The sequence below is a fragment of the Carassius auratus genome, unplaced genomic scaffold (genome assembly GCF_003368295.1).
Source record: "Carassius auratus strain Wakin unplaced genomic scaffold, ASM336829v1 scaf_tig00215406, whole genome shotgun sequence".
Taxonomy (NCBI): domain Eukaryota; kingdom Metazoa; phylum Chordata; class Actinopteri; order Cypriniformes; family Cyprinidae; genus Carassius; species Carassius auratus.
Window position 1 is genome coordinate 364478 of NW_020528072.1, and position 144179 is coordinate 508656.

Sequence of the window (144179 nt, forward strand, 5' to 3'; positions counted from 1 at the left end):
TATTTAATTATTGATATTGGAATATATATGTGTGTGTGTGTGTGTGTGTGTGTGTGTGTGTGTGTCTGTGTATATAATCATATATTGAATTATACTTGTACAATTTAGTGACTTTATACAAATGTTATTGTAAAGGTTTGAAAAACAAATGCTGTTTTTTAAGGATATTTTATGTAATGTAAAATTTTGGCATGTCATTTTTTACTGCTGATTTATCATTGTACAGTATTTATTAATTTTGATTTGGTAACTCATTGCTAAGTGGATAATCAAATAATTCTATGCACTATATGACTGAGTTATTTGTCTTATAGGGTAATTCTGGTCTGTGAAAAGGAAAGTGCCATACCACACACCGTTCTACTTCTAGACCTTTCTTTGTATTAAACACTCTGTGTCCAGATATAATAAATCTAACTTTGATTATGTCATGTGTGCTTGAATTGCAGTGTCCTGGGTATAAACATGGTGTTTAGTTGAAGAGATTTCTTTTGAGTAAATAAATTTGTTGAAATGAATACCAGGTGAATTCATAATCTCTGAATAGTCCCAATATATGAGCAAATTTTATGAGTAAAATATGTTTGAAAAATACTTCATTGTACTGTTTAAAATTTTTTATACTGAGCATAATGTTAATTTAAAATACAGAACTATCTTCTTGATTTTGGTCAACCCACACCCATTTTATTTTTATTAATAACCTAAAAAAATGAAGTGTAAAATGATTGCACATCTCAAAAGGTTTTACATCGCACAAAAACAAGAAGTGTGGACAGCTGCCACAGCAAGCTGACACCAGCACCATTCGTTTTCAATCTGAGCATGATGATGGAGTTAACAGTAGATTTGTGTTCTCATTTTCCACTAGATATTAGGTTGCCTTTAACTGCCAGCTTTTCTCAATTACCAATTAAGAGGAAGAACATTTTGTTTTTGGATGAAAAGAAGCATTAGCTTTAAATCAAGCTAATGCAAAATGAATTGGACAACTGGCTTAGTGTGATGTCTTTATTAGAACTACGCTTAATGTTACATATTGGGTAACAAAGCTGAGAAAAGATTGCAGTGATTATCACTAAATAGCAGTCTTGCTATGTAACTGCCATCTGTTGCACTGATAATCTGATGATTTCACGTGAAGCATCACTTGAATACCTCAACCAGGACACAACCTGAACCAAGTCTAAGTCAGGTGCTGCAGTGGGGGTCATTAACCTTTCTCCTCAAGAGAATCAATCAATCCCCTTCTATTCTTTGAGAGCCTGTTTAGTGGATTTTCTAAACATTTTTGTCTGGTCTGTCAACTACACTTATTTAACTTATTTGCCACCTTATATTTTATTGCCCTCTTTTAATCCGTTATGGACAGAGCGTGTGTCCTGTGGCACCTTAGCATGGGCATTGCTAGAAATTCTGAGCCCTGTGCACAGAATTTGCTATGGGACCCCTTCAAAATACTGTTACCTCAGGAATCAGACTTCACTTGTCATGTTCTGTTTTGAATTCACAAAAATGAACCGACTCATTGAAATCTTTTGTTCTGGAGTCAGACAACACTGGTTGAGCTGAATGTTTTTAAGTCACACAAAACTTTAAGTCATTGTAAGAGCTCATTCGTCACTGAATTCAGTCGCAGGGTTTGCGGCATCTTTAAATATAAGTCAGGTAAATAAGTCAGAATTGCTTTAAACCATTTACAAAAAGCAATAAACCATCAGAGTAAGTGGAAACAGTGTTTTATTATAGGTGTGATATTTTCAATTAAATACTAAAAAGGCGTTTGAAGCCCTTTGAAGTGAACATGGCAACCCGTGGATCTCCCACAGCTCTCATCAATGTTTCTTTTCTATCAGTGGAAATAACAGGCAGAAATTACACTCGCTACAGAGTTCAAACAGAATATTTATTAGAGGTCAGCCCTCCATGGCTCCCACAGTGAGCTCAAAGCTTGGCTGCTGGGAACTGGGTGCAGGGAGTCAGGCAAAGATAACTCTACCTGTATTCGGGGTTGTTTGCATAGAAAACACCCTCCTCCCGGAGAACCCCAGGAGGTCAGAGGGATGCCTGCTCTTTGTCCCTCACAACGAGAGGAAACAAAAATAAATAGAGGAGTGAATGGTCACAGGACATTGCTCAAACATAAAGACCATGCTCTAAAGACAGACAACCAAATTGGGTTATTTCATATACGACTGTGGCCTTTGCTCTTGCCCATACATTAAGAATAATTAGGAAGTCTATTTCCAAGCATATGTCTTCTCAATGGACTGCACACCATTAATGCATTAGCAAGCATAATTACCAGTGAACACATAATGTGGAAATGGTTTTGGGGCTCATGAAATGGATCCGTTGAAGTTTACTTAAGCTTACAGATTTTAAGTTCAAAATTAAGTTCATAATGTTACACAAGAGTTATATTTCAAAGGAATGTGGTTCTTTTAAACTTGAAATAAAAGAATCCTGAAAGTTCCCATAAACATGTAAGCAGCTGGCATGCACTGGACCTTAAAGGGGGGGAGAAATGCTCGTTTTCACTCAATATCCTGTTAATCTTGAGTACATATAGAGTAGTACTGCATCCTTCATAACTCCAAAAAGTCTTTAGTTTTATTATATTCATAAGAGAAAGATAGTCTGTACCGATTTTTCCCGGAAAAACACGACCGGCTGGAGGCGTGACGTGTGGGCGGAGCTAAAGAATCAAGAGCGCGAATAGGCTTTTGCGTTGAGAGCATGTGGAAGCTGTGACATTACCGTGAGGGAAAACACATCCAAAACAAACCATGGCTTACAGTCAGATTCAGCCGTTTATTTATGATCCAGAATCAGATCCAGAGGCTGAAACTGAACGAGAGCAGCAGCAGCAACGACTCGCTCCGAGCGGGGCTCGAACCTGGGTCTCGGCATGGGAGGGGACGCACTAACAAGGAGGCAGAGATATTTGAAGCAGTTTTACTCACCGCCTGCGGTTCCAACACACAATCGTGACCCTTTTTCCTTGGGATTGCATCATCCTTAAGAAATAAACGATACGCAAATCCGTCGTCAAACTGGGCCTTGTGAACAAGCATCTTCGAAATGCAGGGAACAAACAAAAACACTTGCACTTAGGACCCATATAAGGAAATTCTGCTCCATCTAACGTCACACAGAGCCATACTCAAAAAAAACTTTCCGAAACTTGTGACAAACCGGAAGGAGTATTTTGGGAACAAAAATACTCCTTCAAACGTACAACTTAATTTTTGAAACTTTGTCCATGTTTAGCATGGGAATCCAACTCTTTAACAGTGTAAAAAACTCAGTATGCATGAAATAGCATTTCACCCCCCCCCCCCCCTTTAAATATTGTTTGTGTGAATGTAGCAAAATTAGGGTGATGTTTTCTGGTTCATGATGACATTCTGTAGTACATGCTGCATGAATTTCAGGGCAAAAGCATCACTGCAAGCATTGATGAATGAGAGCAACTTTTGAGAGGGGCTTGTTTTACAACCAATGCTGGGGCTATAAATAAGGGAGAGCGAGAGATCCAAAACAGACCAGAGAAAAGTGAGTCCATATGGGTGCTAGTGGAATGGACCATGATGAGCCAACATCAAAGCCTCCTGCTCTGACTGAGTACAGCTCGCAGCACAAACCCTGTACTGCATCAGATTCAATATAATAGAGAAGTCTGTGTTCTGCTATTGCTTAATCCTACCCCACTTTATTTTAAAGGAATCAGTTAAATTCCTATTTCTAGCTTCTAAAACTTAATGTGTTATTAGATTGTGTCATAAGTAAACACATTCAATATAGGATAGTCAAGAGTATTTTTGTTACATTGCATCAGATTAGTGGTCTTAAAATATGCATGCACCACTATAACTATTGCTAATTTATTATTTAAACAGACTCCAAATCCTTTCACCTTTAATCATTTAGCAGACGCTTTTATCCAACAGGAAAACAGGAATACTGTATATAATATATAACAGCAAATGTTCGGGAAACATGTTGACTGTCTATTGCCAGTAATGTATTTATGGAGCATCTAAGTCACTTTCAAGCCAAGCAGCTTTATGTTGTTCAATGCAGCAAATCCATGTGACCACCTTGAACTAGTTGCGAAATCTGTGTGGGCAAATAATTTTCAAGGAACCTGTACACGCAGACTGAACAAAGTAGAAAGGTACCCTGTTTCGATATCCACATACTCTCGTGAGGGACATCTCTCTTTACTCTGGGCAGCTAGTCAAAGGGAACTGTCCTCAGACAGTCATCAGCTTTGATTATGTTACAGGTGGGCCACGGAAAATACACTGGAGGCAGCACAACCTGAGAAGCTGTTAAGAAGAGAGCAAGGAACCCTACTTAAAACCCCAATGCTTTTGTTAATGAATATTAATCTGACACACAATTCACACAAAAAGAGACAAAGTACACATCTGCTGAGCAGAAAATGGCCAACCACAATTAATTACAGTGTACATTACACTGGTTTGCTGGGTGTGAAAAGTTCCATCCATTAGCACATTTTGCACGTTTGTTTGCATTACAGCCACTTCCCAGAACTGATATAATTTATTCCCTGTGCCATGCTGGGTCGGTTTCCGGAGCGTCCCGAGTCTGAAACTTTAGATAATATGAATGACATTTGCCTGAAAGCTTTGCTCTGTTACATCCACCGAATGTTGCTGCATGAAAAGTCTGTGAAAACAGATCAGCAGATTTGTGACACGGAGAATTAGAGAAACAGGAACACAAGCTACATTTAACATCTGATGTGAAGAGAGCCTGAGCAATGGTGCGTCATTGCTAATTCATCACCAATTCGCTTTGAAAAGGGTCTATCCAAATATAATTTAAGAGAACTGCCTGCCGGTGGACATCTGTATGATGGCATAAAGCACATTACTAATTCAACACATTACTAATTCAGAGGGAACCTGGGCTAAATGGAAAAGGAAATGCAGCCAAACATATGTAGACCACATTGGCGTCCTTGGAAAAGACGAGGAATCATCAGCAGATGTGTAGACCGTTGAGGGAAAGTGAATAAAGGAAAAACAGTGGGGCTAATTGCATCAAGATTAGTTATTTGTCATATGTCATGATGAACATCCGATTCAAGAAACTTGTAATGTTTAGCAATCAAATGTTTAGATATTGCTTAAATAGGCTTTCTGTGTTAAATTCACTTTAGAGTTATATTAAATAATAATAACTAAGAATTAGATTATTCAAAATGAGGTCTTCCTTAATTTGGCCTCCCACCTGTTTGTACGACAATTTTTTGTTTTCAGAGCCGTTAGCTTAGTGGTGCATTAGCAGCTCATGAATGAGGAGCTACTGTATGTGTACAGACAGCATAGGCACAGGTCTGCTGCCAGTGCCTGGTGGTTAACGCCATGTTTACTCTTCTAGACCAACAGGAATCCCAGATTTCCTAAATGCTTCCTGCAGGAGAACTACAAGTGCCTGTGAGCAGTCTATATAGCCCCCAGGTCTCTGTCCCTTACAAAAAGAGCAGTGTACATGCATATTTGTGCTTGTGATTTATGTCCAAATATCCTCACAGAAACAGGCTTATATGGTGCATATGAAAAGCCTTCATTCTCCCAGACTGCTGGATTAAAACCAAGGATGTCTATGAAGCCTTAAAAAAGCAATACATTCCCATTCATAATGATAATGTGGTTTCATTTTCATTTATTTTATTCATTTTGCACTACAATATGTACATTATAAGGGACAAAAAAAAATGCTGTGATAAAAGTATGCATAAAACCAAGCATGTCTGTAAAGCCTGTTAAAAGCTTTAACATTCCCATTTATCATGGTATATGTATCAATGAATGCTAAAGAACAAGTTTTTTGCAGCAAGAAGATGTTACATACATTTTAGCCATGACCCTGCTGGCCTGTTCACAGCTGAGGCTGATTTGGGCTTTATCGGTTTGGGATTTCAGCTCAGGTTCATTCTTCCACAGGCACAAATAAAATGCAAAACAGACAGAACAATGATGTCAGCTTTAGTAATCTGCAATTGCTCCTTTACACTAGTTCTTGTCATTTCCTACTCCTTTTTTAATGTCATTCTTTCAAATAAAAAACACAGGATGTGACTCCAAGAGCTCAAGTATAGATTGATATATTGGCCAGACTAGTTAATCAAAAACATTCTTTGGCCTACTGGCAGCCTTGTCAAAGTTCTCAATGTTTTTGTTTAAATATATATTATGTAAAACAAATGTTTTACTTGAATTCAGCAGTTTAATAGGATTGACTGATTATTTTCTTTTTTATACCTTATTTTCTAAGAGCAACATTCTGAAGTTCGGAACTCAAATCCAAAACCATAAAGTGCCAGAAATTATAGAAAATTAGTAGTATTTATTTATAATAATAATAACAAATTTCGAACAAAAACATTTTTTTTCTTTTTTATGTATCATTTTCTAAGAGCAATAGGGTTAAAAGATTGTCCTTCCTCAACCTGCACATTACACAACTCACCAACTGACCAAAATGACCAATATTTCCAATTTGTAAAACAACCTTAAACTGCAGGGCTTTCTCTTCTAAACCAACAGTAATTGCTGGTTACCCAGACTTCTGTTAGAACCTCTTGTTTCCAGACCAGATTCTGAGGTCTTAGAGAGAATTCACAAAATCCCAGAGTGAACCATCGGAGCGGCTGGAACTCAACCTCTCGGGGTCAATCTCCTGTCTGCTGCGCATTTGGTTCTTCAGAAAACCTCTACCAGGAGATGTTATCACTCACCTGGGGAGGGTATCTCAGCTCTTCCCATTCACAGAGCACAATAGCAGGAGATAATTCACCTGATAATGTAATGCTATTATTGCTACGGATGGCCGTAAAGCCAGATCTTTCATTGTTCAATAGGAGAGTTAACCAGATGTTTGCTGCTCTCTACGCACAGCACCACATCTGCTGAGCTCCAAGGTCCTTATGACTGTTTATTTTCTTTACGTATGCTTTCTAGTCCTCTGTTTAGTGAGCTTTTACAGTCTCCAAAGGGCAACCCATGGTGCTTCAGACATGAATCTGACCAATCAAAAAAGTGTGTGTAGCTCTTGGGAAGAGGTCTTTTTAATAATAATGTTTTCCTTAAGGTAAAAATTTGGTTATAACACATTAAAGCCTATAATGGTTTATGGCAGATGTGTTTGTCACAATTTATAACTATTTTGGTCAGCCTTTATATTTGCCAACTATGCCGTTGTAACCTGCTGTTAACTTGGGGGAGGGGTTGGGTCCAAACCTGATTGTTGGGGCAGTAGCCATGTTGCGCTCCAGGTCTCTGGAGGGGGCAGGTCCTCAGGAAGGCCCCAAGCTGTGAGTAAACAGCTGTATGTAGGATTTCCTGGTGGACTGGAGCCAGCCACAGACCCTTACTTCCACTCACTGACCCGTTTGTGTCAGTCACCCCAGTCCTATTAACAGACAAGACTACAGCCATACACACATCTGAATGGAATAACGTTAGGCATGACAACAATGGACCTTCATCAGATTTGTGTTTCATGGTCTGGAAGACCACACTACTGTTCAAAAGACTGGGGGCAGTAAGATTTAATTTAATTTTTTCAAGAAATTAATCATTTTATTCAGCAAGGATGCATCGAAGGTGACAATAAAGACATGGCCTGATGAATGGATGAATGTAGAAAGCGATGTGTCTGCTGTGATGAGCAGTGACACATGGCAGAGAGAAATGCTCCAGTGCCTCTCGAGAACGGCAGGATCTGGGTCTGTGGTGATCGACCTTTTGATAAGAGGACAGAGAAACGTGACAGGAAATGGGAGTTGTTCAGGTTCAGCGCTTCACTTAAAGCTTTGCTAGAGGAGAGCACTCACTAGTGTCCCATTAATTGACCGTAATTACCAGGAAGACAGAGTGACTAATGTGAGATATGAAATGGGTTCATGTTGGGGTGACATGGTTGTTCTGATTTGAAATGGCTCGAAACAACCCACCGTGCATCCTACAGCCACATGATCCATCTTTCATAAGGGGGGCAGTAGTCATCAACCATTCAACATTTGCTGATTTTACATCATATGTAATAATCACTGTGTCATTGTCTGGAAAATGTATTCCACACAGAAGGCGGCTCAGTTTTCCTGCAGAAAATAAATGCCATTTTTAAATGTAATGACAGGATTTATTTATTTATTTATTTATTTTTTATGTACACTAAATCTTCTTGACAAAGGGAAGGATGATCAGAAGCACCATATGGGTGGCAGAATATTATTAATATTTAATTCCCATGACTATTAAAGGGGGGGTGAAATGCTATTTCATGCATACTGAGTTTTTTACACTGTTAAAGAGTTGGATTCCCATGCTAAACATGGACAAAGTTTCAAAAATTAAGTTGTACTCCTTCTGGTTTGTCACAAGTTTCGGAAAGTTTTTTTCATAGACAGTAAAAGAAATGGACACAGCGACCCCATTGGGACTCAATTGAGACAAGTGAAGCCCATTTTTAGCATTTTTTAGCACTTCCGTTTCTGACGCGCAGACTCAAATGAAGCTTGACGACGTCAGCAACCTGTCTGACAGATGTAAATCTTCTAGTAGCTGTGCGTGCAAACTGCCATCGTTAATCTTGCAGAGACGGCGAGCTTGAGCGGGGAGTTCTTTGGCGTGAGTGAGCAGGAGTAAGTATTCTGATTAATTATTTTGTATAGTATTTTAAAATGTAACGCCAGTACGCCATATTAAGTTAATTGCCTGCGAGCTTCTCCTCCTGTCTGTATGGTAATGCGACAGAGAGACGAGTGGTTATGACGCAATCGTTAGCCTATTTTTTACAAAAACTGTTTATACGGGGCCATTACGTAACATAGAAGGTAATGTAGCCCTTTATACATTGTCGTGTATCTTTAGAAATAAATAATGGACAAACGGAGTCTTTAAACGCCTCAGATGTAAAGTTATTCGCTGTCAAAGTGACGCCAAAATGAATGGGAGTCAATGGGAATGCTAACGCAAGTGAAGTTCTGCTAAAAGATGGCAGCCCCCACCCGACTTCAACTTCCGGAACTTTTTTTCAAGTATGGCTCTGTGTGACGTTAAATGGAGCGGAATTTCCTTATATGGGTCCTGAGGGCACTTCTGCCGGAAGAGCGCGCGCTCCCGTATAGCAGAGCACTGAGAGCACAACAGACTTCACTGATCAGAGCGAGAACGTCGCGAAATGTCACAAAAGGAGTGTGTCTTCGGTTGCCAGGGCAAGACAACCCTGCACAGATTACCAAAAAAAAAAAAAAACAGCATTAAGGGACCAGTGGATGGAGTTTATTTTTACAGAAATTTTGTTTGTTCCCTGCATTTCGAAGATGCTTGTTTTACAAACAAGGCCCAGTTTGACGCCGGGTTTGCACATCGTTTATTTCTTGAGGATAATGCAGTCCCAACGAAAAAGGGTCACGATCGTGTGTTGCAACCGCAGGAGGTGAGTAAAACTGCTTCAAATATCTCTGTGTTGTTAACTTAGCTATCGGTGCATAAGCACATCAAGTAAACAACATGCGATGTTGTCATCAAACTGCACTTTCCACATGTACAGCTTAAAAAAATAAAAATAAATAAAAAGAAGACATAAAGTGGAACTTAGTCATTTTCCAAAACCGCTAAGCAAATATATACAGTTTCAGTACGTACCACATAGAGACGTCTTTACTGATGCTGCTCGTTAAATTCCAGCCTCTGGATCTGATTCTGGATCATAAATATACGCTGAATCTGACTGTTAGCCATGGTTTGTTTTGGATGTGTTTTTCCTCACGGTAATGTCACAGCTTCCACATGCTCTCAACGCAAAAGCCTACTGGCGCTCGTGATTCTTTAGCTCCGCCCACACGTCACGCCTCCAGTCGGTCGTGTTTTTCCGGGAAAAATCAGTACAGACTATCTTTCTCTTATGAATATAATAAAACTAAAGACTTTTTGGAGTTATGAAGGATGCAGGACTACTCTATAGGTACTCAAGATTAACAGGATATTGAGTGAAAACGAGCATTCCCCCCCCACCCCCTTTAATGGCTTATATGCAAGACAAGAGACCAATCAGTTTCTTTAGTAAGGTGCAGATCATTCATCTGTAAAAATAAATAAATCAATATACTGCAGTCTAATGCACATAGTTACTAACCATGAAATATATTAAATTGAGATTATGTAAATTATTTTAATTAATTTAAAAACATGGCAATTACTTTTTTAAAAAGCTATTTTTATTAAAACCGTGTATTACTGGACCTTTCTTATTAAATCCACAAAAGCAGGTCATTTCTTAATCTCCTTTGTGTGTGTGTGTGTGTGTGTGTCTGTCTGTGTTAAATATATTATTATTCAAGGAACATTAGCATTATTATATATTTGTTCATTTTGAAACATTGAACAATATACAGTTAAGTTTGTATAATCCATAAATCAATGGAAAAGAAAAGAAAATTAACTATAATATAAAATTAATTAATAAAAGGTATTATTAAATAATGAAAAATATTTATTGTAGTGCAACACTGCCATCTATTGGTATTACATAGTTACACTCACTACATAAATTATTATTTTTAAATAAATTCACTAATAATGCCAGTAGGTGTCAATATAACACCATTTATAAATAATTTGTGATAAACAGCAGGTCTTTTGTCCACGTTTTTTTTTTTTTTTTTTTTTTATAAAAAAGCTTTAACTCTCTCTCTCTCTCTCTCTCTCTCTCTCTCTCTCTCTCTCTCTCTCTCTCTCTCTATATATATATATATGGTTAAACATATACACATTTGTTATAATAAACATAATTATATAGTGACTAATTTAGACACTTGCACGTCCTGAGAAGTCTACTAAAATGACATTCATCTCTCCATTGCTGCTTTGTTTAACAGGGAGACCTGTTCTGTAAATTATGTGTTTCCGGCGAGAGAGCTAAATTACTTTCCAGTAAGAAAAGAGCTAAATTACCTTTCAGAGGGATGCCAGCTTTGTAAAGGAAGTTAGCAGAGATAGGCTGGCACTACCTACGTGATTGAATGCTCAGCATATCAATGACCTTTTTCAAAACAGAGCTAGTATTCAGCACACAAATACACCATTATTCCAGTGAGATCAATGTCATCTACCCACATTTAGATAACGCAATTTATTTAGCTCTTGTTTGGATTTTAAATACAAAGAAAAAGCACTTTAAATTAGTATCTTTACATTAGTAGTTTACTTTACTTTTCCAAATGATTTGGAAATTTATATTTAAAAAAAAATCTCTTCTACACACTGCAGATTCCATGCAGGCTCCTTTAAAACACACATTTATGCTTCGTTAATATTCCACGTTGATCAGCTGTGTTATTCCAATAATTGTCAGTGCCACATTGCTAAAAAATAAAAATAATCTTTGGGTGATTTTAAGAATAAGATGAGGCCCCAGCGAGGATCGAACTCGCGACCCCTGGTTTACAAGACCAGTGCTCTAACCACTGAGCTATGGAGCCAAAGCATTATTGTTCTCTAGCTAACGATATATAAACTACAAAAATACCACGAAATACTAGCAAGACACAATGTAATATTGTTCAAAGATATTTAATTTTCATTTCTATATATCTAATTTATTGGCGTATTTGGCCACAAATGTTTACCAAAGCAAACGAACCCGCTCACTTTAGGCTAACTTACTCAGCGACTCAACAAAACGAATTTGCTACTAAAAATATCTGACTAACAACTTCAAAGAAAAGGTTATTGTTTAGAGAAAATATAAAAAAGAAAAATAACAAAACAAGTAATGGCCAGTTGTTGTGTTAGCCCTAGTCACAACACGGAAATAGCTAGTTTTAAAGTGATTGTACAAGATTGTCATACAATGGTACTTTGACAGATCATTTATGCACAATACCTTAACCCCAATACCATGTTCATATACAATGTTATTTATATTGTACTCCAAAGTACTTCAAAATATACAAAGCAACCTATCCAAGACATATTAAAGGGGATTTACGCACAAATGAACATTTTCATCATTCAGTCTACTCAAGTTGTTCCAAAACAGTAGGAGTTTCTTTCTTCAGTTTGAATACAAAATATGATATTTGGAACAATGTGGATAACAAAACAGTTTATGGAAGTCACTGACTTGCAGTATTTTTTTTTTCCTTGAAGTTTTAAGTGCCACATGCTGTTTTCCTTATAACATTTTGTGTTGGTTTTAGATAATCACAAAAACGTTTTCATTCTGAATTTATTTGTGAACGAATGGTGGTAAATTAACTGTTACAAAAGTTTTATATTGGATAACATAACTTCATTGATTCAGGCAAATTAAAACATCCACATAGGTCTATGAATTTGAGCACCAAACCATGAACATGAATGCCTATTTACGATAAAAATGTAACTCAAATATCACTTTTTTTTTATAGGCCATATGTCTTCTGTATTGTAAAGATAAGGTAGACCTATGTGCTACAACTAATAACAAAAAGGTTGTTTGAGAACTTTTCAGATTATTCCAGGCCTTAAACTGAATTTCCACATATCACTCCAGCATCTTCGTAGTGAGCGCAGTTGTGTGTACCAATCCCAGCATGCTGACAGTCCAAGAGAGTTTCCTCTGTCCCCTTACACTGCACATCATCCAGAATAATCTTCAGGCTCGTTCCCTCTCCAAATTCAGCCTGCTTGGCAGCCTTAAGTGCATGGTGGAACCCGAGCTGCCGGCAAACCACTATGGCATTCTTGGTATTCCAGAGATCATCACAAATGGTCCCCCATTCCCCATTGACATATACTTCCACCCTTCCCCGATCCCTCCGACCCTCTGCATCCCCAACCAACCTCACTGCTCCGTTCTTGTGCTTGCTCTTCCTGCGTCTACCTTTCCTCCGCCTGGATGTCCTGAGGGGCTTGGGTGTAGTTGGGGTGAATGGTGTGGGGGTTATTTGGGGGTTATCAGAACGTACCTCTGGATTTGAGAGTCTGGGATGGACTCCTATTAGTGCTGTGAAAAGAAGGATTTACAAAAAAATCAATGACTCAATCAGGTTGTTATAGAGAGCTGCAGGAATGAGCCAACTTACTTTCCTTTGGCTTGAATTGTATGAGATTGCTCCTTACACGGACTGCAAGTGGCTCATAATGACATTTTCCTGGGGATGCACGTCTGTAATAAAGCAGGGAGAGCGTTTTAATAGTTTTTAAAATGAATATTTTGGGTTCAGTTGACATCATTTGTGGCCTAATAATGTTGATTACCACAGATTTATTTCAGCTTGTCTCTTGTTTTCTTTAACAGAAGTAAAAATCCAGGTTATGGTGAGACTCTTACAAATGAATTAAACGGGTGCCAGTTTTTAAAGCATTTATAAAATAAAAAAAATGTGAAGCTTATTTTTAATCCATAAATCATTTTTTAAGATGTAAAATAGTTCTCAATTTTTACAACTGTTTTATGGTTTTAGGTTTTACGTTGTCACAATGTAGTTGTAAAAATGGAAGTTGCTTTACACAGAAAAGGTTAGTACAGTAAGTACATTTTACATGTTATTATTCATATTGTTTACTATATTAAAACAGTGAGTATTTTAACATTGGTCCCTTTCATTTCCATTGTAAGGGTTTCACTGAAACCCTTATTCCAGCTGTGTTTTTTTTCTTTAAGAAAAGATTGGAAAAAGTCAAAACATTGTCAGTGAGAGAGAGAGATAGATAACAGCACCAGCACGTATTTGCTGCCAACACCCCCTTTTCATCTTTTGAGAGTAAAGTCTGTAAAGAGGCAACACAAGCTGATCTTTGCACACCATGAGAATGCATCATGAATGATTAAAAATGAATACCTTGAGGGATCAACAATCTTGTACACAACACCTGTAGGAGATTCCGCACTAGGTATTTCAGTAGACATGAAATAGAGTTCACCTGGTCACAAAAAAACAAAACAAGTTAGGTTACATATTTATCCTATTTATCAAATTATTATAAAGCGCTAAATATAATTTTGTACACTATGAGTTGATAATAACTCTTTTATGCAATATATAAAGTGTGAAAAAGGAACATTTAGCCTTTCTGGGTACACACCTGCTTCATCCTCTGCAAACGAAATGATGGATGGATAGTAATTGTTGATGAGCCTTGGAAATGAACAAGTGAGACCCACCCCCATGCAAATCTCACTGTATTCCCAACTGCGTGAGTTTCTGTTTTCCTTTAAACTCATCAGGCGTCTGTGGAAATTCATACAGTTCACATTTAAAATGTTTGTTTGAATTTTGAAAAAGTATTAGTTAATGAACTGTTATGCTCACCAAGGCTGCACTTATTTGATCAAAAAATATTATAAATAAATATAAATATTATAAAAAATACAAAATAACTAATAATTTTTTTAAAATATACAATTATTCCTGTGATGGAATAACTTAGCTTAATGTTCAACAATCATTATTAGTCTTCATCGTCATATGATCTTTTCACAAATCATTTTAATAATCTGATTTGGAGCTCAAGAAACATTTCTTATTAATATCAATGTTAAAAACAGCTGCCCTGCTAAAACTGTGATTTTAAAAAATGTATATATTTGTTATGTCTGATGTATAGAAAGAGTTCAAATGAACAGTTTATATTTGAAATATAAATCTTTAGAAAATTATAAATGACTTCACTATCACTTTCAATCAATTTCAATCAAATTTTCTTGCTGAATAAAAGCATTAACATATACTCACACACACACACACACACACACACACATATATATATATATATGTATGTAAGACTTTTAAATGGTAGTGTGTGTGCATATCATATGCCCTTACGTACCCGCTTATGAAGTCTCCAAATATGTACATGCCATTTAAATTTGGATTTTCACAGCCTCTGTAAACATATCCACCTGTGACAGATTTACCCATTTTGTGTGGATATGCGTAAATTGGAAGAACATCATCTAGAAGTACAAAAGCACATACAGTATAAAAGACATCACAGGATGAAAAAGACACTTACATATCCGTCCATCTGATTACAATTACATTTGGGAGTAACTGTATTCTCACCTAAGGAGCTGTTGGCACAGAGTTTTTTGTCGTAACAAGAGAAGCCCTCTTTTGCTCTCCAGCCATAATTCCGTCCCTTCTCCACAATGTCTACTTCTTCATACTTATTCTGGCCCACGTCCCCACAAAAGATTCGTCCTTTTCCTTCCTTGGTTATGGGATCTCCTCTGTCTACTGAGCACCTCCACATGTTCCTCACTCCATAGGCAAACACCTCCGGGCGAGCATTGGGTTCATCCACAAACGGATTGTCCGGTGGTATTCTATACAGTGGCCCCCTTTCATTGTCATCTACATCAATGCGTAGAACCTTTCCCAAAAGGGCAGATCTAGCAGTAACATTCACATTAATAATTACTATAGACAATCTATCAGTCTTGTACCAAACTGAATTTAGCATCTTGTACAATATCAGAGTTGAGTTCCAGACTAATCACCTTAACTTACTTGTTCTGTGCATTTCCGAATTTCCCAAATGGATCTCCTGCCATTCCACCATCCCCAGTAAAGATATATAAGTATCCATCATCAGCGAAGAGAAGCTGTCCACCATTGTGATTAGAAGCAGGTTCATCGATCTCCAAAATTATTCTGAGGGGGATATGAAGACACAGGGACATTTTGACGCTCTGAACTCAATATGAAAGCATAGGGTCAAAGAACCTATGTCAACCTCACCTTTCTGAACCATGGTCAACCTCGTTCATATCTGCAGAAGAGATACGGAACTCACTGATACGGATTCTCTCATCAACGCCCACCTCAACAGAGTAGTAAACATACAGCTTCCCATTGTTTTTAAAGTCAGGGTGAAAGGTGAGTCCCAAAAAGCCTCTTTCATCACCTTCCCATGGAGATGTCAACACAGCCTTTGTTATGTTTAGAAATGGCTTTTCAAGCTTTGATCGATCTGGAAGATAAACCCAGACCTGTCCAACTTGTTCAGCAATGAAAAACCTGTGGGTGCCATCATTGGCATGAACCATGGCAAGAGGATTTCTTAGTCCATTGGCAACCTCCTCCAAACACAACTGCAAGCAGCCGTCGGAGTCTGCAGTGGTGCGGCCCAGATTTTTAGTCAACTGTTCATTGTTCAGCAGATGAGGATAGCAGTAGTCTGGGTCATCCAGCTCGAGGTACTGACAAAGTCTGCGCTGGTCATGCTCAAATTCTGGAAGATGTGGATCATCAGACAACAAGGTAAGAAAGGATCTGCACTTGGAATGGAATTGAGAGCAGTAGTCCGGGCAGAGTCCAGGTATGGTCCGTAACGGCGTGCTGGGGTCTTCAGCGTCAAAAAGGTGAGCAGCGTATGGAGAGCATTCCTGAAGAAGAGAAACAGAGAAAGAGGGGGATGTAGCTGAATTGCGAAGGCCTTAAGCAATAGATTTGACAAGTCATGTCTGCTTTCCCACATTCAACAGTCTGAGAAACCACAACCACTATAACCACTTCAGAAGTCCCTTGTGACCCCTGTTTGCTAGCAATTGCTATGGTGTTATGTGTACTGTATGCATGTGTGTGGGTGCACATACATTTTTCTGTCTGTTTCAGAGAATCTGGATTAGTTCTCACACTGCACATAGTGCAGTGCACTCATTAAATATAACTATAAAAATGAAAATCAATAATAGTGATAATTTTTTTAATAATTTATTTTTAAATTCAATACTAAAATAATAAATAGAGTGTGATCATTATTTATATATTTTAAAATAAAAAAATAAATATTAAATAAAAAATATATATATTTTATGATACACTTTAAAATTTTTACTTTAACTTATTTGTTTTTATATGAATTTTCACCATTTTCAAACCTAAAATCTAGCGCTGCCAAACGATAAATCACAATAAATCACATCCAAAATATACATTTTTGTTTACATAATATTTGTGTATGTACTGTGCATGTATGTCACGATCATTAGCTGGAGTGCCCATGAACTTCAGTAGAGGGCACTCCACTCAGGACCATTCCACCCATCAACCACCAGATGTCACCATATCATCATTTAGACACTAGCACCTCTCATCCTGTTGCACCACACCCGAACTACATCTCCCATGAGTCACTGCATCACTATCACCTTGCCACACATGCACCACATTCATCAGCTAATCTCCTTGCCACACCTGCACCTCATTTACACACACATATAAGCAGCACTTATTATGGCTGTGTCCAAATTCAGGGTCTACATCCTTCGGAGGACTCATTTGAAGGATGTTACGTCACAGCGCCACGACTTTAGCGTTCGTAGGATCCTTCAAATGTGGCCCACAAATGCGTCCTCCTTTTCCCCGAATTGGAAGGATGGGTGTGGTGGATCCTTTCGCGTCCTACCTATCCCATAATTCTTTTCGGCAGGACGAAGCGAGCGGTAGCAGAGTGGGGGAGGAGTATTATTTTCTGTGTTTTTTTAAAAACTGGTGTGGCGAGTGGGGCGGGGCCGAGAGGCGTGGGAACGAGGAGTGAGGCCAGGTGTAGTGATTGGAGATGAGCTACACCTGTGCCCCACCGCCACAACTGGCTTTTCAAAAATATATTTTTTCAGTGGTTTTCTAGTTAGGCATTTTGTTTTAGCGTTAAGCATTTTTTTTTTTTTACATTTGTACGTGTATATGTAAAAAAAAAAAGTTTACTTTCGTAAACTAGCTTCTTCCTTACTGACTGTGTGAATATCCCCTTACACACAGCTTATTTGTTAGTGATTGAAGCTGTTTTTAACGCTTCTAAGGACGAAAGAGCAGACAGAAGTGTTTATAAAGCTCCGGGGAGAGAACGATGAGCTCTTCACCCACGTCTTGCTTAGCGCTGTCACGGTTGCTAGGCGACAGGATATGAGCAACGGGTAAGGGAGGGAACTGAAAGTAGGGTAGGCTGTCCAAATTCACAAACACCGACTTCCGGTTTTTGCGGTCGTCGGAGGACCCATCCTCTTTCAACCGGGTAGGAAGGATCCTAAGGAGGATGCAGACCCTGAATTTGGACACAGCTATACACTTTGCGAAGTCTTGTTTAGCCCCGTCTTACATTTCCGAGTCTGACCTTTGGATTGTGTATTTCAACTCTGATTCTCTGCTGCCTGCCCCGATCTCTGCTCGTTACTGTTCATGATTCTGGATATCCCTGACACACCTGATGCGATTTCTGCTTGTCTGACCATCTGTTGAATAAATGCTGCAATTGGATCCGAATGCCTCTGACTCTCCTTCGTAACAAACACACATATACACATACAACAAAATATTTACAGGTATTTACATGTACATGTACACATATATATTTATATTAATAAAATTTATATTATATATAGTTTAACATCAGTATACAGTATTACAGTTAGTTGATCTATAATTGGGCATTACACCATGTCTGTATGCAAATGAGCAGTCTGGACTTATTTACCCAGCGCATTATTTATGTTCGTCACGCATGCATGGAAAAGTTCATTTCAGTAATTTAACTCAAATTGTGGAACTCTTGTATTAAATAAATCCTAGGTTCTTTTGATTGCGATGATTTTGGCTCACATTTAACAAAAACCCTCAACAAATTAGAATATCGTGACATGCCAATCAGCTAATCAACTCAAAACACCTGCAAAATGGTCTCTCAGTTTGGTTCACTAGGCTACACAATCATGGGGAAGACTGCTGATCTGAGTTGTCCAGAAGACAATCATTGACACCCTTCACAAGGAGGGTAAGCCACAAACATTCATTGCCAAAGAAGCTGGCTGTTCACAGAATGCTGTATCCAAGCATGTTAACAGAAAGTTGAGTAGAAGGAAAAAGTGTGGAAGAAAAAGATGCACAACCAACCGAGGGAACAACTGCCTTATGAGGATAATCAAGCTAAATTGATTCAAGAATTTGACTTAACTTCACAAGGATTGGCTTGAGACTGGGGTCAAGGCATCAAGAGACACCACACAACTGGCAGTTGTCAGTTGTTGTATTCCTCTTGTTAAGCCACTCCTGAACCACAGACAACATCAGAGGCATCTTACCTGGGCTAAGGAGAAGAAGAACTGGACCCTTTTGCCCAGTGGTCCAGAGTCCTCTTTTCAGATGAGAACAAGTTTTGTATTTCATTTGGAAACCAAGGTCCTAGAGTCTGGAGGAAGGGTGGAAAAGCTCATAGCCCAAGTTGCTTGAAGTCCATGAATGTATTTAGTACATGAGTTTTACAATTTGAGTTGAATTACTGAAATAAATTAACTTTTCCACGACAATCTAATTTATAGAGATACATTTGTATATATACTACATGTTTTTAATAAGAAAGGAATACTTTTATTGGTCAAGGATGCATTTAATTAGTCAAAGACAGTAAAGACATTATAAAACAGCATTCAAATAAATGTTGTTTTTAAACATTCTTTTCATAAAGGAAATAATGAAAATATGTATTTTGCTTTTTCAATTATGCTATTTTTTTATTCATTTACATGCCTATGCATGCATTTGCTTATAATTATTTGCTGGTTCGGTTTTGTTCATATTGGCCAAAAGAGATTCCTCGTGACTATTAGTGACCTCATTTGGCCTTTCACCAAACAACAGTATTTCAACTCAATGGCAACTGCTGGGAAGAACCAACGTTGACAATTTATGGCTGCAGTAAATTGCAGTAGGCTACGAGTTGAGACTTGAGAGGCGAGCAATGAGCATATAATGGTTCGAATACATTTACAAGCAACAAGCAGAAGATAAATTCTAATTTGTTTCGAAGAAGTTTTAGATTGCAGGAACTTACCTGACAGAGCAGATTTTGAACATATGCTGCACATTTCGAGAATCCATAATAATCGAAGTTATCCATTATCCTATAGTATTTTGCCATCAGCTCTTGGTCTCTGGCATAGTCACAGCAGCCGAAGTTTTTATACATTTGACAGAACTGAAGTTCTTGTTGGGGCTGAAAGGGAGGTTTAAAATCCAAACACTGCGGATGCAAGAACGCAGGTGCCGTCCAGAACGCCAACAAAATAAACGGTGTTTGCCATATATGGCCAAAAATATCGCGAAAGAACCACATAGCGCTCAAATCCTGGCGTTCAACTTCAGATACATGGAAGTAGAAGTTATGCAACATCGATCGAGGATAGCCTACTCTGCGTGTGTCCTTACTGACTTATGTAGTCGTGCTATGATCTGACTTTAATTATCAACCATTTCCAAACAAATTCACGTCTCATTTACCATAGCGGATAAACACGAATCACAGATCGGTTTGACCTCTATCATAGTAAACCATCTCCTCCATGTTTGAGTTACAAGGCGTGTCTGACATCCTGAGAAGATGTGACACACACACACACAGGTCCAAACCGCAATTCTCCGAATGTAGCTCATGTCTACCAGTAAATGTAAGTTGGAGTTTACCACGTGTGTTATGTTGGAGTTTACCATAGAAACCACAAAATTGGCTAATTTCCACAGCTTCAATGTGTAGTTTAACCCTTTAAAGCCCAACTTTAGCCCAAATCTTAGCATTTGCTAGAGTGAAATGAACAAATCAACTTTCAGAAAAGTGCACCTATGCAGAAAATAATCATATTATCTGTATATCGAGTTTTCATTTCAGGTGAGGTCAGATTAACACACTGATATAATCTGAAGAGAAAATAGTGGATTAAAGTAACAGTTGTTATTACAGAAACCAAAAAGAAAGTAAAGTCCCCTCAACAGAAAATGAGGCTTAGAGCACTAGCTTTGAATGCGCGGAAACAAAACAGTAATCTCTGTTCCATCTTATCTTTCTGTTATGTAATCAGTTTCCCAGTAATATTTCAAACACTTGGATACCCTCAGTTTGCACTCATTTTCTGTTGAAATAAGCTTTACTTCCTTACTGTTTGGTCTGTTGAATGTGCAAAAAATAAAATAGTAACTCCAAAATAATTACTATTAAATTAAATTGTCTACCTGCAGTTTTAAATTTTTTCCCCGTCTGACCTAATTAAAACCCTTTCAGAAAGGTGATTATTATCCGGGATAGTAACATTTTTGTTGTTGACTCAGTGTGACCCCAGGTATGTAAATATGTAGAGCAAATAAGACAACCGGTTGTGCATAGTATTGTGAAAATCAGATATGAATGTTAATTGTATTTAATATTTTTTATATATCTGAATGAGCATGCAGACATGATGCTACAATCTTGTTTTTTAATCAGTTCTTGTAATGTTTAAGGAGTTTGGGGTCTCTGGTTGACTTTTCAACCCCTGTAGGCTATTGGAAACATTTAAGAAAGTAAAGTAGCTGTCAAGTAGCTGCATACTGGTTAATGGCTGTTTTTGTGCAATTTGTCTGTTTCTAGTTTATTTTCCTGATGAAATAATAGAATCAGGTTAAGCTAGAATTCCCATGGATATTTTTGATATTATGTTGGTGTCTGCAGTTTCTTTTCTTTCTTTTTTTCTTTTTATTGGATGCTTTCTGCAAGCTCTTTGCAGTGTCTGGTTCAGTTCCAGCCAATAAGGATTTTTTTTTCATTTTATTTTTTTATGGTTCTCTCATCAGTTCTTCAGCTATTTCAGGTGATTAATTAATGACCGTAATGTTACCATGTAAAACAATGACAGATGTGAGACGAGTAATTTTAGCCACTAGATGGAGATGTGTTCACACCACAACCCTAGAAGACTCCAAATTCAGCACCTACGCAGATTAAGTGGGATCTGCCTTTAAAAATTCTTACTTTTAACCTATTAACAGTTCAGTTAAATTCAATTAAATTCAGTTCAAGTTTATTTGTATAGCGCTTTTTACAATACGAATCGTTACAAAGCAACTTTACAGAAAATAATGTTTCTACAATTTTTAGTAATAGCTTATGGTGGTGACTGTCAGTTTGTGCACGTTTGACAGTCATTTTTTCTTCCTTAGCACAGAACTTCTTTAAAATATTTTACAGTTAAAATTACACTCATTTTTTACAGTGAAAAAAACCAACTTTGGGTCAAACTTTTGGGTTTTTAGAGTGTAGCTTGCATTTTATGCATCAAGGGTCCATGGGCCCCTATGGACAGATTGTGGTCTCTGCGAGGTAAAGTGGCCCTAATGAAATGAAATTGTGAATCTTATATATTAATGTTCATTTACATAAATATACATCTAAGTACATAAATTAATTGCCATTGACTTTGTGTCATTATTTTGGTGTAATTTATTGTTGAGGTTGTGCCTGAAATTGGGTCGGGATTGGATCAATCACTGTAATTAGAGATTACTGGATAGCACATTTTTTTTATTTAAATATTTCTTTCTTTCTATGTATGTTTGTTTTCAGAAACACCCAGCTAGTTTCTCAATCTGTGTCAAATACTATTTTAGTGCATTTTATCCCAATGTTGTGTTTCCTTTTTATTTACAATATATTTCCCTCAGTACAGCTTTTTAAGTATTTTATATATAAAGATTTTCGTATACATGTCTAGCAGGACAAAAACGTGATATTTGAATGCAGCTGAAAGGTGAAGTGGGCTTTTGACTCGTCAAGCGCCCCCTATAGGAGGGGCTAGTAACTTTAGCAGGCAATGCGGCGAAAGCGTCTCGTAACTGAAGCGCGAGTGCAGGCTCATTTTCTCACCATTCATCTTCCTCAGCGGTTGGATGCGCGGCGGGAGAGTCACATCACTGGGCACAGTGTCAGAAAGAGGAGATTCCAGCTGTAATAAACATGAAATAACGACAGAAGAGGAATTTATATCAAACGCGGCGTATTGTTTTCTTATCTGGGTCAGTTACAGTTTTTTCGTTGCTGAGTTCTGCTTGTATCCCTCGAAAAACTGGGTGCATTTTAATGATGAGTTTAATATTGCTTGCTACGTTTTCGCGAAGGAATTATTAGAAAATCGTGACCAGATCTCTCTTGTCAGACCACTTTTAACGACTGGAATATGGCAAAAAATATTGTAGACGTCCCAAGGGATGATTTAAGTAAGTTATCGGATGAAGAACTGCTTAAATGTAGCAAAGAGGAGCTGCTTAGGAGACTCCGGAAAGTGGATGGTGAAAAGATCCACTTGATGGTGGAACACGGGAACATGATGAAGGACGTCAACCGGAGATTACAAGTGCATCTCCACGAAATACGGAGTTTGAAGGAGGTCAACCAGAAACTGCAAGAAGACAACCAGGAGCTTAGAGAACTGTGCTGTTTCTTGGATGATGATCGGCAGAAAGGAAAGAAGCTGTCCAGGGAATGGCAGAGATTTGGCAGGCACACTGCCAGTGTTATGTGGAAGGAGGTTGGTATATTCCAACAAAAACTGAAAGACCTAGAAGCCAACCAAGAGAGTATGATGAGAGAGAATGTGGAGCTGAAGGAAATCATCCTCATGTTGGATGATGAGAGGAATGGAGCCGGATCCAGGAGCTCCATAGACAGCCAATCCAGTCTGACCAATCTGAACGGAGGTTCTGCTACTGTGAGGGATGTTGGAGATGGGAGCAGTACCTCTAGCACGGGTAGTGCTGGAAGCCCTGATCACCACCACAGCCATATTCACAAACCTTCAGAGGGAAAGATCATGTCTATCAGGAGGTCTATGGATGATCTATCAACCAACCATTTTATCAGAAGCATACCGAATGGCCTCAACGGTGAGTTTGGGCTTTTGGATCAATGGTTTTTTTGGAAAGCAAATGTGTTTTAGCAGATCATGTGCATGCAGTTATATTCAGTCGAATATGGTGTAGGAATATGGGTTGTGAATTGATAGAGTATTAGTATCACAAACCTGAAATAGTCTCAGGCATGTAGAAGTGTTTCCTGAAAACAAACAAAAAGCACTCTGTAAATCAAGAATTAGAAATAGTGTTAGTAATTCATAGTATTTGACTAATTTAAAGCGTTTAAACAGCAGAAGTTAGAAAAACAAAGTACTTTCTTAACAGATTTTGAAAGAGTTTACGCAAAACATGCTTAAAACACCTTTCTGGTGCCTTTTTAACTTTGAAAGTTTTATGCAGTTGTGTGCATTGGCATCCAAATATAGAAAAGGATGCTTTTTATTTTCATTTCATGCCAGTAAGTAACATGCAGGGATTGAGACTTCCATTGGTTTTCAGGGAAACAGATTACACAGGCAATTGTGACAGTATTAACAACAACTTAAATTGAACAGGCTGGAGCTACAGATGCTATTGCGTTAATTCCTTCTTCCTGAGAAGTCAGGTCTAATGAGGATTTAATACTCTCTTGGCATTGTGACGTTGGTGCACACTGTCAGTTCTGTCAATTAAACATCAGCTACGTCATTCAAACAACACAGGCGTTTCATTCTAACAAATGGCCGAGAAACTCATTTCTAGTTGAAAATGATGTACACAAATGATCAATAGTAGGAGTAGTTCCATCTCCAGTCATCAGTGTCCTTCAGAAGTCATTTTAATATGCTTTTTTGGCAAGAAACATTTATAATTCCTTACTATTCATTGTTGAAAACAGCACTGCTTGGTATTTTTGTGGAAACTGTGATAGGCCTACATTCACAACAGGATAGTTTGATAAATAGAAAGTTCAAAAGAACAACATTAATTTGAAATTTACTGTAAATCAGTATACATTTATTTTTAGTATCGTTGCTTAATAAAACCCCCTACCCCCGTTTCTAATTTTTATTGCAGTTTGTTTTGTTCCTTTTGTTTCATGGCTACTTGTACATTGCTTTCCCCTGTTCAGCCTCTCAGTGATTGGTACACATAGGAAATTGGATCTTTACAATTGTTATTTGCATTGCACTTTTCAATTTCAGCAGATGCTTATATCTTAAATGACTTACTAATGTGGAATGCTACCATGAAATTGAGTGCAGAATTTCAAAAACTCTCTGAGAGGTGCAAGCAATGTGTCATGTGCATAATACGTGACATGCATCTGATAAAAACAGGAATTGTTCTATTGTAATAAAAGAACACATTACTCAGCAGTCCAGGCCTATTCCATCAGCAAGATTCACTCAAAAGTCAAGACTAACAGTAGTGTTCCCGCCACATGACTGGAGATTGATGACAAGCTTACCTCTAGTGTAGCAGAAAAAATATCTGTTATTTACTGCTGATAATGCCAGCTGGAAGCGCCTGGCATTGATAAGAATGTTTTTATTTTTTCAATTCTTTTTTGGCTAACTGGTAGGTGTTTTAGACATTCTCAAAAGTGTTTTTGATGTGAGTCGACATTCAAAATGATTTTTAAACGTTTATCAGTGGGATATTTTGATTATTCAGTGTTACAGAACAATGGGTTCATTGCTTCTATTTATTCATTTCAGACTTTCATATATTGTTAGAGAGAGGCCAAATAGACAGAACGTAGAGCTGCACGATTAATCGTTAAAAGATCGCGATCTCGATTCAGACACCCTCTCGATCTCATTTCTAAAAGACGACGATTCCCCGAGTCTGTTAAACCTTTGACAAAGTCTTACCGGATCATCCAGATCCGTGCGCGCACTGCCGCTGACACAGAGAGAGCTCTTACCATGTTTGGTTAAGAAACATCTTCACAAACAGTCTTTTCAACTACACAGTATTATATCTGTCTTACAGTCATTTATATTATCACAGAAATACTGGGATAAAGTTTATAGTTTAAATATAAACATTGATGTCTATATGGCAGCGATCAAAATATAACAAATCCCCTTTTGAAAGTACTGCGCTTTAAATAACGTTTGTGTCGATTGCATTGTTTCACCAATAGGTGGCGACAAGTGTCTTAATTTATTTGTCAATGAATTAATTTTTCATTCAAGAGAATCGTTCAAAAACGCTGATTCATCCAGAAATGAAACAAGTGTAGTAGGTTTATGAGTGAGTCGTTGAATCAGTGATCTAAACAACTTTTTCATCATTCTAATATTAAAAAAAACTGGGGTTTTAAATATATTATATATACACTACCAGTCAAAAGTTTTTGAACCATAAGATGTGTAATGTTTTTTTAAAGTCTCTTCTGCTCACCAAACTATATTTATCTGATCCAAAGTACAGCAAAAACAGTAAAGTTTTGAAATATTTTTACCATTTAAAATAACTGCTTTCACTTGAATGTATTTTAAAATGTAATTTATTTCTGTGGTGTGCAGCTGTATTTTCAGCATCATTACTCCAGTCTTCAGTGTCACATGATCTTCAGAAATCATTCTAATATGCTGCTTTGCCATTCAAAAAAAACATTATTATTATTATTATTATTATTATTATTATTATGTTGAAAACAGATGAGTAGATTTTTTTCAGGTTTCTTTGATAGAAAGTTTAGAAGAACAATAATTGTGTGTAATAGAAATATTTTTTTATAAATGTCTTTGTCACACTTGATCAATTTAAAGAATCCTTGCAAAATAAAATAATTAATTTATATACTTGTGATAATGATAATGTTAATAGTAATAATAATAATAAAGAATCGTAGGAGAATCGTGATCTCTATATGAGATCAAAAAATCGTGATTCTCAATTTATCCAGAATCGTGCAGCCCTAACAGAACGTGAAAATTTCCTATTCTTTCGAACGTGAATTTGCAAAAGCAGGAGTTGTTTTGAAAGCACTATATTGGATGGCCCATCTCGTTTAAGTGTAATCCACTATATTACTTTTTTTCGTTCAGAATCCTTGACTTTGAGGTCATGTATCTGTCCCTTTGAAGGGTAAAAGGTTCTTTCCTGCTTTGAAAAGACTCTGGCCCCCAAGCAAGCCACCAATGGACTAAAGGTTTAGTGGCTGGAGTTGAGATTCTGTTTCAGAGTTCAGATAACACTTCTCCCTGACTCTTCCCACGGCTGGGGTGAAAAGGCCTTCAGTTGCCCCCATTCAAGACCCTTCATCAAGCTTTTAAAGCCCTTCTGTGCCACTCAAAGTTACAGATGTCTGGTTTGTCATAAAACAGATCCGTATTTACGAGTGAAGCTTTCAGTTTGGAGGTCACCCTTTTGAAAAAAAGCCCCTGGTTTTCTTTTGTTTGACTGAAGTTGAATTGCATTTACAACTATTTTCTTATTATATACTCTGACAATACATATAAATATAGTTTTGTGGATAGCTCACAGTCTTTTGCCAATGATGGGAACTCATGAATTCCCTCAAGTAATCTGTGAGATAATTGAATTGTTCCCCTGGGAATGCTAAATACTGGATGACACGGCTGCACCTTTTAATTTCCCATGTCAGTTCATGTTTAGTCATGCTTTCAGGTGGTAACCAACCAGTAAAGATCAAAGCAATACTAAAATAAAAAAGCTGTTTTTGCATCAGACCAAGCAAGTCCAGTGACTCAATTCAGTGTGCCTCCTGGCTGAGGACGTCTTTTCACTGTTGGTGCAAACCATTGTTCTTTTAAAAACAAACAGCGATGGAGAGCACCTCCCCAACAACTCAGACTTGTCAGAGGGGGTCTTTGGTTCTGCTGAATCCGAATTTACCATGTTATTGCTTGTTCCCTGCAGCTTGCCTTTGCCTCATAAAGATAATAATAATCTTACGAAGCATGCAAGTCCCTTTGAGGCGGTTTTGCCAAAGCAAGCTGTAAATGTGCTTGTAATTGGGCTGTCCCACTTCAGTCTGCTGACATTTACAAAATTGTCTCCTGGGACCAGCAACTCTGAAGTGCTAGTGATGATTATGGCTGAGGGGAGGATGATGTTTAGTGCTGTGCTTTAAACAAATATTACGATTTACGTATACACCAAGACTTTATGCCGTTAAAATATATTTTTTTAATAACCCGGTCTCTCAGTTTTGTGTACAATGTTGTGGTTTTGTGGTCACTGATGTGGTGTGATTTGCGTCCATCATCTTAAGTGTGAATTTGAAGGATAGTGGAAATGTAAAAACTGAAAGCGTTAGAGATTACTGAGTAGTTTTTGGAAAATCATTTAGAGAATTTCAGTAGCGAAATGTCATACATTTTTTTTGATGTGTGGAGTATTTGGCCTCAATAGAAACATAGGCTTCATTCAAAGGTGCATTGTGATAGGCTTGACATCATTGAGGTCATGAGACACCTGAGAATGTATAATATTTTGGGTCCTATTTTGACGATCTAAAAGCATGGTCTAAAGCACACGGCGTAGGTGCACTCTTAGTCTTGGGTAGCCAGACCCTGAGTGCTTTTCATCACTATTGTAAGCTTTTTTCTTTCGTGAGGGGGTTTGGTGCAACAGCATTTTTATTTCCAGGCAGATCGTTAAAGAACACGACACACACGTCTCCCTGAAATCCTGTATAAGGGGCCGTTCACATATCGTCTTTTGCACGCGCAAGTTCGTTATTTCCAATGTAGAAAATACATTTTCATAATGGAAGCGACGCGGGTGCGACGCGCCCGTTTTTTCCAGGCGCGTCCGCACCGCATCAAGTTAAAAACATCTCAACTTTTCAGAGAGCCGCAAGCGCACCGCGGGTCATGTGACAAGAACTAACCAATCAGCTTCATGCTTTCACGTAACAACATTGAAAACTCAGCCAAGATGAAGGAACAGCTGTTCATAGTTGTATATGGATTGCCATTTTGTAATAAATTTAGTAGCAGAGCTACTGCAAGCGATTTTTAGTTGCGCAAATCCATTTATCCTTTGCTGAAATGTCAGCGTCTTCATGGAGAGAGCACGTCATGCTTGGTTAGCAAAGGAAGACCCCTCAGGGGCACAACGGCCCGAGCGCTTTGGAAAAGAAAGAGAAAGCGGTGCGCCTAGCATTTTCCACGCGTTTTTAGGCGCAATATGTGAACGACCCCTAATTCAACCAATCCTATGACGACTTCGACACTCCTGAAGTGTTTCCACTTTTGTGTCCCATTAGATGTTCAGCCAACGGTCCATGACCATGGGTGTGACGTCTGAAGCTGAGACTAGTGCACTCAGGGCATGTCCGAATCCATTTTTGGTAGAGGATTAAATGGTCTGAATGTGTGTTTTTTAGGCCTAACGTGCAATATACCAATCATAGTCTCTCCCATCCCCTTTAAAAGCCAGTTGTGTTCGCGCCATGGCGGGTTCATGTGTTGTGGACCCGCCAATAGGGGCATATTACTAACATGCTCTTTAAATAAAAAGGAAAAATATTGCGCCTTTATACCAGGTTTGAGTTGTTTATACTAATAATAGTATAAACATAATACTGCGTTGAATATCCATTTACATTTCATTCTTTTTCTCACACAAAGCTATAATATGGCTTTAAAAGAATTAAAATATAGCTTATGAATTACTTTAACTATTTTTTATAGCTTGGTGTCCTTATTTTCTGACAATTATATATATAAAAATATGTGTAATCCTGACATCCTGTAAAATGTCCAATTTTGTATTCTATGGTTTAAAATATGTAAATCTGAGTGAACTAAATGTTTAATGTCCTTTTCCCATAATGCTTTTGAATGTTTTGCTGTTGTGCCCATCCTATAGATGATTTTAAGTTTTAAAATGAAGTATCCCAAATTCTCAAGAGTTTTCTTTTATGCCCCTTGTGTGTGTTTAAAAAGTTGTCTGTCCAGAGTTCCTACATTCCATGACAACAATAGTGGAAGTTTCACATTGTTACTTATTGAATACTGTCGAAGGGGTGGGGGATCAGTGTTTAAATGTTGAATTCTGTTGTACTCTGGATGCATGTAAAGAAGAAATGCCGTCAGCTGTGGTCGGTGAACTGGTTAACCCTGTCAGAGAATTGAACAGATGTAAGGTAATGAAGTCACCACTGAATAAATAAATTTACACATGCCTTCACGAGCCTGCAATTTCTGCCCACCGAAGCCGAAGAACGTCTAGATTGAATTAATTAACCAGTCATATGGAATAATAAAAAATAAAAAAACTAGGGTTTGTTTTGTATAACACTCCACCTCTGTTCCTTCTCCTCTGCTCTCCCTAGCTTTTGTATCCCCTCCTCTTTTTTTACCCTGCGGAAAATATGAAGTCAGTAGATGGAAAGGGGGTCAAGGGGCGGGTGGCAGAACGGAGTAGGTGGTGAGTTCCATAACAACAGTAATTTTAAGCTGGTTGATTGATCATGTGGAGCTGGATGGGGGCACCACTGTTTGTATCCAGAGATAGTGGTCAGGAGACTGGAGGCACCTGGGGTGAGATGACTGAAAAGAGGTGTGTTTGGGTTTCTGGACCACATGAAGGGAATGCAATCAGCATGTGATGTTTGTGGAGGATTTTAGGGCTATTTTCTCATATTTATTGGATTTAGAGAGGAAGGATGGTTGATGAAATTTTGGCAATCATCTTGTCCTCATATACAGGATGATCTTTTCCATCCAACAATATTGGATTTTGGCCAGTTAGCTGTCAAGCTCTGTAAACTCTGCAATAGCTTAGAATGCATATGTGAATTGAGGTTCCTTTAATGGGACCACTTTCCATGCCAATTCAGAAATGGATCAGTGTTTTCCAGAGTGCAGCCCGGGTCCTAAAGTACTCGTTGATGTCAAAGGGAAGGTCAGATTTCAGCTCCGTTGCACAGATCTTGTTGACTCAGGATCCTTGTCTTGGCATGCCACCTCAGGAGGAAACTAGCCAAGCATGAATGAGTATTTCTTTTTTCCGCTGAATTATTTTTCTTGGGATAATGGTCTCCCAATAATTAGAAATTCCAGTGACTTATGTTGAGTTTCTTCCAGCACCCACCCACCTATATTGCGTCTCATTGTAGAATATATGGTTGTGCTTTATACATTTTTGACATTCAATAACATCTTCGTTTTGAAATCTTTCGTTTCAGTTTTGAACCACTCTGGAGGTGTTTGGATGGATCTTTCTCACTATTGTCCTTCCACTTTAGACAGCGGGAGTGGGTCTGGTGGACCCCTGCTACTGTCAAGAGGAGGTGGGAGTATGTGCGCCCTCGGTTCGCTTGAGCCATCTGTCCAACAGTATTGTTTAGTGCACAAAGGGAAAAGAGTCCTTCAAAGAACACCAGTGAATAGAGCCCTAACGTCATTCTGCTCAGGCATGAGAGCGTCTTCTAGTTCTTGCTCATCTCTGTTTCCTGATCCTTATTTCCTATCCTCTTACTGGTTTATTTTTTTGTTCCATTGACATGCTTGCGGTCAACTATCTAAACTGATTCTCAACCCTCTCTGATGGAAGATCTTAGAGACAAAGTGTAGTCTTTCCTTCCGCTCTTCTGTAACGACAAACTTGTAAGAACATGAAGTCGGGTGACATCAGTGTTTTCACTGTATTTGCTTTCAGAAGATATGTCAATGGTCTTCAAAATTGTCAAATGGGTTTACTGTGCCATTGTTGTGCAACAAGTGAAGCGAATCAGTACTCACTACTTGATTTCCTGGTTTTTGTGAGTAATGCTCTTGTCATTAGCACTGCATTTGTTGTACTACTAACACTTCATAGTGTAAACATTATTCCAGAAACTACATTTGAACCTCTTTTAAAGGAAGTTTGAGTGCTGCTTGATTCTTCACAATATGCCATCACGATGGTGTGAATGATACATTGACATTTTCAGCAAATTTCATTTTTTAGGACCTATTCCTTTAAACATCTCCTCTCAATTTATTCCTTTACCTATTTATTATGGAGAGTGTTTAAAACACACCCATCATCCAATACATGAAACGCTTCATAAAAATCCATATCATGCCATCTGTAATAGTGTTTTGAGATTCCTCCTTTATTACGGGTGTGATCTGTTTGCCTAATAATCATGTGATTTCTCAAGATAAGATGTGCAGTCAAACAGTGAGTCATGCGCACAGCATATAGATCACACGCAAACTGGAGAGTTTCCAAGTTAAATAATATTTGAAGTAGAATATACTGGAAAAATGCTGTTTCCTCTTCTGGTATGAGTTGCACTGCAGTCTGTGCATGCTGAATAAATGTGTGTGTGCTGAAAAAAGCAGAGAGGGGGTGAAAGAAGCAGAGAGGAAAGAGAAAGCTCATTTGGCACAGGCTGGAGGTGTAATACTAAAGCACTGGCAGGCCCTTTAGTCAAACACTGGGGCTTGTTGCTAGGATACATTCTTATCAATACCTTGGTATGCCGTCTATCTTCCCAACACGTTTCTCGGAGCTGTGCTCTGCCGTCCGCTTATTCACTGCTCTATTTTTGAATCAAGCCAAGTCTGCAGCAAGCTGGGAGACCCCAAAACCCCTGTGTTGACTTTCAGTGCTGATGATACGCCCTGTGCATTCTGAAGAACTATACTCGGTTAATTTTAATGTCAATTTATTTTATTTTTTCATTCTAGAATGTGTTGTTATTCCAGATTTTTCTAGTGTTTGCAAGATCTTATCCTCGGTAATTTGTGTTTCTTTTTATTTTCACTGTAGAGCAAAAGACAAATTTAGATTCTTCGAATCACTGTTAGTTGGGCTGAACTTTGCTCATGCCTGCATATTTTCAGAGGGCATGTGTTCAGTCATTTCTGTCTATATTAAGATTGTTCTTTTGTTATGTACTTTATATCCAGACAGATGTAGTGGATAAAAGAAAGTTATTTGTCGTTAGGTCATTTGAAAGCACATTTGAAGTTATACATACAAAAAGATTGCATAGTTCCTTGAATGCACAGCTTCTATATTGCATAGCTGAATACAAATGCATTCCTTTATCTTTACCTTTGTGTACCTTTCCCTTTGTGTGATGTTGGACAAGACAAATGAGAACAATGCATTAGTTACTGTAAGCAGAAATTGGATGACGTACTACCTTACAAACTCCTTTAGGAATGCAGTACTGTATATGAGAGCCTGCAAAATTTCTGTATGTATACCTGCATGACAAAGTGCACATGCCAAAATGTGCATCCCAGAATGTATAATCCTATAGTGCACTGTGAAATTTGACCTTGAATTTTTATAGAGGCGAATGATCTGGAAGTGTTATCAGTCTTTCATTGACTGAAGAGTTAAAAGTACACACACACACACACACACACACACAAACACACATTTGTTTTTGTTGCATACTACATACTGTTTCACATTCTATTTTTAAATCCAGTAGGCAGTAAGCAATGCATTAGGAATGCATACCGTGCATGGCAGTTGTGATCTTCTCCATTCACAGTCACGGTAAGTGAGGTGTCAGCAGATCCTCTGATGGCTCCTCCCATGTGTTCTGTCTGGAGACATGCTCTGCTTTTCCTTCACCGCCATTAAGTGCTTTACTCCCTGGTGTCATTTTAAAGACTGCAGATAAGCGATAAAATAACCATATGACCAGATAAACCTGTATTGTGGTATTGCTGTGGGCACATTTATTGCTGTGTATTTTCCAAAGTCACTCGCAAAACTCGTGGTGACAATTACCTGGCAGTAAATGCACACTGTGCAATCATTCTTTACTAAGAGAGCACACAGTGTGATTCACTCCTATGAGTTCAGTAAAGCAAACAGATGACCCCTGGGCAATTTACACCTCTTTAAAAAGGCAAACACTGAGTTCAGAATGGATAGAGGGCAATAGAGCAGACAGGGGGAAATGTAGAGGGAGCGAGCATATGCTCCTCTGCTAATCTACAGATTTCTGCTGTAAGATGATTATAGCTTTTAGAGCCTGCTTGAAAAAATACAGTCGGCAAAATGGCAGTAGGCCATCCAAAAACGACTTAGTAACTGCATTTAAAGTGAATTCTACACCCCGGCAGAATGAAACTCATTAATTAGACACTCAGCAGTGGGTTGTTCCGCAGTACAGGGCCAAACAGATTTTAAAAAGCTGTTTTTTATTATTGTTTCTTGCCTTAATTGTGTTGCTTGCTGTTATTCAGCTGCTTTCTTAATGGACTGTGCAAACTGATTTGCATTGTCTAACAGTGGGGTGTATCGAATAATACATTCAAATATGAAAAGATGGTCATTATTTATTCACCCATATGCTGTTGTTTTTTTCTTTGGAATGCCAAAGGAGAATATTCAAAGTATTTTATACAGTTTTTCCCAAATAATATTATTAATAATAATAATATGCATCATAAAGACATTTAGAAGGAATGACTTGTGTAGTCATTATGTGTTTTGTGTAATCTGTTTCAAACAAACAAATGGCTTCCGAAGTCTTTGAAAATGACACATGGACTAATTTTATTTAGACTTTTATGATGTATGATTTTTTTTGGTCCTTTTTGTAGCTTAAATAGATTGAGAACGGTTGTTGTATGAAATAGATATGATTACTTTTTATGTGTTTTACAGAAAAAAATAAACAGCTTTCAGTTGTAAAACAACATGAGAATGAGTAAAAATGCTTTTTTGGGTGATCTGTTCCTTTAAGAAGAGCCATTTAGTTGTCCCCCATTACTGGTGTGCTGAAGTTCTCTGTATTTATGAGTTCAGTTGCATTCAAGTCACTGTTTTGCAAGGCAGCAAAAATTATTACCCCATAGTTTGCACCTATAATTGTTAATTATTTAGGTACATTGTTGAACTTATTTTCTTGAAAATCAATATTTTTCCTGTCTGTCTGTCTATTGGAGTACATGTAAAATGCCAGTGAAAATTAATACATAAAATATGAGTAATTTAATTGTGTGTTCTACGCAGTTTTGCGTCATGTTTACAAAATTGACATTAAGATTTATAACGTTATCATGTAATTTAAAAACTTTTAGCAATGCTTTGACGCTTCTTTAAAAAAATGATGAATAAAGATTTGGTGTATTTTTATTCAGTTCATACAGGTGCTTTAAATTGAATAGTTATATAGTAGAATGCCGAAATTGTAGAGTACTACAGTATCATATTTTGTACATACAACTCGGCTAGTTTTATCGTAAATTAAAAGACAAATTTATTGAAACAAATTTACTGTCAATACAGCTGCTGCATCTATTGTGTCCGTCATGTTTTTTTCTTCGACGCAGTCCAACTCTGAAACTCTGGGCATAGAAGGTTTCCCAATAATAATTACGACTTTGTTGTGTGCATTCAACTAGTATACAGATGACTAATATATATATATATATATATATATATATATATATATATATATATATATATATTAGGATCTTTTACTATACAAGGGCACTGAAAATAGTGCTTGTCATATGTAAAAACCTAAACAATAATAATAAAATAATACTAAAAAAAATAGCTTTATTTCCATATGAAAAATACTAATGAAGGTTTAATCCACTTGAGCAGTACTTGCCAATGCAAAGATTGCCACCACAATGCTAAGGTGTTGCTATGCATTTGCTTGGCTGAGTGGTTGCTAGGCTGATCCAGTCCTATTGATTGCGCTATATATCACAGAAATGTGATATTTTAGTCACTAGAAAGATACAGCTTTTATTTACCCATATTATTGTCAAACAGGTGAATATTAACAACTCTGATCAACTCTTCTCAACAAGCTGCATGATTTGAGGTAACGTACACAAGAAGTCACTGGGGCGGTACAATTTCAGAAGATACTAATATGAATAATTTAGGTCAGGCGTCTCCAAACTCGGTCCTGGAGGGCCGGTGTCCTGCAGAGTTTAGCTTCAACTTGCCAAAGTTTCTAGAATATCTAGTTAGACCTTGATTAGCTGGTTCAGGTGTGTTTAATTAGGGTTGGACCCAGTACCAAGTTTGGAGACCCCTGGTTTAGGTACTTATATGTGCATTTTAGGTACAAATATGTACTTTCAGGGTACTAAAATGCACCTTTTAGGAGTGAATGTGGCAGAAAGGTATACTGTTTGACAGGGTACCGTCCCAGTGACAGATTTTGTACCTTTTTGTAGCTTTTTGTAGGCTGCTTGAACTTGAGTCGCGTGGCACTGCTGCATTCTGGATCTCAGCTGAGCATTGAGGGATGTGTCTTGCTCACGAGGGTCGTGGTGTGGTTGCCAGACAGCTAGGGGTGTAATGGTACGTGTATTCATACCGGACCGTTTCGGTACAGGGCTTTCGGTACGGTGCACGTGTGTACCGAATGACCGAATGCAATATTTTGTTTGCGGAACATAGGTACATTTTCGTGTTTCCAAACGAACATATTAAGTGGCGGAAGTCTCTGCGTTCAGCGCAAATCCTGCCCTGCAGCTGATTCTAAGGCCGGCGACACACTGGCTGCGTGGCGTGAGCGTGCGTTTCTGCTGCGTGTCTGTTGCATGACACCTGCTTCACGTTTTCTGTGTCTTTACACACCAGAATGGTGCCTGACTTGGCGCTGGTGCGCTGCTGCTACTGTAGGTGACATAGAGGGAGATCGCCGACAGACCAGGATCTTGTCTTCACGACAACAATATCTATACTTCATGTAGAGCATAAATATAAAGCCTACTGATAAAGGACACCGTTAACAGTATTGACCGCAAAATAGACTATGTTTGACAATAAGCCAGTGTGTTACCGGCCTAATGTTTTCAAAAGGCATCACGCGAGTGTGAACATCACTACAACTAGGAAAAAATTCAAACGCATCTCCCGTCGGCATTTACACAGACCTTTGCTCTTAATTCTGTTCGGTCCAATGCAATAACGAAATCTGGGCAGACCTAAACTGAAACTGTTCATGCTGCACTTTACACTTTTGAAAAGTTAGATATTTTTTTTAAATATGAGCAGGCCTAGAAGCTGGGATTGGTAATGCTGCACTGTAATCATAGTTATTTATTTATATTTTTCATTATATTTTATTATATGATATTGGTTTGAGACTGAGAGTATATTATTTAGCGGAGAACTTTGCAGCAGTATTTTATTTCTTTTTCTTTTTTTCTTTTATATATATATTTTATTAAAAAGTATTTTAAAAACGTGTAAACAAATTGTTAAAAAAAGTTTATAGTAATAAACAACCTGCAGTCTAATGTTTGTATTTCTTTCCCTTACTGTACCGAAAATGAACCGAACTGTGACTTTAAAATCGAGGAACGTACCGAACCGTGATTTTTGCGTACCGTTACACCCCTACAGACAGCGTGCATGATGTTTGTGTACGTGGGGTGGGGGATGCAAGACTGACTCACGTCCTTGTTGTCTTATTACACCCCTGTTCTCAGCGCCGCAGACAGAGATTGATAGTGACAGTGGCGTTTCTGCACAAGGCTCTATGCATAACTCTTCCTCTCTTTCGCTGTTCTTCTTCAGTCTGTCTCCTTCTTTTCCTCCACCTGTCATCTCTCTGCCTCTGGTTGTTTAGGCTGCGGATCCCATTGAGGATACAGGAAAAGCATTTGCTGACATTCAGATTCACCCATGGGCTGCGTCATATAAGCACATGCCTCGTCACTGACACAAGCTGCACTCTGGAGCACATGAAGCCTTCTGGTGTTTCATTCAGCATGATATGTCATTGTCAAAATGCCATTTTTATATTTATGGCTGACATAGAGCTATTGTTCTGAAGACGGTTTAAGTGAATGAAAACAGTATGAATGAATCACAATGGTTTTAGATGAATGAGACAGTTTTTTAGTTTCCCATCTATTATTTAATTATTCCGGGAATTGTTTTGATAATGATATGCAACCTAAAATCTTCAGTGACATCTCAAATATTTAAAATCTACTCTTTGGGAATTGTACAAGAAATAAAACTTCGGCACAATTCCAAAACCTAGTAAGCAGCCCAGATAGGTCATAGAGAGCAAAGCTGCTCGCTAACCAAAAATCATTTAAAATAACTGCTTTCAGTTTTTATTTAATTAGAAATGTAAACCGTGTCTGTAATTCAAAGCTGAATTTTCAGCAGCCATTATTCTGGTCTTCAGTGTCACATGAACTTTTAGAAATCATTCTAATATGCTGATTTGGTGTTTAAAAAACATTTCTTCCTTTCTTTGAATCGAAAGTTCAGAAGAATGGCATTTATTTTCAGATCAAAATCTTTTGTAAAATTATAAATATCTTTAGTGTCACTATTGACCAATTAAATTTATCCTTGCTGAATAATAAAAAAAAACACATATATATAATATTATCAATCCAAAATTTTTGACAGTATAATTACCTGCAAATGTAACAATTTTCCCAGTTTTTCTGGAATCTGCCATAATTTTTTTCTTCCTAACTTGTTTTAATGCATTCTGGGATTCTGTGGAAAGGATATATGTAGTGCCTCTGAAGGCAGCTTTGGAACAGAGCAACCAGAAAACTTACATAATATTTTTCGTGAGTGATTGATAATGTGCTTTGGCATTAGTATTAGTCTGGACGTGTCTCCACTGTGCATTTAATGCGCTGTCATTGCAGCTCATGTCAAAAGAGTCTCTGTATTTGCTCTGACAGCAGTGTTTCATAACACAGTTAATGAGTGAAATCAGCACATCTCATGATTGTTAATGTGTGAGCTGCACTCCCTGCTGTGCTGAGCTTGCGTAAGCTGAACTGGATACCTGCGCCAGAGCTTCCTGCTTCTACTTCTCGTGCCAAGGTTGTTTTACAGGAAGCAGACTGTTTAATTCTATACTTGTCATTGGCAGTTGCATTGAAGAGGAAGTCGGTCTTGACTTTGCTGTAATTTGGTCGGCCTTATTGATGAGGGGAAGGTTACAGTTTCTATTATAAGCTCTTTGAACAGTGTTTTTGCAGAATCTTGTGACATTTATTGTTGGATAACTTCTGAAGGAGTGGACATGAGTCATGAGTAGTTTGTTGGACCTGCAGTGACAACGTATCTCTGAATAATGCTGAACTCTTATCTAGTCACTGTAGGGAACATAAGATAGCAAGATTTGTTTTCTATTCTAAGATGTCTGTAAACTGTCAGATTGTCATTTTAGGGAACACACACAGCAGCTACCAAAACTATTTGTACTTAGCTGTACATCATTGTATATGCACTCAAATTCAGAGATTATAAAATATGTAATATTTATAGTTTTTATATTTATTTTTATATTGATATTATTTTATTTTTGATTTATATAAATTATTTCAACAGCATTGATTTTCTCAGTGCTGTCTAGCGTTATTGGCATTTTCATGTGTAATTTTTTGTTTTTTTTTGTTTTTTTTTGTTTTAAGCCTTGTATCACAAACTAAAACATTTTTTTGCCCATTCAATTATAGTTAATTTGTGAAATTTGTTAACATTTATGAATTCATTTTAATTTTATGATATATTTTTTACATTTATATAAATTCTTACTCAAAATACTGTTTAAAATAAAGACAAAAAGTGTCTAGACCTTTTTTCTTTCAAATTTTATACAATGCGATTTAATTTACAAATTACATTTGCGACATTAGTGTCTAAATATTTAGCATGTCATTTACACCTTTTGTGCTACAAAATAAATTTGGATGATTTAAAATTTTATGATTTTCATCTTCATAATAATGACAAATCATATGCTTAACATTATGAGAAACTTACCCATGAACTGTAGTAATTGTAACCTGAGAAATGCATTTAGTTCTTGGTAACTCTTGCTAGAGGGGATGTTCTGGTTGAGGGGTGAACTGTACCCAGGCCCCTTTGAATATCAACCCACTTCAGGTTTCATGGGGAAATGCTTAACACCAGCGAGACGGACCACAGCGGTGTGGAACAATGCCTCACTGTTTGGCTAGCCCCACTTCCACATCTTGCAGTAATTGAAATAATTCCTGGATCCTGCTCTGGGACTTGTACACCCGTTCAAGGTGGGAGGGGTGTAGAGTTGTTTTTGTGGAGTGTTACTTTATGTATGAATCAAATGTGGGGTTAACTGGAAAAGCTAATGAGCTTTTTATTGATTCCAGCAGTCCACCTGCCTGGGTGGCTGTGTGCAAATCAAGAACTGCAGAAGTTGGCACTGAAAATGTCTCGTCCACACCCATACTTTAATATCTTCAATGTTTCCAGACATCACAAGACTGAGATTGCGTAAGTTATGAAACCAATGTGTGGCGGAGATCAAAGTCCTCCGAATAATTCACCTCTGAGGCCCAGTCAGTCATTGCATGCTAATGTTTGTGCAACCTGTAAAGAACATATGCTGCTTTTGCTTTGTTTTTTCGTTTCTGTTTCTTGGCCTTATTGTCAGTAATGGCTTTATAGTAACATTCATTCTGTGGAAACTCTTGTGAGAATATATATGCTGGTACCAAATGGACAGGGTGAGAGTTTGGGCCTACCTGACAAATTTTAATACATTTTCGTTAATGCTAAAAACACTGACAACATGTCAATTGGACAGACTCGACAGAAAGAGTAAAAACATGGCACTACAAGTGGGTCACTCTTTGCTATGACAGGATCAGATAAGACAGAGGGACACTTTCTCTCAGGCTATTTCACATCACCGTGTCTCTCCAGTTAAATCAAGCTCACCCTGAGATGTTGCCAGCACGATAGCAGATAGATCTAGCATTACCGCGTTTCTCTTGATTTCTGTAAAAACACAGTAGGACAGCTTGTTGGAGTCGAATGTTAAGTTGCGTGCTCTGTAGTAGAGCCTACAGCACTGCGCAGGAGAAAATGTCTAATTGATCAGAGGTTTCCTAGAAGTGGCCGACGCTCTCACACCAATCCTTATAACTTCATCTGAGCCGTATTGTATCGTCCATAAAATGCTGTCTGATAACCGGGGGATGTTTATTTTTGTCCTTTTTGAATGTGGCTACATCCCGTATGTGTTTAAGTTCCTTTCATAATCCCCTTCATTTTCCCACTTTCAACAATTGAAAGCTTGTACAATTCTCTATGAATCCTCTACAGTGATAATGGCTGTATTCAAATCTGGGCGTATACCCTATTACTGTGGGTTACCCAAGAAAACATTACAGAGGGGTGGAGAAAACTGTTTTTCTTGCATGTTCAAAGAGTTCCTGCGGAGATAAAAGACCCTCCGGTGGTGAATGGTGTGGGAGGGAGTGTAGCGTCCCGCTCCGTCTTTCTCCGGTCAGCGGTGGGGAACACCAGAGGTGGGTCGAGGTCGGGGTTATGTATGAGGCAGAACCGGTCGGGCTTTGTAGACAGCCTCACTAATCAGCTTGGCTGTGTGTCAGGTGATCAGATGTTCTGTAGTTAGATTATAGGGTCACAAGGATTGGCAAATAGCATTAACACTATGGTTCTGGAGCCCCATAAACATGCGCCCATCCCAGAGTTATTTAAATTAAATTAGCTTTCAAATCGGCATCTTCATGCATGTGCTGTTGTCAGAAATAAGAGATGGGTTGATTTGTTTGGTTCTCCTCATTAAGGGTTCATCAGATATTGTAAGGATGTAAGATGCATCAGTGACACCTTGTGGTGGTAACGGTCTTGATCATTGATTTCACTGTGATGAAACAAACAGAATGGTGAGGGACAGCCTAAAATGATTGATAGGAGGATGAGGATTGGCCATGGTTTATTAGTTCTGGGTTCAAAGGGAAGAGGAGCTAAACTCTTGAATCTCATTTCAAAGGGTCAGGTGGCCCATCCTCGACTGATGCTGTTAACATCTTTCTGAAGGGGGTCAGAGTGATTGTGAGGGAAAAAAAAGTGTGACAAATCTCAAACTCATCATTTGTGAAAATATAGTACTGTTCAGAAGTTTGGTGCCAGTAAGATCCATTGTGGTCTCACCAAGGCTGTATTAATTTGATAAAAAATACAGCAAAATAGTAATATTGTGAAATATTTGTAAAAAAAACAACAATGTAAATAGCTTGTTCTTATACATTTTTGGTGCTCAAGAAACTTTCTTGATGTAAAAAAAACAACTTCATATTTTTTTGTGTAAACGTGATTCAAAACAGCATTTATTTAAAAAGAAAAAAAAAGAAGCTGTTTCTGTGAAATTATAAATGTCTTCACTTTTGATCAATACAGTGGATCCTTGTTGATTTATTTTATTTTAATTTTAAGACTCCACATTTTTAATATATAGTGTATAAAATAAAATAAAAATTTAAGGAACTTTAACCAATAAATGTTTCATAAATATAATGTTAAAGAATAATTGCACAATTTTAATTGTTGTACAATGTAAACAATTTAATTTAGGCCAGGCCTAAAAACTCATTTGAATACAGAATTAAACAGGAGGTATTCTGTTACCAAAGAGTCCCTTGGTATTTTAGACTTGTTTCATCTTGTTTTTCTCACATAAAAAAATATTTTATTTTATTTGTAGTTGATAAAAAGACATTTCTGTTTTATGTCTGGGTCTTGATCACCCAGTCTGGGTTTATTTTGTGATATTTGCCAGATGACTTTGTATACATCATTGGATTTAGATATTTTAGTATGTTTAGATAACTAAGCACCTCTTGGTCGCTTTCAGGAGGGTTTTGAGTACTCATAAGGATGTTCAACATAAAATTATGAGACAGACATGCTCCTTTTTGCATCTACTCAGGCCGACAGGCCCTCCATCACCAAAAGGTCATGAAAGGCATTCTGGGACTGCAGCATACACACAAGACCAAACACTTAAAGGTCCTCCTCTACCACTACTAAATAACATTTTTTTTTTATCCTCGTTCACTGGCTTTCACTTCACATAAATGAAATCTTTATGTTTCTTTACCTGTGCTTCTATTTTATTGACATCAGATTTTGTTCGAGACAAACTTGCGTGGCAGCTTGCGTGTGCAAAAGGCAGTATAAAGTTCCTGATTTGAGACTTCTTTGTTTCTAAATGAGCTCTTTAAAGTATAAGTCTTTATGTGATCATGTAGGATGTGAACTGTGCAAAACTTTCGTTTTTCAGCATCTTTCTTTTGCCTTGACAGATGTCTTCTATTTAACTTATGTAGCCGTAGTGCATTCTGGGATATGGTATTGTATGTCAGTGCTTAATAGAAAGCAGCACTATTTCAAAATGACTCAGTTTCCGGGATGACTAAATCACTTCTAAGGAGTTTTCACAGTAAAACGGTTTTCATAACATACGAAATTGTGTTTGGAGAAACTTGAGTAGGGCCAAAAACATCACACAGGCTGAAAACTCACGGGCCACACAGAACTGCTGATCATCTTGACCCTATTAACTGTCCTGATCTCAAAGGATTGAATTGCATATATTAGGAATGCATAAATGTGTATATATAAGATGCCGTCCAATTTTTTTTAGATGGTTTTTTTTTTTTTTTTTAAAGTAATGAATACTTTTATTTTTCAAGGATGCATGAAATCAATTAAAAGCCAAAGTATCTATAAGACTATCACATTTTTATAAAAACATATTCTTCAGATAAATGTTATTTTGAACAATCTATTCATCAAACCCTTCTAAAACTACACAAAAACATTAAGCAGCATTAATAAAAATATGAAATGTTTCTTGAACACTAAATTAGAATGTTTAAATTTTAAATTGTAGTGCAAATTCACAATATTAATAGTTTTACTATATTTTGATCAAATAAATACAGCATTGGTGACTTTTTTTTCCCAAAAACATTAAAAAAGTATATTACTGACCCAAACTTTAAGTTCATAAATATAATGTAGGCTATGTTCAAAAAACTAAATTGTCAGTTTTCAAATTTCTAATCCATTTATATTTTTTTCCTCCTCTATTTTTTATACAGATTCATCTTCAAACTACATCCGCCAACTTGAGTCTAAAGTCCAGATTTTAGAGGAAGACAACAAGCAATTGTTATCCCAGGTAAGAGTCTAGAGTTTAAACTCTGCTGGTAATGTGAGAGCAAGGCACATGCCATGGAAACACAAAGCTTCCTTCCCAATCATGATGTTTTTATCAGCTGTTAGGACTTTCATTCTGACGGCACCCATTCACTGCAGAGGATTCACTGGTGAGCAAGTGATGTAATAACAAATTTCTCCATGAAGACTTCTGATGAAAAATGAATGGCTTGAGTACAATTTCAGGAAATGTTCATTTGTGGGTGATATGTTCCTTTAATGCATGTCATTGCACCTAGACTTACATGTATACTGTAACTCTAACTGAATCTCAAAGCTTTGATGCTGAAATGGGACTCTGATTTCATATTATGACACTGTCACAGCTTTGAAGAAAAGGCCTCAGATCTCCGACAGTTACATGAGACAAAGATAAAGATCCGTCACTAACAATTTTCTCTTTTAGATGGTCTTCATCTTCCATTTTCTTAACCCTGATTTATAATCCAAAATAGCACATCCATCTCAATATGTTGAAACGGCATGGATGACTAGTTGATGTCAGTTTAATTGCATATGCTCATCTCTGATATTCTAATGCTACCACTTTATATTTTTCATTCTCTGATGATGGATGAAGCCTCGTTTTCCTTTTATTGCCTCCGTCAATAACTCAATTCTTTGAGGAAAGATATCTCAGAATATGCAAGTATTGTATACTTTGTTCTGTGTATTATATTGTGCATGATAACTTTTTAAGAATGGGTGATCTTTTGGTTAAGTTGTTGAGAAGACCGAGAAGATGCCTTTTATTTTTAAAGCAGCCAGTGTGTTTATATACACTTGCGGTCAAAAGATTGGATTGTTTTTTTTATTCTAATTCTAGGCAAGGCTGCATTTATTTAATCAAAGATAAAGTTTTAAATATTTTTATAATAATTAACAATTAAATATTAATTGAATACATTTTTTTTTAATTATGTGTCCCCTGATCCTTCAGAAATCATTCTGATATTCTAATTTGATGCTCAAGAAATGTTAAAACCAATTGAAGTACAGCAGTTATTTTCGTGGAAACTGTGATAAATTCAAGATATTCTGATGAATACATGGTTCAAAATAAAAACATTTATTTGAAATAGGAATCTTTGTTAAATTATAAATGTCTTGACACTTTATATCAATTTAATGCACCCTTGTTGAATAATTAATGCAGGCCTGTTGAGTGTATCGACTGGGTTTTGACTACTGAAAGCTGCAACAAGTTACACAATGTTAATTTCATCATATGAGACCCTTTCAGTACAAACGTGAATAGCGTGGAGTTACTGTATGTTTCGCAGAACTAGTAACATGTAGTACAAATTACGCAAAGTAGACACGTAGACATAGCAGAAAACTTTTGAAACAGCAAGAAGTTCATAACCTTGATTAAGCTCCAGTAATCCCTTTGTGAGCTGTTTGCACACAACAGCCATCAATATACGGGACAAGAAAGCCAAAATGTGGATAATCACACACAGATGCTTTTACTATGGAGGAAATTCATTCGTTCTTCACTGTGTAGAGAGATTTTCATTTTTTGGTATGAAAGTAGGAAAGGCCATGACCTGTTACAAGGTTTCTCTTGTTTAGAAGATATTTCATGGCTGTGACACTCAAATATGCCGTGGTAGGAGTTTTCCGACAGGTGCCTTTTGGCTAAATTTCTTAGGCCATTATTTATGACGCGTGACTGACATTACCTCTCAGTTCCAGAGCTTTATGCTTTTCTTTCTTTGACCTTTTACCCTCTTCTCAGGTCACCACTCAGGAAATAATCTAATGCGCCATCCGCTATCCATTTTTCATTCGCAAACATTATTGCAGGGGTTTTGTTATCATCCTGAATTTAGATATGTTGAAGACAGCACATTCTGCTCCATTACGAATCGTAAATGATTATTTTTTTTTTTTCAGGTTATGCCTTTAATGATAGAAGATGTGGAGGTGTTCTTGTGGTGTCTTTGTTCTTGGATTGCTAGATCTTTTATCGTCAAGTCATTCTGATTGCATTTTACAAAAGCACAAGCATCTAGATTAGCTCAATCATTGTTTTGGTTTATGTTCTTCGGATAAAAAACAATAATGTCACTTTTAAATGTTTAAACATTGTATTGATCAACACTAAGGTATTGAAAAGATTGTAAGCTGAGGTTAGGCAACAGCTGTATTTATAAACTGTGGCTATGTTAATGCTCTCTGGTTCCCACAGCGACCTTCCGGCCCATGCCAAAAATCTGGAGTAAAGCAAGTGGAAGTAAATCTGTCTGGACAGTTTCTTTGTTGATAGTATATGACCATTCATTATTACAAATTAAGTCATATTAACAACTCAAAGGCTTTTATTAACAACTCAGAGGCTTATATTAATTGGATGATGTTTGAAACTACTAAAATCTACCCCTAGAATTACTGAATCGGTATACTGGCACATACTGGTTAACCAGTAGACAGCAACCAAGTTGTAGTCAGAGAAATTATAGGGTTAAAGGGTTTGATACTTTACTATATTGTAATCACACACCCACTCTTGGATCTTTTTAGTTGTACAGGATTCTTCTTACACATCCAGTGATGATATAAAATCATGTCTTAGATGAACACATTGGGTAGATAATCAGTGCTTGTATTATTTATGATTTTATATATCATACACATTTCTGTTTGCTGTGCACATAGAAATTCTAGGTTTTATGACATTTTAGAACAGCACACAAACTGATATTTAATGACATTTCCTTTGGCAATCATTCACATTCATTATCTTTGAAAAACATTTTTTTTTATCTTTGAATTATCTAGGGAATCTTTTTTTTTTTTATTGTTCTAATTATCTCTAATTATCTGTGTTTGACACATTTCTGCTTTTCTCCACAGCAAGGGAGCATGGGAGATTTGAAGACACTTCGGAAAGGGCTGTCCCTGTATCACTCAGAGTCCCAGCTCTCCTCACTATCCCAGTTTCAGGACACCTTACAGAATGTACGTATCGTATTAAATCTTAAGTGACCCCATTATTCTGCATCAGAGCCAATACCTCAATCACAGTTGAGTTTATAAAGATATTTACATTTACATTTATTCATTTAGCTGACGCTTTTATCCAAAGCGACTTACAATTGCACGCCTCTGGAGCAACTAAAGGTTAAGTGTCTTGCTCAGAGGCATATTGGTGTCTCACAGTGGATTCGAACCCGGGTCTCCCACACCACAGACGTGTATCTTATCCACTGCACTAACAATTCCATAATTCCAATAATAAGGAGGTAGTGGACGATTCAGTATAAAATGTGTCGATCACCTACATAGAACAATTATTTACAGTTTATTGAGTACAAGTCGTCATACAATAATTTAGTATAATAGTCTATCTTGAAATAGTTTTGCCTTTTTTTTTTCATTGAAATAAACCACACCATTTGCTAATAAACTAAATGAAACAACTGTTGCATAACAGACAGTTGGATTATTGAAATGAGACAACATAAACACTTTGTCACAAATAAACATTAGCAGAACCTGTTCATTATTATTATTAGTTGATTTATCAGTCAAATAACTCAATCAATTATTTAAATTATTTCAGTCCAAAGTTGTATTTATTGCTGGCTAGAGTTTGAGAATAATTACAGAAGATGCTTTCATCAGTTTTCATGATGAAAATGTATTGTTCTGCAAACATACATAAGCTGAAATTTCAGTAGCCATTGCTCAGAAATCATTTTAATGATTTTGTGCGCAAGAAACATTGTTATTAATTAAATTTATTTTATATTATTTGTATTATTATTATCAACAGTTTGTGCTGCTTATTTATAATATTTCCGTAGAAACTGTGATATATTCTGTCAGGACTTTTCAGGACTTTTTGATGAATAAAAAGCTCAAACGTATATAAAAAGTATTTATTTAAAATAGAAATCTTTTGCAACAGTGGAAAAAGTCTTTACATTTGATCAACTTAATACATCCTTGCTGAATAAAAGTATTAATTTAATTAAATGTCTTACTGACCCCAAACTTCTAAACAAGAGAGTATTTTATTCATTAGGCAGGTTCAGGTTTTTTTTCTTTTTTTTCTTGTAGTGTGATGGGAACCGTTTGTATTTTAATATGTAGCACAGAAGACAATTGAAATATGCTGTGCTTATAGGTCATTTCCTGTGGACAGCAGGAGGTTTGTTGTGCTCTGATCTCAGCTGGAGACTGTCTCAGTGCTGATCCGTTCCTTGTTTTAGATATCCTTTCTAACCCCAAAATGACCTGATAGGAACTGTGTACCTAACCCTGTTTTAATATATCCAGTGCATCTGTGTGTTTTTTTGTGTGTGTGTTTTTTCAGAATCTGTTCTCAGGATTTCCAAGATACCAAAGTCTTTATTTTTTAGGAGAAACATCTGAAACAAAACCCACAGTGCTCTATGGGATTGTAGTGAATGCTGTTGAATATGTTCTGTCCTGAAAAGTTTTTTTTTTATTATTATCCCTCTTTTCTCCTCCCTGTCTCTCTCTTCTCCTGAGTATAATTTTCATCATCATCATCATCATTCCCCTCCACTCGTATCCTCAAAAAAGGTCATCTGCAAACCTGTTGCTTTAGCTAATTAATACACTCATTAGCTATGACAGGCCAAAACAGCACATCTGCTCCACTTTAAAATGAGGGACAGCTTCCACAGGAAGAAGAAATCAATTGGAGAGTAGCGTGGGTCTCGTCTTCAGAGGCTGCTGGGTTTATTTTATCCCAGCGCGTCTCAGCACTGTCTACGAGCTTATGGCTTCATTAGCATGGCTTTGATTTAGATTTAGATTTAGGATTGCTTGACTAAGATGTAGCATGGAAATACTATGATTTTTTACATTAATGTATACACAGTATACAATACCATTTAAAAGTGCTGGGTCAGAACCTGATCAAAAAAAAAAATGAAACAGTAATGTTTGATTCTTAATGATAATGTTAGATTTATTCTATTTTAATGTGATTTATTCCTACGATGGTAAAGCTTTATTTCAGCAGCCAGCAGTTTTCAGTGTCAAATGATCATTCAGATTTGGTGCTCTAGAAGCATTTCTTATTATTATCAATGCTGAAAATAGTTGTGTTGTCATATATTCATACAATCTAATCCAAGTGGTATGAAGTATTTATGAATATATTTCTGTAACAATGGAAACTTTTGTAGGTAGAGAAGAAGGAGGTGGGAACCGGCGAACATTCAAGCAATAACTTTATTAATAAAACAGACACCAAACAGCACAAACAAAACCAAAACACAAAATAAAACCCAGGCCTGGTCCTCTCTCGTTCTTCACTGTCGTTACTCCTCCCTTTATCCTTCCGGAGCTCCACCGTGGGACTCGAGACCGGTGAGTGGTGCAGGTGTCACTCATCTTCAATCACTCCACCAGCCTCGCTCCGTTCCCACGGCTCTCGGCCCTGTCCCACTCATCACAATTTCTTATTATTATTTAATAGTATTAATTTGCATTATATTTTATACAATTACATTTTATGGGAATTAAATCGCTTACATTTAATGTCATGTTGCAATATAGTTCCTACAACTTTATCATATGAGAATTTTAAGGTCCTGAATAGATGGCATTAGCTATTAAAATAATCCAGGTAATTCGAGCGCTGCATGGCAAATGAATCCATGCAGAATGAATTGTGGGCTTCTCTAATCAGACTGCCGGGGCGATGCATGACAGCGGCCATCGTTTCAGGATGTACTCGGGTCAGTCCAGGGTAAAATCCCCACGGCTCTAGCCCTTTATAAACCTGCTGGCAACTGCGAGTGAACATCACAGTCCTGTTCTCCCAGGCCAAAAGCGAGCCACAGTTTCCATCCAGGGGTCCTCTCCCGACCCTGGTGTTGAAATGCCAGCTCAATTGTTGTGGATTTAACGCTAGAATGGGACTCAAAGGGCTGTGTCTAAACAGGGGCTCACCAGACCCTGTGCACTGAAAGAACTCTTTGTTGATGCGTACCCATGAAGGGGGTCCAAGCAGAGATGAGTTATAATGAGATGCTTTAACCCATTTCAAGCCTGAGTTGACTCAGAGGAACAGCCATGGGCTTTTCCAGTGCTCGGATCTCCTCTGGTAAACTGAGAGAGCAGTATGAGTGATTTTTGATTGTGACGAATGTGTGTCCATCTGTCTACAGCGATCTACGCGGATGCCAGGAGGTGATCTGCTGTCCCCCGTCACCGGATACCTGCCGGCAGCACAGAAACCAGAAGCTGTTGTACATGCCATGAAAGTGAGATTCTAATGCACATATTGCAAAATGAAGCCGTACTTACAAGTTGTTTGAATTTCAGAACTAACGATTGCTGTAAAATATCATGTCCAGGTATATTGTGCTATTTTTTTAAGCTTGCGGTCATTTCTCAATTGTGTTACACTTTTTAATAGTTTGTAGTCCTCTCTTTGTTATCCCTCAATGTCTATCAGTAAAAAGTGGGACAAATCATCAAAACGTTTAAAGTCTTACTTATTATAGCAATACTGCCACCTCCAGGATTTCTGTGATTTTTTGGATCTCTGTTGTTTGAAGGACGACATAACATTCTGGTACAAGAAACGTTCTCATTGCCACAGGGCTTATATGTAGTATTTATTATAATATTAATATTTAGAATTTTGAAGCATTTTATTTACATTTTTATAATTTTTTTTTTTCGTTTTTTAAATATTGGTTTTAAATATATTTGTATTTAGCTTGAGTCCAATTTTCAACTTCAGTTTTAGTCACTTGATTTTAGTAATTCAGTTTACTTTACTATAACTTATTTCAGATTAGTTGCAAAGGCAAATTTTTTACAAATTTATTGTTGCACAATATATATTGTTGTTATATATATTTCTGTGTGTGTGTGTGTGTGTGTGTGTGTGTGTGTGTGTGTGTATATATGTGCATACACATACACACACATATATATATATATATATATAAATAAATAAAGGAATATAGGTAGAAGTATGACCCATAGTAATAGTGACGCTTGATTTACAAGCACCATTAATTGTTTAACCCTCTGTTCCTTTTCTTTATAGGTATTAGAAGTCCACGAAAACCTGGACAGGAAGCTCCCAGAGGACTACGAGGAGGACCTTAGTGAAAAAGAGAAAGCCATTGTCAGAGAGATGTGTAATGTGAGTCTGCCTAGAAACACCTCTTATCTGCCTCCTCCAACCCTGAACCCCAGCTTACTTCCCTCTTGTCCATTAATAAAACCCTGTTGAACAGAAAGGGGCTGTAAGTTTGTGCTCCCTTTCCCATGTGTTTGCTGTGCTGTCACTTTGTATAATTACATCGGCTTTGATTGAGGACACTGTTTCTATGTTGCACAACAGACACCCACTTTCAGACCATTTTAATGAGAGGCCTTGGCAAAAGTCCTCGGCGTGTTTACCGCACAGTTGTCTGTGCAATTAAAATAACTTGATCACTGAAACAATGCAGGTTTATCTGCTCCCTGAAGGGCCCCTGGAATCTGAGGCCTGTGCTCTGTTCTTGCACGGAGAACCTCAGCTTGTCAAAAGCTAAATCTCAGATAGCACAACGGTTTCTTTCTTTTCTGATCATAATTAGTCCCTAGACTCACCCACCCATCAATTCGCCCATTTAGAAGCTCATTCTGCATGATGAGTCATTGCTTAACTTGGGAACTCTTCACTTTATAATATAATAGATTAATCAAGAATATATTCGTATATATTTGTGCCTCTTGTGACTTTTACTAAATCTCAAAAAGTTCTGCTAGAATTGAAATTTTTTCGGCTTGTCTCAAATTCCCCTCTAGCAAATTCATCAAACGTGTTCAAATCAAGAAAATTATACTTTGCACTTTTTGCTTAGTCTTTTTTGTATTATTATTTTTTGGTGTTTTGTAGGCTTTGGTGTGGACTCTGTATGCCGATGATACAGTTTTTTTATTCTCTTATTAATCAAGCTCTATTGAACTTACAAAAGGCATTTGATCTAATACAACATTTTTTTGTTAAACCTGAAATTTATTTTACATTTTAAAAAGACAAAGACTCAAATCAAAAGAGACAGATTTTCTTTTTCATATAATATGAGTTGGTTTATGAGGTGTCATTACTTAACAGGCCATTATTCAAGAATAAAAAAATAAAAATTAAAAATTAAAAAATGATATACACAGTATATAATATATATATATATATATATATATATACACTCAAAAGATATCTGTCATATCGGATTTTTTACCTTTTTTTAGCTTGTTTCAACTTAAAATCAGGAAATGTATACTTTGCATTTTCCTGTAAGAAGTCGTTTTTGTCATTTACAACAAAATATTTTTGTTTTTATATATTTTTTTAATTTAAATGAAACATGTATTCACATTAAAACATTACATTAAAACAATTAAAAAATTAAATGTAGACAAAATTGTAGAATATAAAAAAACTTAATACTTAATAATACTTAATAAATGGAAAATACATACATTTTTCATTTATATATGTTAATGAACTGCTAGCTAATGTGTTCTGTAATGAAGACAATCACATCATCATTACTATCATACACAATATCAAAAATCCACACCATCACACATTATAATATGACCAGATCTCTGAAGATATTTTTGATTTTTCAAGATTTCATAGAGCCATAAGATTCACCCAACTGTGTGTTTGCTTTGTGTGTTCAGGTTGTGTGGCGTAAGCTCGGTGATGCGGCAGGATCCAAACCCTCCATCCGCCAACATCTCTCTGGGAACCAGTTCAAAGGCCCTATGTAGCTCCTGTGTCAATGACCAGCAGGGCCTTGAACAAACAAACAAATCTGTGAATATGACGGGTGGAACAGACATTCTCAGAACTCAGCAACTTTGTGAAACGACACCAAGAGCTTTGCTTCTACTGCCAGCTTCTTTCAGCCCATGGCATTCAGTTGAGACATTTCAAACCTATTACTTACAACACCAGGTGGTAGTTTAATATATAATGGACTCACAATTAGCACGAGCTAAATCATAGCTCTATTTATGTGCACACCATCCAAGTATTCATACAAGGCAGCTTTATGGATTCATTTCTCATTCCAGATAGGGAATGAAAGCACACAGCTCTTACCCCACAGAGATACTCCTACAAGATCCTTTCCACTCCTAAAAGCTTTTTGATATTGGCATAAGACCATACCATATTATTCAAGGATAAAAAAAAAAAAAACTTTTACGTTCAAAAGTTTGGGTTGTAAGATTTTTTTCATGTTTTTGAAAGAAGTCTGTTATGATCAGCAAGGCTGCATTTATTTGATCAAAAATACTAGCTATATATTATTACAATTTAAAATAATGTGATGGTAAAGCTGAATTTTCATTGTCACGGGATCTTTCAGAAATCATTGTAATATGCTGATATGATGCTCAAGACACATTTCTTATTATTAGTTGTGCTGCTTAATAATATCATGGAAACTGTAACAGTTTTTTTCAGGATTCTTAAAAAGAAAGTTCACAAGAACAGTATTTATTTAAAATACAAATCTTTAATGTCTTTTTTTAAATCTTACTGACCCCAAACTTTATACTTGTTGCATACTGTATATATTTTTGACTTGAGCCACACCCATCACATCAGAATGTCACAGACTATTATCATTACAATTAAACTTAAACCTCATCTTACTTATCAAGTTAGCAGCCATTAACGATTAACAATTTATATTTATTAATCAGTGTTAATTTACATAGCTGAAAAGCTTTTTCCAGGTAGTTCATAAATGCAAATAACACATTTGCTCAGGTTCCCAGAAATACATAGTCTAAAATAACCTAAAAATATTTAGATGGCATATGCAGGTCAGCTCATGAGTTAAGCATTTAATTAAAGTATATAGTTTTTTCCAAACAGTACTTATAAATGCCAGCTCAACTCAAAGCATATTACTTTTAAGTTCCAAATAGACAATCATGATTAATGTCGCTTCATTTGTGTCTTTGAGCAGATGGAGTCAAAATTTAATATCAGTATCTTTTGCAGTGCTTTTGATTGCATACAAGACCTTATGGCTTTGTGGGCTCATAATATAATTGAAAGTACTGTTAAAGGAATAATTCACCCAAAACTGAAAATTTGTTGAAAATGTACTCACCCTCAAGCCATTCGAGACGTAGATGAATTTGTTTCTTCATTGGAACAGATTTAGAGTAAACTATTCATTTTAATCTGTTTTAGGTCTACAGATTGAGTCCTATATGAAAAGAACTATATGAGAACAATTTCAGGTTTTAAATACTTAATATGCTGAATGCAAGTATGGAAGTGATGCATGTTTTCTGTTCAGCCTGATTCCAGTTAGCAGTGTGAGGTGAGAAACTAACATGTTAATGGCATAATCTGCTATTGGAGTTTATAAAGTACCTCCTTCCATTATTCCTTTTTTTTTTTTTTACAAAGCTTAACATTTCAGTGAATACTGAATTGAATCGGACCATAACGTATGTGTTGATAAAACCTGGATAAATTGGAAGGTTTCCATTATTAACAATACGCTTATTTAGCTGAATTTTGTGTAAAACTTCTAATTCTGTTCCATTAGCCAAGTTCATGAGACTCCCATGCAGGCAACATTTTTTATGCGCGTACTGTACATAGCAAAGTCTTATGAATGAAAGTAGAGTTTTGTGTTACAATTCAGGTCTATTATCTGTGTACACAAGAACTGTCTCAAAAGATGCTTGCTGCATTCACACAAAGCTCTTTTTTTTAAGACGCGATAAGCCATATTTTTTTATTGTTTGTTTAGATCGAAACTTTTTTGAGCATTGGCGAAATCCCTCTGGCGATCTACTTATTTTTTTTTGTATTAAAGTTGTGGATATTTCATTGCATTTGTATATTTATGACAGCACTTTTACAGTGCTGGACTGAAATCACATTCGTATTGGATGTTTTCTTCTTCTTTTTTGACTGGATGCAGCAGGTTGCTTTTGGCAGAGTGTTACTTTTTGTGTGTCCGAAGTTTATGAGAAAAATATGAGCAGGAAACATTTGATCAAGAAAAGAAAATGATTGCATATTTTTATGAAAAGGATACGTTGTGAATTTGGGTCAGTAACACAGTGTAAATATGGTCTCTGCTATGCTGTGAAGTGTTTCATGTGAACACAATACCTAAATCATTGCTGTTGAAGAAGTACATGCATACATTAAAACTAATTTGAAATCCAATTAAAAGTGTCCTTTAGAAACAGATCTAGATTGCACAACTACTGACTTTTTTTTTATTATTTGTTAAGTTTAAGGCTCAAAAGAATCTGAAATGCTGATATTTTCCTATTTTCTTTTCAAATGCACTGCTTCTTTTTTGGATGGGGATTTGATGTTTGAATCTTTCCTGAAATTCAATGTTCTGTGTAGCTCATCTGTATGTAAAACACACATGAAGTTGTATTCTAGCCAGGACATACAATTCAGCACAATGTAAATAGAATACCTGTAACTAGCATGCATTTATATATTTTTAATAAGCTGTATGTAGCTGAGAATGGACCTGTATTTTAGCTAATAAAAAAATGTAAATAAATTGCATATAACCCTCTTGTAGATTTGAATAAAACAGAATACTCTTTGCGTAATGTCTCGTCTCCTTTTTGAACTGTATAAAATGAACAGCAGAGAAAGGCAGAGTCTGTCATCTACTGGAGATTTGCTGGAGTTGCAGTAATGTTAACAGATTGAATGATTTTTTTTCGTCGTTTCCAACAGATGATCAATAAATTAGGTGTTTAGCCGTCAGAATATGTTATTTTGCAACTTCAGAAAGCAAAAAAAAAATAAAAATCTCATTACACGAGCTGTTTATTCTTTATTCGTTTATGCGAGGTTGCCTATTTTGCAACGCTGTTATTTATAAATGTTAGTTATAAAAATGTGTTATCCTACATGCTTACAATTTGTGAATATTATATAAAAATATAAATGTAGAAAGTAAAAAATAAATTATACATTATAAAGTGGTATAAAAATAAATAATATGATTTAGTTTTAATTTAAACGCTATTGGAAACACATTATAATTGGTTATGATTTTTACTTGAATATTTTAAATGGTTTGTATACAAGTGATGTTACATTTACAACATGTTATAGCTATGTCTTACGTTTTCTATGTTCCGGCTGTGATTGACGGTTTCCTCCACGAATCACGTTGCGCAAACTTTATCCTTTTATGGTCACTTTACGAACCCAAAGTAAACTTCCAATCACAAGACACACAAGCCTTTTCTGTTAGTGTAGTCAAACCAACCTTGTAAATCTGACCGCACAGATCGACTCCTCTTCACGACCAGTAAAGTCACTACAAACGGCTACCGCCTTAACACGAACCAATACGTGCGTACAGTTTAGCTGTGTGAAAAATAATTATGCTTTAACCAATTATCACACGCGTACGCAGTTGCGTATGAAACATTAGCCAATTACAATACACTTCTGTACAATTGTAGGGCGGGACAAACGAGTCAGTGCGCCAATCCGCTTTTTGAAAATCTTATCAGGGCGTGGCTTTGCCTCTGAAGAAAGTTAGGTTTTATCAGCAGACCGTGTAGATAGAAGAGGATTGAATTCCAGGTTGACAGGAGGATCACTGCAGTCAATTGGAAGGTAGTTTTGGTGTTCAGTCTGATTAAATTATGTTTGCAAATGGGCACGAGGTGTTTACGATAGTTAAGCAAGATATAGTAAGCCACACGCCTGCAAATGCGTCGTAAATGTACGCTGTAAATGGTGGCAAATTGCGAAATACCAGCATTCTTATTATTAACACTTTTAATGATTCTCAAAATCTTGTGAGCAAGCTAACGTTACTCAGGCAGCATATCTGGGCGTCGTAGGCGTGCTTAAAGCGTTCAGTATGCTCCCCAATATGTTGTTGAACGTTTTAAACACACTGTCTGAACGTTTCCAACGTGCCTGTGATGCCCTAAAATGATGTATGTAGGCAACTAACCAGGTTTTGAGACACTTGGGCCATTGGCAGACAGATAGATAGATGGATGGATGGATGTAAATACGAATGAATGAATAGATGCATTGTATGTATATCGAGGTTTTGATTCATGAATTTGTATAAGTCATGATCACTGGACCACCCAGTGTTTGAAGTGAAGACTGTGCAGTGCAATAGCGTGTAATGTGAAGCAGGTGATCATCGAAGTTACTGGTAGGTTTGAATGGATGCATTGGGCCAGGCTGAGTTATTTTAAGGCATCAATCTGCTAAGATCATTAGCTAATACACTTATCTTGTTTTTTGAATTTTAATATGTAGAGTTTGTTGTCTGTCACCCAGTATAGCTGCAGTGCTGCTGCTGGCTCCCTTTGTTGGTTTCAGTCTTAAGTAGCTTACTTTTAAGTGTTTCAATCCAATTTGCAGTATAGTAATACAATTGGGTCTGTCATTTTTTTAGTAAACAGGTGGCTTGGGATATTTGATGGACATATCTATGGCTGAAGCATCTTATTTTAATTTTAATTTCATAAAGCGGTGCATATCATGTTTCTAATATATTTTTTGATTTCTGCATGAGTTATTGCTATCACAATAATAAATGATATAGAATTACTATAGAAATAGAATTATATAGAAGTATTACAGAAAAGGTCTTTCAGTGGTCTTTTTGTGTTTTGCCCAAATTTGGTAAAGCAGCCAGCCAGTTTTTGAAATATGGGAGCAGCTGCCATAGGAGTCATTCATTCAGTTTACCTACATGGACGTTTTATGTAAATGACACAAGTTTGTTGTATTTGATGAGGTTCATGCAAGCCACATGTTCAGTGTTTACAATGAAGTACCTGACTGATGTAGTGCCCTTTGGCTCACTGTAGCCTAATCCCTCACAGAGACCATTAACCTTTCTTGGCAGTAATTTTAGGCTCCGAGAGTATTTGGATGTGAAACATTCACATGTTTCTACCATTTAGTTATGAATATACAGTACCTAGTCCACTAGATCTAAACATTTATAAGAGGTGTAGGATCATTTATTATACAGGCTTCTAGGTTGCATGGAGGAGATATGAAACCTGGTCATTAGCTTTAAAGCATTCAGCTTTATTTTTACTTACATTTTTAACATTTATTCTGTTGCTTTCAACTTGCAATTATAACAGCGATCCTTTCTCCCAGACGAGCAAGATGGGTAAAAAGAGCAGAGTGAAGACCCAGAAATCGGGGACTGGGGCCACAGCTGTGGTTTCTCCGAAAGAGATGATGAATTTAATCTCTGAACTGCTGCAGAGTGAGTATAAAGTATTCTTTATGGCTGCATTCCTGTTCTTGACATACTGTTGTGTTGAATTACTTTCATGAGGAGCAACAGGCCATATGGTACACAATTTTTTTTTGATTATTGCATAATCTCATTAAATGATTGTTATAATATTTATGGCCAAAAAAGATGTAGCTGGATGCTGAAAGTTGAGCCTCTATTTAGAATGGTTTCTTTATTTAATCATCTAAAACTTTTATCCAAATGGTGCCACCTGAGTTTAAGTGCTCATTTCATAGAGTCATTTGGTTACCAGTCCAAATTTTTGACTACAATGTCAAACAGGTCTTCACAATGTCTCATTTTGGGGAGGACATGAATTTGTTTAGACTACAGGCAGGTTGCAGGCTGTACTGTAACCAAGCCAGTGAATGCATTTAGGTTACCCCTGGAACTATACTTAAAGGAATAGTTCACCCACAAATGAAATGTTCCTGAAAATATTCTCCGCCTCAGGCCATTCAAGAGTTGTTTTTTGCATCAGATGTGGAGAAATTTAGCATTACGTAACTTGCTCACCAAAGGATCCTTTGCAGTGAATGGGTGCCGTCAGAATCAAGGTCCAAACAGCTGATAAAAACATAATTAACATCAAAGCGTAAAGCTTTTCTAAGAAATAAATCCATCAAGATGTTTTTAACTTCAAATCATTGCTTCTAGCTAAAATACGAGTCCTCTATCCATAATATTGTTTTCTCCAGCGGAGAGCACAGCTTTTTGTTTCACAAGACATTAATTTAAAGGGTTAGTTCACCCAAAAATGAAAATCGGCCCATAAATTACTCACCCTTAAGTCATCCTATGTATATATGAATTTCTTCTAGGTGGTGTAATAAGTGAATATTAAGTTTTGAATATGAATATTTTTCTTACAAAATGCATCGATTTACTACAGAAATACTTTGTTCGGCCCCGAAACCATGTGAGACATTTTGTTTTTTTAATGGATCAGCGATTTTTATCTAACTTCTTTTGGACTGATGCAAGCAACACCCGCTGAGTGCCGTGAAACAGCTTGAAAGATCACAGACAATTTTTTTATATAACTCTGACTGGATTCGTCCAAAAAGAAAAGTTATATACACCTAAGATGACTTGATGGTGAGTGATTTATGGGCTAATTTAAATTTTTGGGTGAACTAACCCTTTAAAGTTTGGGATCATGTGGACTCTCAAATTAGTTCAGTTTGGTTTTATTTGTAAAGCACATTTATAATCAACCTTAGTCGGCCAAAGTGCTGTACAACATGTTAAGAAAAATAAATTGTTGAGAGCTTAAGTTGTTGGCTCTCATTCTGACGGCACCTATTTAATACACAGGATTCATGGGTGACCAAAGTGATGTGATGCTAAATTTCTTTAAAAAATCTGTTCTTATGTATAAATATACTAATCTACTGTACATATTTATATAAATGTAAGGAATTATTATTATTATTATCTTGGATGGCCTGAGGTTAAGTAGCTTTTTTTTTTTTTTGGTGAACTATTTCTTTAACATGGTTAAAGTCACCCATTGGGTTTTGTAGATCATAACATAAGTGATTGTTAAATATAAACTGATTGGAATGTTTTTATTTTCTTTCCCCCCTCAGAGTGTAGCAGCGCTGCTCCTTCTCCTGGGAAAGAGTGGGAGGAATATATTCAGGTCCGAGCTCTGGTGGAGAAGATCCGTAAGAAACAGAAAGGTACACAGTTGGTTCAAAATTAATATGATTTAGCAGTTCTGTATCTTTTACATAGCATAGTTTTCCTTGTGGTTTGCCATTGACCACTCTTAAGGAGTAAAGTATTAAACTGGTCTAGTTGCTAGAAAAAAAGAGGTCGGAAAAAAACTGATGGTGTGGAACTTAAAGGAATAGTTCACCCATATATTAAATTAATTCTGTCATTTTTACTTGTGCTTATTACTTTCTTTTTTCTGGGTAAATGAGAAATGTAATGATCTTTACCCACACAATGCAAATGAGGTGGATCCTGTAAAGCTTCAAAACTGGCCAAAAATATATAAAATAGAATAGAATAAATGTTGTCCATATGGCTCATGCACTATTTTTGGACTTGGATAGCTTGGCTGTTAGTTTTTGACCCTTTTTCTTACTTTTTGCTATAAAAATGTCTTGGAACAAGAAGAGGGTGAGTAAATAATGGCTTTTTGGATTAATTTAAGTGAGTATGAGAAGTCTTATTATCATAGAATGACTTCTATAACAATATGCACATAAGTTGATGTACTGTGTCAAACATAGAAATATATTCAGTTGCAGTGATGTGATGGCTTGAGTAAGATCCTATCACATTACTTAATAAAATACTCCGTGGGAGTCTCAGAGATGTGCATTAGAACACACAAATATCCATTAGAATAAATGTTAGACAGCACATTATGCAGCAGGATACACAAGAGTTATAGATAGCACCGTTTAGGTCCAATTGTGTGGTGTTACAAAACATAATACAGAGTGCTGAAGAATAATGGAAATCATTACAGAGAAAACTTCTCATGCTGATGTTCAGTATACATACAATAGCTAAATCAGCTTGTGATAGGACTGTATTTTCTCAGGGTTGTCCGTATCATTCGAGGGAACCAGAGAGGACTTTTTCTCCGAGCTGATGGCCTGGGCTGCAGAATGCGGGGCTTCTTGTGACTGTTTTGAGATCTCCAACTTTGCAGATGAAGGATATGGTCTGAAGGCCACCAGAGATATTAAGGTTGGTTTCTTTCTCACAAAATTGCAAAATTGTATGTGTGCGATGTGCTGGCTTTTTTTTTTCTGCCACCTGCAGAGCGTCATATCTTGAGTCTTAAAGGCTGAAATAAATAATGCATCTTATATATTGGTTACAGATACATAAATTATAATGATTTGTGTGTTCCTTCTTTATGGTCAGTGACCAAGTGGTAATCACAGCTGTGTATGTATTGATCAGAGCTGTTTTTACCATCATCCTTGTTAATACTTTTGGAGGGAATATATAGAGGTTATTGATCACTGCTGGTCATATTTTAACTCCTGGCTTGATTGAGTCAATGATGCCTTATTGACGTTTTCAGTTACTTTTGCAACAGTTTTACACAATGTTTTAAGGTTTCTATTTAAAATAATAAACAAACAAACTGCATTTGTGTGCAACAGTACATAGGAACAGTTGTCGAATTTTGCATGTGCGTTTTTGATAGTGACCATTTAAATTGTTCTGTGGGCTTTCTGTCCAATTCAGGCAGAGGAGCTGTTCCTGTGGGTCCCTAGAAAAATGCTGATGACTGTGGAATCCGCAAAGAACTCTGTCCTTGGTGAGTTTGCATAGTTGAAGCAATGTCAATCTCTGACCTCAAATTCAGACAATGACATGTCACATTTGAAATGCAAATGTTTCTCTCCCTACAGTGAAAATGGAGACCAAAATTATATAAATGTTACCTTTTTGTTCCAGGTTAAATACAACTTTTAACCTGTTGATTACCACAGAAAATGTATTTGACTTGTTCGACAGCTGAACTCTTCACACAAAACATGCTAGTGCAATCTGAGTGTATGGGACAAACATACAGCAATTTTTTTATTACCGGTACATTTCTTTTCTAAATAATTGTATATTAGTAGCTTACTATTTTATATTCTTAATTCTCATTCTACCATGAAGATGTTGCTACAGTGTTGTGTTCTTAATATTTGCTCAAGTTAGAACCAGTGTTATTTTAGTATTATTTATATACTAATGTAATGTAATTTTTTTTTTTTTATAGCCTTAGCCATCTTCAAGAATCAGCTTAAAACACATTCCATCTTTATTTGACCCTATAACTTTAGCACTCACTATTCAACTCTTAACTATTCAGTTCTTAAGTTAACTATCCAATTAAAAAAAAAAAAAAAATCTAACCACCTTTCTTATCTTTTTGTATTCTATCCATTTTCTTTTCATTTATTACAAAATTATAAAAAAGACCTCTAAAACTAGCTTGCTCTATTCTTTGTCTGTTGTTGGTTTTCTTTTTATTTATTATATTATTTAATAGGGCTGTGACGGTTGCCGTGTGTGTGTGTGTGTGTGTGTGTGTGTGCGCGTGTGTATGTATGTTTAGTTCAAGTCTTTTTGTTGTGTGATTTTAGTACTTCAGCCTATTTCAGTTAATTGCCAATGCAATATTTCACTTTTTTTAATCTAATAAATTTTTCTGTTTGTTTTCAGTTTTATTTGAATGAGTTTGAATAGTTTTAGTTAACAATAACAACACTGGTTAGAACATAAATCACGATTGCCTGATATGAACTTCCTTATGCAGAGGTTCCTTTTTGCCTTTAGGACTCGTGTTGCAGCCTTGGGCTTTCAAACATACCAAGCTTTCTGCCCAATTAAACACGTCCACATCAAAAAACCTAGTGTGAAAGTAAACTTTAGTGAACTATAGTTGAGTTTTAATGTCTATAAAACATTTCCAGACAGAACCCTAAATTCGCCTTTTTTTTTTCACAGGGCCACTGTACAGTCAGGACCGGATCCTTCAGGCCATGGGCAATGTGACTCTGGCTCTACACTTGCTTTGCGAAAGGGCCAATCCCAGCTCACCTTGGCTTCCCTACATCAAGACCCTGCCTGCTGACTATGACACCCCCCTGTACTTTGAAGAGGATGAAGTGCGCCACCTGCTGGCCACACAAGCCATACAGGACGTACTCAGTCAATACAAAAACACAGCGCGGCAGTATGCTTACTTCTACAAAGTCATCCACGTAAGTCATGCAACTTCTCTTTTATTTGTCTGTATGTATGTGTGTGTGTGTGTGTGTGTAAATACTTATTCGTTTAGCTAGGCTTTTAATTCAAAGAGTGAAAAATTAAGACAAAGTGACAAGCACAATCTTTAATTGAATTGATTAATTTTACTGCCAAAACATTTTTACATCTATAAATGAATTTAAAAAAATCTAATTAAAAACTGTTTGTTAATAAAGGCAATGTATTGTGATCATGTGACAAGTGTTTTAAAGCTTAAATTAGTTACTGTTGCATTCTGCATACTGTTTTATATATATTTACCTACTTTTTTCTGGACAGTATAACTTCAGGGCTTAATATAGGCATAACCTAAGCACCTAGACTCACTTTACTGCTACTGATGTCCCTGAATGGACCACAGAAAGTACACAAAAATACAAACTTTCTTCAGTTAACTCATAGAGTTGTGCTCATATGTATGGCAGTTTCGATGAGTGCGGTGAGTGATAGCCCTATCTGTGTCTCATACATGGACTGCCAGCCATTTGAGTGCAGAGCTCTTTAAGCAATCAGCGCTACAAGTTATTCAGACTCTAGCCACATGAATAGCTGTCCTTTACACAGCTGTCTGCTGAGGTGAGGAAATCCAGTTTTAAAAGGATCCCTGCCATTGAAGGCACATTGGAGATGGGTAAAAGGAGCTTTATAATGCCCTCTTGCACCCAATTTCAGGGCCCCTGATAAGCTGCCATTGACTCGGCTCAGAGATGGTGCCGCAGTGGCAGATTTTGGCCAGCAGGGGGAGATGTTTATCCTTTAATATAGTGTTGAAAGCAAAATATAAATGAGCATTAATTTACATAATAACGTTCACGTCCAAAAGTTTTAGATTTTGGTGTTCGGAAAGACTATGAAATGCCAAATGGTGTGATACTTTTTGCTCTGTTTCAATCTGGAACAATATAATTTAATTTTACTTCTAGACTAAAAATAGAAAATCTTTTTGTCATGGCAGAAGTAAAGACATCTGCTTGTTTCCACCATTCAAACTAAACTATAATCGGAAATGTCTGAGTTTTGCTTTGACCTAACATCTGAAAGTGAAACATCTGTGCTTAATATTCAGTGGTAGCCTCAACCTCTTAAGTTTTAGAACATGTTCTTTCCACTTTGGTTACTAAGAGTGCATAATATTACCATCAAATGTAATTTCACTGTTGTGATAAATTATTTTGAATATGCAGATTTATGATTATTAAATGACACATTGAGATGGGAGTTCATTCAGTGTGACTGAATCTGTCCAATAATTTTTATCCCGTTTCTTGAACCTCCTCTTGGCTATTAAGGAAGCAATAATATGCTCTTCCAGTTCTCCCCAATTTCTATTCAAAATCTCTGCCGGTACATTTTGTTTCTTTCATAAGATGACTGTCAATTAGGGAAAAGAAACTAATATTTCACATTACTGTCAAGATGAGGCATCAAATATTCATGCAAATAGTTAATGTATTTGTCATTTTGTCTGCAATTCAGCTGATGATTTCTTTATTAAATGTTTTCTGGTTTATAAAAGGGGGTTGGAGTGTAATTAGGAGCGGTATTATTGTATCTCATACTCTTATAACTTTAATCAAGTGCATTTATACCATTTTCTATACAGATACGGAGACAAATAACGGGAAACAATAAACTGGAATATATGCATCTGCTACTTTATAGTTTTTTAGTTTTATTGTCCATTAGGTGGCAGAAGTGAGTTTCCACTGAAACACTGAACTTGGTTAAAGTTTGTGTTGCTGAAATGAAGCTAGAGGATCTCATGACCTATTGGCATAATAATCACACCGTGCAAATCTTTTAATGAACTGAACGATTCATTCTGTGTGCATTCAGGCAGGAATTCGGAGTGAAATGAACATGTAACTTTCTTTTTGCTCATCTAAAGCTCCGTTGTATTTTCTAGAGCAGTTCAGTTGAGGGGTAGGGTTGTCTTGCAGGCCCTTCGGTGAGTGTCCTGTCCGCTCCTCTCCTCCTGGCTCTTCAGGTTGGGACTGTAATGACTACTGTCAATGTCAGCCTCTCTTCGGAGGCAGCCGCAGATGACCGGGCTGGAAAATTAGCTTGTCGCATTGGCTTTGAATTGAATTGACCTGATTGTACCTTCCACACATGACTGACAACCCCAGTCCCCCATTCATCTACCTCCTCCCGCCGCCTGCTGTATCTTGTACCCCCACCCACCCCCCTGCTTCTCCTTGGAAAGAACTGAGAAAGCAAGGCCCTTCACCTGCTGGAATCGAGGAGCTTTTTATATATATATTTGACTGCGTGAAGAAGGATAGGCTGTTGTCAACGCCAGGTTCTCTTCAAGGAGTATCCTAGCACCTCCCGTGTCCACGAGGGAGTCACTCCTTTCTCACTGGGACGGGATGCCTGTGCTTGCGTGTGTGTGTGTGGTGGGGGGGTGGGGGCGTGAACCTCATAAGGTGACCCTGATATGCAGCGAATGCAAAGTAACCTTTGTGTGCTGCATCTGCCGCTGTTGATGAGAAATGAACGGGTTCCCTGTGGTATGCTCTCATCCCACCCCCTCTCTCTGCACCTGGGAAGATATGTCTGACCTTCCTGATGCAGCTCGGAAAATGACAGAGTTTGCAACATAGAATGACGAAGCAGGCATGCGTTTGTTTCGTTTCATAACTTTTAGCAATTTTTTAGTAAGTGCACAAATTTGAATGTTATAACAGTGGACGTAATGAAAGTAAGGAGTAAAATCAATCCCGTTTGAACCTCAGCATGTGCATGGATGACGAGCTAATGAATGCCGGCCAGAGCAGCGGACAGGGCGCTTGGGGATCTCGGCTCCAGAAAGACCTCCTGGAGGCCACCGGCCAATTAGCAGCATTTCCCGCCGTCCTCGTTAAGGAGAGCAGGCGCTCGTGGTGGGAGCTTTTGTTTTCTAATTGATTTACAGGGCCATTCCTCCTCGTCTCTCTGAGCCGCAGTGCCATTGAGGTACATGATGAATTACCTCTCTCTGGTGATGCTAATGCATCACAAGCTGAATCTGCAGCGGTGCAGCTGCCCTTCATCTCCAAAAACTACACCTCATCAAATCTGCCGTCTAAAACTACCTCTGGTTCATCTAAAACTACTTCTCTATCTGCGCACATCCTATATATTTATTTTACTATATATTTTTTTTTTGACTTATCCTAACCCACAGTGCTCTGAGGGATCCAGCCATTCTTCGTGGCCTTTCTTCAGACAGGTTCGCCCTTCCCCCTGAGGTTTATCACTCTGTTCAACTAATTATTGCCTTAATTGAATCTATTAAGCTACTTGGGCACTCAAGTATTCAGTTCTCAGAGGGATGAAAATATCATTAACGATACTTTAACCCTTTTCAGGTGGCCTATAATGGTCACTGATGCTCAAAGATTGTTTTTTCCCCATCTTTTTTTAGCTGGCCTCAGCACATCTTCCTGGAGGAAGTCTGGAGAACTACTTGAGTCTCTGGTGATTTGCCCTATTACTTCCATCAAAATCTGTATTATGCCCCCCCACCCCCCCATCCTTACATGAACCACTCCCTTCATCCGCAGTGTGAGGTTCAAACCCAAGACGCTGAATTTGTTGGCTTTACCCAGCACTTATCTTTTAATGGTTGTCCATCACTACATGAACGCTGCTACCAAGTCAGCCTGTTCCCAGAATTGGGGTTAAACTGAAAGGAATTGGTCAGGCTTTGCTCTGTTATTATATCATGCTTTACGAATTCACAGCTGACCTGTAGACCTTCATCCACCTGAGTTTGTTAGACCTTTGCTTGGTTACTCACAGTGGGGGCAGTCGAAATACAAGTTCTTTTGCTCTGCTGTAGGGCTAGTGCAATGCCAAACCTGGACTGTACTCTGCTGACACACTGAGTCTCTGGCAAAGATATGATGTGGCCACACAGTATCACCGTCTTCGCTAAGTGTGTGTGGGTTCTAGAGCAGCGAGGGGGAATACAGGCCTCAATTAGTGTTAGGGAAATTGATTAATGGGGAGAGACATCGAAGGTAAAAGTTAGCCACTACTTCGGAGCGCTTGTACTTCATGCTTCTATTCCTCTGTTTGTGAGCTTAATGGTGCAACTTGGTTGACAGAAGGAGTTTGCGCCCCCGTTCCAGTAAGCACACATACAACATCTGAGAAGGATCACATTTCCTGGAAATTGTATTCGAAAGAATCCTTAAAAAAAAAAAAAAAAAAAACCGTTGTCATTCCAACAAACCTATATGACTTTCTTCCATGGTACTTAAACGGAGATGTTTTGATGAATTTCATAAAATGTTCACGTTCCCGGTTTGAGATATAGATATATATATTAGAGGTGGGCATAGATTAATTTTTTTAATCTAGATTAATCTCACTGTGATCTTGAAATTAATCTAGATTAAAATGGCTCATTCGAATTCTGCCGAAGGCATTCAGAATATGTTACCCAAATAAAATTGACAAACAGTAAGTCTTTGTGAAGGGGTTTATCAAGCTAGGTGGTGCATTAGAAAAGGGGCTCATCTCCTGTTTCCAAAATGTATCACAAAGTGCTTGAAAAAGCTGTAAACTAATTCCACATTGCACAAGGTGCAAACAACATTACTCCTGTTTCACACCAATGTTTACGTTTTTTTTTTTCAAGTTTGTAGGTGTCAAGGTACAGAAACCAATTAATAGCACTGGATAGTCTTCAATGTAAAATTGAAATATACAATCAAACCTACATTTATTCAGACACCTTCAACATTTCTCACATTATTACAGTTTTGCTATATATATCAAAAATTATATCTGGTTTCTAAATAATTTTTGGTTTGACTGTTAAAACTACAAAGAAATTCATTCAAGAGCAGTGAGTGATTTTCTTTCTTTCATTTTCTTGGATTAACGGTCGGCGTGGTCCCTTTAAGAGACCATGAACGCATCCAATATAATACACATCCCATTTTTTTCCTCAACTGTTTACTTTCACTTAAGAAATAACTGACAGTTTTTTCGAGCATAATTTCCAAGGTGGATATTTTGACATATTTTGTATGTATTTCTCGGCACAAGAGCAAAAATAAGCAAACTTGATGTTCTAGTGTTTTGAGACGCCTTTCTCTGCGCGAGCCCTGAACACCAGAACACCGTGGTGTTGAATTGGGCTCTTTTACATCTTTTAGTTTGTTCAAACTGGGATTTGCATTTGTTCGTTCGGGTGCAGTAGGAACTTCGAGGTGAACTTCGCAGAAGAGAGCTCGGTTCAGTGTCGCTGTCCGTGATACGCGGCTCTCTCTCTCGTGCGCACCTAACGGCACGTGTTACTCTATTCAGCTTTTCCGCGTCTAGTTTTTGGATGCTTTTAATGTTTAAATCGACAAGCGGTAAAGCTTAACAACAACGTTAGAAAGATAAGCTTTCGTGACGATGCGCAGCAGTGGCCCATTAACTGTCCTGAGCATCTTTTTAGGCTGTCCTCAGCGAGTCAGTTATATAAAATATCAAGGTGAAAGTCATCATAGCTTGCTTAGTATAGACCCAGCTCCCAACCCAACTTTGAGAATAGATTAACGGCGATATTTGTTTTATCGCCCGATAAGAGTTTCGCGTTAACGCAGCACGTTAACAGCGATAACGGCCCACCACTAATATATAAATAAATATATATATATATATATATATATATATATATGTGTGTGTGTGTGTGTGTGTGTGTATATGTACAATTTTCATCAAGCCTTGGTCAGATGTTTGTCATTGGTGTCAAAACTGAATTATTATTTGCTGGATGTTGATTTTACATTGTGTTAAGCTGTTTAGGCCATAGCAATGTTGATTAGCAGAACTCTTGAGAAAAAAAAAAAAGTCTTCCAGTCGAAAAACCCTAATGTCGAAGAGATGTTTTTATTAAGGAAGTTATTTTGTATTCACATCAGAAAGTAATTTATGACATTTCGGTTCACTTTTTCTTTTGTTGTTTTGGTTCCAGTGTCTGTTGGGCAATTTTATCACTCGTACTGCGTGATGGACTGATCATCTGAGTCGTGATTATTTTCTTCGAGCACAAGCTTTTTGATATATTGTGTTATATACATATCAGCAGCACCATTACGGTTTGCACGGTACCTCATTGTGGAGTACAGTGCTTCATTTCACAGGACAAGCGCCACACACACAGCCGTGAGAGCACCTGTGGGGAAAAAGAAGAATATCCTTCACTCTCAGCTTCATACCTACGTCTATTTTTATGGCTCATTTTGCATGTTCAGGAGGGTGCTACGGGCCGACTGAATTAGATCCTGGCATTCTTTGCTCCCTACTTCTTTTTTTTTTTTCTCTTCTACGGGATTGTAGCTTTTTTTTTTCTCTCTCCATGACACCCGCTGCAAATGAGCCCTTGGAGGGAGTGAGACTGTGGCTTTAAATGTAGATTTCTGTGGCACCAGTGGCTCTCTGTCACACAAATTGATGAAGCAGATTTATGACGGCTGCTGGGCACAACAAATTAAGTTGACAGTGATGTATGGGGGGCTAATGCCACCATGATCCTTGCATAGCACCACTGGACGCTCTCTGCCTGGCTACACTCTTGTTAGGATCTGTTAGGCAGCCACATAATGAAATTCCACTGACTGATTTGTGTTTTTTTTTTTTTTTTCTTGCTCTCTCTTTCCTTCTTTTCCCCCTCTACCTCCATATCTCCTTCTCTCTTGTCCTTTACTCTTCTTTTTTCCTCCACTCCACTCTGTTCTTCATGTTCAATTCCCAGACTCATCCGAACGCCAGCAAACTGCCCTTGAAGGATGCTTTTACCTTTGATGACTACAGGTTGGTTGAAATGTCCTACCATGTATTAAAAAAAAAAAGAAAAAAAAAAAGTGGAACTTCTCTTCCCTGCTGAGGTTCAAAAAAAGAAAAGAACAGGAAGATGAGCTGTAGGTTGGTTGTAGGGCTACGCGATGGCCTTTAAAAATGAGGTGTTTGTTCTCATTGTTCTTTCATTAGCACCCGATTATCTGTGAAGGAATAATTTATCATTGGTCCCCTTTCATCTTCAGATTGTTGAATATGATGCAAGTCTGTGCTCCCGTTGGGTAATGTGTGAACAGAATGGAATAGTGTCTTGTCACAGCTAATGTTGTCTTCGGTGGACTTCATTAAGTTTCTATTAATAAATTACATCAAGATTATTTATTTAGACCTTTTATTTTTCTTCAGGACAATACCAGTTTTGAAGTCATCATATTACCTGATATGCAGGCTATTTAAGCAGCTATAATTTTTTTTTATTTTTATTTTTTTTCTTCTCTGTCTGAAGTCCACTTGTAATATAAGATTTTGTGGGTGTAAATTTATTTTTATGACCATTTTCTATCCTCATTTTGACCTTAATTAAACAGGCCATTTTTACTCTTACATATTTAAGAATTTTAGATGCAAATAACCCCCGTTTTGATTTGGTTAACCTTTTTGCATGTGAAATGAGCATCAAAACTAAATGTTTACTTTGTTAGCACACATTACTGGTCTTGTGGTCAATAATTAATAATAATAAAAAAAGTTTTGTAATTTTCTGCAGAACATTCTATTTTTCCAAATATATTCCAGTTCACTCAGCAATATCACAATGTCACAATACCGAAGTTGGTCAACAGTTTAAGTTAACGCTGACTTTAATGTTGGGAAGGTTGTGAGTTAAATACCATGAAGATTTGAATACTGTTTTTGCAGTTAGTGGGTGGACTGGGAAGGGAATTTGTTTTGTGTCTGTAACAAGTATTGAAACCGTTTTGAATCTGTAATGAAGCAATGGCGTTTGTTTGTCAGGTGGGCAGTGTCCTCTGTGATGACCCGTCAGAACCAGATTCCTACAGCAGACGGAAGTCGGGTCACACTGGCCCTCATCCCTCTCTGGGACATGTGCAACCACACCAACGGCCTGGTGAGTATTAAGTGCTGCTTTCAAAATGAATACAGACCTCCCCATCAAAAATAATTTATGGGTAGGAAGACGCTTTTGCAACCAATCCAGTTTAACCATTTTTATATAAATTCCTCCTACAGTGTTTTCACTTCTATTGAAATAATTATATAAAAAAAATATATATATATTTTAAGCAATGTAGGAGCATCTGATGGGATTTTTCAGTAGATAATGGCTTCATCCCAAGGGATATTTTGTATTTATTGTGTCTTTGATGTGTCTCTGTAGCTCTTGCCAGAGAGCAATAAATCGCCTCTGTTCATATGATTCTGTAATGCACTTATATCCTAAAACAAAATAATTTTTGTATTAAATTATCATGTGCATGGAAAGTCACGGTCATTAAAATGTATAATGAAACGGTTTTCCTGCAGTCCCCTGGTTAAGATTTAATAAAACATTCTTTGTTTTGTAGCAGTGTTTTTGTGGATAATTTACTCCATTTATTTGATTTATTTGATTTGTGAAGATTTTAATAGTGAAGGATTGTATTTGTTAGGGTATGTTATTTTAATAGGCTGCCTCTGTAACTATTAATAAGTGGCATTTATTTGTTGGATTTGTTTATATTTTGTTAAGGGAATTTGTCTAAACATTTTGAAGCATTTATTCATGTTAAAGTAACAATGTTTTAGCTGACCATTTAATTTGACAGTGCCAACTGGTTTGACATTAACATGAGATCTGATGACAAATGGAGAGTGCTAAGGTGTAAACAGGGTCCAGAATGCTTAAGACACTCAAATTACATTAAGGGAGCACTATTATTATTATTATTATTATAAAAAAAGCAAAAAAAAAAAAAAAACTTTTTCTGTCCTGTTCTAGATTACAACTGGCTACAATCTAGAGGATGACCGATGCGAGTGTGTGGCTCTTAGAGATTACAAAGAGGCTGAACAGGTGAGTCTTAACAATTAGTGTGACCATTACCCTTTTACAGCAGGATATCTCAGACAAAATCACATCTGCCTCTGTGATCGACAGTATCGGCGGGTGGATTCCATGCTATGCTCTGTTCACCTAATGCACATGTACGTTTTCAATTTCCATTGGCACACTTTTACCTTGGTGCTGTTGCTTTATGCTTGTGCTTCCGTGATGCATTTATCAGCTAGTGGGCATTATGGAGGCCCGGGGGAAGTGTCAGAGTGTGGATGCATTCAGATCCAGCTATGGGGAGAGCGGATACGCGGGGCACACAGTGATAGGACAGGTATACACCCCCACCCCCCTCCAGAATGTGAATTATTTGATAAGATTCACAGAGACAGCCAGTGGAAGAAGAAAGAGAGTGCGGGGGCCGGCGTGTGGGACTCGGACAAGCGTTGGGGGGAGTAAGAGAGCGTCGTTTCGGGAGCGTTGCTCCATACAGAGCCGTTTGATCCCTGATTCCTACTGCAGATTTCACACTGGGCCGGAACTCAATGTGGAGAGACTGAGAACAAAATTGAACTGTGCTTTTCCACCCCCTCTCTTTTTCTCTCAACCCTGTTTTATCTCTCTCTTTCACACTATCTCTGCACAGCACTATCTGTAAATGTTGTGGATTTACTGTTGAGCAGAAGACTTGAGCATTGTTTAAAGGACAGTAGTATGGGAAGGAAGTTTTCAGGGCTAAATTGCCACTGGTTAATATCAGATCCGTTCCCATAGGCCTGTGCAGTGGACCTGTTCATCCATGTCTGTTTCTGTCATGAAATGAAAAGGGAGTGCTTATACTAATTATGCGTTACTGTAGTAATGTGATATAGTTATGCCAAAATGACAAATGTTTTCCGGTTTCTCTCCCCCTTAGATCTACATATTCTATGGTACAAGATCCAATGCAGAGTTTGTGATCCACAATGGTTTCTTCTTTGAAGACAACGCACACGACCGCGTGAAGATTAAGCTGGGTGTGAGCAAGAGTGAACGTTTGTATGCCATGAAGGCCGAGGTTCTGGCTCGTGCTGGGATTCCTGCGTGAGTATCCTGAACAGAAACCAAGTGCTTTAGCTCCAATCCACATGATCCATGTAGAGACATTATCTTTTTTGTTTTCATCATTATTGTAGTGTTCAGTCTAGTTTTAATTCCATATAAACCCATCAGACCCCATCCTCTTTATTTTTTATATTTTGCTTATACATTCTGAAAAATAGCTACTACTACAATAATTATTTACTTTAGATTAGTCATGAAAAACTGTCGCTGTTGGCCATGCCTTTTTCAATTTTGCCATCATGTGACTATCATCAAGTGAATAGGAAGTTTGAATAACCACGTAAATATAAAAAATGGCTAATAACTTAATGAAAGTAGCTTTAATAATAAAAAAACTACAAAAAATAAAAAAAAACTTAATATTAGGTGATAGTTAACACACACATTTAGGTGTAACAATTACAGTGCTGTAAGACCTCTTCTGTTGTGGCATAATATTATCAGTGAATATTCTGTCATGCAGATCAATATTCTTAGTCTCCCAAACAAAATCCACACAGGCCCATATGAAATTGCCTTTTGATTCTGGTCAGAGTCGAGGTGCTCCTTTTCATCTCACTGTAAGTCAGACAGGAAAAGGCCATAGATATGCTCCAGTAATTAAATGGTAAATTATAAATGATTGAGCATGTTTTTAAAAATGCATCAAGTTCAGTGGTCTCTCATCGCTTCAGATCAATCAGTTGTCATGTGACGGTGCAGCGCTGTGGTCTTGTGCAGGCAGGTGGCTTCCATTAGCACCTGCCCGTTCTGCTGGAGTTAAATGGGGTTTGATTTGATAGGGGGAGGTGGGTGGAGTCAGTCGGAGTAACACCCTGCTTTGAACCCTCTCTGGTTCTTCTCCTCCTCAGGTCCAGTATCTTTGCTCTGCACAGCAGCGAGCCTCCCATATCCGCTCAGCTCCTGGCTTTCCTCCGTGTCTTCTGCATGACTGAAGGTAAATTTGTTTTGTTTGTCCAGAGACCTTCAAGCATGGCACTAAGATACACCATCTGTGAGCCACAAAACAGGAAGTGAGGTGCCTTATTCCATATCACATCCTTACACTAAAGTAGTCGGGACAACAAAGCCTAAACAAGTGTCCCTCAGGTGTTTGATTGATCAAGTGGAAGATGTGTGGAAGGACTGATCCAGAGTCTGTGAAATATTTATAAACATCTGTGTAAAGGTTTTTGTCATAAATCCCATAAAGCAAGGGCATGTCCTCTGGCAAGACCTCTTAAGTCTGAGCTGATACATTATTCAGATTTTTTTGTTAATTTTTAAATGAAGCGAAGCTCCTGTGGTGGGGGCTTCTGTTTTACTGGTGTGAAAGAATTCAGCATGGGGAATGCAGACATTCAGCAAGCCCTTTCATCTCGTTAGCAGCCGTGTAATCATACCTTACATAATCGCTGCAGATCAGACCTGCCGGCTCACTAGCACGGCAGATTGCCCCCTTAACCAGAGAGGTGTGTGTTTCTGATTGCAGAGGAACTCAAGGACTACCTGGTGGGCGATCACGCCATCAACAAGATCTTCACCCTGGGCAACACTGAATTCCCTGTCAGCTGGGAGAACGAAATTAAGCTGTGGACGTTCCTGGAAACACGGGCTGCACTGCTTCTCAAAACCTACAAGACGACCTCAGAGGTGCTGGAGCAATGGCAAACAATCTCTAAACTTTTCACACACGAATCCTCAATAAAAAGTTGAATTGCATAGGTTTCTTAGAACAGGGTTAGAAAGTTCTGTCATCAACTGGTTTTGTTCAATCGAGCCTTTTTGTTTCTGATTGGTTTCAAATAATGATAATTTTAACCAGTCGTCATTCGTTTAAGATCTCTGTTGTTGTGGTGTTCAGGAGGACCGCTCCATGCTGGAGAAGCCCGACCTGTCCCTGCACTCCCGCATCGCTATAAAGCTCCGGCTGGGGGAGAAAGAGATTCTGGAGCGCGCTGTTTCCTGCGGTCAGGCCAAGCGCCTTCACTTCCAGAAGCAGCTGGACGAAGGGACCCCGCTGCCACTGTACGAAGAAAGCGACATCGCCCTTTTGGAGAATGCAGATGCTAAACTCCCCATAATCCTGCGCAAACTGGAAGAAGAGGATGAGTGTGTTCAGGAGGAGATGAACCTGGCCCAAATCAAGCCGGACCCTGCTGGTCTGGACTCCTCCCAGATGCCCGTTCTTAATGGACAGTGTAAAGATCTCAATGGAACTGAAGAAGATCCTCCAGGAAGTGATGAGGTGGTGAAAGAGAGTGAGGTTGAGAAGCACGACACGAGTACCAATCGAACTGAAGGTGAACCAAAAGATGGCAGCAAATAGTCATAACCAGAGCACGGCGGCAATCTTAGTTCCTGCTATTTATTTATTTTCATTTAAGTGACTCACAATTAGGAGTAAAAGCTTTCTAAAAAAAAATTTAATAAAAATTAATAATAAAAAAAAGCAGTGGATTTCAGTTTAAAAGTTTTTTTTTATTTTATTAAATTCAGCTTAAGTATGAGCTAGATCAAGCGATAAGAAGCCTGTTGTTTTATTTTGTTTTGTTGGAGTTTTTATCAGTGCCACATTTGGTTTCTTTTGTAGTAGCTTCTCTAGTGCTGCCAGAAAGGTTCCTGGTAAAGGTGAGGAAGTAACCAATCACATTGGACTCCTGTCTAGATGAAGGCTTGCTCAGACTTCACAGAATGAAAGAAAAATACATATATCAAAGACTTTAACAATATAACGTGCCAAGGATGTTTCGGTTTAGTCCTCTAATACTGGCTTAGGGAAGTTGACTTCTCTCTAACCAGCGGTTGCTGTAGATCATGCCAGAAACATGCTTGATGTTTAGTGCTGCTTGACAATCATTGTGTTCTGACATCGATCTGTAAAGAGATCAACACTGCCTCGCTGCATGCTAGTTACTTTACTTGCATAAAAAGTAAGGTTACTGAAAGACTTTGGTCCCAAAAAAGTCTGTATTTTCATGCACTTCAGAGAATGGTCTCAAAGTGAGAATTAGTTTCGGTTGTGAATGTTGTAACCTGAACCTGAGGGTAAGAGGTTGTTGGTTTTTGGTTACTCTTTGCTGTGAATGTAATTCAAAGTTTGTGTGTTAAAGCCCTTCACTCTTCATTATGTTTTATATATATATATATATATATATTTGTTTTAATCCTTTTTTTTTTTCTTATGAAACACGTTGCAGTTAATGGATGTCAAGTTTATGATCTCTGAGGACTAATTCTTTCATGCGTGACCTTTAGGAAATCTATTTTTCTTTTTCTTTGTTTTTATGTTAGTATTCACTGCAACACCAAAATGATCTCTCGCATTTGTCAAGAAACTGTTGTGGAAATCTTTAAGCCTTAACGAACGTCATTTAGCTGGATTTCAGATACAGAAATATTGATCCAGAATGAAGACCTTTTGCACTTAAAGCAAAACTCCTGTCCCGGTCAACTTATAAATAACAAAACACTGGGGGCTATTAATTAAAGGAATATTTCACCGAAAATGAGAGTTAATGTTTTTTTTTTTTTTTTTTTTTTTTTTTATATATCTGTGTATTATTTATTTGTTATGCACTGTATTCTACGTCTTTTAAAGCCATATGATACATTTTGGTCTGTTCTTTACCTAAAGCTTAGCAATTAGTTACTGATAATCTTGCATCTTTTTCTCACACAAAGCTATCACATGGCTTTTGGAAGACTTAAAAAGCTTTTCAGCATAGGTTTTGATCAATTCGAACTGTCAAGGAGATGCATAATAATAAATAACATAAAACTTTTATATATAAAGTCTGAGGGCTGTGTACCTCTACCCAGTCACATGATCCGGCAATAGTGACTTATATTAGGCGATGACAAATTAATTAAAATATACCCCCAATGTTTTGTTATCTTTTTGAAGCGTTGTACATATATAGAAATAGAAATCACATTTCAATTCAAGTGTTCTGCCCAACTGAAAAGCACTGTTCAATATACTGTTCAGAATGGTTTATGTTGACAGATGTTTGAGTGTATGGAAGCCTGTCAGTTGTTTTTGCTGCTTCTGTATATAGATTTATAGCTTTGGAAAGCTAACAGCTTTAATACACTTATTCTCAAATCTTTATTGTGATCTAGCCATAAAGAAAATCCACAGTGGATTGCACTGACTCCCACTGTACAGGTAAGAGCCATTAGAGTCTGTCTACAATGACAAGTCCAAGATTAAAGTTCTGTGCATTTTTCACCTGAATCAAATAAGGTAGAGTGCTTTTCTTCAAATCCTTGACCTGTCTATCTTTCTTTAAGAGGGCCTTAAAAAAAAAATCCCATTAGGAGATGTAAGGGGCACTCGTCCATTTTCCTTTGATTCTTCGTTTCATTTGGAGGGGTAAGAAAGGTTTTATTTAATATTTTTTTTTTTCATTCTTTGCCTCCCCAATCCCCATTAGAAATTTATAAAAGAAACATTATCTTGAATCATTTAATTCGGGGCAATTCAATTTTGAAATTCCACATTCATTATTCATGGGCTTCAAGATAAAACCCCTTTAATCTTTGAATAGATTATTATAATGGGCTATAGTGTGGGCAGTGGTAAACTCGGGCAGCCCTGCACATGTCCGGTATTGTTAGTATTCCTCATGTCAGGGCTGAGAGCAGGAGTACATGGAGGTCCCTTTGGCCTGGGACCATGCCACCAAAGTAATTCTGCCTATGAATAATACACAGTGCTTCTATTAATATAGAATGGCGTCAGACCCCAGGCGGAGGACCCATTGTCATGCAAGTATTTACCAATACATGTGCCATGCTTGAGAGAGGGGTCTTTCTTCAAAGTTTGCAGGGTCACATTTCCATGCACGTTAAAGTGGTCGAGGCCCAACCAGTACTGTTGCTATAGAGAGAATGCACTATTAGAAATAAATGTTCTATAAAGGGTTTTACATGGGTCTTAAGAAAACCATCTTCAATGAGGTCCAAAATCTTGAGTCTGAGGGTTTCTTTTGCATTCTTTAACACAAAATGTCATAACATTTGTATAATAATGAGTTTAATAATGAGTTGAATTGCGTTCAAATAAATTACCGAATGTGTTTGGTTTGTCTCTGTTTTTGCTGTAATGTTAGCAATACTTGAGGTGCATGAACTCCAGCAGTTTGTGTAAAACCATCATGTTCTCCCTGATTTCAGATGATCCAAAGAGCTCCTTGTGCTTTGCCGGAAGCAAGAAGATCTGATTTTCAGTACAAGGAGTCACATGATCAATCACAAATGAACTTACTTGGCGATAAAGCAGTAGTGCCGCAAATAACCATGCATGCTTCATTTCTTCTGTTATTTAATGAGACCTAGAATAACTAAAATGTAACTGTCAAAATTATAGCGACTCCACAACCCAAAAGGAGGAGGTTCTTTGCTAACCTGAAGATGTTTTTAACTGTGTTCCAGTACTGTAGTGTTGAAGGTCTTGAGTCTGTCCTGTCTTGATTTTGACTCTGTCCGACTTAACCTACTCAGGTCTTGGACTGTAGAGGACTTGCTGTCCATTACAACACTGTCTTGTGGGTAAAAGGTGCTCCCTTTATATTTATAAAATGTCTCTGATGCCTCTCGGTACTTAATGTAAAGTGGGAAAGTTGTCTTGTGAAAACTTTCTGCATGCAGTGGGATCTGTCACTTAAGATATTCAGGTCTTCTAATGCTGAAGCAGTGTCTGTGGCCTTGTTACTTTGTGAACTAGTGTTTTTCTAGAGAAGAGCCGCTCTGCAGTTAGTTCACACATCACCTGCATTGAATAAAGGATTATTGGTACTTCTCTACCCTTGGGGAGACCCTCTTATTTGTATTTTAAGTGTTGAGCTGCTTCTGCAAACAGTTTGGTATGTGAGACATGAGGCGGTCAGAAACCAACTCCAGTTGAGGCAAAGGTCGCGCGGGTGATGGAAAGCAATTCTGTTCTTGTATGAGAATACTTCAGCGCGCATGACTTCCGGTCTGTGGTTTCTCAGCTTGGGCTTAGTTAAAATAACACATGACTGGAAAGTGTTAACGGTCATATTTATAAAGTGCCCTTGAACAATCGCAGAGAAACTGTCTCGTGTTCTCCACCCTTTAAAGTGGTCACTGTTATGTTTTTTTCATTGTCTTTTGAAGTGATGTGTAACTTCAAGTAGTAGCTGTGGCTTCCTTGTATGTTAAATAAGTATATGTGATGGTTTTAGGTGGCCAGAGTTTACTTTGTCTTAGTCGTTTTTATAGATGCGGCTCAATTTAAATGGCTAATGCCTGTCGCCTCCCAGAAAGACATCCACCTACTCTGAGGTATGACTGTAAAGAGCTTTTTTCTTCAAGTGTTTAGACTCTAAATGCTGTGTATTACAGGCCATTTCAGAGGTAATCTTTAAACTATGTTTGCAAAAGCAGCTGGGAAAGGACTTGATTTTACTACTGGAAATGTATTGGATTGTGGAAAGTTTTTGACACATTGTTGAATAATAATAGGATTCGGTGATCTTATCAGAAAAAGGAAGTTTTTACATTTATATTTTTTGGAAGATGACATGGGCTCACTAATAGTTAAGTTAAAACGGAACATATATTAAAGTCACTGTAAAATGTTTATTATATTGTCAATTGTTTTTTTTATTCATGTTGCTCGCAAATCAAATCCTGCCAGTTTTCTTTAGTTCGACGAACTGTTTTACATGGGACAAACATCACAAAAGCAAGACCACATCTTCCATTGCTTAACGATTTTATTACAATAAGTAGTTTATTTTGATTTCCTGTCAACTTTACAGCTGAAGTATTATTTCTCTGCATCTAGAGCCACCAAATTAAATTGCAACTACATGTACACTCTTTCCCATAGGTTATACTAAATAGTCCGCAATTGGTTTGGTTGTTATTTCCTGTTCTAAACCACACCAAACCACTTGTTTGTTGGACCACTCAAAAAGAAATTGTTTACTTATAGGTGTCTTTGCACATTAAAAAAAGGTTTTTTTTTTAATGTGCATATATATATAGATAGATAGATAGATAGATAGATAGTCAGTCTAAGAAGACTGCCAAAGCATTTTTTCCTTTGAGCAAGTGTGCCCTTAAAGCAGATGTGGCACTCGTAATGGAAGTAGTTATTCATAATTGACGAGGCAGGACTGAAGGTCTGGGGATGAGCCATCAGGCCTGGCCTGGCGTGACCGGCCCACTCCTCTTTCAACCTCTGCTCTTTATGGAACTGGCATTTGGATGGAGGAGCAGTTGAGTCCGTGAAGAGAAGTGTGAAGAACATTTAGTGGTGGGTGTGCACTTTTTTTCCCAGAAGAAGGTGGTTTCGATGCTTCCTCCTGCTGTAGCTCTGAGTATGCGGTTCAAGATTTGAATGGCTGACTTGATACCAATATTAGCGGCTTTTCTTCTGAGTTAACATACGCAATGCTACCCCGTGGTCACGCTGAAACTTTGTTATGAGCCAGCGCCTGGTTCACCATCTGTTAGGGCTGCTTTAAATCAAACTTTTAAAAGCACTTGTTTGTGAGATGCTTGAGAAAATATTTGCTAGACCAAAAACTAAAGCTAATTAAAAGTCTTCCCTTTTAGCCATCACTTGGGCAACACATGCATGTGACTCGCACAAAACAGGCCCTTTGCTCTGCACTGGCCCCAAACGTCCTGCTTGGAAGTAGCAGAAGTTCAAGCTGATTTCATATTCCTTTTCAGCGAGCAGTATTTAATTTTTAATCTTCTTTAAGCCTACTGGAAATAGTATTTTGCAACAGTGAAACCACGGCATGTATAATTGATGTCTTGTCTTAGCTAATGCAGAGGGAATGTTTAGCAGCAGAAGGAGGGAGAGAGTGATGCATTGAGGAGCCCCTGGGCACCAGTGGAGGCCGCTCCGCTATCCAGACAGAGAAAATTGGCCCATGCTGCAGATCTCTTCACAAATGCAAATTGCATGCTGATAAGAAGCTATAAATCCATTGTGTGTGACGTCCCCGGTGCCGGTGCGTTCCTGGAGCACTCGCCTGTGACATGCATACACGCAGTGACCTCTTGCCGCTGGAACGGAGCGGAGGCCCGACCAGACACAATGGTTATATATTTGGATAGGCAGTTGACATGACATGCAATTTTACTGTCCTCAATGAAGGCCAGAGAATTTTTTTTTTTTTTTTTTTTTTTTTTTTTTTATTATTCTCTTAGACTGCAAAGAACAATGATTTGGCCTATAATTATTAAATTATCTAGTCAAATGTGCCAGTGTAATGAACTGTTGTGCATTGTGAGTGAAGGTAATTCAGAAATGTGTGGACCTGAAAAATACAATTTCAAATTATTTAATTAGTGTAATTAGAATTAGATTTTAATATGAATTAAAAATACTTAATCGGGATCAACTTGACTGTCAACAGTCAAGGTGACTGGTCGTTAAATGACACATTAACTTATAAAAAAAAAAAAAAAAACGATTATGCTTTATGAATTGGGAGTCCTGAAATGTGATTTAATAAGCATTAAGCAAGTGAAACCTTGAAATTTCACAAAACATTTTTAGTGAAAAAATAATATTTTGATCATTAAAATGTTGTTTACAATAAGGAAAATGTTTTATTTTAATATCTGTTTGACAAAAAAAAAATATTTTGTGGCATGCTCTAAAAATTATTATTTTTATTTTTTTTATGGCAGAAATAGTAATAGTATGCTATTATATATTTCAATTGTTTGAATTGCTAAACCCTGTCTAGAACAGTTTTAAATTATTTTTAAAATAAACTAGTAATGGTAAACGTTTAAAATGACATTTTCTCTTATATAGACATATAAAGTTGCACCTAAGATTTTGATCGCTAGTGTCCATTTGTCTACACAGATATATCTGTACTATATCTCTGACTTGCGGCCTATGGACGGTCTCCACCTATCTCATCTGTCTCGTTTCTTCCTGTGGCTAGTGAATCTTCACCTGCCTCCGGTAATCGGACAGTGCCCCAGAAACAAAGAGAAGGGAGAGGGGAGAGCCTGACCGACCGTACCACAGCTCGCCCATCCCCATAGAGTTGTTAATTCTCCTCGCCCTGCACCGGCACGAATGAGAGAAACATCATTCTCTATTCTCCCAGGTCAGAGTGGGAACAATTAAGTGTAGAGGGCACGGGGAGTGCGCGGCGAGCCGACCGACAGTTGATGAATGTGTGGGCAAGCTGCAAGTGACAATATGCAGACAAGCGAGATCATTTGCAAATGGATGCAGGGAGACACAGTGAGGGAGCGAGAGAGACGCAGTGGTACGGGGCAGAACAGGGGGGAGGGTGTAACCCTTTGCCGGGTGTCTCTCTCAAGGAGAAAGGAGCCAAAACGAGACCAGGCCAGAAAATATCAATATGTTGGTTCGGCAATTTATTGAGGGTGTGAAATTCGATTTGCACACGTAGACTTGTGATGTATCTCCTAAGGTGCAGAGAGCAAGTAAAATAAATGAGGTGGTCATGGACTGGTCAGGTTATTGGGCTTTTATTTTATTTATTATTATTATTATTATATTACTTTAAAAAAAATGTGAGTGGCACTTTGCGAAAGTCTCCGCCATGATTGGTAAGATGTTCTAATTGGTTAACATGATGCTATGTGGTTGTTCGTAAGGTGGTTGGCAGAAATGTTTAGCTCTCACAAACTAGATTATTTACATGTTCATCAGAAAATGTGAGTCACTGCTATGATGCTAGAGTATTATGAGTGGTAGCTAAGGTGTTCTGAGTGGTTAGCATGCTGCTATGTGGTGGTTAATATGTTGTGGGTGGTTATGTACGCTAGATGGATGTTCAGTACTCATAAACTAAATCTTCACTTTTATGAAGAATGTGGGTATTGTTTGTCTGGAAAAAACCATTCAGTTCGATTTGGTGAACTGGTTCAAAAAGATCCGGTTACATCGAATGACTCGTTCGCGAACCGGATATCACAAACTGCTTTGTTTTGAACTCTCTCACAACAGACACGGAAGAGAAGACGATGATGAATAAAGTCGTAGTTTTTGCTATTTTTGGACCAAAATCTATTTTCGATGCTTCAAAAATTTCTAACTGACCCTCTGATGTCACATGGACTACTTTGATGATGTTTTTCTTACCTTTCTGGACATGGACAGTATGCCGTACACACAGCTTCAATGGAGGGACTGAGAGCTCTCAGACTAAATCTAAAATATCTTAAACTGTGTTCCAAAGATAAACGGAGGTCTTACATGTTTGGAACAACATGATGGTAAGTTATTAATGACATAATTTTGCTATTTGGGTGAACTATCCCTTTAACTTGCACATCTCTTGACGTGAGTCCCTCCTGTTTTTGCATTTTTCAAAGATAATACTTGTCCATAACAACGTTGTTGCTATTTTGTCAGTGTGTTTTGGGTGATAATGAAGGTATTTTTTTTTTACATTTTCCGAAAATAATTTAAGTACTAATTGAATCGTTGTATCCCTATTTGAGGCCCTCCTTTAAAGTAAATTTATGGACTCGTTTTTTTCTCTCTTCGTTTTATCACCTGCCATGTCAAAGTCATAGATGGCTTGGAAAGGCACTGGTACACCTGTCTTCAACAAAACAATTGTAGCCCAAACAGCAGGGCACATTTTTGACTGAGTTTTTAAAGGCAGGTAAATGCTGATCTAGACCAGGGGCAAGCAAGAGAAGTTCACTGACGTTTACTCTCAAATTACATTTATTATTTGTACATGCGGTCAAAGCAGTCAAGCGATGTCACGTCTCTCTCTTAAGCACGACTGCTTGTGTTGATGGGCAAAGGATGATTTGAATCAAATCAAAGTCCATTACTCCAGCAGTGATGGAAAAAGCAGCAATGCTATCCAGTCTAATCTCACATTAATCATACTCTCTCCTGATAAGTTAATCCGACTGCATCTATATTTAATACCGAGAAGACTTTCCCCTTGATACATCACTGAAGAGCCATGGTACTAAATAGAGTGCTGTAAGGGTGTTAGAATATCCACACTGTTGACTCCTCGTGGGCTCCGAACTCCGCTAATGAAAAAGAAAAGCCCTGCACATTACAGGGAAATGAGGCAGTACTGAATGACTACAGACAGTCTTCAGCCCAGTCGAAGATGAAGCTCTACCTTTTATTCATCTGTCTTTTCATCCACCACCCCCTCCTTTTGTTTCTCTGAATAACTTCATAGAAAAGACACTCGGTCTATCATGACAGAACCCTTCCCCCATGCAGTGACATTGAGCAATCAAATGAGGCTAGGTTCGTGCATCTATATTCATGCGGTGTGCGTGGTGCGATCTTCATGTTAGGGTCTATCCACTGTAAGGCACCCGTCATGGCAGTTTCATCACCTCTCTGTGTCTTAATTGACCTCCAGGTGGAAAATGATGCCTCCATGCCTTCACTTACCAATCTGGCATGGAGATCAATCATGGTGTTGATCCTAATACCCTTAACAAGGTGTGTCTGGGACTCAAAGGACATGTCAGCCCACTATAGTGTCTCTCTCAGTTTCAGTTGTACCCTGTGTGTGCAGGTCCATGTCCACCTCATTATCTGCTTTGGCTAGTGCTAGCCAGTAAAAGTGGTCCACCATGGAAACAAACAAACCAGATCTTGCATGAAGATATTCAAGCAATGTCAGATATTTAAAAGGCAGTAAGTCGGCTTACTGTGTGGTTGCAAAACAGGCAAACAAGAAGGAGAATTACAAGCTAAAATAAATTGTCCATGCAAGTGTCCTCTGGTGGTTTATGCTGATCAGTGAGGTGATGATTCAGACTTCATTTCATCCATACATACCTTGTGGGCACCTCTTGCTCCCGACTTCTGCTAACAAATTTGAGAAATATTACAAATCAGGACTGAATTTATTATTATTACTATGTGATGTTCCCAGAAAACCAAGTATCAGTTTAAACAATAAAGTACACTGTTTAAGCTCCGTCTGCATTTATTTATTTACACTTGTTTAAGAGTTTGGGGTTTTGATCAAAGGAATTAATACTTTTATTCAGCAAGGATGCATTAAATTGATCAAAGTTAAACAGTAAAGACATTGTTATAACATTTAATTTTATTATATTAAAAAAAGGCTGTTTTTTTTAACTATTGATTCCTCAAAGAAGATAATTAATAATAAGAAATGTTTCTTTGATGAATCAGCATATTATAATAATTTTTGCATGTTGGAGTAATGATGCTGAAAAATCAGTTTGCCACCACACGAATAATAACATGCTATTAAAATTAAGAACTTGTTTTTTCATTGTAATAATATTTCACAATATTCACGTTTTAAATGTTTTTTTGTTTTTGTTTTTGCATCCTTGGTGAACATGAGAGACTTCTTTCAAAAACATTAAAAAACTGCATTGACCCCAAATTTTTTAAAGATGTTTTTTTTTGTATTGTAATATTTATTATAGTAAAATGTGTGTTTATAAACATTCAAGTAAATTAACAACAACAACAGTATAACTAAGCAAGTATGGCAAATTAGTTTCATTTTTTTTATAATCAAGGAGACCATTTTTATAGCCAAGAACCACTAATACCAATCAGAGTTATTTTAAGTGCTCCACTAAGAACCATTGAAGCACCTTTTCAGGACTGTACCAATCCAATAAAACATAGTTCATATATTTTATTCTGTCACTTTAATCAGATGCAATAACACACGTTAAACATCAGTGACTGGCTTCATAGTTTTAATGACCGTCACTGATCGGAACTCCTCATCTGTAAATTCAATGAAAATGATACGAGGAGAGCATCACATTTTTACCACTGAATTCTGTCAAAGTGGAAAAAATTCATCAACCTGAAATCAAATTAGACCGGGACAAACTAATATGACATTTCATTTTTATGAATAATTACTGCTTCAAAAAGTCCCCCCAGCCTCCCCTGAAGGAGATCAAACTTTTAATACTCTTAAAATTGTCTGCCATAATTTATTTATGGCATTTTATATACTTTGTTGCCCCAAGATCCCTTGAAAATACTTCTTTGTATCTGGTGCAGCTTTCCCATAATAGAATTCTGGCTTGTGTCGTACTGAAAGTGATAGAGAGCATTTTGTGTTGTTTTCACTCTGTACATTTCTGTAATAAAAAAATTACATTTTCTGAGCTGGGGAAAACGAATTTGGTCTTTGTGAGATCAATATGTGAGTGCACAAAACATTTTAGGAGAAGAGAAAAAGAAAATTGATGTCTTCGTTCTGGCATGTGTCTTTGAGGACCTTGACTTGTCTTCAAACTCTTTCTCTGGAGAGAATATATACATTAAAAGTCATGCTCCCTTTCAGGTGGACACTATGACTGCTAGACCAGCATGCCCTCTGAGACCTAACAACATGCAACCTGGTGAAAGCACTCCTCAAGTGACCAGAGTCACCGATGCCAATCACTCGGCCTCTGTAGGAACTGTAGAGACAAAGAGGTGAGATGTTAAACTGTAAAACAGTCCTGACATCACTGATTCTTACTTCCACAATATCCTTCAGCGGTTCATTCACATGCCTGACCCTAAGTACGCAAATTCAGATTATCGTGAGGATCTTTGCAGCTTTTCAGTCTCAGATGAAACACACAGGGTCTAATCTGACTGACTGGCATGCATACAGTTTTCAGATTCAAGATTCACAGGTCATATAAGGCTACTCCAATCAGTGCTTCAGGAAAAAATAACAGATTTTTTGAGGTTCATGAAATTGCATTTGTAAATGTATTATACTTGTACTGCATTCCAGACAACTGAGAACTGTTGTATACATAAAAAAATAACCACTGGAACCACTTGAGGTCGGATAACCCCTAAATTCAGTGAGAAGTGTCACTTCAAGATGGTGGTGATTGCAGGCCCAATACCAAAGTCCTTTCAGGCAAGTCGTGCCACTCAGCCGCCATCTTGGCTACGCCCTCCGGGCAGCTATTTAAGAAAAAAAAGACCAGCTCCTATCTAAATGAAATGTAATTGGACAGTTGCTGTATAGAACAGGTTTGAATGGGGACCAGGCTTTATGCTGATGGACATAAGTCTGGCAATGCAAGGCTGCAGTATCAGACTCTCTTTCACCTTTTCCTGACCCCCTGTAGTCCAACACTCTGACCCTCCAAAGAGCGCCAGTCCATGGGGTGTGACTTCAACTCCACTGGCCTCTCCTCATTGGCTCTGCCTTTATGCTGAACTCTCTCCCCTCTTCCTCTGAATTCCTCTTCCGCAGACATTCGTCCTGACAGTGGGATGAGTTGGCCAGCTGGAAAGCCAGCGTGCCACAAGCCATCTCGTCTTCCTCTCCTTGGTATGTCCACCTGAGCGGCCAGCTCATGTCAGCCGGGCCCCTCGCCCCCTTCACCGGTCAGCCGGCTCACTGGGTCCTCTGTTTCTAGGTCAGGGTGGCGGGAAAGTGGCTGTGATGCAGATATGGTCGGACACTAAAGCATCTCCCATTTCCATGAGCGGTCTGCGAAAAGTAGAGTTCACCGGTGCGGTGTGAAAAATCATAGATGATCAAAGGTGAATGTAGCATCACCTCGTCTCTCTTCCTCTCGGTCTCTTCTAGCTCAAGGAGAAGAATTGGGGCAGGACACAAGATCTTTCTTAATGGATTTTCCCAAGACGACCAGAGACTGAATGGGCTGTAGAGTGTCACACATCAAAAAGCTCTCCGTACTTTACATTCTTTTTCATTTTATGCCATGAAAGTATAGTTCACCCAAAATAAAAAAAAAGTCTTCATATGCCTTTATTTCTTCTGAGGAAAATGAAAGAAGATGTTTTGCAGAATGTCATGGCTTCACATGTCCATACAACTAAAGTGAACAGTAAAGAGCCCCACAAAAGACAGAAACCAGACAAAAATGTAATATAAGACATGCAACTCATGTCTAAAGCCTGATATTAAAATTCAAATAACAAATAGGCCAACAATTATTTTAATGTTATGGCTGATAACCGATAAATTGTCTATGTTAAAATTCTATATTATTATGTCTAAATGAAAAAAAGAAAGAAAAAAATCAATCATTTTAAATGTTAAAAGTGAATGTAGTCATTACAAACTTTTAATGTACAATATGTAAAATGGATATTCAACATTACAATACCAGTTAATGTATTCAATTGTATGTAATGTATTCAAATGTATCTATCTTCTGACATCAATTAAAAAAACAAAACATGGGGGCAGTAGGACTACATAATTTTTTTTATTTTGAAGAAATGTAATATTTCTGTTCAGCAAAGATGCATTAAATATACTGAAAGTGGAAGTAAACACATTTACAGTGTTATTGTACACAAGATTTCATTTCCATGTAAACACTTTTCTTTGGAACTTTCCTAATCATTAAAGAATCCTGAAAATGCATCACGGTTTCCACAAAAATATTAAGCAGCACAACTTTTTCAACACTGATAATAATAAGAAATGTTTCACCATATTACAAGGATTTCTGAAGCATCATGTGACACTGAAGACTGGAGTAATGATGCTAAAAATTCAGCTTTATCATCATAGGAATAAAGTACATTTTAAAATAAATTCAAATAGAAAATGGTTATTGTAATATTTCACAATATTGCTTTTACAGCATTTTTGCATTACAGTAAGGTAGTGCCAATATACAATGCATCCCTAATATGATAACTTTGTGTTGGGAAAATATTGCTCCATTAAAAATTCCACAAGCTATGTTACATTGATAGTTTTTATGAAAAGTTACATCAGCTTTTGCATTACTACTTTTGTCCTTCTGAGAATCCCTCTCTCCTCCAGAATGGAAGTGCACTCAAGTCATAGGGACTGTTTAATGGATGTGGTTTAAAGGCTACTTTCTTTTCATTTCTTTTTTATAATATATTTATAATAATGGGTAAAATGATAGCCGACAGGTAGCTCAGCAATCTGCAAAAACCAAAGCCTTGGAGAAAGGCAGTTTACGTTGTCTCTGAACTAGCATATAGTGTAAGTACCACACAGCAGGAGCAAACCTCTAGAGAATAATCTCAATAGAAATGTGCGTGTCTGCTGTTTACAGAATCAATTTCTGCGAGCACTTGCTATAATGAGTTGAATTGTTATTAGTAAAGCATAATTGCATTAAAATTGATACAGGCTCTCGGCAGCATGAGCCTTCGATGGTAATTCTCTCTATTCTTTGCTGATAGGGCACGATGCCTGTTGACATAGCAGTGCTCATTACTGCTTGATTAAAGACTTGTACTTTAACAGGAATTAGGCTCCTGAACTGTACACAGATACTCTTCATATATTATTCAGTAGGCAATTAATATTTAATTGTGCTTTCATATTGGTGGAATGGCAACCTTTTAAATGTGACTGTGCTACCTCAACTGCTGTTAATTATAGAGAGTGGTGCAAAGCGCACACACCAGCAGGAGTTATGAGCAGAGCTGGCATTAGACGGTTTTTAAGGCTCTGTACAGGACTGATTTCTTGTTGCCTTTGCAAATAGCTCTGTAATACCTAAATGATACAAAGCAGGAGTGCATATTTTAGTTAAAGGATGATTATTCCCCTTTGACTTCTCATACAACAGATCATATCATTTTCACCATTAGGAAGCATTCAACCAGAGGAGGGCAGTAGTGGGTAGTTAATGAGTCAAATCCTGTAATTAATGAAGGTGTCCAGCTCAATTCTGGTTTAAAGACTGAAAATGTTAATAATAATAACACATGGATTTTGGCTGTAGGAAAATACAAAAACACTTACCAAGCGGTTTGAAATGTATTATTTTAGGAAAGCTTTGATAGCAATGAATATTGATCTTGTTTATGCTGTTGCTTAACTTGTCAACTTATCATAAGCATCATTTATGCTTTATGCTATATTATAATTATTATTATATTTGTAAAATTATTATTTATTTATTTATTTATTGCCATGGCCAATTTAGTCAATTTATTTTATTATTTATTTATTTATTTAATTTATTTATTTAGTTACTGATGTCTTTTAATGTTTAATGTTTCTTTTTAGGTTTTTAATGTTTATTGGCTTATCTGCTGTGGTAAGTCAACATTGTCAGACCTAAATAGTTTTATTTATTTATTTGAGATTTCAGATCAAATTCATGTCTCATATGCAAAAATATTACGGCTTTGTTTATCATTTTCATCCCATTCTTACTGATGTTTCCCAGGCAAATCACTCTCATAGTTTTTAACAGGTCTTCATCTGTGTCAGCCAGGTAGATGATCTTAGCTTGATGACATGTTTGCATCAGCAAAAGAACATTTGCAGATTGTTGAATCATAACATTGCTATCAACTTCCTCGCTCTTGCCTCGGGCCTAGTTTTCTCACGCTCAAAGCAGAAGGCTTACCTCTAGACCAACAAGCCATTATATTTTTTTTACTCCCTACTACTTTTTAAAACAAAGTGACATCCATTTAACATATTACATAAATAATCACACAGAAAATCAATATTGCACTATATTGTGTATTCCACCTTTTGGGCTAGTGTAGCATGTAGTGTGCTGACGAGCCATCGATTTTAATTCCAGATAGAGGCAGATTGAACTGATAATCACAATTCTGTCTAAACTAATTTATCAGTCACCTCTGCATAATTAAGGGCAAGCACTGTATTGATAAGGGATTAAAGTGTACTCGTATACAAGGCACTACATTTCCTCTAATGAACGCATCAGGCGTGATGCATGCTCTATGGTCGCAATCCAACCTTATTAGGTTAAATTGGTCAATTTATTCATTCCTAAAAAACTCCTGTGTTTAGAGTTAGAACTTCTTGTTTTTATCATCTTAGCTAGATGGCTGCAACATTTTATTGACCAGTCAGCATAACCATAAATATCCATTCATCTTTTATTCCAGATCTACTTCCAAGCAAGCTTTTATGACTTTTTTTCTTTCTCATTCTTCCCAGTGCACTGTGACACAGTCTGGCTGTTGGCTGAAGGGGCTGACATTGAGATGGTAGATAACGCTCAATGGCGGAGAGGCCGTTTGCTGCTGATCCTGGGGTGATGAATCGCACAACTGGAAAGAGATGAGCTCAGAGCGCAGAGGCATGTGAAACAAGAAGATAGTCGGCGAGAGACCAAAATTAAGGCACTGTCGAGACAGCGATGCAGGGCTGGCAGAGGGGGACATGGACGGCCTGCGAGGACCCTGTGTCAAGCCTGCAGGAGGGAGCATAGTGTGATAAGGGAAGGTAGGACTTAATCTTCTAAAGTGCTGATGCTGCTGGATGAAGAAGACTACGGCTGGAACGCCATTATTCTCCATCAGAGTGCAGGGCCTGTGAAGATTGTATGTCTGTGTGTGTGTCTAAGAGATAGTGTGTGTGCAAAGACCTACAGTATTTGTGTAAAATATGTATAGTGTCCCTCTTGAAACGCCGATTCCTGACAACAATTCACAGCAACAAACAAATACAGCAGGTTCAGCCTGTGGGGTCACTGTGTGTGTGTGTGTGTGTGTGACATGTTGGTTAACTCTGTCCATCGCTTACAGTTGGTGTGAAAGAATCTGCATCGCTGCTCTTCACATTATGAGCAGACCAAAACATGATTTACATGATAAAAGTTCAAGTTAAAATCTGACTGGATGAGCGATATTCAAAGCTGGTATACACACACATGTGACCAGATTAATCGAATTCTATATAGCAAATTTGCTAAAAAAAAAAAAAAGAGGTTGCAAGGGGTGTGACTGCGCATCATTTGAGGGCGAAAAACAAGACTGTACAAAATTATATTTTAAGGGCTGTCAGAGTTAATGCATTTATTAAATATGTTTAATGGAACTTTTTTATCATCATATTTGATGTCACTTGATAATACCTGATATATTTAATTAGATAGTCATACTTAAAAAAAAAAAAAAAAAAAAAAAAATTCAGATCAGAAATGATTGATGATCAATTTTACTAATTTATAAATGATTTCCAAACAATTTTTTTTTTTTTTTTTTTGTAATTCAGTCTGACATTAGTGGCACCGAAAATACACACTTCACTGATTTATTTATTGAACCTTGGTACTCTTTTCCTTCTGCTATTGCTTCCATTTTTATAAAAGAAATTGACTTAAGGACATGGTTAAGCCTCTTGTGTCTTACTACTTTGTAAATTCTCCTTGCAGATATGTGGCAAAGCTGTTTCTTAGTCATTCCTGCACGCATGATAGCCGGGCAACTGGATTGCCATCGTTCTCTTGTACCCTGACACTTCAAAAATGGCAGCGTGAGCGTTGCTTATGATTGCATCATTGCAACATGCCCCCAAGAAAACTATGAGAACTAATTTGTGGCATCATTTTTGTATTTTGCAGCAATAGCGCCTGGTCTTCTTGTTGAAAGCGTGTCAGGCCTTTTGATATGGTACAGCCTCGAACCATCCCGCAAGCTCTCGGTGGGAGGACATGTGCGTACGCAATCCCACACACACATTTGTCATCGCCTGATGTAAATAAGACCCATATTTACGGCTGGAGCGATGTTATCGGAGTGACTTCTATGTAGATGGCGACCGCACTATTCATCATTGCAAAGACCTCATGGTCACCTGACCAACACTGACTAGTGACAGTAAAGAGACAATTTGGGCCATTACATGCTAGATTTGATGATGGACAGCTTTATGCCACAAACACCTCAGTGATGAAATATGCAGGAAAAGGGACAGCTGAGTGAAACTCTGTAGTCAGCTTGACATGAAGCTGAAAGATAAAGATGAGATCTTCTTCATATTTCTTCTCTTTAATCCCTGTGGTCCCCTCAAATGCCAGCTCTTCCTCCTCGTGGTGGTTTTAAGTCAACAGATCGGCACTCTTACACCTCTGTTGAAAGTTTCTCCACAAAGCAAGCTAGAAAATAGACGATTGGCTCATTTGTGGAGCACTTTGAACGCTAGAGGCTTACAAAGTTGCATTAAGAGGTTGGGTACGTCCCTGTTTATCTACTTAGACTCCTCGATGGGCTTCCACTCCTGCGCTCCTCTGCAGATTTTGAGATCGGCAGCCGGCAGCCGTAAATGATGTCAACCCAGAGTGAAAGAGAGACGTTCCTCTAAACAAAAGCAGGCGATTAGATAACCACCTAGGGGATGGATAACCAGGGGGCTGGGATTGAAAAGGTAGCTAATTGTTGTGAATGTGCGCCTTTGGCAGCGCTTAACTTTCCGATCTGATGCCAGGATTTGCAAAGGCCTGCGTTCTCTCTTGGGAGCTGTGGAATCAAGCCTTTGTCCGGCTGCCAAGCAAACCGATTTAGTCACACTCTGTTGCCATTTTTCTTTTCAAACAGTCATGTTTCAGCCCCCGGACCCACTCGCCGGGTCCTGGAAAAGTGCAGGCGATGCTCTGTCCCAACAGGGTTTGGTGATAGGACACGTCCTTGAAGCCCCTGGACAGAAACAAACCTGTTTGGTTTCACTTGCAGGCCTGAGGTTAAAGCCGCCCACATGATGGCCACCAGGCTTTGAGCTGAGTGATGACAGGAGGCTGAGATGTGATTTATCAGACATTCTTATCGCCTCACATCTTTTATTGCTTGACAAAGCCATGTCTTTCCATTTTATCTCTCTTTTTCCCCCAATGAACAGCAATTAAGGCTGACATTCCTTTCAGATTCTGTAGATTAATGTTTCTCTCTTGCTGGTGACATAGCAGGGGTGAGAGAGAGTTGTGGACAGATGAAATATAATGAATCTTCATAGACTAGTCCTAATGAGCTCTATGATGAGGATAAGCTGGGTGTGTATTCATATTCACTGTGATTTTCAAGGGAATATATAGATTTTGCTCATGAATTTCAAGAACTGGTTAGAAATTTAGAAAGATTTTGTCCCTCTCGGTTTTTGTTTCGTGTTTCTATGAAAAATTTCCTAAAATCCATAATTTCTACAAAATAACATTTTAATTATTATTAATATTTTTATTTAATTTTTTTTTTGTACACTGACAGGCTATTTTTTAAAAATGTACAATCATGTTCAATATAATGCATGACACACATTTGTAAATCTGTCAGTTTTCATCAATGCATTTTAGATTTAATAACTTTTCAAATTATTACATTGCTATCTGCAAGCATACACACATCCAAGACATTTGTGATTGGCTTACGTATTGTTTTCCACAGTAGGCTATTGTTTGAGATATGACAAGAAGTCAAGTAAAACCAAGAAGGTTGCTAAATGCTTCTTAAACATCTCTTAAATATAACTAACTGTGAAAACATTGCATCATTCAGCAAAAAAAATGTCTGTTCATGTCTTCATTGTAAAATGCTGAAGAGACAATTTTTTTTTTATAATTAAACCAATTTGTAATTAAAGAAATGTGTTAGACCACTCAGCCAACCATTTAATTTATTCATTTTATATTCTTATAATCTAAATGTAGCCTAGATGAAGGGCAAACAAGAACTCTTTACAAATGAGATCATTTTGCATTTTCAGAAAAAAAAAAAAAACATATGTAGATAACTAATTCCTACGCAATACATGTAAGTGATTTGAATTTTGCCATGAATTATTTAATAATAAAAAAAATAAATAATAATAAATCAATTATGAAGCGTGAAATGGGTGTTTGAGATCCATGCTTGTGAATCTTTGTGGTAGTAACTGGCCAATAGAGGGTACTGTTGCATTGAAAGTTCAACACATAGGAGAGATAGATTGCAAGATATAAATATATCTTATCAAGTGTGGTGGACACACTTAGTCATTGTAACTGAAAATATATATATATATATATTGGGTTGAAAATGTATTGTCCTGGACTTTGCATCACATGAAGGTAATTATTGCAGGAGCATTGCAATATTAAAATACAGAGTACTGTATCTAAATTCTGAAGTAAACTAAATTCAGAGTTTGTGCTTCCAATATTTGATTTGTGATTCGCTTCAGAGCAAGGCAGTTTCTCTTTGTTAAAAACTGATATCTGTTTTTTTTTTTTTTTATAAAGTTTGTTTGTTTTTGAAGAACCATATTTAATTGAGATGCACAAAATGTGTTTAATGTAATTTCGGTGTCATCTCCTCTATAGGCTCATATATGGAAGTTGTCTGTTATGGATATGATTGACCACTGTGTGCCAATTACCCATAAGAAATAAGAAATCTAAGAAAATATTGGAGGTCCAAAATACATACTTTATTAACATAAAAATAAAAGTGTGTAAAAGTGCAATCACCAGTAATGTATGTATTGAGACTAGGTATGTTGTATCATTTAAACATAATCATTTTAAATGCTTGGAATCTGTGTATATGTGCATACATTTCCTGAGGTTACCAAGAACTAAAAACACTATTTATACACACCCCACTAGTAATGCACAGAGGAGAAAGTGTGCGCTCAGAGTTTTTAGACTGCAATTTGAGCCAAAACTATTGTTATAGAGACAGATTTATTGGCATAAGGGGAAAATATTCAATAAAAAACATGACCGAGCAAAGTACAGGATGTGTCCTATGAATTCATGCAATAAAATAGGATTCTCAGCTGTGGGCAACCACTGCTTTTCAGAGAACATTTCACGCTTTTTAGGGAGAATAATCCAGCAGCAACAACCTCCTCCAATCTTGAGTTTCAGAAAAAGATTGTAAATCATAAAATGTCATATTTTGGCAATACCTGGAATTTCTAATGTAAATCAGTCAGCTATTCTTACCTCACTTTAAGGAAACAGAGTCTATCTATCTATCTATCTATCTATCTATCTATCTATCTATCTATCTATCTATCTATCTATCTATCTATCTATCTATCTATCTATCTATCTATCTATCTATCTTACTTAAAGGATTTACATGAAAGCCGTGGTGCTGTTTAACAGAGTTCAGGGGCGGAGGATATATCAGAGACAGCGGCAGGATATATGGCATTGTTGGCGAGGCTGTGCCACCCAGCGTCACGTCTCATGATGGATCATGAGCAGATGGATCGACGCAGACATGCTCTCATCTGGGCTCTACCTGCCTCTGAACTGGCACAAGCCAGACCCTCTGTGCGCCTTTGGTAGCACCATGACTCTATTACTCACAAGTTAATCAACAGCTGAAGGTAGATACAGTCTCCATGAATTAAAACGGTTATAACTCGTTCTGTTCCCCTCAATCTCATACCATTAGCTTACTTTTCCACAGCATGTCTATCTAATTGGTTTCAATTTACACTAAACATGTTCACATATTACATGCTACTGTAATTAAGTGCCATGGCAATAATAAAAAAGAATGACTAATTACACACAGTTCAAGAAAATACTTACATATTTAGTGCATTAGCTTTTCTCAGTGTTAACACGTGTATTAACACTAAAGTGTGACCTCTATTTTTTTTTTTTTTTTTTAATTGAACTGCCAATTTGAACATACTAGCTGGTTATTTACATCTAAGCACCTCAGTTTAACCCTTAAGCTCCAAAACAAGGGTGATTACCAGTTATTTCCTGCCCTCTTTGCATTTGCAAATAGATTTCCCAGAAAGCATGAATCGTGGGAATTTATTTTGAATTAAAAGTGATATCAAAGTGGAACATTTGTCACCATATTTAGTCATTTTTTACTTAAGTGAAACTGGTATTTTAATAAATAAATGTTGTAATAACAATAAAAAAGATTTACAGTCTGATAAATATTTTTTATTAGTTTTTTTAGAACATAGTATTTTAAAGAGCCTAGAAATGCATGCATTGATCTGAAGAAACTGTTCTAAGATCCTATCAAGGCAAAACATTTTTTTCAAAAGACAATGCATTTCTGCTGAACATAAAAACCACACAAGAACCTTTATTTTTACTTGTTTCTTCTATATATATATATATATATAAATTGCATTACAGTTTCCAAATCTCAATAAGAAATTATTCAAAATATCTGAACCACATAGCCAGCTTTTACTGATTACTGATGTACTCTGTATAAAACAGAAGCAGAGGAACATCGCTTGCATTTCACCCGGTAAACTCAAATCATGCAAGTATTTGCACAACACACCTCCTTATTTTCATTTCCTCCAGTATTCAGTCTTGCATTTCCACTCATGCAACTGTTTAATGTAGTGTTCATTAATTTGTTCAAACAGATTTGATAAAATTACTGCAATATGTGGATTAAAAGATATACATTAGATTGTCTAGCAAAAGGATTAAGAAATTTACATTGAACACTTTACAATATTTGTCTTCCTTCTGATGTTCTTTTCCTCTGCAACTGTGGGTTTAATTTAATAATGTCAGTTCTGTAAGACATAAACCAAGAAGAAATGTGATGTGTGAGTATATCAACGCCTGTCTTGTCTCATGTAATTTGTTGCATATGAGGTAAACAGCACACTTATGTCTCACTGAAGTATATTCTTTGTGCATCCGTCCGTACTTTAATCTTTTCCATCAAATGATTTGAGATTTTCTTATTTGAATATTTACGGACTATTAATATAACTGATTCCCTATTCATTTATTTATTTGAATGCATAAAATATGCATATTTAATGCGCATTTACATATGCACGCTAACATCGTTTATATATAATAATAATAATAATAATTTCAAAGCTATTTGCAACCTTTTCCCCTTCAAATTCATTGCAAAAGCTTATTTTTAAAAGAAATAGTGCATGCAATATTGCATTGTTTTATTTGCATTAAAGCGGTACAGACAAGCAAGCAGCGTACCAGTCTATCAGGCGCTGTGTTTGTGCGCGTGTATGTGTGTGTGTGTGTGTGTGTGTGACAGCGGCTCGCGATGTCCACGCTCTCCACCACTGTTCTGGTGATCCGATAGTTGTGAAAAGCCACCACTAGTCGCCCCCAGTGCTCTTGCAGTTTCCAATTTTCTTTCCCACTGTAGACTTAACGTCACGTCCGCACTTGAACTTGAATTTTATCCCATTGTACGGAGGCAGCCCTCGCCACAGAGACACAGAGAGCTCCCGGAGAAGCAGGACTCCGCCATCTTCACAGAGGGAGAAAAGGGAGGAAAAAAAGCTCCATACATTTGGAAAGTGTAGGAGGTGGCAAGCCCATGTCCCTGGTCTCAAGTGCGCAAAGCCGAATTGGGGAGCAAGTGCAAAGAGTTGAAGAGAGTGCAAAGTAGCCGGACATCACATGCACTTAGAGCCCAGGAGAGAAGAAGAACTGTCCAGTGCTTGCCACACGCAAGTGCCAACTCAAGGAGAAATTGGATTCGTTTCATCCAGTCAAATAAGTAATGACCACTTTTATTTTTTAGAATTATTTTGACTCAGAGAAAAAAAAAAATCTAATTGCCTTTGACAAATCCACAAGGCGCAGACCGGACGATAAGAGAGCCACCAGAGGGTCCAACCTATCCAAACGCACCTGGCATCACGTTCTGAGACATTTCCAGTGGTTTCTTCACAACTGTCAATCGTCAAGGATATTTTCGGACAGATCGCGCTCGGCATACAGCTGAAGTCCATGTGTGTGTCGCTGAGATACTGAGCGTCTGCGCGTCTCTGGTCATCTGGAGAGCCGGAGCGCAAAGACACTTTCGCTTCTCTCACATTCACGGGACCCCTATCTGTATCCACGGCCCGGAGTTGTGGCACTTCTTTGGAAGTCCCAGGAAAAGTTAGTTACCAAGGGGGGAAAAACCCACGCCACGGACACGGAGGACAGAAGGCGCGAGCCGACTATTCCTTGTGCGGGTCTCTGGGCGATGCCAGTGTAAATGCCAGGGCAATGTCCCGTCGCAAGCAGGGAAACCCTCAGCACTTGTCGCAGAGAGAAATTATAACACGTAAGTGCATCTTTTATTTTGCTTATTTGTGTTTAAGAGGTTGTTCGGTCAAGTATCGCCATTTTTCAGCAATAGGTGTGACGATCTGTGTGTGAGAGTTTCTGTGGTGTTAGTGATGAACTGATTTCATTAAAATGCTATACATATATATTTTTTAATCTTTACAAATGCAATAAAACAGAAAGGTTAAATTCATTAAATTACTTGCTAAGATATTTATTGCTTCAGCTGTAAGAAAACAGTTATGTTAAGGTTATTGTGACTTCAAAGATTTAAAAAAGTGATTTGGCTGAAACTGAATTAAAAAAATAAAATAAAATAAACAACAATATCCTGGACGTTCTTAAAAATCAAATGTTTCATTTAGTCTGTATTGTTTAAGTTCTGTTGTTCAATTTTAATATCAGATAGTTTGGTTAATAAGCATAGTTAGCAGGCCAGGAGATCAGATTAAAAACTTCAAATTGCAGTGTTTAATCAAGCTCTCGCGAGGTTTGTGTAAAGTTAAGTTTAGTTTGGTTAAATTAAAGTGTAAGGTAAGTGAGGTGTATGTTATTTTAACATTTTAAAAGCATAATTTTAACAATAATGCTAATTTAGAGTGAATTGTTTTTCTTCTGCTTTCTCTACTTTAACCCATAGAAGATTTGGACCTGTATTAGGCTATAGTTGGTTATTCAAATAATATTTCAATACATATTTTTTTAGCTCTTTAATTTATTAATTCATTTATTTTTATAATTATTTTGTTACTTTCAAAAAGTGGCAAGCTTGAGTTGTAGGCCTGTCTTTTCAAATCCTAATGCAATGCACCTTTATGAATCATGTTTCATGTATCATGTAAACAAGTCTTTTGCACATTTGTACAATATATTTGTAGTAGTTTTGAAGGTAAGCAGCTACCTGTAACCACCCAGCACAGGAATGGTTTAAGGTTTTTACTTTTGCAGCACATGCTGCACGGATGGAGTTTTTTTTTTTTTTTTTTTTTGGATTTTGTTAAATTGATTGTAATTATCCTTTTTTCAATCTAAGATGTGCACATTAATGAAATGAGGTGCTAGTGCAAGGAGAAAAATATTTAAATTAAATTCATTTGACATCTTAATGTCAAATTAGTTGATACAAAGGTCAAGCATGTTTTACTTTAGTAGGTTTACTTCACTGTAAAACTAAATAAGAAAACTTTTTGGCTTCTTACACTACTCATCTTTTTATACTATGCCTTTATTTTTGTTGAGAAAACTTAACTTTGCTATATCAGTATGTGTGTACAAAGAAACAAAGCAGGCATAGGTCTGATACTGTTTCTCACACTTAGCTTTGCCCCCGAGTCAAGGTTGTGACTGTAAAGCGTAGGTAATGTGAGGCAGACACTGATATCGAGAGACTTTTCCTGACAAAGTTATATTCTATTGCTTGATATAATTTCCCTTTTAGATTTTTCCTTGAGAGAATTTTACATCATTTGCAGTAAAAAAGTCCTGCAGTTTATTTTAAAACATTGTATTTTTCCTAGAGTGCATTTTTCCTTTTACAGTTAAAAAAAATCTAATCCCTTAAAAGAAAATGAAATCTGTCCAGAGTTTAGTTTCATATTCATGCTTAAGTGTAGTCTACAGAAACTAGATAATTCATAGCAGAGCCTTGTGATGTAATACCACCCAAATCTGTTTTGTGTTGCAGGGTTAGGGCCATGAATGCTGTGCATACAGTATATACATTTACACACTCACCATTATTTTGTTAATAGCTTAATCTGTTACTGTACATACACATAGATATGCGGTTGCATTGTAAACATTTAGCATGCCTTTGCATTGTGTGTTTGAATTTGCTGTTGAGTTTACAAATATGACTTACAACTTACAATTATAACTATGACTCATGACCAAATTAGAATGGAAATGCTTTTAATGCACATTATCTGGCTTGCATTGCATGTAGCTAGCTTTGCCGTAGGGCATGCACGGTTCTTTTTGTATGTCGTCTGCATATGCGATTATGTCAGTAATTTATATATATATATTTTTTTCCAATTTAATTGTGCACTAGCATGTGCATGTATGCAAACTGATTTTGTTTACTGCGAAATACCATTCATTCAGTATGTGTGTAAAACAATCATTCTGGTTTTGTAGAAAATGTCCCTTTCTGAATTTCTGTCGCTATAGTTATCACATGTCCCATCAGTCATTGCATGTACAATGGCTGAGGTTATTAATTTGGGCTTTAAATTTCAGAATGCTCCAGTTACACCAAGGAACTTTCCCTGAGTGCGCTCTCTCTCTCTCTCTCTCTCTCTCGGTCTCTCTCTCTCTCTCTGTCTCCCTCTCTGTCTCTCTCTCTCTCACACACACACACACACTCTCTCTCACACACACACACACACACATACGGACACAAATGCAGACGTGCAGAGAGTAAAGTAGACACCGGTTTAGGCATCAAGCTTTTGTATATATTTTTTTACATGCACACAGTAAGAGAGAGAGAGAGGGGGGGGGGGGGGTGGTGGTGGCCGACTTTCTCCTTCTTAGAAACTAGAGATTGAAAGGTGTTCATTGCATCACCGGTGACTGAATATATAGCGCTTCAGAGAGGTTCCTCAAACGAATTATAATTTAGTGGGTTTTATGCAGAGGCCATGTAGGCCAGGTGCTAGCAGATAATCATCTGAGCTTAGGGGTGCATCTTTCCTCGTAGTTTAGAATTCTCCTCACATGCTGATTGTGGCTATGATTTTGATGTAACGAGTGTTTTTGTTTGTGGTAGGCAGCGGATGAACTCTTAATGCATGCTGGTGTTATGTATGTATGTGTGTGTGTGTGTGTGTGTGTGCAAATGTGCAAGCTCAAAGACCCTTGTTCACTATTATTCCATTTGATATGTGGCTGATTATGTGAAATAGCTTCTTTGTAGAACAGGAAAATGTGGATGACAGTTAACATATCTTTTTTTTTTCTCTGTAATAGTTAAATTGCCAAATTTTGCTTTAAATGTTAAGGTCAAAAGCAGTGTGGTCCCAACCTCAGAGTTAAATTTTTGACGGCATATTTGGAGCTGTAAACAAGGGTGTGTGTGTGTGCATGTCTGCTCGTCAGCATGTCTTTCTGTGGTATTTAGCTTTTGTTTACCACCGTGTCTTAGCTGGATTAGCCTCAAGTTAGTGAGCAATTTTTGTCTGCTCAAGTGTGTGTAGTTTATGTCCACAGTAATTTATGTGTTCTCGGCGTGAGCGATCTGCGAACTTTGCAGTGCTGTACATCAGTAGTTTTAATGGTTTGGCAGGCTGTGGTTGTGTGCTACATTATGCCACTCAAACGCATATTCTATAAACCCAGTGGTTTATTAGTTCTGTGTGAAATGCAACCAGTTGCAGTGTTTAGCGCATTTTTGCATTTTCATTACATGTTGGGATTTTCGTTATATGCTATTGACTGAAGTGTATTTTAATTATGAATATCACATGCCTTCCAAACCCTTAACATTCTTTATGTTACTATAATTTGCAGACATATTTCTAAATGTTTGCATTCATCTAAGTGTCCATGTGAATGTGTCATTATATTGTCCGAATTTAAATGTGATTTTTGACACCTGTTCAGTTTTCATGTCACTGCACAGAGTGTTTTATAATGTAGCGCTTTCAAACAAACCTGAAAGTGAGGTAACAGATGTCATCGTCAAATGAAGGAAATCAGATTACAGCGAGAAGGCAATTTTTCTCTGGTGAGCTGCGGAATTATAAAGTTGTAGCATACATTTTCAGCTCTTGCTTAAGATGCATGTTTCACATTAGACCTGCCAGCAAAGGAAACCGTTTTTATCGGAACTTTGCTTTGAATGCATTTAGGACACACGTTTTTATCAATGTCATCACGAATGAAAGATTTTACTTTTATGATAATAGCTTGCATTAAAACACAATTATACTTGTTTTGATATAAACAATAACATATTTGAAAAAAAATATTAATTCAAGATAGCACTGTGAGTTTGGATACAGACACAGGTGTTAATACAAGGGAGCTGTGCAGCTGTCTTTCCCATTTTTATTCTTTGATTTATTAATTTAATTTATTTCTATTTTAGTAGAAGGTTTGCTTATTTATGTATGAAATAGGCAGGGCATTATTTAGAATTAAACAAGGCATATTTTAAGTCAAACTAAACTGAAAATATATTTAAGCCTGCTATTAAAATGCTTATTTTATTTATTTCTGTTACAGTTCGGGGAATCAGATGTCCTTGTTCTTATTACATTTTCTCTGTGTGCTGAATTGGGCCATGTTACATTTGAGTGCAGAGTGTGCTGGCCATGACCTGCTAGGGGGAGCTCTAAGGCTGCCAGAGGGGGTGGAAGGCAGTTCTGAAATGTGTAAAAACATATTTCATAAATGTACTTAAATGGGTAAGTTGAGTGAAATAGGGGACTGTGGCTTCCGGCGACTCTGCATAGATGTTTCAAGCGATACTGCCATTAACACACATGCTCAGATGCAAACTGTCAACGCCTCACAGCAGCAGCTGGTTTTACAACATGAAGGCTCTGTCATTCTCTCTCCTTTTTTTTTTTTTACATTTTTTTTTACTTTGTCTTTAGCACTCAAGAACTTATTAAATTATTTCCTGTGAGAGCTGGATTGCTTCATGGTGCTCATTTAGATGTGCAATAAGTATTTGATAGGTGTAGCTTTAAATATAGATAGGACATCAAGTGTGACACCAAAACAAACAAATTTAGGTTGAACGTCACCTTGTTCGTTTTGCCAAGTGTGCTTAAAAAGTGAATGATGAAGTGGCTCTGGAACTTGTGGGCCCTTCTGACTGAGGACCTATTGTTTTTGCCATCTAAATAAATAAATTTGAGTCTGTGATATAAAAAAAAATGGTGGGCTCTACAGAGCTTACACTCTCCCCATAACAATGGGCAAAATGTCTGCCTGGCACGTTTGATTAATATGCTTGCATATTCTCTCTTCCTTTCAGTTTCAGGTGGCTTTTGTTTGCGCCACGAGCGGGAGAGTAACAGAGCTACAGAAAGCTGTCTCTGATTAAATGTACAGAAGTCTGTGCCTGTCTGTCAGTATGAATGCATCAAGGCGGCTGAATCCTTTGGACGGCATCAAAAGTGGGCATAGTTTTCCATGGCTTGATTTATGAGGCAAAGACACTCATAATAGCGGCTTGAGTGTTTGACGTCCCACAGCTGGCTGAGTTCTGACCGGCTCTGAGCATTGAAACGCTCTGCTTCCTGTGCGTCAGATGAGCGTGTTGTGTGGGAGTGTGTTACTAGCTCCATGATTGTGATATACATGTCTTTTTGGTGCTATTTCATTAGAAACAAAACCTTTGCAGGGTAAAAAAAAAAAAAAAAAAAAAGATGCTAAGCTTCCGGTGATATTTAGTCATTTCAGCTACCCATAATTCCTTTCCTTGTGAAAATATTAGGTAATATCTCCCTGATGAGATAAATGGTTAGCGATGCTAAGATGGGCTCCCAGTGGACATCATCATGTTAATCTCTTTTTACCTGCAAGACGACTCATTTTCTATTTCCCTCCCTTTTTTAATTAAACAATGGCCTAGCGCCACCACAGTGGCCGAGGATCACGCTTTTAAAGCTCCGCCGCCGCTGCTGTGTGCCACGATGATCCCTGTTCTCTTCTTGTTAACAGCTTCATTTGCACAAGCGCCATGCTTTACGCTCACACATGCACACCGCCGCCACTGAGCACGCATTTAGTAGTGGGTTTTAAAACCTTTGCATCTGCACAGAAGCGCTCAGCTAAATACAACACGGCGCTTTGCTTTTTATTTCACACTATTTGCAAAGGCCTGCAGGCTAACAGAGCTCAAACATGATGGTGTCCCTTGTGGAAGATTGTTTTATGTCATATTTTTAGCTAAACAAACAGGTCACAGATAAGTTTTTAACTAAGAGAAAACCGGAAAAAACTAGAGGCTTAGCACAAGGCAGAGGTTTCCGTTTTGAGGGTCAATGCGTTTGACTGTGGGTTACAGATTAATGACAGACTAATTAATTCCTGATAGATTCCTGTAAGTGCTGTTGCTACATGTGCATGAGTTACACAGGCCTTTTGCGAATGTGAAATGACTAAAAAGACGGCTGTTGTTAACTTGCTACCTCTTTGCCAACCTGTTTGTGTGTTTGTTTGTTTGTTTGCATGCCGTCTGAGTGGAAAGCTCAACCCAAATCCAGCCTGTGCTACTCAGCTAGCCTGCATCTGTGTTTTGTACTTGGGTAGCGGGCGGCTCAGGGTGGGTTTTTCAAAATCGGAGTTTGTGGGGTGGTGAGATTTGTGTACGTAGCAGCGTGACTAGCGAAGCCCCCACCCACTGCTTCTGCTCTTGTGCGGCTCGGTTTGATGGGAAACAGGAAAATAACGCACAAACAGTAAAGCAGAGCTTTTATTGTTTGATTAGACTGGCTTTCATTTTCAGCACGCTCTCCCCTCCGCACACACAGTTATATGAATGGCTTTAATTGGCGCTTGGTAAATCTTTATATCTGGACAGCATTATAAAGTCTCTCAAGATTTAAATAGGAAAATTTATGGACCCAGTAAAAAAAAAATAATGTGTGTGTTGTCTAATTAGGCCCTAACAGTTGCAATGGCTAAAAGACCCTCCAAAACCTTTTTGACTCTGACTTTTCTTTCTGGTATCACTACGGAAAATCTCAACCGTTCACCTTTGAGCCAAATAGCGTTGAGCGTTAATGGTGGGGTTTGCAGGGTGACAGTCCGAGGATGAAAGGTTTGTTAACGCGGGGCTGCTGAAGCGCTGTTACGTCACTCGCAGACCTTTGTGTGTTTTTGGAGGGAAAGACAGACTGTACCATGATCAGCCAAATACCTGTCAACAGCAATTTGGTTCCTCACAAACAAAAAGACTCTGTTAAGAATGAGTCAGAGGGCCCCTGAACAATGGTGCGTAAATCCAGAATGGAAAAGGATAAATCCAAAACTGTGTTAAGACATGCCTTGTGGTGCATTCGTTTTTGGAAGCCAAGTCTTTTTTTAGTTTTATGTTTTACTAAAGTCCCATTTAGACTTCACTCTGAGTCATATACATGTAGATTTCTTAGGTTAATGAGGCTTATTTTGAACATTACCATGTTTTACTGATTTCAGGATGTTATGGTAGCATGTGCATGAAAAATAACATCTATTTTTTGCCCTTTTTTCAATGTAGCATTTCAGTCGAGATTTCATTTCATATAATCATTTTTTAGCGAGCTATAAATATTATTCAGGCTTACTTACTTCCCCTGTCCCTCACTGTCTTTCTCTCTGGCTGCCAGAGAGTGCTTGATAAAGACAAATAACATTTGACATTTTGGTGGCCCTGATAGAATTATATGGAGTATTTGTTGAGGGATCAGAGGAAATCATGAGCTGTAATGTTACCTTGGTGACAGCATTGTTATCGCTGGTGGATGAGAGTGTGTGTGAGAGTGTGAGTGTGTGTGACTGTGAGGAATTGCAGACTCTCACCTGTTTGCCTAGAGCAGGAAACGTACACCATCGGATCGGGCCTGCGTAGTTCAATCTCATACCTTCCAGAGAGTTATTTAAATGAAAAGATCTCCTAAAAATGAAAATTCTGTAATGTATTTATCATCTAGTCTTTCCAAACCTGTATGACTTTCTTTTTTCCTGTGGAAAGCAAAAAGTAGACATTTGGAAGAATGTCTGAGCTGTTATTTTCCATAGAAACACCATGAAAGTTGTCCATGTATTCAGTCGTCTACTGAATTTAAGTCATTAATCACTGAAATTTTGCTTTACAATCACAGTTCTCTCGTATTCTCTCTCCCTCTCTCTCGTATCCTCTCTCTCTCTCTCTCTCTATGTATATATATATGTATATGTATATATATATGTATATGTATATATATATATATATATATATATATATATATATATATATATATATATATATATATATATATATATATATATATATATATATATATATAAATATGTATGTATTTATGTGTGTGTGTCTCTCTCTCTCTCTCTCTCTCTCTCTCTCTCTCTATATATATATATATATATATATATATATATATATAAAAGATATATATTTAAAGATGCTTAAATGGAAAAACTTCATAAGGGTTTTAAATGACAAGAGATTGAATAATAAACATCTTAAAATGTTTAACTCACGTAAGGATAAGTTAAGACTTTATGGGAAAGTCTAAGACTCTGCGTATGTTTACATGATTACAGCACCTGGTTTGTGTGTGTATGTGTGTATGTGTGTACGGGGGTCCCTTCTTTTGAAGTGCGTACTAGTGGCATTGCTTGCAAGCAGCGTGTTTCCTGTGGTTGGCACAGACAGAGCAAAGAAGGGGACAGAGGGAAAGAGAAAATTTCAGCTGTGCACATTTTTTTTTACCACTCTGGGTTTTTTTCTACAAGCTGTCACTTTGATTCAGGTCTGTGCTAGACCTATGACACATTAAACTAACGCTTTCCACTAGCGCACCTCAAATTCTCTCCCAGGCTATAGAGAGGCTGCAATCTCACAGTTACCTCCTGTTACGCAGTTTAAGAGCTAATAACGGCTTATAACTTATTTTTTTTTATTTTATTGTACAACTTATTACCTGTTTGCTGAATTATAGCTGTTTATCTATTACAAATGTCAAAGTATGCTCTGTGTTTCATGTTGTCTTTAATACATCTTCCTGTAGTAGTGTTTGTTTGTGTATTTGTGTGTGTGTGTGTGTGTGTGTGTGTGTGTTTGTGCATGTCTGCGCGCACGCGTCTCTGCTGGTGCAGCTTCCCAGGATGCACAAATGCGTGACATAAAAACATGCACGCATATTGCTCATGTAAACGGCTGCAAGCAATCTTCATTTATTGGTCCAATTGCATATGATTTTTTTTTTTTTGCATGTGCTCACAGGTGCAAGTACAGTTACAGATATATGTAAAACAGTTTTTGTTCCCCAGAGATAATTATTTACAGAGTCCTCACATTTAAAATTATTTAAAGAATAATTTAATTTTAAGCATAACATTTAAAATAAAGGGACATTATTATGTAAAATGACATTTTCTCACAAAAGCTTCTCACTTCAAAAATAAAAATAATTAAATAATTAAAAAGTGTGTGTGTGTGTGTGTGTCTGTGATTCAAAATAAATAAATATTAAAATGTAAATAACAAAATTATTTATTAATATTAAGTACCTACAATGTAGCCACAGACTTTTTTATGCAGTGTATTGCATAGGTTGTTGAGTCTCTGTGCAGGCCTTTCTCTTTATTTACATTCAGACTAATGCACAGATGGCCTTATATTGCCTGAAGGGGGTGTGTGCTCCTATATGTTTTAGTTGGGGTATATATATATATATATATATATATATATATATATATATATTATTTGCAAAGCTTTATTCAATTGAAATGCATTCTCAATGTGATTGCAAAGTCTTTAGATGCTGTTGTTTAACAGGATGCACATCCAAAGTTGCTCTAATGTAGTACGTATCGTCTGAAATAAAGATAAGAGGGGTTTTAGTGGTTTCGTTTTCAAAGCTGCATTCTGAGCTTGACATTAAAAATCTGCATTCATAATTTGGACCGTTGACAAATTGCAGATGGATGTGCAGACTGCTTGTAATTTATCATCGAAAATTAGTGGTTAGCCGGTTCCTCTGGGAGATGTAAACAGGACTACCTGTGTTGTGTGAGCAGTGTGGTCTGTTCCTCCATCTTTGTCACTATCGCCGGCTGCCTCTTCTCATTGCATTTCTCAAAGAGGCTTTTAGACCTGATATTGATAAAAAGCATGTAAAATGCACAGGCCAAGCTTTAATTAATTTTCATTTGTGCTTCCATGGGTTGTTCAACAGGGTAGTTGTTTCTTTAAAAACATCCCACATTTGTCCTTTAGGCTCTGACAATTTGAGAATTCCTCCCTTCATTCTCCTTCCAGATTTATGTGCACTTCAAAAATCCACACCTGCTCAGTGTGTGGCTCTAAGTGTTGCTATGGTAGTGTTTTTCTTCTTTTTTTTTCCTGTTTTCACCCAAATCATGCAGCGTGTTGAGTAGAAAGAGCATGAAAGCAGTGACAGGAAGCTGAAGAGTTTAAAGTGGCATTCAGAGAGGTGTTTTGTCTAGATTTTATGATTAGTATGGCGCAAGGATAAGCTGTCAAATGTAACATCAACAGAGCTGTCTGTCAGGGGGTCCCGAGGGGGCTTTGTCAAGGGCCTCTACTGTCTTTGATATAAGTCCTCTTGTACTCTGCGTTGGGCTACAAAGGGCCGATTGTGGCCGCGTGCTGAAAGGTGAAGCTGTAATTTCAAAATGGAGGCAGAGGGACGGAGGTTGTCCAGCATACTCTGTGGTTTGAGGACCCGCTGCTCCGCGCTGTTTATCTAGGTGACAGAATCAACCAGAAGATCTTTCAGGGCCTCTTCTCTCATGGCTGTGCAAATATCTCTTACAGCCAAAAGCGGAGCCCTCCCTCCTTGCTTCTTGCTTTTTTTTCTTTCTTCTCTCTTCAGACTTTCTGTTTTCAGGTCTGGCAGTCTCATTCTCAAATTCACAAGTACTGTACTGTATATTAATAACAGAGCCTTGCTGTTGGGTCTCGGCCTTAAATATGGATGTTTATCAAGAGTTGGGTGGTTTTAAAGACAGGACACGCCGAACTAGAGCGAGGCGCCTCGTGTGTGGCCGCTGAGATGATTAAATTTAAGTCTGCCTTTATTTTCTGCTCTCGAAGTTTAGTGGGACTGTCATGGGATGTAGGTGAACGCTTAAACGGGCCCCAACATTCATTTCCTTTATTTTAACAAGCTGCCAAATAACTAAATGCTAAATGACCTGACCCTGAACTCTTAGAAAATGTGTGATTATATCTCAAATTCCATGTCATTTTTATTTTATTTCAATTTCCCTCACTGATATATGATTATTTTTAATTTTTTTGTTAGTGTGTGAAGGCGGTTAGGGATGCATGGCTAGAATAAAGTGGCAAATTATGAGTTAAAGATGAATCTACATTTGTTAATGCATTTAATTTGCATAAAGTGATTAGTGTATTTCTGAGTGAAACCGAATATTAAGCAGGAAATAATTTAGAGTGAGACTTGATTTTATTTATAAGGTTTTGATTGGATCGTGAGGGTGTATTATATTATGCTATGTTAATTTTTGACCCATTTAATTTGCAGGAAGTGATGTATTTCAGAGTAAAACTGAAACAAAAAATATTAATTTTAATGTTGTTAAATAATAATTTTACTCATTCGAGTCTAGAATTGTATTGAATTGTAATGAATCTAAATGCATGAAGTGATATATTTCAGAGTTAAACAGTATATTATGTGGAAATTATTTTAAGGCGGAACTTCACTTTAATTATCAGGATTGTGAAATCTAGTAAATCGGGTTATGACATTATTCTGTGCTATTATTGGACAATATTTTTCCTTGCCCACATGGTCTTGGTTATATCAGCAGAAAGAAAACTCATTTCAGAAGCAGAGTAAGTTATTAATTTAAATCATTTTTTTTTATTTGTTTAGACTAATATGCACTGTTTATTTGGGCACAGATTGAGCATTTATTAAGAATTTCCTATTATCTAAAAATTCTTCTTTCTTTCGCTTTCCCCTATAGCGGAAGCTGAGCATGTGGATGCGAGACTGTCCGTGGCTGATCTCCACTCTCACCCTCACCCGCTGCTGGATCCCAGCATGCCTGGGCCTCTCCCTCCGGGCCTGGCCGACCACGACCTCCTAACCTGTGGCCAGTGCCAACTAACCTTCCCACTGGGGGACATTCTGCTCTTCATCGAGCACAAGAAAAAGCAATGTCAGGGTTTGACAACCGGCCACAGCTGCTACGACAAGATGATGGACCGCAATAGCCCCTCGCCGCCCCGTGCAGAGCTGAGGAAAGTGGTGGAACCGGTCGAAATTGGAATCCAGGTGACACCTGAAGAGGAGGATGAGAGACTGTTGACACCCCCAAAAGGAATTTGCCCCAAGCAAGAAAGCGGCCTGGCAGGTAGGTCAAACTCTCTCCAGAAAAGTTTTGAGCAGGCGTACAAAGCTGACGCTAATGAACTCACACGTTCTCTCATGCTAGACTGTTTTCAAATACTGATGTGCGCAAATGTACACTTACAGCCTGCAGAGTTGCAGACAAAGGGAGACATGCTTTAATTTACCTCGGTAGGACTCTGGGCGTCCTGTAGTGATTGTGATACCGCTCATCTGCAAGCCTCAAGAGAGATTGTTTTTCCTTCAGCTGATTTCATTAGGGGAGCCTACGCCGTGCAAAGTGAAACATCACATTACTGACTCAAAGCCCTAAAACCCCCTGAAGGACTCTGGTAGTTGAAACAAATTGTGCAAGACGTGACAGAGAACTCACCCTACTTTCATGGAAAAATCCAGCCTGAGCCATCTGCTTAAAAGGTGAAAAGCTCATTAAAATTCAAATGCTTAAAAGAGAGAGAGAGAGAGAGAGGGATAGAAAGAAAGAAATAGAGTAGGATTAAAAGAGTGAGTTTCCTATTGAATTGGGGTAAAGAGGCAGTTTAGTTTAGTCCAGCTGTAGGGAGAGAACTCTCGCAGTTATCTTACAAAACAGTGCAGTCAAGTCCTTCACAAAGAACCCGGAGGGATCTGGGGAAATGGGTCTCATAAAATAATATTCTAGGTTGGACAAAGTTACCGGGGGAAATGCAGGGGAGCGGATTATGACACTGCCTCGGTTTTTAATAACGTCGTTTTTTTAATGCCTCGCAATCCTTATTTGCGAAAGTTACCCGCGGCATCGGAGACAATTTATTCCGTGCCACCACAAAGCCTCGTGTATTTAAATGTCTGTAATAATGAGGCCGCTGCTAAATTACTCAGTACCTCACATGATGCAGGCAGACTTCACTCCCAGACTGACTTACTGGGAGGCTTACACCGAGAGAGTGTTGGCGTCAGTTGTGAAATATGATGCAAGCGTCAACACAGTTACGTGTAAACTGTTCCAATATAGTTCGTCGTTGATGTTTCCTTTTCAAAGATTGACTGTTAGACGTGTGCTTTGCTAACCACATACACCAAAAACTTTAGGTCAGTGTTCGTTTTAGTGCACCAGTGTATATATATATATATATATATATATATATATATGTATGTATGTATGTGTATGTATGTATATATGTATGTATGTATGTATGTATGTATGTATGTGATAGAATCAGATTGTCCAATTAATGTTATTTCAGTCAATATCAGAAAATTACTAAATCTCTTTATTTTGATCCACATTTGTAGATTTGGTCTCATTTAAACGTCAGAATTTGAAAAATGGCATTTTAAAGATGAACATTTACCTTTGTAAATCATATTGCAGTTAGCAAGAGTAAATTTTACACCTTTCATTAATTCAGGACTGGAGAAGGAGACAGTTCACATAGAAGAATACAACGGCAGATGAAACATCCTCTGAAAGTGATTAAGACGCTTGAATGTCAGCTTGAGCATGCGGCTAAACACTCACACGCTGCCTTGTATTCATAATTGCCTCCCAGCAGGTTAAAGTATTCTTTTATGCTAAACCTTTCCTGTTCCATTTGTTCTCGACGTGAAACCGAAAATGACACGCAAAAAAACATTCAGCCACTCCGCCTTGAAAATAGCAGTGGTACTCTTGCCTAGCAAAGCACAGATCATTTTTCATGAATTAGTTTTTTTCTTCTTCTATAATATATCCATCTGCCAGCTTCAAGTGGAGAAATGAGAGAAAGCATGAGAATGCGGGAGAGAGTGAGAGAGATGTTGATGAGGAAGACCACTTCTGAATCTATCAATAAGATTCTAAGAGCTAACTCGGATTAGACCAACATTATTTTCTCAAGAGTTCCCTCTTCTTCTTTTTTTTCAGGCCAGAGTGCATTTTGATTTTTTCATTAAACGGTCTGTGCAACCTTGACACATCAGCAATGTTGTGACAGGTCTTAAACTCCACCGCTTCATTCCGACACGTAAACCTCCATCACATCAGCCCTTTCTTCTTGGCATCTCACATGCAATTCACCAATATTCCAACAGGAGGAGCATCATTTCAGGCCTTACTTCCTGAAATTAACATTCCCAATGTCACGGCTCATATCTTGCATATATTACGGGCCTTTAGGAAGAAAATCATCCAAGTGATTCTTGGTTTTTGGCTGAGAAAAGGTTCTAAACGCCAACTTCATTAAGTCACATATACAGTACGGAGCTGTTCTCTTGGGGCGTGATGATAACTAAACATTGTGTGCTTTGCTCCGGAAACCCTATAATCAGTTGAAAAAGACCCTGTGATAAAGTATTCTGATTACTGAAATTGCTTTTAGCGATAATTCTCCTAGTGGCTTTTTCTTTATTAGTGTGTATGAAAAAGTCAGCGTTATCTATGACAATATGGGACAGCCATCGAAGAGGAACCACTTGAGGGTTGAATTCAATATTTCTCGCATAAATATCAGCAGGACACAGGCTCGCTCAGCACCGTATTGTATTGCCACTTAGCCATCTTAAGTTTCAGCAGAATTTAATTATATTTAATAGCCCTAATTGAATAAAATATGCCATTTTGCATACCCTCAGGCAATAGGAGCTGCTGCTGGGGGCACTGGGAGGGCTTGGATTGCGTGCCCGAGCCACTAGAGCCCGACATGCACAACTAGGTTAAAACAGTTCCGAGGCACTGAAAAATAGGGCCCTGAGATAGGGCCGACATAGCTAGCTGTTGCCGCTGTGCACCATTAAGCAGTCCAAATGTGAAATACATACATAAATAAACAAATAAATAAGACATTTACCACCCTTTAATGCATCTAGATGACTTAACCTGCTGAAGCTGGCCAGGCATTTAATGGTACCTGTTATTTAATTATAGATCTCAGATAGAGGAGCTGTGAACCATAATGCTTTGTGCTGCAGATTCTTGCTTTGAGGATGCCTTAATTAAAGAGCAATAATTTAATATGATCTCACAAACCTGAAACAAAAGAATTTGAGATAATATTATGCATGCAATCTTAGAACAGGCATTTTTGGTTAAGGGTAGACTCAGTCTAAACTGGTCAAGTTAACACATTCATGTCTAAATACAGCTGGATTAATCAAAATTCTTCAGGAAATGCGAGCTTAATATTCCTTTCTTTTATTTGCCTACTGATGTTTCATTCTCAAAATATGCTTAAGAATCCTCAGTCACTGACTTTGTGACATATAAGTGATCAGATGCAAAATGTGTACATTTTAAACATGCATGTGTGATGGTGGAAGATTGTGTCAAGCTCTGTTTGTTTGTGTTCTACAGCATCCAGCAGGGATGGTTGTGTTTTAGTTTTTCAAGAAAACCGAATCAGATGTGGTGTAAAGTAATGTGCGTAAATAGAGGCTTGTTTCTCTGAGTGTTCGGTGTTGGTTGTAATCAAGTTCTTCTTGGTGTGCATGTGTGGTGATGTAGCCATGTACCATTCAAACCAATGTTGCATTTGCGGTTGCCTTAAATATCAGTATGCAAATGAGAGTGACAAATAGGAAGCAACCATTTTTTTAAGGGTTTTGATTTATTCAGATATATTTGGTTGCAGTGCTGTATTGACATGTATTTCTGTATTTTGAGCATTAGGGTATTTGGTTTCTCAGATTATTATTTACCTCAGTTTTATTACATTTTTTCTTTGGTTTTATTTAGCATATTATGTTGACTGACATTCAAGACATGTGAAAAAGGTTTTAGGTATGTTTAGTTATATTAAGGCTAATCACATTTCGGTATGTAAATAGGTATAAGAAAGACTAACCGAAATTTGCTCTGCAAAGGCAGAACATTCTATCAATGTTACTCTCAAATGATCTAAAACAAATATTTGATTTATTAATTTGATAATACAGATTATTAAATAAAGATGAATTGTTAATGCTTTTTAAGCCGTTTAGCAAGTAATTGAAGTTTAATACTTAGGGGTTTTGAAATATATCTGTATTGAGGAAGCAATAAACATTAATTTATTATCATTTTTGTTATTAAAAAGTGACAAAAATAAATAAAATGAAATGCTGTACAATTGTATTGGTGATCAATCTAAAACCTCTCAGCAGGCTGCATGAGTTAGCTCGCATTCTGTCACCATAGGAACACCAACTGGCCACGTGGTGGGATGGGTGGACATGTCTTTTGCCATGATGGGCCCCTGTTTCTGTCAGCGTTTCACTTTCTCTCCCTTTCTCGATTTCACACCATCCAAGCACACTCACACAGCTTTACACGTCTAACAAGTGCTGCGACAGGGAGAGTTATTTCTGACCCTTGGCTCACCAGATCGTCGCGGTGAATATTTCATAAGACATGCTATATTTATAAAGAAATTTACCTCAAACACTTTCCTCTCTCACCCTGCCTCTCCTTGAGAGTGATCACACCGCTGAGTCCTCGTCGCTTTGCAGCCCGCACCTGCCATTAATGTCATCTCGAGTCTATTGCCAGAACCATTTGTAGGTGTTATGCAAATTTTTTGATCAGGAGCCAAAACGCTTGATGTTTGGGGCCTGACACCCTCAGTGTCAGCATATCGGATGGTCACAGATTCATTGTAAATGGTAATTAAATGTGCACTCAGTTTTTATTTTTTATATATTTATTTGTAATAAATTGAAAACTTTAACACATAAAGGAATGAACTTCAAAATATGTCTAAAACAGACCCCAGTTTTAGTATATATATATACATACACATACTATATACAACATCTGCACTGAAAGTAATATGAAAAGTGTCCTTCTTCCTTTTATCCTATATATATATATATATATATATATATATATATATATATATATATATATATATATATATATAAATTACAATTCACCTCATGGGGGCCGCCATCTTGAGATCACATGACCAACTGAATAAAATCACATTATTTATTTCAATAGACACTTTTGCATGCAGAGTAAATGAATCATAGTTGACTGTGCACATCAGAGCTTTGGTACCTGAAAACTTTAGCACAGCTCAATAAAGTTGAACATTAAAATATTAAATGCATCTTTAATTATTCAAATACGCAAACTGATTATGTTCTATTTATAGAGCACACTGTAAATTATTTGCAGTGTACTTCAGATTTTATTTCTGAGTGATAAAATGTGGTTATTGTATCTCAATAGCGAGATTTTGGTGTATCTCTAATCTCAGAGCTTTTAATGCTCTGGAGAACGATCCAGTCCTGGCTACAGTGATACTGAGCCTGGCCAGCCGGTTCCTGTTACCTGCCCTCACTTCCTACCTATCTTTGAGGTTTTGCCCAGAAAGATTTGTCCGAGTTTTTATTTTGCAGTGGTGCGGTGTGAGCATGGTTCGCCAGCTTTGTAACGGTTCATGATGTGCTTTATTTTGAATGTTAGCTTTTATTTAGATTTCATCTTTATTTGTTATTATGCATTAGGTTGACTATGTAGGTTTCATTAAAAAAAAATTACATTTACAGAAGGAACATGTGCTGCCCATTTGATGTTTTACATTGTTATAAAGCAGACTGATATTTTGAGTACATCAGAAGATTATATATTTTTCTTATTTTCTGCCCAGTAGAGATGACCATGCACAGTCCAGAATAAACAGATATTTGGATCCTCCATTGCTGCACAGAACATCTCAATTGAGAGTACATGTCCCTCTCTCAGAATCAACATATGCACTGGGAGGGCTCGTCAATGAATAATGACACAACACAGATGCAGAGATATCGAAAACATTCCATAATATGAAAAAACATGCCATTTTTTTCAATTAAGATTCACAAAGGCTTTGCTGGAGGATGTCCTGGCCTGGTGCTGAGGCTATGCCTGAATCAGTGTGCACAGATTGATGTGTGTTTGATTTAATATGTTGCCTCAGACACAATTCTCTTGCTGTTCGTCTGGTTTTATTCCCTTTCAGTTGTTTCAGTAAAGCCTGAAGTCAGGCTAAGTGGCTGTTTTGAAGTGATAATTTCCCACTTTTGTCTAGGTTTGCCATTTTATTTTTTTGCCTCACTTTTTAAATGTCTGCATTATCCACGTTAGCCGTTGCCTACGTTCAGTTGTACAATGCAGCATTTTGCTTTTTTCCCTATATGTGCATTTAAAATTTGCATTCTGGATAGTATTTTGCAAGCAGGAATTTTTCCTAGACTAGATGTACCATTGCACCTTTTATATTTTTAACACTTTAGATTAATATTCAAATTTGAATGCTATGCCATTGCATTTGAAATAATTAGCATTTTTACATTACCGTGAAATGTAATCAAGCTTGCAAAATCTATTTGATTTATATATTTAGCGCTATTAGTTTCCTGGCCATCATGTTCCTGAGTTTAGCAATATCTCTATTAATTGGCTGTTATGGCCCTTTTCAGCTCATTTCAAACCATTCTCCTTAGTTATGACACAGCCTTACATGCTGCTAAAGCAGTTTCCTTTGGTGAACCAGACTTTAATTTTTTCCCTCCTGTGTGTTTAATCCACTACTTCAAAATTCAGGAAAGTGCTACCTTTACTTAGCTTTTGATATGTCTTCCAAATCCTTGCATTTGGGACGTGTCCAGCAGTGGCAAGAACAGGAAAAGCCAGGAGGAGTGAGAAACTGAAAACGAGAGCGAGAGAGAGAGAAAGAGAGAGAGAGAGTGAAAGAACGAGAGAAAACAGTTTTAGTCATTAATAGACCATAAAAAAAGGAAAGCTGCATCCATGTTCTTCGCAGCATCTTGAAATCCTTTTCAGATTTTTGCCTCGTTGCTTTTTTCAGTTAATCACTTTGCATGCACTCATTTAAATATTAAAATTTTCTTTAATCATCAAAGGCAGTGAGCCTCATGCATATTCATATCCGCACCCCCCCCCCCACACGCTTCCCCCAGAATTACAGGTTCATTACCTCGCTCCAAAGCCAAACAGTCATTACCAAGAGCCAGCTTTTTAATTGCAGATGCCTGGCCATCATCGCCTTACTGCTAAGATTGAAACTTCCATAAGAATATAAAAAAAAAAGATTTTGAAAGTTCGAAATAACTTAACATACTTGTTATACATTCTCTGTGCCTTGGAAAAAAGTACAGAGAAGGGAGAGAGACAGAGAGCAAGAGAGAGAGAGAAAAACCTGTTCTTTGGCTGGAGCTCTGAATATTTGTCAAGAGGCTTGACGAAAGTTGCATTTGCATAATGACTTTGTAGTTCTGCATTAATAAAATTTGCATATGAAGCCGTGTTAATTACTCCTGATCAGGCTTTTTTGCATTCATGCATGGTAATTTTCTGCGACTTGCGAGAATTGATGTCCTGGCGTCAGGGCTGTGATTGGTGGCGGTGGCGCTTGTGGATGTGGGGATTTGTGTGTGTGAGTAAGTGTGTGTTTGCGTATTTGTGTTTTGGGTGGGGGTGGGGGGTCAGGAGGAGATGGCATCGGATGTACTGGAGAGAAAGAGGAGATGGCACATTTGTGTGTTTGTGCGGGCCTCTTTATTGCATCGCTCTCATGCTGTTGTCTCAGATATCTCCTGTAATTGGTCTATGAAAAAGAGCAGTCATTTAAACGGCTTTCTATGTAATGAAACATCATAAAGCAAGCTGAAGAAAACAGCCCCTCAACTGCAGACAGGCATTTCAAATCTATTGTTTGGCCTATTTATTTCTAAACAAGACTGCTGTTCTCTGTAATAGAAGGCTTCGGTGTCTTTAACATCTGAATGGGGGATGTTGTAAGAATAGAACCAAAATAGGATCGTTTACCTTCTTAATTTTCATTTTGTTCCAGATCTTCCCATTTTCTTCCTCCTTAAGCCCCCCCCCCACTTTTTTCTCACACCTGTTTAGTTTAATCCATTTTATTGCTAGTATGCAATTAAGTAACATGTTTACGTTTCGTTTTCTTGGTTTACTTAGCATAAGCTTCTGTGATATTTTTTTTCCTCCTTGCAAACCTGATCAAATGTTTCTAATTGCGTTGTCTTTTTACTTGCATGTGTGTGTGCGTGTTCTTTTAATAACGGAGTATTTTACCATTGAAATGAGCTCCATTAATTTAATCCTTAAGGACTTGCCTTAGTTTAAGCATATTTAGTCTGCACACTTTTCACTAACGTTAACCTTCCACTGATTTTTCTTTTCCCTTTGTCACAGCCCTGCTGTGTTCAAGCATTTGCTTATGGAATTTTGGCCCCTCGCTTGTGGTTTGGCAAAGTCATCACACAACACTGTGTTGAGCATGCGTGTGTGTAGGTGTGTTTCTGGTTGCTTACAAGACTGAGAAGTGTGTATGTGTGTTTCTCTCTCCTTTTCTTTTTCAGAAACCGGTGCTCTTGCCATTTTGAAATAGCGACAGAATTAAACACAACTTTTATCACCATGAGGGTTCTGGGGCTGGTTCCAAAACAAAGAGATGTGTTGTGAGCCAACAGACGCTCAGCATATGAGCTATACTGCAATGCACAGAGTGTGTGATGGCTCTGGCATACCTGAAGCCTGGCGTTTTCTAAACGCTGCCATGTGTGCCATCAGTGTTGTGATAATGGCAGAGAGAAACTTACAGTAGTGTAAGGGTAGTGTAATCATAGCATCATATTACATGCATCAAATGAGACCTTAAACATTAGAGCAAGTGATTTTTTTGTGCAAGAGAAACTAAATTGTATGAAATACTTGGAAAAAATAATGTATTATTAATTTAGGAAGGTCAAAATTGGGAGTTGAGCCAGAATGTACTCTCTTTCAATATATGTGTTGGACGTTTGGACTTTGAAATGAAAAGAAACCGAAACTTGAATTGGAAAGATAAAGAGAAGTGAAATGTACTGAACTGTAATTAAGATAAGTGTAACTTTTTTTTTGGAATTTAGATGTACTTTCACATTGGCCCACAGAGTAAATTTATTAAATATAATAAAAATACATTCAAAGTTTGTATCTTTTCTAGTTACAGTAATTTTAATTGATTTCAGTAAAAAAAAAAAAAATCCTACTCCCTTACATTTTAAATTTTAATTCAGTATCCTTGTTGCTGCCTCAATTCACCCCCAAATAATTAGCATGTCGCAAAAAAAAAATATATATATTTTTGTCACAGATGAGGGACTGACCGACTTCCCAGCGATCTGTAAAGAAGTAAATAATTCCCTCCTACTGTAATTGTGAGAGTGTAATCTTGTGTGCTCTGGACTGTGTACAAGCTTTAAGAGGTTACTATATCCCACATGAAGACATCAAACAGTCCCTGTGTCACTTTGTGGCTGTCGTATGGCGGGATTTTAGTCTCTCCCAACCACAGGCAGGGAATAAACTTGTCACTAATTTGGACTGTGAGCGCTGGCAAGGCTCTGTGCACACGCTGGTGGCTTTCGCCCTCATGCCGGCCTTTGTTTTGTTTATTTCTCCGTTTCTTTTTTTTGTCAGCAGAGATGTACAAAGAACACAGATTTCTCCTGCATCACTCGTGTGGAATTATTCAAGGTAACCAACAGATTTTAAATCCTCTTAAGATTTTAGAGTTGACTTCTAACAACCAAATACGCATATAGTGGTATTTTGTATTTATCTTCATTTGTTTAGCCCTGTACTCCTCCTGCAGGTTTGAAAGCTGCTGCGCTATTCAGGAAAACTGAGCACCTTCCCGGCTCGCCTTTTGCATATCCTTACAGAGGCTCCATCAAACTGACAGTGTTTGTTTTGTGAACTAGTCTCCATGAAGATTTGAATTTGTAAAGCGGGGGAGATGCCGGGGACGAGAGCGTATTGTAAGCCCCTCAGGCTGGGTCTAAGCAGGCCTAGATTGCAGTCCCTCTATACCTCTCTCTAAAGCCGCTTTGGCAAAAGTGGATTGGCGCCACGAACAATGGGCTGGGTGTAGAAAGCAGTGGACAGGATGGGATTACCAGGTTAGTGCAGGTTCCTCCCAGCATTTGCACATTCTCCTGGGCCGTTCAGGCTTTTTGACACTGCGCGTCTGAGGGAATTAGTCCATCTCGCCGGTTTAAATCCGAACCGTCTAATGAAGCCTCTCAAGCCTGGAATACTTCCCACAAAAGGGGGCTGCCACTTAGCAGGTGAAATCACCACTTAACAAAAGCTAATTTTTCTCTCTGTTAACTCTCTGGAGGATTAGTGGCCAGCAGTTAAATAATACAACGTTTGTGGATCATGCGGAGAGGTGGGGGAGAAGCTTGTAAGAGTGAAATTAAAGCCCGGTGACAGTCTACGGAGGGGCTGCTTGTCACTGTTGAAGGTAGGAAGCGTGGCGGAGTGCGTTCGGAAGGACCGGAGCGCTTTATGGAGATTGCCTGCATTGGTGTGCGTGGGCGGGCGGCACAGCTTGACGAATGCATGTTGATCCCCTTGTTTAGGGGGTTTTAAGTCTACCCAATTTCACATGCTAACGGTCGCAGAGCAAGCCCTAGACATTCCATCCTGCCAGAGTGGTGGCTTTAGCTGAAATGCATCCTGCAATATTTATATTTGTCCCCCTGGGTCTCTCTCTTCCCCACTCTGGCTTTCTTCCCCTTTGCTCTATACTGTCCTCTGTCTTTCGTCTTTTGAAACCCCTGGCATGTAAAGCAGCAAAATGCCAGGCCTGTGTGGATATGGCAGACCTATAATCATGCTTCTCTTACTGTAATTGCTCTCGTCTGTGGAGTTTAGAGACAGCTCTCTATCAAAGCGTTGGCTGGAGCAGGGGATCACACACTGGCATAGTTTGATTGTCCCGTGAGATGCTCTCAGGTTAACCCTTTCCCTCCCCTTTCACCGTAACAAACCTAGTGGCATTTGGAGAGTCTGCAACCATTTCCAAACTTTCCATCCATCCGTCCCTGCTTAGGTCTGGCACATGTAGCTATCAAGACTTTAATTTGTTCCTCTGTGGGTGAATTCTGGTGTTACTTTACTATTTACTCTACACCCGGGACTGTCTGGGTGGTTGCTTGGTGAAACTAGAGGAAATGTCTGCTTTCACCAAGTGCCGCATTCCCCCTGATTACTCATCAGAGGATCAGGCTTGCGCATTTAATCCAACCTCTGTCTTTATCAAAACACAATAAGCTTGATGAAACGCTTCCAATTATTCCCCTCGGAATAGCATGAAAAAGTTAAAATAACATGGTTGCCTATGCTAGCGTTTTCCTCACTTAGAATCAATTGGATTACTTTTTGAACTCCTAAACAACAAAAATTGGTAAATAGCTGCGCTTTTCTGATAACTTCATATCTTTGACAAAAGATGCTGTTGTTGCAACCTTTTGGAAGGGCAAAACCACCCATTGGCAGGCTAATTCATTTGCTAGCTCAAGGACCTTTTAGCTGTAAACAATGCTGGACCTCAGCCAACAACAGTCACTTATTGTGCTTTAATACACGTCCTTCTGATTAGATGCAGAAAAATAAATCACTTTCTTCAGCACTCAAAGCCACCAGAGAAATCCGCCGGTTAATCCAACAAAATTGCTTGTGGCGGTTGAATGGAGTAGAGAAGGGAGTTCTGTTATTTTAAGATGGCATCCCTGTTGTCTGTATAGAAAGGTTTTAATGGATCTGGCATGACTTAAAGGAAAAATTTTAAGATGGAAGGAATATCTTTTAGGTAATTGAGCCACGTCTAGTAGTCTAGTTACCCTCTCTATCCTCTTAATTAGGACAGAGTTTTCATTATATGCATGTGGGCAGTTAGGCAGTTTTTGTGTTAGGCCACCCTGTTCACTTACAACCATGCTTAGTCTTTATGCTGTGTCTTTATATGCAGAATATTCTTGTGTCCCAGGTGGCCATGTCTTGGTCGGGAGAGATCTGTAGACCCCCGGCTGGGAGCATCGCTCTGTCCGCAGTCTGTGGCCCCTGTTGTTGGAAGAGGATGCCATGTGGAATTTTGCCTCTGGCGGAACTTTGGCCATCTGCCTAATTTGAAAGTGAGAGGTAGCATGTGAAATTAAATTAAATGGAGGCCAGTGCATCAGCCCAGTTTAATTGGGGCTGGAGAGTCCACTTTCTCTCTTTTTGCCAATTCAAACATCACTTCCCTTGATGGCATTAACCGATCTTCTCTCTCTCTCTCTCTGCTCAGTTGGGTTCAGAAATCAGATAAGAATTGCAAGGCTAAATGAGCATCATTAAAGTTAATCAGCAAAGCTAAAATAAAGCGGAAGGTAATCGGCCTCGTCCTTAGATGGTAGTGATATCAATCAACCCTGTTTAAACCTGAGGTGTGAAATGAGTGGTGTGAAATCAGTCAGTAAAACTAAGCAGCTCTTTTATTTAATATTCTGCAAGCTAACTTTTTCACAGAGACCTTACAATAAATTTCCTTGTTAATAATTTTTTATTGTTGATTCATAGACCAACATCACCTTACCCCATGTCACATGATCATAGTTTTTAGTGCCCTTGTCAAGACTGTGTTGTCTGTGCAATTACAACCTTCAATGTCTAAAATGTGCGTCTGGATATCCCAGCTGGCACGGCTCCCTGCCTGCCCCCTGCACATTTCTGCACACACATCATAGGGACCTTTTATAGTGCCCTGCTTTCTTTGTGAAGGGATTGCTGAATGCCCAGCTTTTTATAGTTACATTTAAAGGGAGTTGGATGCCTGTCCCAGCTGGGGCTCATTATGGTATACGCCATCCAAAAATGCACGTGTAATTAATTCGCTCACACAGGCCCCCATTTCCCCTTATTGTTTCGGCTCCCAAGACCCGCCTGGCCCCCACTCTGTGCTCCTTCTACACCTCTGAAGGACTCCTCATGGACGGCACAAGTCACTGCTCATGATCAATAACCCAGCAGAGCAATAACATGCATGTGAATCACCCTCTAAAATCCAAGGGTTGCACTGGCAGAAAATGCTTGGCTTTTAGTAATTTCCGGTTGATGTGGAATAAAAGAGAATGAATCATTATCTGTTCAGTTTGCACGATGCCTTTTTTCTTGGTCTCTTTTCTTGCAGTCCTCTTTGGGTGTTTGAGACACTTTGACATTATTTCAGGGCTATGCTCAACCATAACAGGGTTGGAATCAAGGGAAGACAGTCCGTTTTGGCTCATATTGTGACATCGTTCCCAGGCAGTGATGTATATTCTCTCAAATGAAATGAATAGCTCAGCTAATGCAATTTTTTTATCCATATTTTCCTCTCCCCCGAGACAGTTCCAGAAACCATATTGCTCTCTTTGAAAGTGAGCATTTTCCAGTTTTCTAGTGTCTGACTGCCCAGACATTTCTAGTGTCTCTGTTTCAGCTCTCCTTGATGGCATAGACCGGGGCAACCTTGTTAAAGATTTAGCGGGTTTACTTTCACATTTGCTTAATCCATACTGCACTTTGTTTACACTAATTTGGCTTGTACATAAAGTGAGGGGTTAAAACTGGTTAAAGTTAGAGAAAAAGTGTCATTCTTGTTATTTATAATCTATCTTAGGCTGACAACAGTGTTTTGGAACATGCTAGCTGGTTTCTGGCTGGTAATTAGCTGGTTGTCTGACTAAGAAGTTCCAAAAACCAGCTTGACCATCATAAGATGTCAAGACCAGCTGGTTTGTTACTTGTCCAAGATTGTCTAGCAGCTTGTACCAACTAATGACCAGCTAAACCTACAGTATAATTTTCCAAAACAAATATTTACCAGCCGGATTTTATTGGAGGATGTTATCTTGCAAATTCTAATGGGGGTTGGTCATCCAAACTTGAAAGTGAGTAAATTATATATATTTTCTATATTGTTCCAAACTTGTATGATATATATATATATATATATATATATATATATATATATATATATATATATATATATATTCCAAATCAATTTTACCAAATTAACTAGATACAGTGTCTAATGGCATCAAAATATACAGTATATCAGTCCATAAACCAAGTTTATCTGAACAAACAATCCCTTGAATTTAGTCCCAGTGTTTATAACGTGCTAGAATGTTAATGGCTTACCAGTTAGAAGTGAGGAGTTGGTATTTAAAGTTCTTCATTCTCCGAGGACCAGGTTTTGGTAGGAGAGAAGGGGGCGTTTGAAGAGCTCTGTTTCTGGCAAATTAAAACAGATTGGACTGGTTATGGGAGAGGGCCTGGTTTCAGTTATACTGGAGACAGGCGTACTGTGTGAATGCCATACCCCCCACCACCACCACCCCTTCCTCCATTTACAGTCTCTGACATGTTTTTTCCAGCATTACTTTCTGCTGTGCTATTTTTTTTTAAAGCAATTTCTTTTCCAACTCCCTTTTTCACTTGGGAATTAAACAGAAGGAGAGCAGCTCACAGCTCCTGTAATCATGCTCACCATTTTGAGACATTTATTTTTTGTTGTCAGGGAAAAATCGGTTGCAAAGAGTTAAAATCTCACAAAGAGCATTTTCAAGCATGTGGTTTGACACGCTGAGCATGCCAGGGTTCATGCCACTGAGAGTCATGTGATTATCATCATCTCTTTGACATCGGGGCCATTTTACAACTTCAACTCAGGGTTATAATCATCCCATGAGAAAATGTTTTCTTTGTGTTGACAGGGAGGGGTACTTTGTTTGTGCTGACTGGAGCACCCAGTTTCTCTTATTATTTTGTCTAGCTGAATGCTCTAGAGACAGGGACACCAAACATTGCCTGGGTAAGGCAGACCTGGCCCTCTTCAAGCATGCGTCTTAAAAACTCCTGGCTTGTCAGTACACAAACCTCTGTGTTTTGTTTGCTAATTGCAGCTACATCATTCTCCGTGTTTGGTCTGGCTCAGTGATTTAAATATTTCATGCAGTTTGCAGGAAGGCTTTAGTTACAGTCTTTTTTGTGTTGCTCTAAAACAACATTTACATTCAGTTGCAGTGCAGCCGAGTGCCGCGGAAATGAAGTGCTTGTGCAATTAGTACGTTATTGCTAGCTGTTCTTCCCTGGTCTGAAGTACAGAGTGGGCCTGGACACAATGGCTGGTGCGATTATTTGATGCATTTGGTACGCCTGATTACATTTTACAGGTGCTTGTTAAAGCGAGCCTTTCACACTCCTGACTGGCTGATGATAGGAAGTACCTCTCGCACAGGTCATGTGTTTATGTACGTGCGTGTATGTGTGTGTTTTCATCACCCCTGAGGTCCCGCAGTCTTAGCTGCCCCCTGTAACGGCGCAGTCCATCAGGTGCAGCTTGCGTGTGATCAGGCCCTTATAAGGGCCGTTTAAGATAGAGGACACACATCCTCCCCCTTTTTCCAGCCCCTCGATTCCTACTCTAAACCCATGTCTGGTCTGAATCTGCTCTTCCAGGACACAGCGCACAGGTTCTCTCTGTCTCAACAGTGTAAACACGGAGAACTCTGCTACTTAAGAGTCGACTGCTAATGGTTTTAAAGGTGCTGTAAGTGTTGTTAGCCATTCTGGAACTTCTATTACTACACACCTATGATTAACAGTGAAAAGAAGTTGTCCATTTGGATCAAAAAAAGTGATCAAATGTTACTATCAGATAATAGGGACAGATTTTTTTTTTAACAGTGAGAGATTGAGTGAATTGACAATTGTTAGGCAAATGCTAATAAAAATATTTTGTGAAGGTAGTAAGGGATTTAGCTGTTCTGTTAGTATGATTATGCTTCATAAGATATCCTGCTCATTTTTTTCAGATGCAAGAATCACCTGGCTTCATGCACCCCTTAAAATGCACCTCTCTCGAATTTCCCCCAAGCTGGCATCTCTGCACCAGAATTGCTGGATAAATAAAGGTGCCCAACCATAAGCCAAAACCAAATTTTGCTCTGCTGTGGGCGACATTTTTACACCCACTACTGAGGCTGCTGAGTGTAAACGTGTTTAGGAATCCACAGACCGATCAGTGAGGCAGATGTTTGAGTCACCTTCCTCATACATTAGTTTGACAATTGCAGGAGTCAGTCAAGAAGTAACCCAGGATGCTGGATTTTCTATAAATCTCTGCCTATACCACAACAGATTCACAAGCTCCTTTTTTGTTTTTTGAAATAACTTAAAGGATTTTTATATAGTTCTGAAGTTGTCAGGTTGTCAGAGGAATATTTGAGTTCATATTGCATTCTATTATTTAAGTGAATGGGAGCACAGTTTGTCAAATGTCCTGCACGGTACCTGATAAAACTACTTTTTTATTAAAATTATATTTTTTTAATCTTATTTATTTATGTATTGAATATACATCAGTACATTTTCACATGTTATTATGTAGATGTAATAATGGCAGTGCCTGTGCCCCAAAAGACTGGAGACATGTTATATCATACAGAGCCAAAGAGAGAGTTGAGCCAATAAGCGAGGCATATCATGTGGGGATGCTCCCTCTTGGGCCTGTACACTTTGGACCCTCTCACTCTGGCATGGGGGCAGACTGAAGAGGCTGTCCAAAAATCTGGTGGTTTGTAGTCCCGTGCAAATCAGGCTTATGGTGCGTTCACAGTGGAAGCACCAGTCATGGCATCGATGCAAAAAAACACGGTATGTGTCCGGTTAGTCAAAAACATGACATGAGTGGCAACAAAACAAACATCCTCGCTTTAAATATTTAGACCATGATTTAACAATTCTTAAAATGTTTAATAAGTACTAAATTGATGTGATTATCCGTAACTACCTTGCCAGTCACTTGTGATCTTTTTGTTTGATTTAGCATCCAGGGCAATGCAGCATTCAGAAATGAATTAAGAGTGCTATACTTAAATTCCTCAATTTGAATTGAAACATAATTGTGATTATTTTACACAAGGATGAGAAATTTAATTATTATCATTATTTTTGTTTATTATTATTATTATTTTATTAGAAAAGCTAATTTTGGCAAACATTTTAAAGTTTAAAAAAACTTCAGTTCTTTGTGAATTTTGCCTAACCTGGTTAGTTTTGCTATGGCTACTTATTTCTACTGATTCTATTCTTATGTTTTTTAAACCCACAACATTTGGAATTCTGAGAAGTTCTCTCTTGCATTTTGAGGCAGGCAGGTGAAGCTGGTGCTACTTAAGACCTGTGTAGCAGGATTAAGAGGTTTGAATTGCCCCCCTCCCCCAATCTAATCTAAACGCTGCCCACTTCCTTACTCTCCTCACTTCTTCCCAGTGCTGACCAGCCTGATGCCAATGTTAAGCCATGTCTGTCCCATTCACCTCTAATCCTTTTAATTTGTTAACATGACACAGGCTTTCATACACAGAGCTGCTGACTTAGGACTTCCACATTAGCTCGGGTTCCTCATCCAGAAACTACTGAAAGCATCTACCTTTTTCACACTGTCGCGCACACACGGCCACACTTCCACATGGGCACACTTATGGTAATTTTAAAGCCTTATTTAAAAGCTGATGTTCTCCAGAGGGAGTAAATCCAGTGGACTGGTAATGACAGTTTGACATCCACCTTTCCCCCGTCCGCAGAGAGGATGAAGGGAGATGAGACCTTCTGTTCGCCTTTAGCTCCCTCTGCTTGACAGTGACCCAGCAACCCACGGTTTCCTGACGTGATGTTAAAAGTTCTGACCCACACACGCACACTTGCACACACTCCCTGCCTATCTACCGCTGGCCTGTTTTGGAATGACATGACCTCATTGGAGAGAAATTGTTAATTCTTCTCTCCGCCTTGCCACTTTACTGTCACTGGGTGAGTTAATGAATTTAATTCATTCTGATTTTCCTAAGCTGCTCAGCGTTCATTTAAATTCATAAGAAATAATGCCAGTAACCCTTCAGCTCTGTACCCCCTCCCGACCTTCTTAATCCCTGCCTCCCCTAATCTCACGTGAGGAGATGGGCCGTGGCGCTGCCACATGCACCCGGATTTTGCTCCACACGGCAGAGGAGAGGAGAGCGTGTCTTTGTCAGTCAGGGGAAAAGCTTTAACACAGACAGTCATATAAATGTCAGTTCTCACGGTCACGCAATTTTCCTGTCAGAGATGAATATAAATAACATCCTTTGCGTGAAATTATGACAGGATAATGGAAGTTCGTGTTGGTTTATGGGAGTAGAGGTTTTGGCATTTTGTAAGGGCCCTGTGCTCCACCTTAAGCAAAAGTTGAAATGGCTAATCACTTGTGGTGAACATTTTTTGTAACTCTCTTAGTTAGAAACTTGATTTACTGTTTTCTGTTAAAGAAGATCCGATGCTTGCCAGAAATGTCTAGTTAGCCTCAAAGTTAGTGTACAACCTTTAGCCAAGTTGCTCATGTGGCAGAATCTTTGCAGTGTGACCCCTTTCTTCCTATAATTTCCAGTCATGTTTCTCTCATGTGCTTTTAAAGAAATTGGTGATAATGACAAAATAAAATGAAGATTAGATGCAACATACTTAATTAAAAGAAAAAATAGAGAGAAAAAGTGGGTGAAAAGTAGTGAAGTAGTATTGTCCGAACTAGGGGTGGGAAAAAAAATCGATATAGCAATATATTGTTGTGCTCTCTGTCGCAATAAATAATCGATACACTAACGCCCAATATCGATATTTTATTACAACACAAAATGATTAATTTACCCGTTGTCAGTGTCACTGTCACTACCCAATATCTACCATTCTGTTTGCGGGGGGCGCTGTTCGAGTAAATAGGGGTAAAGTGGCACAAACAGCGGCCGGTGAAGAACACAAGTTAACTAACAACAACAGAGAATTGCAGAAAAAAAGAGAAGCGAGAAGAATGGCGAAAAAAAAAAAAAACTAATCAAAGACCCACCCGCTACTTTCCACTCTAAAGTGTGGAGACACTTCGGGTTTTATGCGACAGTCAACGGAAAGGCACTGGATAAAGACAATGCGATCTGCAAGAACTTTTTTGCAAAGATAAAATATAACAGCAACACTACAAATCTGCAAATGCACCTCATTCGCGATCACGGTGAACTACTCTCTGGTGATAATGAGGGCAAACCAAGTCAGCCGACAATCACTACTGCGTTCAAAGCAAAGCTACCCTTTGGGTCGCAGAGGGCACAGAGTGTCACTAAATCCATCGCCAAATTTATTTGACATAATCTATGCTCAGAGGTGTGCTGAGCATGCTGATCAGTTAGTGTTCCTCAAGAAGAATATGCCTTGATGTGTCCACTGTTTACAGTAACTTACTACTGACGTTTCAGTATTATGGTTTACACATGTTAATGTTCATGTTGTTTTGTAATGTTCATGCACTTTTATCTGTCTAGATGTACAGTGTTTACATTTAAGACCAGGAGTCAGTGAGTTATTATGCAAATGCATATTTCTTTGCACAATGTTGGAAATGTTGGCATTTATAAATGCATAACATTTCCTTATTCCTTCTTTTTCTTTTCAGACACATATATCGTGATATATCGTTGATGAAATTTCTTCCAATACATTCAATATCGTAGACATCGCGAATCTTGATATTATCATATCATGGATTACATATCGCCACAGAATTGAATCGTGAGGTACCTGTATCATCCCACCCCAAGTCCAAACTGCTGAAGTGTGTTTATCCTCTTGAACTCAACCTGTCCAGTTGGGGATTTGGAAGAGAGGAGGCAGAGAATGTAAAGCAGATGTTTGCTGTGGGAAATGGCTGTGCGCTGTCCAGTCCAGGTCTGCACTAGTATGTCAAGCAGGCTGAAAAAACCCCCCAGCTGCTTCTAGATTCCTTCGCCTCATTTACACTTAGTAAATCACTCATGATTTCCCCGCTCCCCTGCTGAATGCTATCTGTCTCCCTCAGATCTGTCTTTGTTGCAGACGTTGCTGTCTCCGCTGAGCACATTCTGAGATGCGTAACTTTGCGGCTAAGGACGCCCTTGTTCTTTATGTTACTAGTTCACGATTATCTCTCGTTTTTGAGGCTTGGGGAACAGGTGTGTCTCTTCCTACATTAGAACGTCACATGTTTAAAAGTGCGAAGCATTTCTCCGTACGAGGGGAAACTGGGGGCAGGCGCAGTTCTGGCTTTCTACAGCTTTGCTCACAGCAGCACAATGCGCCGGGACTGATTTGCATGTAATTGTTGCCTCCGATTTGCCATGATAGTCATAAACAAGACATTAGCAATTCAAGGTGAGGAATTAGAGGCCTGGGAGACTCCCAGATCACACACATGGTAATGAAGCCCCTGGCTTAATAATGCAAGAAATGTCAGGAAACTTTCCACAAGCTGGGCAGACGGGAGGAAGGCACCCTGTGCCTAGGGCTCATGTCATCTTTGTTCTAAATGCAAATCAGCTTGTCGTGACATTGAGTCTATCAAATGTGGAGCGCTCTGACACCCTAGGCCCAGAAGTGGGCTGTCAGGACTGGCTTAGTCTCCTAGGTCCAGGACTCTCTCGTCCTGCGCCGCCTACTTTATGGCATATGGAGTTATCGATCCACAACACAGAGTACTTGTTTTTGTGTTTTCCTCTGTTTCTTGTTTTTTTTTTTGTCTTCTTGCAGGAAGACTTTAACACAGCAAAGTGCTGGAAAGAGTCAGTCTGTTAGCAAGAACTCAATCCACCTGGTCTGCAGATACCATGAAATACAAGGAATATAATCTAATATAATTTAAGGACTCCTGTGTGTGAAAAACTCCAGGCAGTTCAAAGAGAGATGTTTCCAGCTCAGAAAGGGAGACTTCTAACACTCTGGAAATTCCAAGGTTATCTGAGTAAGTCCTGGTTAACAGGATGTCCAGTTTTGAAGTGGGATTTGCAGTCCCATGTGACCAATATTTTTCTTCTCCTTCCCTTTGCTCATCTCCAGCATGAAAAGATAGAGTCTCCCAAAATAACTCCAAAGGTTAAGATATTAATTAAACGTTAAGGGGCGAGAGGATGGATAATGAGGGAGACTCTTCACAAACAGACTGCCTAGTGCTCCAGTCAGGAAGCCTGGGATGAATGAATGTACCAAATCAGTTACACTCCACTCTCTGTCTCTGCAGTCATTACACAAATTACCTCCCAGCTTCAATATCTGCATGCACCTCTTGCAGTTGTCATAAGTAGCCCTGGTCATTAGAGTATGCTGGGTAATCAGATGGAACCAAATTCATCCCGAGCAATTAAAAAACACCTCCAAGCCCTGGTGGCTGGCAATTAAACCTTTCACTGCGCATCTCGACCGACATCGTCTTGGTTGTTTTTCTGTTTATCTAATAACTTCGAGCAAAGTATATAAAAGCTTGACCTTAACACAATTCCTTCTCAAATCAGATGTTTAAGCCCTTTTCTTCTAAGTTACCTTCCATCTAGTTTGTCTAAAAGCCTAATCTGTTCCAGCGCATGACAAATATCCTTTTGATTTTGCCGTAATAAGGCATTTGCATACATTTCTCTTATTTCACAGCACACAGAGAGCGGGGAATGAATGCTGTAATTTGATGGCCTTGACACAGTTGACATTAATCGTAAACTGTCTTGTGATTGGCACTTCTCTTACCAATTGTCGATCTAGAGGTAAACCTGTTTCCTTCACCGAGTGGTGCAGCTTTCCATAATAGCCATGATTTAATTTAGCTATTTAACCTGTAATTCCAGCAATATTTATTGAAGAGCACGGGGAGAAAATTGGGCCATTAGGCGCTGAGGATGAATACATTGAGATGAAAATGAACACGCCTAACTGGTAGTTGACCTTCGCGTTTTGTAGCAGTTTTTATTAGCGCGGGCCACAGTAATTACTGCAAATTGAATCATAGAGAAAACTGAAATCATTTGGTAATGAGCATTTTTATTCGTTATTACACTTTCCAACTGGGCTGTGAGGAATGAAGTCTCCACTCGGGGCCGGTGTGCGCTCCTGAGAGGATTCCGGTACATGGAAACCCGGCTAAATTAAAACTGCCGAATATTTCTTCTCAGATCTGCGCTGTGAAACGGTGTTAACCAGCTTGTCCTGCTCACACCTCTTACGGGTATAAAGACATTCATTATAAAAATCTCTCTCTCTTTTTTTTTCTTTTTTACCAGATGAATTTTTCCCCGAACCTGAGGAGATGTTTTGTTGTTTGGTTTGTTTCAGACAGTGGCTGGATTTTGTTGTGTGCCATCTTTAAAACAACATCCTCTCACATCCTTAGATGTTGTTTTTCTGGGCCGGCGAGAGTTAGGGGGTGGGGATGCCAATTTATTTGTGAGCATTGTCTTTTTTGGACGGCATATGGCACGTCCTCGAAGATGTTGCAAGATGCAAATTCTGGGGAGTCTGACTTTAAATGAAGCAGTGACAGTGACAGGAGCCCTTTTGAAGAGCACACATCACAGTACTGCAGGGAGGAACAGCAGGGGAGATCCACAATACTGTGTGGCTCTCTCTTTCTCTCTCTCTCTCTCTCTCTTTCTCCCCTCTCTGTCTGCACCACCCACCTCTTCCTTACAATACGATGACATTCATTATACAAGAGACCAGCGTTACTGTATGCATGCAGCCCTCATTTACAGGCTTATCCAGCACCCTGCGTTCCTCAAAGGGAGGCTAGCCATAGTGTCGAAATCCTGCAGCCATAACATCATCTTAGTTCTACTAATGTTTACAGTCTTATTGTGTATTTTATCTTACGTGTCTATCTTTGTTAGCATATAGCGGTTAGCGTGAGGTGACATGCTGTGTCGTTTACGTATCCATGGATTATTTCCCTGTTCTCACAAGGGACTCCAATTTGCTTATTTTTTCCCCTCTCGCTCTCCCACCGTAGATTCAAATAGAAAAGTATTTTGCCTCACAATTGAATCTCTGTTTGATGCGCTCATCTGGTTGAATAGAGACGTGTGCCGATTCTTTACACTTAGCTGCGCAGTGCTTTGCAGCAGGCTTGAATGAGGCTGCCGCCATGTTTCACGAGAACCATCTCTGTTCTGCAAAACATCAGCTTGAGTCCTAATTAATGGGACATGTGTCCCTCTGCATATATATCCGAGGAGAATCTAACTTAATTTTCGAGCAGGGTGTCCACATTAATAATCTTTCAACAGAATAGTCATCCCGAGGCCTGTGGAGTTCAGTCCCTCTAAATGATCATGAATCAACATTACAAAAAAAGTCTGGAAGAGCAACCCAGAATAGGGAGGAAGGTGGAGTTTATTAGAGACGTCTCAGAAGATGTTTACATGAGGCAGGGCCTCCACAAAATCATGGTGCCTTACTTTAAACAACCATAATAAGTCCAGGGTATAAACTTTGTAGAATCTACTGAATTATATACCTGCATTGGATGTACTGAACTTCTTTTTTGGGAGGGGGGAATGTATGGAATATGAAGGAACAGTGCAGTCTGCGATGCGATTTCAGAATTTCTCTCTTAGAAAAATACCCATACTTCTAAGTTGCCAAATTTAGCACATCACAGTGCTTTTAAATGCGTTTTCAACACAAGCACCCTTAACCTGTTCTTAAGAAAAATTACGGTAATTTTTCACTTTTCAGCAGCTTCATTTTATTTTTGTTTCAAGCTGAAAAGCGTTTCCAGACCACCATGATGAAGCACTTATGTCTCAAAGGCATCTCGGTCAGCGACGTGACTCTCTTTGGATCTGTCTTTACAGTACTATGACAGTAGTTTCTGTTGGAAATTTGGATGGCGTAACTGTAAATCCCGAAAATGGGACACCGGACTCCCTCGTGGGCTCAGAAAAGCTACCGTGCACGAGTGAGCTAGTTTCTCACTCTCCCTTTCTTTCTTGCGCGCGCTTTTCCCTCTTTCCTCTGTTAGCTATCCAAGAAGCCCCCTGCCAAAGCTGTGTGTGAACCACAGCCAAACAAAACACAGGCAGCCGTCCAGGCCAGAGAGGCACGCTTCCACTAATAGAGAGAGAAAAGCTTCCAGACCCAACACGCTACTTACAGGACGGCAAAATTCTTTATGCTGGATAATAACTTAATGACAGCCTAAATGAAGTCCCTATAGTGAAAACCACTGTCAGCAAATGAGCACCTCATTAAAAGATGCTATATCCCTTTCCTCCCCGCTCCCTGTCAAATTATAACCCGCCTTTATTGTGTCAAAAATCTCAAATTCCTTGAGATTTTTGCTCCTTTGTCCTCCCAAGACAATCTGGTTGTGTCTCATTTACTAACACACACACACACACTCTCACACACACATTACCCCCCCCCCCCCCCCCCGATTTTTAGATATGATGATATGGTTTATTTTTTATCTCCTTTATGGTACAAATAACGAAAGCCAATCCATTCACTAAGCACATCTTCAGGTGTAATTTATGCTCAAACATTGGCCTTGTCGCTATTAACAACTACCTCAAAATAAGTATCATGGTAAATTTGTGATACTGACTGTGAACTGTAATATAAAGTGGACAAATTGCAGAGAATGCATGTTGAATGATTATTATTCCTCTTTTATTTATTTTTTTTTGTATTAATTTATTTTCATTTTCAGGATGAAAGCTGAAGTGGATCATTGTACCTCTTAGTGCAACGCTGAAACCTATTAACTGTCATCTCTTTTTTTCTCCTCCTTTTTTTTTTTTTTTGCTAAGTGTGTCTTTAAGCCCGGTCTGTTTAAGTGTGTGTGCGAAGAGCCACGATTGTTATTAGCGATAATTTCTCTTTAATTGAATTGGGGTCTGCATGCACGACTAATACTGACGATGACACACACTTTCATACAAAACCGTCCTCGTTCTCCTCTCCCGACCCGCAGCTGGGCCTCGTTTGGAATATCTAATTGAAAATAGAATCAGCCAGTGCTCAGCATGAGAAACTAATCACTCAAAACTTATCAACAGAATGGGCAGGCTGCTACCTTTATGAGATTTATTAGTGCATGCTATTCTGAAGTCATCTTTTAAAGTAAATTTTAGTTTTATAATTGTGTGTGGGTATATGAAAAAAATATTAATAAAATTAAGAATGTAATCAATTTAAAATAATTCCATAGCCTAACAAAGCCGGACTCACAATCTAATAAAATCCAATATTTTTATTTTTACGATTAATGTGTTGTGCATTTCATTTTTTTTTTTTTTGTCTTGGGTATGTCCGCATTAATGTATGCATTTTTGTATTTAGGAGTGTGTGGTTTGGGTGCATAGTTATTAGTAGTAAATTACATTTTTCTGTATCGCTTTATTAAACACTACATGCATAAAAGTGTGTCTTGTGATATTTAGGATTAAATGATTCCTTATGGTTATTTTAGGTGGAAATGTGTGCAAACGTGTGTGTTGATATGAGAATCTGATAGTGAATAGCTACAGCGCCCCATGCCGACACAAAAACCGGGGATACATCCACCTAAACCTGAGCACACGCGTAGTGTTAGTAGCAAGAGAAGTGCTGCACATTTTCTCTCCCGCTCTCTATCCCTCTCTATTCCTTTTTTCATATGGAAATGTGAAATAATAGGGTGATTAAATAGAGCTGTATATTAAAGTACAGCTGACATTAGAATTAGCATAATGTGCTCTCGCCTCGGGCTGCATACTTTATTTGCCATCTGCGTCGGACTCCAATCCCCTCGGGAGTGCAGGCGTTGAACACTTCTCAATAAACTCATGCCCGAGTCCCTTCAGCACGGCCACAAATACCATTTCAGGCAGCGGCTATTGATTCGTCTTAATTGTGGGGCAGAAATGAACATTCGGCCCCCTGATGACTTCTGTTTGTCTGTGAGAGTATCAGCTAGTACAATAGCCTGTGTTTTACACCCCAGTAGTTAGCATAGAGAAAAGCTCTCTCTCTCTCCTCTCTGTTCTCTCTCTCTTTTTCTCTCTCTGTTCTCTCTCTCACACACACAGAGGAAAAGGACATTGCCTGGTAAACACAGACGCTACTTGTTTTCTAGGCCTCCTTTACATGGAGCATTAGTCTTTGAAAGCATCTGCCATAAAACAACAAGAGGAGGTTGGAGGGTTGCGTGCGTATTTTATGCGTATATGCATATATGGAGCTTACGCTCTGTCCACTGTAATTAAGTCAAAGGCTTTACAGGACAATGGTAGACGTAAACAGATGTTCTTATGAATGCACATCATCCACATAATAACATCTAGTGGGGAATGCATTTTTTTTTCTCAGCAAACCTTTAAAAGTGCTTTTAAATGTTTTATCTTTCAAAGGTTTTTACATTTAAAAGGGCATTGATTGAACATTTCTTCCTGTGTCATATATATCAGCTAAAACACATCATCTGACAGAAGCTTTTTGTTTTAACCCTTATGAATGACTGTTCATTTTAGGGATGTCACGATATTCAATTTTTGATATCACGGTTATCTATATCTAAAGAAACCTTGGGCGCGGGAAGGTTTCTGTAGATATCACAATATATGTTTATTGAGTTTTTCTTTTTCACCCAACGAACATAAGGATACTGATAAATGCAGGGCATAAGACTCTGGCTTTCTCCATCTTCTTTGAAGCTCCTATGAAATAACAAGAGAGAAAATACTGTCAAGTTCAACAGTATAGTGAATAAATATTAATGGTAACACTTTTACAATAAAATGTCATTTGTTAACATTAATGTATTAACTAACATGAATGAACAATGAATACATTTATTACACAACGTAACATTTTACAGTTTAATGTAGCAATTTGGTCATTTCGTTTTTCAAGATCAGTTTTAATTGTGTTACTGTTAATAGATTTGAACAAAGAAATAAAGTGTTACTACACACAGGCTCTATTGATTGCAAATACAAAAATAAGATGAGTAAAGAAAAACACATTACTTATTAAAATAATCACCATTTACTTAAATATATGAACACAGAAAACCGCTGTTAACAGGTTAATATAACGTTTCCCATTATATGACTAGTAAAATAATGGCAACTTTTACTCTGATGAATACGGCTCTCCTCGGAGTGGCTGCAAGCTCTGTGTCTTCTTCTTGTGTGGCAGATGTTAGCGTTAAGACACAATACTGCAACTTGGGAGCTCAACCAGGTACTGGTGCTGGAGTATTTGCATGTGGTGTTATCATAAGAGAACTGTTCATTTTAAAAATTTAAAAATTTAAGTAAATTAACATGATATCGATAATTGTTGCTTTGAATATCACAGTTATTGTCAATACCGGTATATCGCGACACCCTTAGTTCCTATTTTATGTTTGAGGTCTCAAATCTTAATAGTAATTATAAAATTTAGCTTTCTCCCCATTTGCATTTTTTATTATTAATTGGTATCATGAGTTATTCAAAATCCAAAAGGCAATTATTATTGCAAATTTAACTTGTATGAACTTTTTTCAGAACTGTCTTGAGGTCAGTTTGACCATAGGAAAAATAAATTGTAGAAGCTTACAATAAAATAGTGGTTGGAGTGCATTTCTTATAATTTAGTCCAATCTGAAACTGATATAAACATATGATGATTTATTTTCCTATTTTAATAAACACTAAAAAAGAATACATGATTTTTTTCATAGAGATGTTTAAAGCATATTATCACTTTTGTTTATAACCAGATTTTTATAAGATTAGGAAAAGTCATTAAGGATCAACCAGATATTTAAATTCTAAATATGTGTGTGTATGTGTGTGTGTGCAGGCACGTGCACAGGTAGGGCTCAACCTGTGCAGAGCACATGCCCTTTTTGCCCTTACACTCCGAAGTGCCCTTTTTTTGGTGGTGTTTTTATTTTTATTTTTTTATCAATGCTATTGGTCACCCTTTACGTCAGTCTGTCTGTTTTACAAATATTTAGCAAATGAAAGTTCTTAAAACGAGCTTGTGTAAATCTTATTCGATCCTCAAGCTGTCAGTCAGCTGATAACTCCGCCCCCTCTATATATTCATTGAATCAATTGAAGTTCCACAGCAGCCGCACAGTAGACACCAGCTGAGCTGAACAAAGTTTTGCGAAGGGTAAATAAATATCTTGTTGTTTGAATAAGTACTACTAATATCTATAAAGGCTCATATTTTATTTATTTCAGGCACGTGCACAGGTAGGGCTCAACCTGTGCAGAGCACATGCCCTTTTTGCTCTTACACTCCGAAGTGCCCTTTTTTGGTGGTGTTTTTTTTTTTTTTTTTTTATCAATGCTATTGGTCACCCTTTACGTCAGTCTGTCTGTTTTACAAATATTTAGCAAATGAAAGTTCTTAAAACGAGCTTGTGTAAATCTTATTCGATCCTCAAGCTGTCAGTCAGCTGATAACTCCGCCCCCTCTATATATTCATTGAATCAATTGAAGTTCCACAGCAGCCGCACAGTAGACACCAGCTGAGCTGAACAAAGTTTTGCGAAGGGTAAATAAATATCTTGTTGTTTGAATAAGTACTACTAATATCTATAAAGGCTCATATTTTATTTATTTGATGTCTGACTGACTCACTGACTGAGACATGTGGGACGTCGCCTGAGAGAGAGAGAGGGCTAGCATTTGCCATCTAGTCATAGCCAATACATAGCCAACACAGCCTGTGCATACAGTTGCATTTCATCTTTTATAAAATGCGATTTTGGCCAAATGCATTTTACCACAGGAAAAACTGAGCGCTCCGTCTATATAGCTAAAAAAAAAACTAGTTTGTAACCTAGATGAAAATGTAATGTGATGCCGTTTTAATGACGGACAGAAAAAAAAATCACATTTGCACACATTCGCTGGTGAAAAACGATATATTGATAAGTAATACAACAACATATAATTTGTTTTTACCATCATAACAGGTGCGTCCCCCGCTGTTTCGTACTGGAACTTACACAAAGCGACGAGTGATCCTCGTCACCTGATAATAAATTTCTTCTTTGATTTATGATTGCTGATACACTTAATTTATTAACATTTAGGCTAATCATGTTATGGTATACTCTCCGCTCGTCCTCACATGTATAAAATGTTGTAAAACATTGTTTTACTACAGTAATGTAGTAGTAACTAAAAAAAAATTACAGATCACTGAAATCTTTATATTTTATCATGCAGAATGTAATTCATGATTCATTCCAAGGCTTCATTTATTTGATCCAAAATACAGCAAAATCAGTAATATTGTGTAATATTTTTACAATTTTAAATAACTGTTTTCTATTTGAATATTTTAAAATGTAATTTATTTTTGTGATCAAAGCTGAATTTTCAGCATCATTACTCCAGTTCAGTACTCTTCAGTGTCATGTGATCCTTCAGAAACGCCTTTCTCTGCAACTGTAATTTTCACTATTTTTATTTATTTTTTCATTGCTGGCTTATTTTAGGGAAAGTGTAGTGAATAAGAGACCTTCAAGAGACCAACATCCCTGGTCCACCACAGTATCAATTTTTTGCCAGATACATGGCTCACAGAAGGTTGCTGTTGTATTAGGTTTAAAGAAGCCCTTAAAACCCTGTTTATCTATATTATCTAATTATCTAATATTATTATTATGGTTGTTATTAATCGTGAATAAATCTAAAGCTTTTGAGACTATTATTTTGTGTTATTGAATTTGTCATGAAGATGTGACCGTTTCTTCCTTTTATGCAGGCTTACTAAATAATCTTGATATAAAAAAGGGGGGGGGGGTGCCCTTTTTCAGTTTCAGCACATGCCCCTCAAAAGGTCTGTGCACGGCCCTGTGTGTGTGTGTGTGTGTGTGTGTGTGTGTGGTTATTAAATGGCACTGGGTCAGACCCCAAACTGTACTTGTTCAAACTATTGATGATGATATTTCTCTAAGCACAAAAAGGATGCAATGATACCTGCAGAAGAAAACATCACATTTTTTAAAACTAATTTACATGTTTGTGTGCTTACTGTACATATTCCTTGATGAAATATTGCGTCTCAGTACACCAATAAGATGAACCTTTAGGCTACAGCTGTATATAATCCCTTGACTCTATTTCTTTCAGATGAAAACACACTCCCCTGTTTAGCATTGCTCTTCGGCAGCATGTAAAGGAATGCTATAACAGATACTAACCATTCATTCTCTCTGCTCTTTTTGATCCTTCACAATGGCCATGATTGAAATAGACACCGATGAGGTCTTCCTAGTCCCAGCTCCTCCGAGCCCTGTGTGTGACTGCCGCCCCACTGTTCTTTCTACAGTCGCTCACTCTCGCACACGTACATATACATGAAAAAAACCCGTAAAGGTACACAAAGCACAGCCAGGAATCAAACACCCGAACAATTACCGAAGCATTTGTTTTTCTGTGTATATTAATTGCCACATTAGGTCAGAACAGCAAGCTTTCATTTAATAAACAAATGAAAATAATTTCCTAGTGCACAATTACAATTTCGACTTTGTAGATTTTTTTATTTATTATTATTATATTTTTTAAACACCAGGGTCCCTGGAGTACAGCAGAGATGGTTTAGCATCTTTTTTTTCACTGTATACTCAGTACACTTGGCTTGTTTGTGCTGCAATGGTAATGAGTCCCCATTGCATGGTGAAATTGGTGTAACAGTAAAGTTGTAGCATCAATTAGTCGTGTACAGTTAAAGCTTCAGAGCTGCACCAAGCTCAGTAGCCACTTTTTAACTTGAATGCAGACTTCACATGTTCACTTGCTGTTATTTAATAAAATTATTATAATAAAATACAATTGTTATCAGTAAAATTGTTAAATTAATTTACTAGTGAGCCACTTTTCTTCTTTCTCTAATCAAACTTGCTCTCAGAGAAGCAGTGATTCAATGTGATGTCATTAAGAAGGGAGGGGTGTTTCCAGGAAGTGCAACTATAGTATAAGATAAAAACGTGAGACGAAGTAAGAAAAACAATCTTGATAAATTCTTAATGGAACAGTAAATAATACCCTTGAGCTGTTTTAAATGCCACAGACTTTAACACTCACACCGATGTGCTTTTTACCCCCATAGCCTTTTAAATCACAGGCAGTGTTTTCACTCTTTATTTGAAACCATTTATCTTGATGTGTGCTCCCCCTTCCCCCAACTCACACCCTCCTCTCTCATTTTTATTTGTTTCTTTGAGGAGACACCTTAAGTTTATTTGTTTGATAGTGATGAGAGTCCCCTAAATCACAGTTTAAGTTGTACTTTTCCAATTTGGTGGCATACTACTCTGGCATCCTAGGACATTCTCAGTGCTTGGAGGGTTTCCCAGTTTAGAGTGTTCTTGCCTGGCATTATGCTTCTAAAATGAGTCATCCGTTTGTAAAAGCGAAGATTAAAGACAAGCTAAAATGGGGAATGCGATGTTCCCACAGCACCAACCCTTCGTGGAGCAGTATGGAAATGCACTTGTCACAGCTCTGTTAAGTATGAGTTGCCCAGTTCATGTGACAGCCTGATGAGTGCATAAAAATGGCCATTGCCCAAAGTGTCTGATACCTCAAACCTTTGTTCTTTGTAACACTATGACCCTATGACTATTTTTTTTTTGTTATCAGGTCTGATCTGATTTTAGTGGTTTATTTAACAGGCCTGCATTCTGACAAGTTTTGACACATGTGTGACACAAGTGTGGTGAAAGTGACCTGCAAAGGTTTTAAACTGAAAAACAAATAAAGATCTTTGTTGTTTTCTGCTTGGTTGCAGGTAGAGATGAACCTTCAAGTTACATATGCACAACGTGCAAACAGCCCTTTACCAATGCCTGGTTCCTCCTGCAGCACGCTCAGAACATGCATGGGATCCGCATCTATTTGGAGACCAACCACTCAAATACCTCCCTGACCCCACGGATCACTATTCCTCCCCCCATTGGTTCAGAATCCATACCACAGTCCCCATTAACCAACTTTTTAGGGGACAACAACCCCTTCCATCTACTACGGATGACTGGGCCCCTACTTCGAGAGCCCCCACCAGGCTTTGTGGAAAACCGCCTGCCTAATACACCACCGTTTGTCAGCCCACCTCCTCGCCATCACTTAGATCCTCATCGCCTAGAACGCCTTAGCGCAGAGGAAATGGGATTAATCTCCCAGCATCCCAGTGCCTTTGAGAGAGTGATGCGCATGACACCCATGACCATCGAGTCCCAGTCCATGGATTTCTCCCGCCGACTTAGAGAGCTAGCTGGAAACAACAACTCCACTCCACCACTGTCACCAAGTCGTGCCAACCCTATGCATCGCCTCCTCAATCCCAACCCCTTCCAGCCCAGCCCGAAGTCACCCTTTCTGAGCACCCCTCCACTGCCTCCCATGCCCCCTAACAGCACCACCCCGCCACAGACACAGGCCAAGACAAAGTCCTGTGAGTTCTGTGGCAAGACCTTCAAGTTTCAGAGTAATCTGGTTGTTCATCGGCGAAGCCACACAGGCGAGAAGCCCTACAAGTGCCAACTATGTGACCATGCCTGTTCTCAGGCTAGCAAACTGAAACGCCACATGAAGACCCACATGCACAAGTCTGGCTCTATGACAGGGCGCTCTGACGATGGCCTGTCCACCACCAGTTCACCCGAGCCAGGCACTAGTGACGTCACAGGAGAGGGTATGAAGAACAGAGATGGCGACTTTAGAGGTGAGGGCATGGGCCCTGAAAATGAAGAGGAGGAGGAAGAAGAAGAAGAGGAGGAACTAGAAAATGAAAGCAGGCCTGAGTCAAACTTCAGCATGGACTCTGAGTTCAGTCGGAATAGGGAAAATGGTTCAAAGGCACCTTCAGATGACAAGAACCTCTCTTTGGGGAAGATGGTGGAAAATGTAGGTCTCAGCTCCATCCAGCAGTACAATAACTTAATAGTTGACAATCGGAAAAGGCTTTTGTTCTCCAAAAGGATGTCAGAAGGGCAGAGGGATGCAGGTGACAACGATTCAGTAGTGGGGGAAATGGACCAAGTGGAGCGCACAACTGTGAATGGAAGGAACTGTGGCTCAAGCGACTCTTTCTCAGGCCTGTTTCCCCGCAAGCCCACTCCCATCACCAGCCCCAGCCTCTCCAACTCCTCTAACAAGAGGATCAAAATCGAAAAGGATTTGGACATACCCCCAGCCCCCCTAATCCCATCTGAAAATGTTTACTCCCAGTGGCTAGTGGGCTATGCAGCATCCCGCCACTTCATCAAAGATCCCTTTCTTGGCTTCAGCGATTCCAGACAATCTCCATTTGCCACCTCCTCGGAGCACTCTTCCGAGAACGGCAGCCTGCGATTCTCCACGCCGCCAGGGGACCTGCTGGACGGGGGCCTCTCCGGCCGCAGTGGTACCGCTAGTGGAGGCAGCACCCCACACTTGGGTGGGGGGCCGGGCAGGCCCAGCTCAAAAGAAAGCAGGAGGAGTGACACTTGTGAGTACTGTGGGAAGGTGTTCAAGAACTGTAGCAATCTGACAGTGCACAGACGCAGCCACACAGGCGAGAGGCCCTACAAGTGTGAGCTTTGCAACTACGCCTGCGCCCAGAGCAGCAAGCTCACCCGCCACATGAAGACACACGGCCAGCTCGGTAAGGAAGTGTACCGCTGTGACATTTGCCAAATGCCCTTCAGCGTCTACAGCACGCTCGAGAAACACATGAAAAAGTGGCATGGGGAACACTTGATGACGAATGAGGTCAAAATTGAACAAGCAGAGAGAAGCTAAGCCAGATTTCGTATTTTGCCTCATAATTCCTTGATTATAAAAGGGGTAGCTGGATACTCTGTTTTTTTTTTTGTTTTTTTGTTTTTTTTGCTTTTTTGTTTGTTTGTTCTTTCAGATTAATGGTTTGAGTTAGTTTTGTCCTAGGAAACTGCCATCTGAGAATGATAAAGACATTGAAGAAGAGGAAATTATTATTATTTTTTTAATTAATTTGGAGCTGGTATGTCACCTATCTATTTGTGGA

At 38.1% G+C, this 144179-nt stretch overlaps 4 protein-coding genes, 1 long non-coding RNA gene and 1 other non-coding gene across 11 annotated transcripts in view; 3 read left to right on the top strand and 3 right to left on the bottom strand.

Annotated features, from left to right (window-relative positions):
• Positions 1-11451: 11451 nt before the first annotated feature.
• Positions 11452-11524, bottom strand: trnat-ugu (transfer RNA threonine (anticodon UGU)). Its single transcript has one exon. It is a non-coding gene; the product is annotated as a tRNA-Thr (tRNA).
• Positions 11525-11610: 86 nt separating this feature from the next.
• On the bottom strand, positions 11611-20436 carry LOC113094537 (HHIP-like protein 1). Its single transcript, XM_026260114.1, has 9 exons — positions 19860-20436; positions 15773-16419; positions 15542-15685; positions 15095-15423; positions 14859-14985; positions 14115-14260; positions 13871-13952; positions 13112-13194; positions 11611-13032 (listed from the first exon to the last, which is right to left on the bottom strand). The coding sequence occupies exons 1-9, from the start codon at positions 20196-20198 to the stop codon at positions 12551-12553; spliced, it is 2379 nt and encodes a 792-aa protein (XP_026115899.1). The 5' UTR covers positions 20199-20436; the 3' UTR covers positions 11611-12550.
• Positions 20437-22653: 2217 nt separating this feature from the next.
• Positions 22654-52463, top strand: LOC113094534 (coiled-coil domain-containing protein 85C-A). Its single transcript, XM_026260113.1, has 6 exons — positions 22654-23713; positions 43528-43607; positions 46505-46609; positions 49801-49896; positions 50694-50792; positions 52325-52463. The coding sequence occupies exons 1-6, from the start codon at positions 23008-23010 to the stop codon at positions 52412-52414; spliced, it is 1176 nt and encodes a 391-aa protein (XP_026115898.1). The 5' UTR covers positions 22654-23007; the 3' UTR covers positions 52415-52463.
• LOC113094535 (uncharacterized) lies at positions 48842-55724 on the bottom strand. 3 transcript variants are annotated; one of them, XR_003288119.1, is made up of 4 exons: positions 53773-55724; positions 52301-52439; positions 50672-50750; positions 48842-49851 (listed from the first exon to the last, which is right to left on the bottom strand). It is a non-coding gene; the product is annotated as an uncharacterized LOC113094535 (long non-coding RNA). The 3 variants fall into 3 exon arrangements; XR_003288118.1 differs by lacking the exon at positions 53773-55724 and having other exon boundaries at positions 50715-50750; positions 52301-52436; XR_003288117.1 differs by lacking the exon at positions 53773-55724 and having other exon boundaries at positions 50657-50750; positions 52301-52436.
• A 457-nt stretch (positions 55725-56181) lies between these two features.
• On the top strand, positions 56182-77739 carry LOC113094533 (histone-lysine N-methyltransferase setd3-like). Of its 2 annotated transcripts, none has more exons than XM_026260111.1 (13): positions 56182-56285; positions 57794-57921; positions 59547-59639; positions 60518-60666; positions 61177-61249; positions 62434-62690; positions 69476-69534; positions 70534-70648; positions 71519-71593; positions 72489-72655; positions 73528-73613; positions 74148-74308; positions 74520-77739. In XM_026260111.1, exons 2-13 carry the CDS (start codon positions 57819-57821, stop codon positions 74982-74984), a joined length of 1803 nt encoding a protein of 600 aa, XP_026115896.1. In that variant the 5' UTR covers positions 56182-56285; positions 57794-57818; the 3' UTR covers positions 74985-77739. The 2 variants fall into 2 exon arrangements, with proteins under 2 accessions (XP_026115896.1, XP_026115897.1); XM_026260112.1 differs by having other exon boundaries at positions 56191-56285; positions 57810-57921.
• An 18845-nt stretch (positions 77740-96584) lies between these two features.
• The window catches only part of LOC113094542 (B-cell lymphoma/leukemia 11B-like), a 50787-nt gene continuing 3192 nt past the window's right edge, over positions 96585-144179 (top strand). Inside the window, exons 1-4 of one of the 3 annotated variants that reach the window (XM_026260119.1) lie at positions 96585-97889; positions 97970-98444; positions 110126-110515; positions 141945-144179. The exon at positions 141945-144179 is cut by the window's right edge and continues 327 nt beyond it. In XM_026260119.1, coding sequence (XP_026115904.1) covers positions 98387-98444; positions 110126-110515; positions 141945-143935 — 2439 coding nt within the window. In that variant the 5' untranslated portion in view covers positions 96585-97889; positions 97970-98386 and the 3' untranslated portion in view covers positions 143936-144179. Of the gene's footprint in view, positions 98445-110125; positions 110516-141944 lie in introns of all 3 variants that reach the window. The other 2 variants (XM_026260121.1, XM_026260118.1) reach the window with 2 other exon arrangements.

Coding starts and splice junctions, on each gene's coding strand:
- LOC113094533 (XM_026260111.1), top strand. CDS start 57,819: ATGGGTAAAAAGAGCAGAGTGAAGACCCAGAAATCGGGGACTGGGGCC. Junction 57,922..59,546: donor AATCTCTGAACTGCTGCAGA/GTGAGTATAAAG, acceptor TTCCCCCCTCAG/AGTGTAGCAGCGCTGCTCCT. Junction 72,656..73,527: donor GCTCGTGCTGGGATTCCTGC/GTGAGTATCCTG, acceptor TCTCCTCCTCAG/GTCCAGTATCTTTGCTCTGC.
- LOC113094537 (XM_026260114.1), bottom strand. CDS start 20,198: ATGTTGCATAACTTCTACTTCCATGTATCTGAAGTTGAACGCCAGGAT. Junction 13,195..13,870: donor AAGATTGTTGATCCCTCAAG/GTATTCATTTTT, acceptor GCTTTATTACAG/ACGTGCATCCCCAGGAAAAT. Junction 13,033..13,111: donor ACAATTCAAGCCAAAGGAAA/GTAAGTTGGCTC, acceptor TTCTTTTCACAG/CACTAATAGGAGTCCATCCC.
- LOC113094534 (XM_026260113.1), top strand. CDS start 23,008: ATGGCAAAAAATATTGTAGACGTCCCAAGGGATGATTTAAGTAAGTTA. Junction 23,714..43,527: donor CATACCGAATGGCCTCAACG/GTGAGTTTGGGC, acceptor TTTTTTATACAG/ATTCATCTTCAAACTACATC. Junction 50,793..52,324: donor TTGTCAGAGAGATGTGTAAT/GTGAGTCTGCCT, acceptor TTGTGTGTTCAG/GTTGTGTGGCGTAAGCTCGG.